The following is a 128,990-nucleotide window of genomic DNA, read 5'->3' as shown; positions in this document are numbered from 1 at the left end:
GCGTCTTCTTTCGCTGCCCCTGCAAAGACGAGTGCCCTGAAAAGACAGCGGCAAAGTTTCTAGAGGGAAAAATGGTGGGCGCGGGGCTCAGGAAGGGCTCTGCCCCTCGGAGCTGAATTTGGCCCTGCCAGGGGCAGCGTCTGGCTGGAGCCGGGACCGGCTTCAGCCTCTCCTCTGCCAGTCGGGACATTGTTCTCCCCCTGGAGCATCGTTACCCAGCACCGCTCTTGCCCACCGGCTAAAGTTTCGCACCTCGCTTTCCCTGCGGCACCTTTCGGCCTCGTCGCGCCGCCTCCCCCGGCAGCGGGACCCCGCAGGCATCCCCACCGGGCATCACCTCCGCGCCGCGGCAGGTGCGGGGCAGCTCCTGACTCCCCGTTGCAGGCCCGGTGGCTGCCCTCTGCCGTGCTCCCCCCCTGCCCCTCTCTCCTGGCTGCTCCAAAGTTTCTTCCCTATCCGGTGGTGCCGCCGCTTCTGCTGCTAGTGCAGCGAGCCCGCGCGTCCCGGGCAGAGAAAGTTGTGAGGATGTGGAACGGGGGGGCCGTCCATGTCCGCTGTGTTTATTCCGTAACGTCTGACAACGTGACTCCATTCCCCAGGCTTGTCCGGAAAGCTGGAAGGGCGCTCAGGACTAATTTTATTTATATATATATTTATTTATTTATTACAACAGCAGTTTTCACCCCAAGGGTTCGTTTCAGTTGTGAGGATCCTGCCAGTGCGAAAGCTACAAGCGCGGCTGTGACTGTGGCTCCGCTTGTGAAGTATGGAGCACCTTTTGGGATGGAAGTTAATTACGCTGTATTTAGTAGCAGCGGCTGGCGTTCCTCTCGCACGCTCGGACATCCGCCTGCTGCACACACGGCTCTTCCAGTGCTCTGGGCTCCAAGGGCACTGCATACACCCACTTGTAAAAATTACACCCAGAGGCGGCTGACACAAAAAGCGTTCTGCAGCCTCTTGTAAAGGAAAAAAAAATTCCCCTTCCTTCATTTCTGTGGCATTTCTGATGCCTGTGTTGAAATGCATCAACCCTTGTCGATAGTTCTCTTCCCTGTTGATGTAGTTTGTAAGGGACTAAGAAAATGAGTCCAGCCAGAAAGCGTGACCCAATCCAGGAAACACGTAGGGGAGCCCTGCGCGTCAGGATCGCTGCCTGCAAATTAAGGTGCCACTTGATTACCAAACTATGACAATCCAAGAAAATACTTTATTTCTTGCTAAGTCTGGGAAGAAACTTGCAAAGAGTCCTAGTGGGAGGACCCTGCCTTTTTTTTTTTTTTTTTTTTTTGAGTGGTAGCAAGGTATGGAGTCCTTTGACTCTAAGAATGCCAGTGGTTATACCAGGTTTAATGCTGTGTACAAGTTAAATTCTCCTTCAGGCTGGGGGGCTGCATCTGGAGCAGCCTGCCTGCTGCGTCCCTTGTCGAACTTGCATTGTGGAGTTGGAACAGCTCCGGTTCACTCCAGGGAGAGGCTAAGTGGGCAGCAGCTGAGCTGGTGGGTTGGTCCATGGGTCACGCAAGTGTCGTTGGCAGCACGGGAATGGCCTCGCTGGGTTGCATCGTCCTCCCATCGCTCATTTCGCTCTCCCCAGTTTAATGGCAGTGGTTTAAACTGGACTATTAACTGGAGAACCGCTGTAATTCTGTCCCCACACGTGGTATCACTTCGGTTCTAGCTTTTCCATAGCACATGTCTCCTCTTTCTCCAAGGGAAGGGTGCCAATTGAAATATTTCATTGACAGGACTCATATTTATGGCACCGACAAATCAAGCTGTCTGTAAATAGTCTGGGACAATTCACCCACCTTAAAGGTGCCACTTGTGGGAGAGGCAAAGGATCAAGAGCAGCTTGAGAGCTTCTCCTCGCGTCCCTGCCGGGGCGCCCCAAGAGATGGACATCCGGCGCGGACAGGCGGCAGGGAGTGACACTAGGGAAACCGAGAGCCTGGGGGCCAGGATGAGGCGGCTCTCCTGTCTTTAGTCCCTGGACAGGGGATGAGAGGAGAGGCCCCTGTCTCCGGCTAGGGCGGGCCACCCCCGGCCTGCTCCGGCATCCCGGGGCGAGCACGGTCCTGGCAAGCTGGCAGATACAGGCGGAGGGGTTCCGCTGCAGCCAAGGCCTTTAGCACACTCGGGTGACTCAGCCGGGGGCTGCGAGCGATTACGAGCACCGAGGGCAGCCCCACAGAGGCTGCCTCACCGCCGCCCCCGGGCAGACCCGTCCCCTCCGGGGCAAAGCCAAGCTGGGCTCCTGCGAGAACCCAGCCTGCAGCGCGGCTATCCCGGCGAGGAGGGGAAAAAGCATAATGGGCTCAGATGGAAAAAGATTGTGTTTTCCTGGCACTTTGTAACGGAGATTTCAGTCGTAAGCCTGGAAAATGGTATTCCCTGAGTTTAAAAGGGAATACTATTTCCATAACTGCTTTAAATAACTGTTCCTTTTGAAACCCGGCCTGAAGCTCCGGGAACTGAGGAGCGGAGCCGAGCCGAACCGAGTTTATCGGGCGGGCCCTTCTTTGCCTGGCAGGGACCTTCAGACTGGCTGGTGTAACCTGACAGAATTGAACTTAGAAACAGAAAAAAAGTCTTAGTTTACTTTTCCCCTAGTTGATATCTATCCCGTACGAGCGGGAAGGGCTGCAGGCCGGGGCAGCGCCGTGCCTGCCTCGCATCGTCACCTTTGCAGGCGCTCCCCCGGTGCGCGGCGGCTGCCCGGGGACCTTTCCCTCCCTCCCTGGCGCACAGAGGCGGCCGGCAGCGTTCCGAGTCCCGCTTTACTGCGCTTTTTATAGCAGCTGGCACTAGTGGGTGCTGCGACTAAGTGAAATAAATAATGAATAAATGAAAGCGGAGCCTCCTGCCTCGCAGACGCGGCGTGGTGGGCACCCACGGAAGAAACCTTAGCAGTCCTCGGTGAAGAGGGGACACGCCGGTGTTCCCTTGAGTGGGCTGAGCAGCCCTCCCCACTGCCCCCTCGCCGAGCGCGGAAGGAGTAGTAAGATACGGCTAGTAGGCGCCGCTCTCTGCTCCCGCGCTGTTACCTGCCATGCGGTCGGGAGCAGGTAAGTCCCGTTGCCGCCTACCCCCGGGCTCGCGCCATCCTGCCCCTGGGGAGCCGGCGAAGCTGCCGGCGGTCTGGAGTCCCCCCCCCCCCCGCCCGATGCGCCGGGCCCCTCGAGCCGGGGGGGGGCCTGCCCGCGGTGCACTAGGCTGTGCTGCAGGGGCAGAGGCCCCGGGGGGGGTAAGAGGGGGGCCTGGCATCGCGGCTGTTTGCATCGACCGGAAACATCAACAGCGGGCGGGAGGCGGTCGAGGCTGGCGCAGCCGAGAACAGGCCGCCTCGTGGCGGGGCCGGGGTCACGTTACCGAGCTCAGCAAGCGCGCCGCCGTCCCTACGAGCCGTGGCCGGGGCTCCGCAGCAGCCCGAGCCCGCCGGCAGCAGGTGTCCCGGGCGCGACGGGCGAGGCCCCGACGGGGCGGGTCGGGGGCTGCCGGCGTCGCCGCTGCCTGGGGTTGCCGGAAGCGTGGCGGGGGTACGGCGGGCGGGAGCCATGACGGGCGTGGAGACCGATGCAGGAGTTCGAGCTCGATTTCCTCTTCGAGTTCAATGCACAGTGATATCGAGGGAGGAAGGTGGGATCCGCCGGCGGGGCGGCCGGGTACCTCCGGGGCGTGCTGGCGGCGGGATGCTGCGGGGAGCCCTCCCTCGCTTACGCGCTTACTGGGAGGGGAAAGGCTACCGCACGACCGCGGGTGAGCGGGGCGGGGAAAAAAAAGCCGGCAGTCCCCGCCCGTGACAGGCGCGGAAGAGGCGAGCGGGGCCGCGGCGGGCCGGGAGCGGGTCCTGCCCGGGCGGTCGGCGCTCTCTCGCGGGGTCCTTGCTGCAGCCGGACGAGCCTGCAAGGGGAGACGACCCGGGTAGCCGAGTTTTCATAACTTCTTTGGTGTTGTTTGAGCTCTGCAGACTCCCGCGTTGGCCCCCGCCTGCAGGTAGCCCGGGACCGGCCAGGCTGAGGACGTGAGGTTCTGGGTCTTGCCCGTTACTGCAGCCGGACGAGCCTGCAAGGGGAGACGACCCGGGTAGCCGAGTTTTCATAACTTCTTTGGTGTTGTTTGAGCTCTGCAGACTCCCGCGTTGGCCCCCGCCTGCAGGTAGCCCGGGACCGGCCAGGCTGAGGACGTGAGGTTCTGGGTCTTGCCCGTTACAGAGATGGGCCGGTTCAAAACGCACTTCAGCCCCCTTCCCCATACCCCTTGAGCCGGAGTTAGGCTCAGGGTTTAGCTTGAAGGTCATCTGCAAATAAAAATAACGGGCGCGAATGTGTCACGGGTCTCAACTGTTCCCAACTCTGGTGTCTCGGTCTGGCTGTCTGTTTTTATGACTTCTAACAATACTTGAGGTGGAAATGAGGTGAACAAGCCTGGAATTGGCAGAGAGGAAAAGTTGCCTCTTCCTGGTACGGGGCTGACTTGCAGTGGTGTTGGCGGTAGCGGGTCACTGTAAAATGCTCTCTTCGAAGTAGATGCCTTAGCGCTGCCTCAAAGGAGAGCTGTGTCTGTGCTTTATTTTTTGCCTATAAATTGAAGCAGGTTCCCAAATCCTTGCCTGCTTATTGCAATTTGCCAGGATGTGGGTAAAGACGTTTGTGCCTTCCCAGCGCTCCCCAATTGCCCAGCTCTCTGCTGCGTTATCAGTGTCCAAATCGTTGTTATGACCTTCTAGTTTTTAGAAAAAGGCAGTTTTAAGAGTTTCACACCAAGCTTATCAGATGAGTATCGTGGTAATTAGACACCTCAGTGTCTAAAGTGGAGGGGCAAATTGAGTTTCAAAGTCCTAGTGAGAAAAGTACCTAGCTCCACTAGGCAATTTTGAAAGCATGAGTTTAAACATAGACTTAGATGGGGCTTCATCTTTAGAAATGTAAAACAGCCCTCATCTTCTCTGAAGCCCCTTTGAGCTGCAGGTGTTCTGCATTCCTATTTAAGGTATGTAAATAAAAACCAGTGGTGTCCAGTGCCTTGCGGGATCAACCCGTTAATGACAGAAAGGAATAAAACCTTTGTGCTGTGAAATTGGCTAGAGAAAAAAAAAATTTATACTGTTACAAAGTGAAACGTAATATGTGGGGGCATGCTCACAAATCCAGAGGTCCAATTTCTTGTTCTAGTTACACCTAGCATAAGTGTGGATTTGTTGGAGCAGAACTGTTGCAAACCTCCACTGGTCTATTCTGTAATGGGATATTAAAGTACACTATTAGAAGTGTATTGGTAGTTAGTGCACTGGTCCCGGCAGCCTCTATGGATCACGGTTGTAACAGTGACACCATGTTTAGCCTTTTGTCTCTACCAGGACTGTAAAAATACTCTACGCAGTTATATTATGTGGTGCAGCATTTTATTTCTACCTGTCTAATTCACCCCAGTGAGGAAAATGTCAGCGTGTTATAAATGCTGAATAGGGATATGCATTTAATGAATTTTGTAAATACAGAAATTTTGGAGAAGAATGTCCTTTTTTCAGAAGTTGTAGCTGGTAGGTTTTAGCTCACAAACAAAGGGCTCAGTCCTGGGTTTGGGGCTTTTATATTTGGTGGACATACTTTTTACACGCTGCCTGTAATTTTAAGATACATAAATATGTTTGGAAAGCTTTGGATCTTGCATCTTTCAGTTTTGGATGTTATTGTGTGAGTTGTATGACGTTATTTTTTCTGGCCCTTTAAAAACTGGCTTTAACAAAACATGCATAATAGTTCTAAAAGTGGCTATTCCTTTGCCATGTGAATTAGGGAACTTGTTACTTGTAGCACTTGAGCCTGTCTTTTAATTAATTTTTTTTAAACTGGATTACAAAGGCTCATTTGAACTTTTATATTACCTGTTCAGCCTGGGCCACAGATCTCCAGCAGACTGCAGTTTTTGAACTTCACACTAGTCATGCATTAGACTTTAAATGAACTGCTGGGTTCCACAATGCTTTTCTCGCAGGTAGTAGTCATTCCTGTTATTTTGTTTGTTTACCTATATATTTTTGATACAAGATCCAAAGGCACAGATTCTGCAGTCAGCAGAGGCAAAGCCCACCTAGTGGGTGCAGAGCTGGGGCAGCCTCCTGAGCCCTCGGTCCCCTTCCTGGGCTGTCCGACTGCGTAGTGGGAACCAGCTGGAAGAGGTGCCACGCCACCAGTGCTATCCATCTACATGCCTGACCAGGAGACTGTGGAAGGGTATATGGAAGAAGAGCCTAACCAGTGTCCTGGCAGCAGTGTGGTGCCACAGACATCACCTTCCTCTGGAGCTGGAGGAGGCAGTGAAGGAGTTGAAGCTGCCTTGAAGGCGCTACTCTCGACGCTTTCTCTGAGCTAATTTCTGAGACAGGGAAGATCTTACCACTGTTGTACCACTTCAGAGGTTTTTTTCCATGAAGAATGAGAGGGAAGTTATGGCAGGTGTGGTGACAGAGCGGTGTGGCAGGGCAGCAACAAAAGGGGACTGATTTTGGAAGGAGGAGATTCTGATCCCCCAGACAGATCTGCACCTCGCTGCATCACTGCAGTTGGATTGTCTTGTCAAGTGTTACTTCTTTCTCTATATTTCCTGCCTGTGTGGTTGTTCGAATAGAGCATGAAGCTGCGGCATGTTTTGAATAATCCGGTTTTATTTGTGGCACACTGCAGTGTAATTTAATGACCCTTCCTTAGCAAATGGCCGATCTCTGAAGGCAGACTAGAGAGTGAGTTCAAAAGGTGTTGTTGCTCATTGTTCCTGACTGTTACCTGCCGTGACATACATCAGCTGGAACATCGTGGAGTTGCTGTGAAGCTGCCACAGCACATTAATTTTTCCTAAGTACCGTTTGCCTTGGAGTTGTTGCCAGCAAGAAAGGTGAGCGCGGGATCGCAGGAGGATGACACCAGAGAGGGCTGAGCTGATAAACAAGAGAAAGAGAATAGCTGGCTATGCTGGTTACCAGCTTGGAGGCTCCTTTGCATTTGCAGCACTCCTGGGAGCAGGTTGCCTCGGGAATAGCAGCTGCAGTAATTAACACAGCTTTTCCTTATCTCCCTAGGGAAGGTAGGCAAGGATGACTTCTAAGGGAAATTGCCTCCTGGGAGGAAAAGGGACAGATTCCCTATGTGGACTGGCTGTGGCCAGCGGAGGACGGAGGACGTAGAATTTCCCTCTGTCCTGCAGGAAAGTGTTGCTGCTGCCCTAATAAACCTCAGGGAAGACTGATGTACTTCTTGGGGCTGGAGCTGGTTGCATTTCCAGACTGCTGAGAAGAGCCTGCACAACAGCATTACCCAAGTCAGCAACCATTGTCCCTGGTTGGCTGTCTTTTCCCAGTAAAGCCAAAGGTACTGGTATTAGGGCCCACATGTGCTGATGACACAGAGCCCCTGTGTATAAGAAAGAATGGGGAGGTTGATTCCTCATCCCAGCACTGCTCAGAGTACCGAGTCACGTTATCCTTGGTTGAGGGCTGCCCATCTCCCCATGTGCAGCCCACCAGTATCTCTGGGTAGCAGAGAGAGTCACATATGCATCCCTGAGGTGAGGGAAGCAGAACTGAAGGAGTCCCTTAGCAGGCAGACAGTGAGGCTAGTCAGGGATGATCTCTTGTAGACCAGCTTTGAGAGGCTGGTCCCTGTAGCACAACAGGGATGGAGGCACGCAAAAGGCAGGTTTTTTCACTGTGCTGAGTCAGGGACCCCACTGGCACAAGACAGTGGTGTGATCTGTCACTGTCCAGGTTTTCCACAGTGGCTGTGCAACTCTGCTGTTGCTTTTACACACCCAGAGCTGTTAAATGGTTAGAGTGCTGGCCCAGAGAAAGTGCTGCTGGCAGCACTTGATGTGGCGTGCGCAATAACCAGCAATTTCAATGGAATTTCAGCTGTCGTTGAGTAGTGAGACATCCGTATTTTTCCTTTACCTGGCCTCTGCCAGTTGGGCTGGAGGATAAGTGGTCCCAGAAACCACAGCAGGTCAATACATCCATCTTGTTCCAAAATCCTAGTTAACTGGAACCAGTCGGAAACTTGCTGTAATGGAAATTTTGGTTGTGTATGATTTTTTTTAACAGAACGCAGTTGATCGTGTTCTTTGCTTTAGTCTGCCTCCACTTTTGGGTTTTTGTCCTGTGTTTTTTCTGTATTCCAACTTTTCAGGGAGGGAGTTAGGCTCGCTTACATAAAAACAGATCTCTTGAGCAGTGCTGCAGTCTTTCAATGCTGAAGCGACATTACGTGAAGTTTTTTTGCTTTGAAGGTTCACGTAAGAAGCATGTCCTCAAGACAAACTCTGTGTACATCTGCCTCCTGAAATATCTTGTCCTGTGCTGTTCAGTTGGTGACATTTTCAGTGATGCTAGTCTGCAGCCTCTCCCCCAGCGTGGCATGCCTGTGGGCTGGGTTGTTAAGGAGGACTGTGCTTTTGTGTGTTGTGCCATGTCCCTCCATTTCAGCTAGGTATGTTGTAAAGTGAGTATATTTGTGCAGCACCTCATGTCATTCTTTGTTGTTTGTTTGTTTTCTTCCAGAACACTATAATTATACATCTTCAAATGTAAATACTGGCTTGCCTCTAAATGTGGCACATTCCTCATTGTCAACTCCATGTCATGGCCTGCAGACATCAAATCCCGTCATTTCAGTTGTCCCATCGACAAACCATCCTTCTGGATATGGAGGACACATTGACAGCGGGGCCTCTGAGTACTACCTACCGCCAAACATGAGACCTAATGGAGCTCCAGCGCTGGAGAGCCCTAGAATTGAAATCACCTCATACATGGGACTGCATCATAACAACAACCAGTTTTTCCATGATGAGGTTGAGGAGGCCATCCCAAACCCCAAGCGCTCACCTTCCACTGCCACTTTGAACTTACCGAACATCGAAGCATACAGAGACCCATCCTGCCTGAGTCCAGCGAGTAGCTTGTCTTCCAGAAGCTGCAACTCTGAAGCGTCTTCCTATGAGTCCAACTACTCGTATCCATACACTTCACCTCAGACCTCTCCGTGGCAGTCCCCGTGTGTCTCTCCAAAGACCACCGACACAGAGGAGGGCTACCAGCGCAGCATGGTGGCCTGTACTTTGCTCAGTTCTCCAAGGCACTCTCCATCAACCTCTCCCAGAACGAGCATCACAGAGGAGAACTGGCTGGGGGCTCGCAACTCCAGGCCTCCGTCTCCCTGCAACAAGAGGAAGTACAGCCTCAACGGCCGGCAGACCTCCTACTCCCCACACCACTCCCCCACGCCTTCTCCACAAAACTCGCCCCGGGTGAGTGTCACAGACGAGACGTGGCTGGGGAACACCAACCAGTACACCAGCTCCGCCATCGTCGCTGCCATCAATGCCCTCACCACTGACAGCACCATAGATATGAACGATGGGATTCCCATCAAGTCGAGGAAGACCGCCATTGATCACACCCCATCCATGACTCTCAAAACTGAACCAGCTGGCGAGGATCATGGGACCGTATCCCCAACTGCCGATTTGTCACCAGAAGACTTCTCCAGCTTTCAGCACATCAGGAAAGGAAACTTCTGTGAGCAGTACCTGTCTGTGCCACAGCATCCATACCAGTGGGCCAAACCAAAGTCTCTGTCTCCGACATCCTACATGAGGTAAGGAACCCTGACTTAGAGGACAATCCTGGTAATATCTTCATTGCATGCCTTTTTTTCCTCCTTCCCCTTCCTGTCTCTGCTTCCTGCCAAATCTACCCATCCACTCACTCTGCTTAGCTGTATCTTGTGATGCTGCCTCTGTTGTTGGTTTGGTGTGACCATGAGTAAAGCCCTGAAGGGTAAAAGAAGTTGGCCATGCATAGCTTGTAACTGGTTGTCAGCTTCTCAGGGGATGAGCCCCAGGCTAATCAGTCCTGAAATGGGGTATTTGGAAGCTTGTCAGGCAGCAGGACAATTTGGTGCCGTCAAACCTCTGGCTTTAGTTTAATAAAGTTCACCATGTCTCAGTATGTTTATATTGCAGGACAAGGAGATGTTCTCACTATGGTGGCTGTTATAGGGCCTTTTACATGTATGCTTTATACACAGTGAATACAAATAGAGTAAGAATGTGGTTCTTTTGTGAATTATTTCAGTTCATCTGAAATTATTGCAGTTGATCTGAAGGCTGTCTATCAATTTTTTCCTGTCTATATTGGACAGTGATTCTCTTTTTTCCCCTCTTCACTGCTATTTTTATATTTAAAGAAGTAAACCTATTCAGCTTGTAGGAGTCAATACACTAGTCACATTTATTTATCACAAGAAGACTCTGGGTAGGAAGCAGCACAGAATAGCCAGAATTTGAGTTACATCTCTTGCATTCTCTTTCCGTCTCAATTACAGGCTTTATTTTGGAGTCTTCTGAAGGCTGTATATGCAGAAGTATGTGGTGCTGGAAAATAGTTAGGCTTTCCAAAGGTTTGCAGGCTGTTCCCAGTCCCTGGTGGTGATGGTCACCTTTCCTCTTCCTCCCCAAGCACACCTGGTTTCTTGCTTTTGACAGCGAAGCTGCCTTTCTCAAAATGAAAGCAGTGAGCACATAGCTGAAATGTTTTAATTAGCAATGAATTCCCTGGCTCTCAAACTTGTCAGTCTCACTTTTCACAAGCCAGCACCTCTCTGCCATGTGCCATCTCCCAAAACTGAGGTGGAACAGTCTGTGGCCTTTTGTGTTACAGTACACTCCCCTTCCTCTTCGTTCTCCTTCTTCCTCCTTTCTGCATTTCCCAAGGTCCTTTCAAGATCCCGTCTCACTTCAGTGCTGGGAAATGCAGCAACTCCTTTGGGTCTGGTTGAGCCACCCAGAGTTAGGCACTCACTGCTTTTCAGAGCAGAGATGGAGACTTTTAACACCAGGCAAATTCTTCAGAGCCTTCTCACCTACTTAAAAAAAGCCTTTTATTTTCTCCCACTGCCATGCCAAGTAGCCCACGTTCATCAGAGAGGCTGGCCGTTGGCTGCTGCATTGGGAGCAGCTTTTTGCCGATGACTTCAAGGGCAGGAATAGGACAGTTTTCCCAAACAGGCTTTTATCTTTCCGTTCCAGTGAGCGGCCGTAGGCCGTCAGGAGGCACCCGGTGTGCCTGTGCGCTAACACAAACAAGAAAGGTGAAGTGTACAAAACGAAGCCCCACTATGTTGTGTATTTAACGTTTTTTTTCCACTGTTTTGGTCTTGTATAAAATATGTTTCCTGGTTCGCAATATGTTTCCATGTGATCTCATTAACTTGTGCTCTAGGGCAGTTGGAAGTTACTGTTGAAATGTGATTTTAAGTTATTTTACCAATCAGATACACTGGCTGTGCTTCCTTCCACCAAAAATACCTCTCATTTTATGTATGTGAAAGTGCTGGGCAACTGAGCACGGACGTCAACAGGATCACAGCCTACGCAACAGAAACTGTTATTTTAAATCTTTCCAAAAAATTGGTTAAGAATTTGTCACAACAGAGCTGGATTTTTTTCCTGTTATGTTACACATCTGTTCTATTTCAAACACGAGGGCTGAAGGGGTGGATTCCAGCAAACAACTCGGGCTCCAAAATCTACCCGGTCATAATGATTTTGAGATAACCAGATTTGATTACCTCCTCTGTCTCTTCCTGAATATACGGTACAGTTTTCATCAAAAGCCAGCATGCCTTGGAAAATCACTGATGCCTTTCCCTCCCTCTCGTGCATTCCCTTCTCTTTGGGGGCAGAAGGGAGCAGGCTCAGGCAGACCATCGGCCCAGGTGCTGTCTCCTTTCCCAGGGTTTTATGGTGGGCACCAGTTTAAAAGGGAAACTGCTTTTTTTCTAAAATTGATGATGTTTTTAATTTGTCATAGTCGAAGTTCACTCTGTTTTAGGCTTTTCGGGTCCTGGAGCAGGGCAATAGTAAGAGTATATAATGAGAGTATAATAATGTGTGCCTTAACAGAAATAGAGTCTTTATTTGTTTCGTGCTTTCTTTAGTTGCTTACAAGGACTGTGAGCTTGGATGCTCAGCCCAGTCCCCAGGCTGTGGGCTCTTTGGTTCAGATCTGGGCTCACACATCCCCCTCAAAAACTATAAACGTACCTGCATGGGACTTGGCACACATGTTCACAGGAACACAAGACAGGATGGGAGGGTAGAGCCTGACGCTACAGCCAAGGCAAAAACTGCACAGGCAAACTCAGGGCTGCTGGGGATTTGCCCACGGTCCATTGGTTGCAGCCCAGGGCCTCACACCAAATCCTGGGATGTAGAAAATACTTAGAGACCAAGCAGAGATTTCAGAAAAGGCTTTGCAACATACCCTGAGGTAGTGATGAGAATTGTACCTTTTCTAGACTAAAATGAGTTACCTGAATATACCAATCTACCTCAGAAAATCCTGGAGGTAAATCATGATGCAGAGAGTCAAGAGATGGTCTTTTTGAAATTTTTTTGTAGCTTTTATCTCCAAGGCCTTTCTCTGTTTCAGTGTTTATACATTGTACTGTCTCACTCAAATGCAAGAAGTTTCTGTCTCTTAGAGTTAACGTAGCAAATAGATTTAAAAGAAGTACTCTACTAGGCAGTTATTGTATGAGCAGGTGATGCTCTGTGTTTCTCCAACCCTTGCTGTCTCAGTGATGTTCCTTCTGCACCATTTTTCTATCACTCCTCAGTGCTGTGTAATACAGAATCTCTCATGGGCAAAAATTTCAAACCCAAAATGGAGTATAGGACTGGACTTCTGCCTGCGGCTATGGGTGCACTGTTAGTGACTATTTCCAAACTAAAATCCTATTTGTTTATTCTTTGCCCACTCATTATCAGGTCCTGAATCACCCTATATCACAACAGAGAGTATAGGCACTCACCAAAGTGCCATGTTTCTGAGTATCTTACACATTTCACATGACCTCTTCATCACCTGTTGTATTTGACTAAACACAACCTGAAATTTTCTGGAGGCAGTTTCCTACTCGTTGAAAAGTAATGCACTGTAGTTATTTCAAGTGTCATCAGATTAATCCAAGAAGTGTGTTGGTCTTTAACACTTTAGTTTGCACTAAATGTAGTGTTTTTCAGGGGGAAGGGGAACAGAAATGGTTGGGTTTGTTGGTTGGGCGTACGGCACATATGAGGTCTACCACACCAAAAGGAGCTTCCAGGAATAGACAGGTGGCTTATAAAAGCTCTCGACTGTATTTTCTTGAGCAGTTTATTTTTTTAACCGTCGAAAGCTGCGTTTTCTTTAGCTGCAGTCTCTTTTTCAACCTCAAAAATATACATGTATGTTCTTGTCCTCACAGACGCGTGGTCGTGTAATTTTACGTATGGAGACAGAAGTTTGCACCTAGAGAATGTATGGCTGGATACCTGTCTGCGAGTTGCAAAAGCACATTTAACTTCGTCTGCATCAATGAGCTTGTTCATTTTTTTGTGTATTTTTTGCATTCCCCTTTTGGGACTGTGACAGTATTAAACTGAAGCAAGCAAAAATTGAGACCCAAACCATATGGTTTCCTTACAAACCATGATTTTAAAATGTTGCAGACCTTTTAGTTCTTTCTTTTGGTTTGTGGACCTTTCAGATGCTTTTGATTTTGCCTTTTTATTTATTTATTTATTTTTAATAGATGTTTTGTTCCAGATCATGAGATAGAGGACAATTTTACTTGGGAGAAGTTAAGTTTCACAAGAAGCTGGGAGTTTCTGAAGGTGGAAAAAAGCAATCTTAAGATGAGATAGTCACCGGTGTAGCAGCACCGGATTTGCTGACCTGTGCATTTATCACGAACTTGCGTGTTTATGGCAAGTGAGAGGAAGTTCCTCAGACAAAGCAAAGGCAGGGCTGTCTGGGCAAGACTCAGTGAAGTGGAGACTTGTGTGGTGGTGACCATCTCCTGGGACTCGTTAGTGTTAATTGAGGGGCCGGGGCTGGGAGTGGACAGGGAAGAGCCTGAAATGCCTCTAACGTTTTTCTCTTTCCTGCTATATTCCTGCTGGATGGGGATATTTGGATGCTTCAACAAGTTTGGTTTGCCACCATGTAGCAGCGGCTTTCAGTTACGTTTTGTTGCTGTACCATAAGGCTGAAGACTACTTGGAAGCCTGTCTCAGTAAACTGATATATTTTTGTTTGTTTGATTGATTGATTTAATCCTCCCCACGCTTTCTCCTGTCTGTTTTTCAGTTCATTCAAACGCCCATGTGAGCATCTTATTAATGGCCCTCCTTCACCAACTCATTTTAGCACCTTGTGATTCTAAATTCAGAATGAGCAGACGTGCGATGCCAGCCACTTGTTATCTCCATTCCCACAGCGATAGTTTCTTGTTCTTTCTCTAGGACAACAAATGCAAAACTTCCCATGCAAATCAATCTCTGAATGTGAATTTTTAGGACAGTAGTGTGAAGTATTGTTTGGGAGTATGACAGCAACGACTCATGTTTTCAGACCTCAGCCTGAGGAATTCCAGTGCGATGCACGCACTTCACGGAGGAGCTACTTACTTCACATGCCAGCAAAATACAACCGAGTATCTATTTTAACAGCTCGCAGCCAGGTTGCTCAATTGTCAGACAGGAAATGCAAAAAAGGAGAGAGCAAAATCTACCCACGTTAATTCATAGGTGAAATATAAAGCAGGTGTATTATTCTGACCACAGTCAAGTTGATGGACACGTAGCCATCATTGTTGTTTTCTTACTCTTTCAAAATCACACACAGGGATCTTTCACAGGCACGCACTTCAATGTGAGACCCGGGTAATGAATAATAAATGGTAACCATATTTGCATTTGGTGCACAGTTGGAACAGATTCAAGCTAGTAGCCTGGTAAAACTTTCAGCAGCCCTATGGTTTCTCTAGTTTGTGTTTTTGTTTCTAAAGGAAAACTCTTTCTCAGAAAAAATAAGTTTAGCATAGGATACCCAGTCTCAGCCACACTCCTTCTAAGTCACTTGCTTTAGTTTGAGTGCTGAAAGAGACTTACCATCTTCCTTTCCCAGGCTTATGCCACTGTCAGACAGCTGTCTGGGGTAGATGGCTTCGTGCTGTGGTACTTGGGCGAGGAGCAGGATTAGCCCCAGTGTGAGGTTGGCGGTTGTTCTGATGCCTCCTCTGCACAGCAGCTTAGTTTGGGACAAAAATGTTTACAAATCTCTATTTCAAGCAACCTTGGGCATCTAGTGGCTTAGAAAGCGTAATGGTAATTTAATTCCCAAATGCATAGCAGTCATGTGAAAATGGAGCTTAAACCCCTCTTCAAAGTTTAGCGTAAGTTTTTGGCTTTGTTTCCTCCCTGTCTATGTTCAGTGTGCTGCTTAGTATCTTTTTTTTTTTTTTTTTTTTTTTTTTGGTAACTTGATAAATCTTTCTGCTAAAGGCAGAAGTCAGCCAGACTGGATAATCTGTTTTTGATTTAATCATATTGTGTATCTGGTGTATGCAAAATAAATCACTATTCATCTGGTTTTTAATCTGATTTATGTAGCACAGAGTTATATTGAGCCAGTTTTCTACAGCCTAGCACCAAGTTTTGTGACCCACCTTGAAGCAACTATACCTCATTACAGCATTTAGGAGGACTAGAGTGAAATTTATTAGGGCACAGAAAGGAATGGGACATATTTTCAACTGGTAGAAAATGCGACCTGAGGGAAGTACACTGATGTATATTTGATAGGAAGGCTGTGTGAAGACCTTTTATTTCTCTTCGTGACTCCTGTGGAGGAGCTCTTCTCTCCCCCATGTGATGCCAGCTAGATGAGGTAGTTTGGGCCTTTTCAAATTGATAATGCTTATTTGCAGCAACCAGATTTGATTTTACCACTGCACCATTTGCTTGGTGGCTTTTTCCTTTAACCACATTTAGCTGCAGGAAATTAAGTGCATGATGAAGATAACCTAACATAGGAAATAGCTCTGACAGCCCTAGTCTGTGACACTGGTAAATGCATCACTCTGCTTCCTTTATCAGGAAAACTCCCATTAATTGTCAATTTATAATCAGACAGGTAGCATTTTGCAATTTTGATGGTAGGTTTCAGGCTAACAATAAACTGTATTTTTATTTTCAGGCTTTACTTGAAAACATGAATTTTACAGCTTAATTATACTGACATTTTCAGGTGCTGATTTGAAAGGGGGTTTTTTGTGCATTTTTTCTTTTGTTCTTTTTTTTTTTTTTAAGAGCTGTATTTAATTATGAAACTAATGCTTGCTTCCATGTATCTTAAAAGAAACCCAGTGCTCTTCACTGGAGATCTACATGCTGCTGGTCAAAGTTGTCCTTTTTAATTAAGTGCTAAAAGTTTCTAATCTGATAGATGTTGTGTCCTCAGAAGAAAGAAGATCCATCAAGTGAGAATTTACTTAAAACCAGAAAAATCTGTTTAAAAATGTGTGCTGATCATCACCAGGAGAGACACAGCTGTTTTGCTCTGCTCTTTGTCATTTATCATTAGTCAAATATGGTTTATCCAGAATTTTTTTTGAGATTTTTTCAGACTGAAGTATGTGTACCTAAAGTGCTGGGCAAAGACTAGTGGCTACATACCGTGGCCAATTGACTGTAATTTTTTGCTATTCCTTTGCTCTTTGTATGAGTATCTAGTAGCAGAAGAGCTTCCTGTCACCCTCAACATGGGTCTTGGCCATTTTGGGGGAAAGGTTTGCACGGGAACTAAGAAGGTGTAACATCCTGCCTGTAGCCAAGGCTGGGGTTTCCATGTGTGGAGGGGTGGCAGCCAAATTCAGGGTTTGTCCCTGGCAGGATCTTACCACTGTGAAAGAGTGACCAGCTGGCTTCTGCTGTATCCAGATGTTCATGGCAGGTGGAGGCCTGCACAGAGGCAACGTCTTCCTTTTGGATGAGCTCCCATTTAGGCAGAGCTGGGAGCTATGTGGTTGCTTTCTTCTCTCCTCCTCTGTTATTAGGCTGCATGTCCTGAGGGCTGGAGAGCAGAAGAGGTGGGAATTTGGAGCCTGCAACTTGTCAGCAAACTGTCCTGGGGTTGCAGGAGGTGCCCAGGGAGCAAGATGGTTGTGGTCCTCTCCCAGGGCTGGGACTTGGCAGCTCCAGCTGACCCCTGTAATGTGTGTAGTGTGTGTTCATAGGCCTGCAAGTCACATAGCTCAGATTTATAAGCGATGAGGAAAGATAACATAGAGAAACTTAGCACCACCTGAAGTCTCATAAGTGCAGAGGCACATGTGCACTAGTGGGTGCAGGTTAAATATGCTGGTGATACAGGGCTGGATAAGTACCCCAAAAAACCTAAAAGGCAAAGCAGAAAAAATTCTGGTGCTAGTGATCAAAGTCCCTATCCTGCCGTGGGAGACAACAGGGGTACCCTGGGGAATGTGAGAGCTGTAATGCCTGAGAAGTCATAAGTGCACTGAAGTGTGGATCACTGGGATGGTAACATGGAGTATTCAGTCTCTAGCTGAACATGTGCTTGTAGTATACACATCCAGTGTGGAAACTCTTGTGCATCCTTTCCCTCTCAGGGAGCTTGTTTCAGCTGTGATTCACGCAGCTCACACTGTCCTTGCACCCCAGCAGTGAGGCGAGAGACCAGTAAATCCCCAGTGTCCAGCCTTCTCCCAGGCTGGGGACAGCTAATAAACCCTTCAGCTTCCTCACCTGTGTGCTGTGGTGGGACAAGTCCTCTTGGGGTGGCAGGGAGCCTACAGAGGGTTGAGGACCATGATTTTCTGCTTGCTGGTCACCTTCTCTGTGCTGATGGGAGAAATAGTAAAGTTTAATGTAAGAGGGCAGGGTATTATGTTGCACTTGTGCCGTTTAACTGCTCATAAAGACTTTTGAAGGACACCCAGTGAAGAGAATTCAACAAAGAAAAGGACATAGAGTTGACATGAAATTAGTGATTTAATTGTGAAGCTTTCTACTTCTATTTTAACATTGATAAGTTTGTCTCAGGCCTACTGTTTCTACGGTGCTTTTTTGTTTCTTTTCTTTCAACCCAAAGCATCAACTTGGCGTTTCTTACAGGTCTCCTGGCTGTTTTCAAGTGTGGTTTTATACTGGAAGAGGATTTCTAAGAATGACACTTTCCCACCATCACATGCTCTTGGGCCTGCTTGCTTTTGTGATGGTAATGAGTCCTTAGTATTTTAGTTAATTGCAGAGTCAATACAGAGCCAGAAGAGTGAGCTGCATTTTCTTCAGACTTGAACATCACCATCAGGATTCATAAGCAAGTTCTGACTTCAGAGCTTACTCCCCTGCAGTGCATTAACCCCAAAGAGATCAGCTTTGCTTTGAGGCTCTAGGATGTGTTTTGTGTTGGGAAGGAAGCAGGGAAATGGCTTTTTTTCTTCTTTCCGCCCTGTGTAAACTGAACAGATTTGTTGAAATCCATTAGATTTGTTAAATGACAGGCTGGTTTGACATTCACTTTCACAGCAGAAAGCCTCTTCCTAAAATTCGTCTGTGTTTTTCTGCCTACCTTTCTTCTTTTGGTTCAAGAGTCAATATAATGAGATATTTGTAAGCTATGTCTTAAAATTTTTCCATTTTGGTTACAAATCAGATACCATCTGGACCATCAGATATGCTTGACCCATAAATCTTCATAAAATAATGATTACCTTCTAAATTACTTATGTCATGGCATTATCCTTATTGATGAAATTTTAAATGTAATATGGTGAAGGATGAACTGCAAAACATGATCTCTAAAGTAATAGTACTGGATGCTTGTGGTTTGTGCTAGTGCCCTTGATGTTAATTTTTAATCCATTTTCCTTTCCATTTTAGCCCATCCCTCCCTGCCCTTGATTGGCAGCTGCCATCTCACTCAGGACCTTATGAACTACGTATTGAAGTGCAGCCGAAATCCCACCACCGAGCCCATTACGAGACGGAAGGCAGTCGAGGGGCTGTGAAGGCGTCTGCAGGGGGCCACCCTATTGTGCAGGTATCAAATTGTGTAATGAGCAGCACAGGTTGTTTATCTCAGTGCTCTGTGGTGAACACGCTTTCTTCTCTAAAACCAAAAAGCGATGGGAGATTTTTCCTGTCCTCAAAGATTACTGCACACGAGTGTGCCTTAGAGCGTATTTTAAACTGGGTGGACCAAGCCTTTGGTAAAAACAAGGCAAGAGCATCCACTTGCTCTTAGCAATGTGAATACAGAGCAAGAGGATTGCTACTCTGTCTGTGTAGGACTCAGTGAGTGTTCAGCTGGCAAGCAGTGACCACAAACCTATCTGTGCAGTCAGATTCCAGACACACAGTTTATACTGAGATCAGCTGGGGATGTGCCTCGGTACATTTAGTCCTTAACTTGCAGTTGGATCTAATCAGAACTGTGAACACATGTTGGAGTGCAGAGCTGTAGCAGTGATGTAGAAGTATGTCACTGGTTTGGATGTTGCAGTGAGTTCTGAGCAAAGGGAGGCACTTAAAGTTTGTTCTGTTCAGTTCCTAAACCCCTTCCAGCTGCTCTGGAAAGCATCTGAGGTCTGAATCTAGTCTTATGAATTGTATCAAGCTCTTCGGTTACTGTGTATAAAGCATTTAATTTAATAACACTCTAAACTGACCTTTAATTCATTTATATGACTAGTCTCATTCATTTTTTAAAGGACTTTGCTCAGGAGTGGGAAAAACAAGATTTAGTTTTTTAAAACAAAAAAAGAAAAAGTAGTGGGAGAGTGTGGGACTGAGTGCCTGTCCCTCTTCAGCTGCTGCTTTCTCACCCAGCAGTTAAACTTCCAGTGTTGTCTGTCAGGGTTGTGACTCTCTGTGCAGCGGAGCCCAGGTTTTGTCACTGCCCAGACATCACAGGATCCATGGGTGCCAGGGCACTGCCGCCGTGCTCACACTGCCTGGGTCTGTGCCACAAACCTTCTTGTAGGAGCAATGGCTTGTTGAAAGCCCAGGCGGCTCAAGATGATGTACGGACTACACGTGCAGGGCTCGTGCGTGTTTGCTTATTTGGTGTAAAAGCTTGTTAGGAAACACATCATTAGAAGGAAGGATGGGAGGCTGAGATGACACTGGTTAGAGAATGCTGCTGCAGAATGTGTGTGCTGCTGTGGCAGCTGGAAAAGGAAAGTGAGGAGAGTTGTCAGCAGCAAACACAGTTCACTCTTTAGCTCTGCCAGGACTCATCAGTGACACAGGATTATGGAAGTCGTCTGCTGGAAGTTGAAAGGTTTTAGCAGAGCATTTGTCAACGATATTAAAGAGGGGCTTGTGGCAGACGTGTGATGACAATGCCTACTCTGTTTGTGGCTTCATGCAAGGAAATGCAAATGGGGAGGCAATCAATTTGCAATGGTCAACCTGGCGTTTAAAGTTTCTGATGTGCTTTTTGGAAAGACTGAATGTGATGCCAGCATTTAATTGGACTAAATGTGTCCAGACATTTCCCCTCTCATTCCCTGTCCCCGTCTGTCAGGAGTGAGCATACTGCTTCCAAGCACAAACAAGTACTTGTCAGAAAAGAGGAGAGGAAGCTATGGAAGGGCATGAAGGGAGAGGGGAGGAAGCAGACAGTCCTAGCCCTGTCAATTTGCTCTACTGGTTTAATAAGGATTAGTGTATTTTTCAGTCTTTTTATTATGACTTGGACATCCTTTTCTCCAGAAAGAACAGAAACATAAAGGGGGCCAAAAAAAGCTGCTCCATGCTGACGTTACCATCATGACCAGTTATCTGAGGAAATACATAAAAGCTTCTGACTTAGACCAAAGATAGATTGATGTATTAAAAGTACTTCCAAAAAGAGAGGAAGTACTTATAAATAATTTTTAGAAGAGAAATAGTAAGTACTTATAAATAACGAAGTACCTGAAAAACAAAAGTGTGTATAAATAAATGTAGGAGGAGGAAATCTAGGGACTAACTTCTGATAAATTAGTGACTGACAAAACCTGTAAAATGCATCTCTGAATAAACATATTTCCAGATGTAGTGGCTGTTTGGGTTGGGTTTGATTCATCCCCCTGTGTTATACAGAAAGGAGCCTAAGTTTTTGAAGTTCAAACCCAGAGGTAAGCTCAGACAGAATCTGAGTGTCTTCAGGTGAGAGATTTTGCATCAGGCTTTCCCCTCTAATATTTCTGGTGTTTTCCATTGTGTTAACTCAGGGAAACCTCTCATAAAACTGCTCTGGCCTCTTGCACTACCCTTTTGTGTTATATTCTTTTGCCATGTGGACAGTCTTTCTTATGTTGGTACTTTGGGGAAACTGGCTTTAATTTTGCTGTGTGTGTTATAAAGCTCTTTCCCTTTATCTTCAACAAGAAGAGAATGTGGAAGAGGTCTTTCTCTTTTCTCTCTTTTTCTCTTCAAACCCTCTCTTGCTGGCATCTTGCTTCCCAAACCAGGAGATGTTCTCACACTAATACCTCCACAAATCTGTAGGGCATACTAAGGCAGAGGAGAAGTAAATCAAAAAAAAATCCACTGTTTATGGTATGGTTCCCAAGGAAAACTGCCAGGAGGTTGCTGTCTCTTCAGCCAGAGCATGTTTATCTATTTTTTTCCAGGCACTATTATCTTCCTTGCTGCTGCTCCATCTCTTCTCTTCTTGTGGGAGATGGAATGTCTAAGGATCAAAGGTTTCTGAGGGAAATGTGCTGGATGAGGAGAATGGTGGTGTAGGAGGGCAGGAGTCTATTGTGGGTGTGGGTGTGACATGAAGCTCAGGGTTGGAGACCAATTTTTTCCTTTGCTCTACTGGCTCCTCCAGGCTGGTGACGTTTCTGTGGAGCTGGAGAGGGCCACATGTAAAGCTGAAGACCTGGCACCGTGTGGAATGCCACTGGTGTATGAGATTACCTTTCTCTCCCAAACCTGAGCATGGCAAGCCTGACGGGTGCTGGTGGCTGCCTGTGGCAGCAGAGTCTTGTCCTAACACAGTGCTGGAAGGCTCCACTTGCTCCTTATCATCTCTGCATTGTCTTCATAGGACTTGCTCAGTGGAAGCTCTTGCGAGCCATCTCCCAGGCATATTTCGTGCCAGCAGGATTTCTTGTGGATTTCCTTCTGTGGAATGGCTGCACCCTCCCTTCTGCACTTAAGAATGATATGGTTTGCAGAGCTTCAAGTTGCCTGTGAAGGCTCATGAGCCCCGTAATGCAATATTCCTCTCTCACATTTCACCTTTGCCTGTTTGGGTGTTTGGCTGCCATGGCAGCTCCAAGCTATCGCTGTTCCCGATTGCTAAACGTTTGGAGAGTGGGATGAGCCGGCGCACCTAGTGAGCTAAAAACGCCTCAGAAGATTGGCAAGCGAGTGGTGCTGGGGAGCGGTGCTGGTGAGCTCACGGCTGGCACTGACTTTCTCATCCCTTGGCTCAGGGAAGTATTTTGCGAGTTACCGTTGCCTTTGGTGATTTCAGACAAGAGTACTCCCATCTCTGAGTCAAAACAGGGATGGTGCCCTAGCTGGCATCAGGCATTGTGAAGCTGCAGGCTGTGTCAGGTGAGGCTTAAACCTGGGACCACTTTGGGGAGTGAAATCCTGCCAGTATGTATCCTGTTGGCACCTCTCCCTTCACAAGAGTTCATGGGTAGTGGGAGGATTCTTTTGAATGAAGCAAGATGAAGTGAATAGGGGCCTTAGGAAACCCACAACATTAGATGGCTACAGCCATATTTTAAGCAAGGTGAGCTTAATTCAAGGGGGTTACATCCAGAACATCTTAAAAATGTCCTCTGTTTGGACCTATCTCCCATTCTTCATTTTGAGAGTGGTGGTAAGGAGTTACACAAGATGGGGATTGCATTCCAGGCAGTGATGGCTCTGTTTCAGCTGCAGGTAAGTAATACAGCAGATAAATTTTGGGCTCCCTGGGGAGGGATGGCACCAGATTATAAATATATGGTCTGTAGATATTCTAATTAATAACTCATCTTTGGAGTAAGTCAAGCACTTTGACTGCCTGAGATGGAATTTTTACAAGCAGGGTGCGGTGTATCTGTGAGATAAAATCCAAATACTCAGGAATGTTTAATTAAAGGGTATGATGTACTCCCATAGGAGATTGTACTCAATGGTGAAAGAAAATATTCAAATGCACAGAGCAGCCTAGTAAGCACTTTCAAAGGCCATGGTTATTATTAAGTTTTTTGACACAAAATATGCCAGGAATTCTCCTCAAGATTGCTCTTGTCATAGATAAATTGGTTAGAAGAAGGGAAGAAAAGGAGTTGCAGGGGTTGTCCTTTTTTATCTAGGTAACCAATACTATCCAGAATTTGTTTTCCTCTTTGAAAATTAAGTTAACATTGAAGATAGAGTGGATGCTGCCTTGCCTTTCACTGTATCACTTTGCAGTGAGGTGGTAGAGGTTGTGTATGGCTCCTGTGCTCCAATACGAAATTTGATCTGAGCCTGTTAACAGCTGAATAGTCTGAACTCCCTTGTTGTACAGGCAAAACACAACAATTTGTCTGCTGATTTACATAGTGAAAATGTTGTCTGTGCCAGGAGATTTGTTTGCAAGAGTCATCTGTGTCATTTCTTGACAAGATCTCAAGTAGGCACTTTGGGCCTGATTTTCAAAGGCCTTGAGGCATATGTTGGGATTTTTAAATCCCCTTATGACTAACAAGTGTCAGACTCCTCTCTAAAGCAATTGTTGCCTCAGTATTTTTTGTACATCTCCACATCACCATAATTAGGCACTAACATGCCCCTGAGCTGTTTGTGCACCTCAGTAACACATGGAGCACGTTATTGTTTGCTTCTCATGGATCAGTTGTTTTTTTTGCTGTTGGATAACAAGCTCAAGGTCCTGGTCCAGGTGCTGGCCACTGCAGATATCCGTCAGTTCTTTCATTTTCAGACCCATGAGCAATGAATACCTTTTGCAAACCCCTCAGGGAATAGAAAGCCTCATCCATCAAAGCACTGTAACTTCAGAGGGCATCACAGTCTGATACAGAACTTCTCATGCACCCAGTTTCACTAATGCTTAACAGCATGAGGTAAGAGGGTTGTGCAATAACCAGAAGACAAGATGAGAAGAAGAGAGAAATTGAAGAGCTAAAGACTGGAAAGAGGTGTTCACCATTGATGACAGGAAGAAGATGAAGGTATAAGGAAGCCCAGAGGAAGGCTTTTCCAGACAGATAATGGGCAAGTCCTTTGCAGCAATGCTGTGATGCTGCAGAGTAAGAGTGACCCCATGGTTATGTTTTTAGTGTATTGTAAGGGACTTCTCATATATGTGCATTGTGTGCATACATGCTTCTCTTGGTAGGGGTCTCCCAGTGCTGCAAGTTTGTTTTAAGCAACAGAGCTGCCACCATTGCTAGGTGAGTCAAGGGGAAGGAAAAAACAGTCCCTCATGGGTCCAGCTCATGGCCATCTGACACCTAACCAAGAAGAGTGGATGTGGAAAAAAATCATGTTAGCTGCTTTCCCCTTCCCTCTCCGAGTCTATCAGAGCAGAGTAGAGGGCATGTTCTTGTTAGTAAGCAGTGATTCAACTTGTCATGCCACAGTGGACTTCCTCTCTGTGCTGTTCTTAACTTCTTTTTAGAAGGCAGCATCATCCTTTTGTTCAGATGAAAATATAATCCTTTTTTTATGGTGGGCTTATAAAGACATTGGCAAGCACCTGTTAGCCAGGTTGCAAGTAATAGCACAAAGTCATGCAATCAGACAACAAACCAGACAGGGAGCCTACACCTTATAGCCTTGTTTTAGACAGCCGGTACTTCTTAAAAATAAATCTAACCTGAATGGCTTTCTCACTTCTTGCATCTGTATAGTTAAAGCTAAACCTCAAACTAGCAGACACATAATCAAAACTGAAAAGTACAATGATTTGGCAGATGTTTTAAGGCTGCTATTGCTTCTATAAATCCAGCAAATGGAAGAATGCACATTGAAAGCTTTTCATCACTTTTTTTTTTTTTTTGTTAGGAGAGCATATTTTGGGAAGAGGGGAGCATATTTTGGTGTTTCGTGTGAAGTTGGTCCCACAGAGTAGCTCCACAAGCACAACTGTATCATTAGCTTATGGCCTCCCCAAGGAGGGGTAAGTCCAGAAGGGAGCCATCCTGGAAAGTGTGCTGCTGTCAGGCAGAAAAGATTTCATGACCCTGAAAATGCAACTTCAGCTCTGATTTATGAGCCATCCTGGGAACAGGCTTCTTCTGTTTGGTGCAACAGCCCTTTCCAAATGAAAAACGAAGTTTCCATCAGCTCTGCTCTCTGCTGTTAAAAATGATACCTCGCCCACGCTCAGTATGATGGACATTGCAGTACATATCCCGGCTGTTAGGAGGCTGAGATATTCAATCTGGCTTTCCAGCCTGAAGGCTTTAGCCCTAGGATTGCCTTCAGTTTGGTCTTACTGGCTGCAGGCAAAGCAGGAGTCGGTGATGGCCTTGAGGGAGGCGGAGATGGAAAGCATTCCTCCACTGGTGCTGTCTCCATTCCGTTGTGAAAGGGTATGATATAACAGACCTTGACTTTCCTCTTCCTTGACCTCTCCAGGTTTACTTTCTTCCTTGTTCTTTGAGACAAGGGAGTCAGTGGCATCGCTCTCGCTGTGTGGGGTATCTTCTAGCTGTCCTCTGTTAGTGGTTGATTAGGCAAAGACCTTCTAGGTTAGGGAGGAAGCAGAGAAGTCGTCTTTATCTCCAGCACTGCTCACAGAGCCATCCTTTCTGCTTTTGTCAGGTTGGTTTTGGTTACCAGCAGCATACGCACCCTGAGTGTCTAGAAACAACGTGATGGAAGTCTGTGCAAGGTCAAAAAAGAACAGTCTTTAGTAATCTTCTCTGATTCCTTGTTTACTTTTTCTAAGGTCTCATGATGCCTCCTTTTACTTGGTGAACTGCTTGCATTGTGGACAGTTTATTCTGCAGTTTTTCTTTGTCTAAAAGGGCAATTCATCATTATTTTGGAAGTATACCTCCAAAATGTATATTGCTGCTCTCCAGGGAGGAATCAGGACTCATCCTTGACTGTTTGAGTGCGATGCTTTTTTTTGTCCCTTCCATCCTTTTTGCCCTGTGCTTAATATTGCATTACTCCTGCTAAAAGTTGTAGATGTGGTGTCTCTTGCTCTGTTTCTGAATTTTCTTTCTAGAAGTTGCCATTCCCCTTTCCCACAAGTGATCAGGTAGGTCCCAATCAAGATAAGAATTCCCCTTGCCTTATTTTTTCTACATACCTGAATAGAGTTTAAGTGTGTCTATAGGCCTGATCAGTATCTGTCATTGGGTGGTGTTCAATGAAGATGGAAACAAAAAAATTAATATACTCAGCAGCAGAAATAGGTGATTTCTTTGCAGTGGTGTACTAGGAAAAGTACCTGCACAAGCCACAGCAGCCTGGCAAAAGACATCCGTGATACTGCTAGGGAGTCTGCTATGAATGTGCTTTCGGAGCTAAATATTCCCAGTTCCTTTCCTCTGTCAACATCTGTAGAGCTCAGGAGCCTGTAGTATGATCTGTTGTCTCGTATATTTCTCTTTAGAAAAAGTATTAGAAAGAAACAGTTCAGCTTAAGAAGAGAAAAAAACATCAGCCAGTGACATTTTTGAGGGTTTGGGCACATTTGAAAGCTTAAAATGTGGTCATCGTGTAAAACCCAAAAACTGGCAGTTGCATAATTTATGCTCTAATACATCTTTGTCTTTTGGAAATATTTTTCTGATGTCTGAGCTATTCATGTTAAAAAATGCATAGTGATGCTGACAATTGATGGTGGTGGGGGTGGTGTTGATGGGGATTCCCAGTAAATTCATGGTAGAAGCACCCGTACACTGAAAATGCATGCATCAGGGGGAACACCTAGAAATTATGAGAGTCACAGGATCAGAAGACAGAGAAGAAGCTGCAGATGCTTCTGGTTGGCCAAAAGAGGATACCAGTAGGGCTAGAAATGGGTACCCACTTTTCTAAGGAAAAATACAACATGGGTTGATCTTTTGCTTGCCTCAAATTACCAGACCTCAGTTAAAAAAAACCAAACAAACCAACAACAAAAAACAAACAAAACACAAACAAACAAACCAGACCGAAACAAACAGAAAGACCACCAACCCAAAAACCCAGCCTCAAACCAAATTACATTCAAAGAAGTATTGGGGCAGTCCTGCAGTCAGACAGCTTAGCCTGCTTAATTCAAGCACATGCTTAGGGGTTTGCTGACTCTTGGTTTAGCTGTTTTTAAGAAAATAAGAGTGTGGGTGGGTAAGATGTTGACGACTGGGTTTAAAATGGGAGCTTCAGGTGATATGCGGGGCTGTGGTGTGGGCGTGAGCCACAGTTGTCACTTGACTTAGTTTTAGTTGCAGTTGAGAAGACCTACACCAAAGTTACCAACCAGCAAATCTTCTCCAGACTTGTCAGATTATTGCACATGTGCCCAAAAGCTGAAATGAAACACAGTTAAAATTAAAATGCAGCTTTACCAGAAGCCAGATGCTTCATTATAAGCTGGGCTAACCTACCTGCCAAATACTGCTAACCTGCATGAGGCAGGTGATTAATTTTTTACAAGTCTGCTTTAGCAACTAGACATCTGTCCTCTATTTCTAAAAGTAATATCTCAGGGCAAAGGGGTTTTTTTTTCTTGGTACTCTGAATTACATAAAACATATATCATGAAAATTATATTGCTTGCATTCTGTATGAAGACGTACTGGGGGCCAGTTCAAATTTCAGATCCCTTTCACACCAGCCTAACTCCATTGGAATTTCTGGTTTTATATTTTCTAATTTTTATATTCAAGATGAGTAAAAAATTACATCTGTAACATACCTTGTGATCTGGAATGTCAGTATGTGTGGTTATAATATAGATTTTCCATTTTAATTAGTCATTATTTCAGCTAACAGGCTGAATCAGTGGAAAATAAGATGTCAAATTACTCAGTTGCTCTCTTGAAGTATGTTGCAGCTTTCATTATGAGCAGAGTTTATAATTTCTTTCCTTGTGAAGAATAGCTCAAGATCTTCTTTGATACGTGCCGTGAAAGGGAGATAATCCATTACAGCATCTGCTATGTACATACATAAGTAAAATTTGTTGCAGACTGTTAGTGCAGTGAAATCACATAAACTTTCTCCTCCCTCCACATGTTCAAGAAATAATTTAGCAGGAGTTGCCTATTTTCACTGAAACAGTTTAAACATGCTAGTGATCAATTTACTTGCACGTGGTAAAAATAATATAGGTTACAGACAGATTTGTAATACAGTTTTTGAACACCTGTTTTTAATGTTTCAGTACCCAATAAAGTGGAGGAACTCCTGCTTTTGGTTTGCATGCAGACGTTATGTACATTGGGATTTAAAAGTCTGCTGCGTAGGTTTCAAATGCAGTCCTGTTCAAAGCTGTAAACACTTGCAGGCACAGCGTGGGTACGTTTTGGGGAGTTGGAGACACTGGAGTCCTCCTCAATGAGTTGTGCTCTTTGGGCACTGATAACATGGTGTTAGAACCAAATGTGAATCCCGGAGAAAACCAATAGTCCTCACCAGGAAGAGAACTGCTCCCTTGCCACTTGCAATCCTACTCATGTAAAAATATTGCTGGTTCCATTCTGTGTAATATAAGGGAGAAAAAATGTAAGAGATTGAGCAAAGCGATCTTCAGAGAAACAGAGCACTTAATCATAAAGTGGGATTAAATGTTGAATACGCACTTAAGTTTTCTACCAAGTAAGAATACGTTGATTAACTGGCAATTAATTGTGCAGTGTATTGTCACTCAGGTTACTTGGCTACAAAATCTGGATTAAAACACTTTCACTGCCTTGCACGGGTGTTACAAGAGATTGGGTGTCAGGTGTGAGCATGTGGGGCTGCCAGCTGCCTGAAAATAGCGTGATAAAGGGGAGCAATTGCAGTAGCTGCATTCTGTTCTTGCAGACCTCTGTGCTGCTTTTCAGGAGATTTACTAAGTTTTCCCTTTTAAAAATCTGATGCATTGGGTATGTGTTGCAGGTTCCCCATGTGTTACCGCTTCTTTCTGATGGTTTTCAGGTGAATGCTACTAACTGGGCTCTCCTTTGCCTCTGTCTTTGGTCCCTTTGATTTCGGGATCCCTTAGGATGACTGCATCTTCTTTTGTTCTGCCACCCTTGTGCCTGTCCACATCTAATGGCTGTGAAGTCTCTGTGTCTCTGACACTTTTACTGGATGTCTTGATTTTACTGGATGTCTTAATAGCAAGTCAGGCATGATGATACTGGAGCCAAGCTTTCCATCCCTGTCCAAGATCTTCCCATTACTTTCCTCTGTCTTTGGGCAAACTGTACCTTTCTTCATGTCATTTAGGTCTATAATTTAGACTGTTCACTGAAGTCTGCTATATTTAGCCGATTCCTGTCCCTGTGCCCGCATCAAAACAGCAGTATCAGCATATCGTGCATGTTCTGCACAGGACATGGATGCCCATACTCGCTGTACTTAATAAGACTCACGTTTCTGTCCCCTCAGCTCTCTACCCATGAAAGGGCAGTGGCTAGCTTTCAGGAAGCCTGCAGCATATCGTGACTGCACAAATAAATAGCTAGAAGGGAGCAGGTTGGGAGAGAGATCACGTTTCGTTTCTGGAGAGCTGCTCAGAGCTGAGCTGTGCATGAATCCTGAGTGCAGCTCGGGCACAGAGAGTTAGTCCCAAGTTTTCATCCCCGTCTTAGCGTCTTCACCTGAGGCCGCTACTTCGTTTAGCACTGCAAGGAGAGAGAGACCCGAGCCTGAGATGGTTGCGGCGTGTCAGGATTAAGAAGCTCGAGCAGGGCTTGCACAATGTTGCCTGTGCTTGCCGGCGGCCAGGACTACCAGCGCCTTGGCTCTCCTGCGTGTGTACACGGGGATATAACGCTTCGCTTCTGTGTGAGGGGCAGAGAAGGGATGCAGGTGCCTATTTTGGATGAGCTGGACTGTTGCCAAAGTGAGCTCCCATGCACAGGGTGGCATGCTGGGTGCGGCCATGGGGCGAAGGGATGGACACTGTGTGGGTGCTGCCGGCAGCGTGCCTGGGGCAGCACACAGCTCTGGGGCCAGTGAGGGGCTGAGCTCCTGCTGCCACCCCCCTTCCCTGCATATCCTGGCCTGACGTGTTGTTGTTATGATTGCTATGGAAATAATTTCAATATGTTTTGTACTTCTGAGATGCTGTGTCTATCATTGTTTGGCTGGAAAGCTGCTTGACTGGTTTTGGAGGGTGGCTGTAAATGCACAAACACGAGCTGATTTTTTTTGTGTGTGTGTTGGAAAGTAGGAGATTCATAGCATGGTTTTAATTAGAATTGCTCATTTAGTCTTTCACTGCAGTGTGTTTTTTAGTTGAAAGATAATTTAATTTTCTTTGTTTTGGAAGATTTTCGTGCTTGTCTGTGTGAAATGTCTGTATTTACTGTGCTTCGTTGTGCTTTGTGCATAGCTTTGATTATGAGGAGAGTCAAAAACAAAACTTCCCTGGGCTGTATTGTTTTCTACCTGCTTAGCTTTTAATACAGTCTTGCTGGTATATATGTATCAAGTACCTGCATATCTAGGACAAAAACACTGGAGAAAATTGGCAAAGCATGCAGGGTTAGATTTAGCCATAAAATTCTCATTGACTTGAACAGGAGTAGCATGACTTAAAGTTGAGAAGTGCTGAAGAAGTGTGACTGGTATGGGTCAGCTTGCTTTTTGTCTTGGGAGAAGTTCGCAGAAGGTACTACCTGTTGAAAAAAAGGCAAATTCTCCCCAAAATCTTGCCACTTCTTTCAGAACTCTGTATTAAGATCTTGTAACAGCTCCTGTACTGTGGGAGAGTATTTGATCTGGTTGAAACACAATGCAGCATGGAGCAGTCTGGCATATATGTACAATATTATTTAGATAGTGCCTGTCATATCAGGATAAAAAAAAGCTACATAAAATATATAAATTTCTCTCCATAGTTAAAGGAATTCATAAAATGGCTTGGAACGTGATATATATAAAAAAATATTACAGATTGTGTTTATTAATCAATCATCCTTAATAATCCTGCAATAATTTTGTAAATGGCTTTCAAATTAATTTCCAGCCTCTTGTTTTGCAATGATGTTTTCATTATGTGGGCCTTATGTATTGTAGCTCTTATTCTGCAATAATAGAATATTCTTTAATATAGACTTGAATATTACTACTGAATGTAGGTTATAGAGTATTATTGACCACAAAATGACATACAGTTGTAGAATTTGACACAAACTCCACCCAGCTGCAAACATGAGCTTCTAGGGACAAACAAATTTAGACCACAACTTGCCAGCACATGTGCTAGTATCTAGGTACACAAGCAATCTCAAGCACATGTCCGGAATACATCAAAGCCTCATTTCCTAATCCCTCCAGGTTGTGAGGAAAACCTTAAAATGTGTGAACTGACATAGCCCCACTGTTGGCTGCAAGAGCCCTAGCTGAGATGGAGGCAGCTTGGAGAGGTTTTGCAAAGAACAAGGCAGTGCAGTGAGGATGGCGCTGAGCTATGGCTCTGCTGTTTTGCTAGCATAAATTAGACCCCTGAAATTCTTAGCCCAGATAGATTTTACAGGGGAAGTCGCCCTAATCACAGGGCAGCATTAAACAAGAAGCCTAGCTGTAATAGCAGATGTTTGTAGGAAAATGGCCTGGTGAGAAAAGCATTCTTCTTCCTCCAGTTTTAGTAAAAATAGAGAAAAATATGATGAAATTTGGCCTTTAGTTTCTCCAGTTATTAGCAAATTCTCTTTTCCATTTTTGTAGTAAAAAGAGGTATGTAATACGTTTGAATTTAATATAAAAATGGTCATTAGGAGGAATAGGGCTCAGGGTTGTATTTTTATTATGATTTTAATGTGCAGTCCAATTTTGAAACAGTGGAAACAGCAAGGCCACTGAAACTGCACGTGGTGCTGCTCCAGAATTTCCTGTGTGCTCCAGAGCAGAGGTCAGGAGCACTGCTGGGGTTAGGGGTGCTGCTACAGCCTTTGCAGGGAAATGAGCTGCTCCTTTGTGCCTCCCTTCTTCTGAGGGAGGGAGGGGTGATTGTTCCCATCAGAGGCACAGGGAGAGAGGCTGTGGAGGGAGCTGGTGAAGTGTCTGTCTCCCAGCTGTCTGTCTCCCCACATTCTGCCCTCCCAATGTTGAGGCCGACGCTAGGACCAGAGTACAGCAGATCCCCAATGTCAGGGTGGAGAAGCCAAAGCACAGAATTTAAGCTGTGGTGGAGCTGACTTTACCTTTCCTTCTGGGAGGGAAAAGAGCTGCAGAGTACCACCATTCAAGTCAATGATCTCTGGGTGACTGCCCAAACCAAAACACCTCATGAAGTGCAGAGCATTGTGTCTGCAGTGGGCTCTGCCACTGCAGGGGGCTTCTCACAAGAGCTCTGTTCCGTGTCTCTTTGGGAGAAGCACAGTGTACCTCTCTTGCAGCCCTGCCCTGGGTTTGTGGGACACTCATGCTTTGAACTGCGGTCTGGGCAGGTGGCAGGGGCAAGTCTACGTTTTAGGGTTTATTAGATGTCTGCACCTGATTTAATTGCCTTAGTTTCTCTCTGTAATCAGGAAGAGGCTTGTCAGTATAGAGTTTAGAGAGCTATTAATTTTATTCTGATGTGAACATCTGAAGCAGCCTGGGTAAGTCACACCTTCAGAGTGTCTCTCTCATTTTGCTGGCTGTGACGGCAGCCAAGGTGACTAGACCCTGTTGTTGTCCAACCTGTACGTGTTAAAAGTTATGTGTCATGAATCACCTGGCTTTTCCCTTTTTCTTTTGACTTAATGTGTTTTGTACAATTATTTGCAACTGTGCTCAACAGGCTTTAAGATCTTACCAGTTTACAAAGACTGAGATGTACTTCTTAGACTGCATACCCAGGTAAGGATTGAGTATGATTGGGATGAGCAGCATCTTTAAAGAGCTTGGCATTGGAACTTGACCCGTACTAGAGCATCATGTTTGAAGTCAGCGGGTTGATAGAGACGCTGTCTTGGTTTGGGTGTAAAAACACAGGTCCTGATCACCATCACCTTCTCATCATACCTCCCTTCAAAGGAGAAAGTGTTACCCTCAGCATCCGCCTCAATTCCCAGTCGTACACTGACATCCTACTCCATTGACTGGAGCAAAGTGTCATCCATTTGCAGAAGCAGCAAAGCTACTCTATAAAGATTTTATTGGCAAGTTCTGCTGTTAATATTTGCAACATTTTATTTGGCTGTCTTATTGACTTTAAACAGAGTTGTGGTATTAGCTTGTCAGTATTCTAGTCAGAAATTCTAGTGCAACAGCTGTTGTAAATAATGTTACTCAATGTGACAATATTTAGAATGACTGACTGAAAATAGTCCCTATATGTTGAGAAAGTTTTATCTAGGAGTCTTTCATGCTTATTTTATTTACTTGCTGTTGGAGATCACAGGCTTTTCAGTTCATTGAAGCCCTCGTGGCAGAGCAGTTCATGTTATGCTCGTTGGTCAGAGTCTGGTCTGTTCCATCCATTTGGGGGTTTTTTTGGTCAAAAAAAATGACATCAACTAACGGCATTCACCCTTGCTCTCAAACAATTCATGGTGTGGAATCTGCAGTCTCTCTGGATTTTTCATAACTTAATCAGACTGTCCTGGAGGTCAAAACATTGAATCTGAGCTATAAGATATACCTGACCTATTTTTATTGCTGCATTAAGATGCTTTCCATGGAAGGCATAATTGGAGCTGTGGGATCAGGTGGATCAAAGGTGGCTTGGGGAAGGAGAGTAGGACCAGAAGTGTGTAATGGCACCTGGCAAAGGCCACTGCCCCTTTCTGCTCTGAGACAGGAGTCACAAATAGCATGTTTAGGAATCTTGTTCATGTCACAACAACATGCACAACATGAAACAACAGAAGCGGAACCTGACTTGAGGAACATACACATGCAGACAGCACTTCTCTGACTCTGAAGAGCATTAATCTCCTGTATTCCCCAAGGAATGCGAGTGTAAATTGTGCAAGGATTGGAAACCGAGGGCTGGAATTGCTGCGTTTTCCTCATGAAGAAAGGGTTACCCAGCCACATGGCACTGTGGTTACTGGCTTTTGTTTTATAAGGAGGCTGAAGCACAAATTGATTAAATATAAAGCAGTCTGAAAATACGTAAGAAGTTGTTATGAATTTGTTTTCTGGCTCAAACTGCCGCATGTTCAAATCAAGTGATGTATCTCTCATAAAGCAAAAACTCTGGCAGAGCTGAAGATGGGAACCCAATCAGTCTATGCCCAGCTCACTGCTCCTTCATCCGCTAAGACACTTTTATAAAATGTCTTGAAATGGTTTCTTTCTTTTAATTCATTCCTACATAAAAGAAACCCAACCAAAAATGGACAGAAGTACTGTGAAATTTGGAAACCATTTGTATTCATGTGACTTACAGAAGAAGTGAGGAGGTTTATTTCAAACCTCCAGACAATCTCCCTTCACACTCCCTCCTTTCCCCAAACACAGAAAGCAGTCAGGGCTTGACTCATGGACTGTCTGATTATAATAAGTCTCATTTGGGACATAGAGCTTTACAGCGTGCTAGTGCACTATGTGCTTTGTCTGCCTCCATCATTGAGTTTTCAATTCCTGCTCTGTGCTGTGGCCTTTGACTCCGATGGCTAATTAAATAGCAAAATGTCTCACATAAGATTTTTTTTGGTCTTTTTAAACAAGTTTTTGGCAAATCAGAGAAATTAAGAATTGGAAGTGTGTTTATAGTAATTTTCATGGCAACAGAACAGTAAGTGCAATATTCATATTATGAATATGGCTCAGTATTTATAACTCTCCAAATATTTACAGAGATAAAGCCTTTAAACATAGCCCCAGCTTTCTGTCTTCAGTAGCAGTTTAAATAAATGTCATTTGGATAGGAGTTAAAATTTAGGGGAAAGGCAGCCATTTCTGGTCTCACTGCTGTCTCTGAACCCTGAAGGTTTTTTGCCTGGAACTGTGTTGCCCCTGTCCCATGTGAGCCAGTATTCGTCTTGATGTGCACCTCAGAAGCATTGACCCTTAATCAGATAATCCCTGATGGGCACCCCGTTGTCCTCAGATTTGCAAAGGTGAGAATTCAAAGTCATGCAGCTACTGAAGCACTAGTGAGCCACCAAATTAAAACGTGGCATTGAGGGAGGGTGTGTCTCAGTCTTGGAGAAGTCACTGATGTTGGCAGTGGCACTCCACCATGGCTGGGATGGGCACTGGTGAAGGGCATCATGCCCATCCCACTTGCGCTGACGGCACCCAACACACGCCCGAGGATCCCAGGCCTGCCTGTGCTCACCCACAAACAGGAGCGTGCTGGGTGCGAGTGATGCGTCAGCGGCATGACGAAAGGCAGGTTCACAAGTACAAGCTTGCCAGGGGTATCTGCCTAAGCATATGTAATAAATTCCTTTTACAGTGCTCTCGTGCTTTTTTTTAACTCATACACGGCCATGGATATGACTGTCCAAACTGAAAGCTGTTACGGATGCTGAGGGCAAATGTCTGAGCGAAAACTTAGTGAAGTGAGGGGTTGGGTAGTTTCAGGGAGGGCACTATTCCCAGACTCGGAATTTTAATCCTTGGAGTGTGATGAGGCAACAAGGTTTAGGGGAAGGACATTTCTTCAGTCTTGTGGTAGAAGATATCATGAAAGCACTAATGATTTCCTGGTGTCCCGGTCAATAAGGTACTCAGGACTTACAAATTCATTCTATTAGTAACTCCTTTTCTTACGGGCATTCCTCTTGTGAGTCTAATAGTTTTAGGAGGAGTGTGACTTGGGCTGGTTACTAGGTATGCATATTTTTGAGGAGGAAAATCCTTCCCAGAAATAGGGAGCAGCGTCTTACGGCTGTTTAGACAAGGAGATTTCATGGCTGTGCTGAGAGCCAGAAGCCACGAAGGCTGTTTTTCCCTGGATAGAGACTGAAATTACTTGTGAGCCAGTGACTGAGTGTACAGTGTCTTTGTTACATTAAGATTAATAATTCCTTAGCGTATTTGCAGCTGGAAGTTTTATATAGATCTTTATTCATCATGATGTGAACAGCTGCTCTTTTGCTGCACTGTTGAGTTAAGGTCCAAGTGGCAGCACTAGAAAGTGCCACATAAAACACACTCCTGCTGTTTCCATTCACTTTTCTCCCATCCAGCCCTCACCCTCACCCCAGGCTTGGCCTTTTGCAGGAGCAAGCCATCTTATTTTTATTTGTGGACCAGCTCTGACTACATTTGGCTCTTAAAACAGGGTTTGAGTGAATCCAAGGAAAATCAGTTTTAGAAAGGAAAAATAAATCCTGAAAGTAGCACGAAAAACTGTAGGAATTCCTGTTACAGTTTTATTTGAAGTAAGGGAAGGACTAAGGAGTAGTACCCTGTTTAGTCACACAGAGCATAATTTATTCATTTTTTTTGCCTAACTGTGTCAGATAAAGTTCAGCAAAATCTATCACAGCCAGAGAATCATCCCAGCTTCTAAGGAGGTGTTTTCTTTTCTCTTTGGTTGGTATTTGGGGGTTTGCTTTGTTTTACTGGTTTTTTTTTATTGTGAAGTCTGTCTGTTCTGCTGTTTTGAATAAGATGTTCCTCTTTTTTTGGCTTCTGCTCTCTCAGGAGCATCCAAGCTGCCCAAGTTTAGCACCTCCGTTTTGAATACACACTGACCAGGAGTCTAGAACTGAGCTTTGCACCTCATCCAAAAACCATCACCCCATATTGCTTGCCTGGTTGCTGGCAAAGGGAAGAGGTTCGTGGTCACCCTGGTCAGCATGATTTACCTCCCTCAGTCCTATGGTGCACAGCAGCCTGCGTGCTTCTGGGCCAGAGATCTAAAAAGCACAAGGAGCACATGGGTGGTATGGCACTGACTGAAACGTGTACTCCTGGAGTGTGTGAGGTTGAAGCTGGAGAGAAACAGCTGGAAAGAGACAGGGATGCTGCAACACTCCAAACCAAGACACGCGTTTCAGTGGTTCATCAGTGCTCTGTGGATGCTGCCTGTCTGGTTGAATTGCCACTGCCAGGTTTGCTTACTCATTGCCCTGTGGGGTCCTGCATCTCCAAACTCGAGGCTGCCAGCCCCTGCCTCGACTTTGCTCTGTAGCAGAGCATAGAGCTGCCTGCTGGTGCCCTGCTGCTACCCTGCAGCATGTGGAGCACCCCTAGATCTGCATGAGGACTGCCCAACTTCCTTCTTAAGCAGAGGAGTTGAGGGGAGTTTGAGCTGATTCCATAAGCCATCTCCCATGGCACCTGGTGTTCAGCCCTTAGGTTTTAGAGCGGAGATTGAGAGAAGACCCTCTGCAGCCCCCTACCTCGAGACATCTGAGGTGTGTTTTTTTCCTCAGGCCTCCCCTAGCAGGGGAATTCAGGGCGAAAATATATTGGAATACATGGAGGGAATTTTGCAATGAGGAGGGCAGTCTTTTCCTGACTTTTTTTCCCCAGAGGCATAGGTTGCTGGTACCTTGAGCCTTCAGCAGCAGGTCCCTGGGCGTTTTCAGCCCAGGGGCATGGTGGCAGGGCAGTCCAGGGACTGCCCAGGCAAAGGTCAGGCAGAATCTCTGCAGTGTACACGAGAATAGATGCCTGGGTCTCCTGACCTCACCCTCTTTGCCTGCGCTTCACATGACAGTCATTGCCTGCAAGATCAACTTTTCCCTCTTGCTGTTTAAACCCATGATCTTACGTCTTTGAGTGCTTCTACGTGGGAGCTATAACTAAATTCTTTTTCTTGAAAATCAGATTGATGACCCAATTTTTATGCATGCTTGATGCTCACAGCTGAAATCAATACCCAAAATGTTTGTGCACTTTCTTTGTAGTTTAGACAGCTTGATCTTCGATTTGATTTTAAAAAATCAGGATACTGAGCACTCATTGATGGTCTTTTATTGGGGCTGTATATTAGATACACTTTTAAAACATGACCATTTGTTTCATTTTCTCATTAATCATGTGCAGTTACTGTAACAGGAAAAAAAACCAAACCTGCTCTTTGAGAAAGTTAGCAATAAAGTTGTCTGTTGTGTAGCTCCCTAAACTCTAGCTTAAAGAGACAAGCAGCAATTACATAAAAATTGTCACTATTTTATAGATTTTATTCTTTTTGAGCTTTTTTAGAAAGCATTGGAATTGCATTCCAACACACTGATGGGAAAAAAAGGGAAAGAAGCCCTCTTTCCCCAGACTGGGTAGTTAGTCTCACTGATGATTCTCTCCAGACTGACTCAGGTATTCCTTGAACATGTTCTGGAAGTGCAAATGGAATAGACAGATGTGTAAGGCATTACTGAGCATAAACACTGCAGTACCTGCTGCAAGCAGCATGGCCATCAGTTACATGGTCAGGTAAGAAAATGTAGATATTGTTCTTAATATTTTTAGAGGCAAAAATGGTTGTATTTACTTGTTGTCTTTATTATATACCAAACATACAAAGAACAGGCACACACATTTCTAGAGGTATTGCTGATACAGAAGTTACCTATGGGGTTTTTTGACACATCTTTATCATTAAGGATGCAGCCCCTAGTAGCCTCAAGAGTCTCAAGCACAAGCTGCTGATTAGTTTTGAGGGGGAATACCAAGTCCCTGGTCATGCCCTGGCTTTGTTATTAGCGGGAGCTCTGCCCTGATGTGTTGGGGCAAGGCTAAGCCCTAAATTGTTCCCTAATGATTATTTAACATATTTGCAGAGTCCGTATCTGGAGGAATGCACCACTTTAGCATTTTTGCAGGAAGTACACTTAAAGGCTATTACATAGTGTAGTTCCATTTTTTCCTGACTGATGTCATGGGTGGTGCAGATGGTGTACCTGGCTGGTGTGTCCTGGGAGAACAGGACCATTCTTTCGGTGGCGTCCAGGAGCCTCTCTGGGCACAGAGGGCTCCTTGTTATGACAGGTAGCTTTCTGAGCATTTCAACAGATGCTTTGGCATGCCAAAAGCATAAAACACTTGGAAGGGAGCATGCAGAATATTTCAGCTGCGTTTCTTAAAATAAATGCTATGGCTTAAATAATAGAAATTTTTCTCACAGACTGTAGAATAACCACCGAAGCCAAAATAGCATTTGAGTTATTGGATGTGACATTTGCAAAAATTCCTCAAAATTTGGTAACTATAGCAAGGTTTGGGGAGGTTTTGCTTTTTTTCCCTAGTCCTTGTGTTGAGGTGAAACACCTCACCTCCTTCTGCTCATCGTTTTTCAAGTCTGTTTAATTCTGATTGCCAGCTTTAATAGATATGCACCAGACACGTTTGGAATCCAGGCAGGCTGGGTGTGCTCATGTCTGTGATAAACGTGAGGTTGTCATTGCTGTAGGACTGAATCGGGTAGTACCTTGTAGTCAGCTGATGGCTGTAAGGGGTGACAGCCCCGTTTCCTTCACACTTTGCTGACCACCAGAGGAAGATGCGTGGTGTTCCGTGCTGCGACACTGAACACACAGAAACATCCAGCCCCAGTGCATGGTGCGTAATGCATCTCCTCAGGGAAAGGCTGGGGTTTGATTTGGCACCCTGTGCCGAGATGAGCAGCAATCTGCTGGTGAGAATCAAGATGTGTTGGTGGGAGATGGCGTTGGGAAAGCGATGACAGAGAGGTGTAGGAATCCCAGGGAAAGCTTGATGCGGTGGCACAGTCACCCAACCTTTCCCTCGCTCTTGTGTAAGATGATGTAAGGTGACGATAAGCTTGACTGCAGTCGGTCCTGTTCTGGTGTTAATTACCAGTGACTGCATCGCTTCTGATAGAATTAGAGGAGTATATAATATGTCTACAATTAAGTCTGATTTTGATCTTAGCAACTTCAGACAATAAAAATGCAAATATCATTTAAGACCAGTTGAAATATTTTTAAGAGTATTGCTCAAAAAGGAAAAGAACAGAGTAATCAGTGGTTGGTCAGAACAAAACAATATGACCTGCTTTAGTTTCAAAACCAAACAAACTGACCACAGAGCTCTTGTCTGCATACTTAAGTTTTTCCTGCGTCTTTCCTTTGTACCAAATCAGGTGACTGCTGTATCACAGCCTTTATTTTGGAAGGGAAACTCATTCAAAAACATTGTGCTCCTGATCCTATTTTGCAAGTAATTCCTTTTACACTTCCATAGCAGGGGAAAGTACAGATCTTTCTACTTGGATCTATGTATTGCCAAGCAAAGCATGCTTGGTAGGAAAGACACATCCTTTATTATGAATGCCATAGCCGAGAGCACCTTTGTCACCCATACTGAGCCACTAAGTTATTAAGAGCTTTGGACTGTGTTGCACAGAGAAAAAGATAAAAATAGGGTGTCTGACGCACGCATCCCATGTTGCGCGCCAGGAAACTGAATCGCTATACCACCAAGTACAGTATCCCAGAGCATGTGTGGAAAATATGCATGGACGTGAACATGCGAGATCTTTCCTCACCTAGAAAAATGCTCAGTCACCCTTTTCCCTCGTCCCATTTTACACTGATCTTGTTTGATATTCCCTCTATGTGCTAGCAAATCTAACAGCTCTGCCTCTACTGGCACCACTCCTCTTGACATTTTGTTGAATGATGTGACAATAATATTGCTCTTCGATGTCTTGAGGGTACTGTACAATATTCTCGATGTGCCCAGCTGAGGGAGTAAGCAAGATCTTGCCCATTCTCCAGACATCTTCAGCGTTCTGAAAATTCCCAAAGTGCAACATTGTCTGTCACAGAAATCGTGTGCTGGGTGCATAATCTAAAATAAGTCATTCACAGTATGTGCTCCTTTAAGTGTTAATCCTTGCATTGCTTTCTTTTATTGCTTTTGTTGGCATACACAATTATGTGACATAATATAAAAGTAAATAATATGATGCAATGGGTAAAGCTCAAATGGAAATACAAATTTGAGATCAGATACCTCCTGCCACAGAAGACGACATAAAACTTGTGACATGAGTGTGAGTTTTGCCTGTTTTGAAGGCAGCAAAATCAATCATATAGTCATTACATTAGTCTTTCTGAATGTTTCTGGCACTTTCCACATCAGAGAGTAAGTAACTATGGGTGATGGATCCAAAGCGAAGCACAGAATGGCTCTAGGACAGGGCCTTTGAAAAAAGTAAACATAAATTCAGTTTGAAGATCACAAACCTTAAAAAACAGTGCAAAACATGCATCTGAGATCTTATTATTTATTCTCCAGCATGTGAACACTTCTCGGGGGAGGGCAGGTGTGCAAAGCTGAGGACTGTGGGTGTTTGATTGCCTCCTGGTAGGAAACCTGTGGGAAAAGCACAAGCTGAGACTCAGCAGTAGGTTACAAGATATGGCAGCAGCTGAGTTCAGATTTCAAGATAAAGCCTGAAATAGCAGAACCCAATGCAAGACCAAGGTTTTTGGTCCCCTTTGCCTGCATTCAGTAAAACATATGGGTACCTTGGTGTGCAACTTTGCTTTTGCTGAACTGAGATTTGAGTTACTCGCTAGTCTATTTTTACGTTTTAAGTGGCCTTGTAATTCAATATGTGTTTGTTTTAATTTTACACTCCCCATAAAAAGCACCCTCCATGACGAGTTGGAGAAGTGACCGCTAGTAATGCACAGAAATTTATTTGGCTGGCGTGTCACACTATCTTACTTTTCCCCCTGAAAAATTGCATGCTGCTCTTGACCAAAAATACCCCACGATACCTTGAGTCTGTTCCGTTACCTCAGCTTTGCTGCCAAGGCTCTGGAGATGCTGAGGCAGGGTAAGATCAGCCCAGGACAAATCTAGGTCACTCTGCCAGCCCAACTCATGCACACCGATGGAATTACTAAACAGGCAGGGCTACCATGCGAGGGGGCAGGGTGGTGATGTGTAGGACAGTGGCTTCCCCATGGCCACTGGCTGTACCAGGAGCACACCTGTGATCACCTACCGGCAGCTCGGGCTGCGTGTCTGTCTCTGGGGTATAAAGTCAGAAAGTCCTCTTTTTGCAGTGTAGTGCTAATGTTGGTGTCCAGGGTTGTAGGAAGCGGGTGTTCCAAGTGGGGCTGGACTGAGGCTTGCAGCCCATGGCACCCTGCTAAAGGCAATGTACAGGCATGTCTCTGCTTTTCTCTCTTCGTCACTTTGCTGATACTGCAGATTTCCAAACTGCCACTGGTGTGTTTTCAATGTGACAATACTGGTATGGAACCCCCTCATATATCACATCATATCACATCACAACTCCCTGTCTCTGAGCTGCCTTCATGTCGTGTCTCAGGAATGCAGAGCTGATAAAATACTGTAGTGCTGGAAATGAGCCTTGTTCTCCTCCTGACCCTACATCCTTCCACATCCATGTGCTTCAGGTAAGGGTATAAAAATTGCCACACAAATTGAAATGCTTCCTCTTGGCTCTTCTGACCAAAGTGAGCATTGAAAAATCCGCAGTATGCCCAATTAGTGATGGAAGATGTGTCTAAGCACAGCGTCCTTCCTTGCTCATGTGTTGGTCATCGTGGTACCTGAAACATTGCCTTCCTGTTGCCGTTCAGCATGTTTGATAATGGAGGGGAGGCTTTGTGCCTGTGTTAGCACCCACCAGAATTTTGCAGTGCTCAAGGAGTAAAAGTGACTCAAGATTTTTGTTTTTAATAGCACTCCTGATGTCAAATGGTAAAATACACTGGAGAAATAGCCAGAAATTATTTTTTAAGATTTAAGTAGAGTGAAAGCCGGCAAAATACAATACAGAAGTTACCTACAGGATTTGACATGAGTTTCACTGTTTGATTTTAGATTCATTTATTTAGCTTTGAACTTGCATGCACCATAAAACAAAAGTGTTGCTCCTCACCAAATTATGATAAATTTTGATCTATCAGATTCAGTGATGGTGCAGTGTTGGTGAATAACTCATGCCCAAACCCACCTGAACCATTCAGTGGGGAAACTAAACCTACAACAAAGTGATCAGGTTTGCTGTGGGATGGGGCATCTCCTGGGACAGCCCACCTTGTCCATGCTTCTCTTTCCTAAAGTTGCTGTGTCCTCTTTTCCCTTGGGACAAGGCTTCACAGGTATCAACTGCAAGATAACTATTTTGTGAGACTCATTTCCCAGTCTGGGGACTCCACAGCAGTGGCAACCCAGAGTAGCTTCTGCAGGAGATGGTGGAGATTAGGTCAGGCTCTGCTCCTGTTCCCTCCCCAGTCTGTGGCGGAAATAACTCGTTGTCATCAGAGCAGTCACTGTAATATGGTCAGGCCCAATAGCTTCAATGAGATTTCTGTGTGATTATAACAAGAATTTGACACACATGGTGAGCTACTGGTTGTGTATACGTGATCTGTCTCTATGCTGTCCCGGGAGGTATTTACCAGCATAAAAATCGGTTAATGAGGGGACGAGTCACAAGTAGCAGCCTGCTGCTGCATGAGGGATGACCCAGGAAGCATGGGGATGGATGAGCTGTGTCCTTTCCACTTGCAAACTCCATCAGTTTTGCCTCCCTCAGTACTGGGAGGGAACATCGTGGTTTTTTGTCGAACACTGCGGCAGAATTTATGCAAAGTTTTCTGTGGATGTAGCAGGAGTGCTCAAAAGCGCAGCCCATCTAAAGTGCCTCAGGTCCTTTAGGATAATGAGACATTTTCTACGTGCACCTTTTTATTGTACTAATATTACATTGCAGGAAAAATGGAAGGGGGGAACTTAACACATCACACCTGTCACAAGTCCTCTCCTTGAATTAGGCTCTCTCGCTTATAAAAATTTAATTGATTCCTAGCAGTTTATGTGCATCGTGCTCAGTGGGCGTTTTCTGTTCTCTTGCCAGCTACATGGTTACTTAGAAAGCGAGCCGCTCACGCTACAGCTGTTCATTGGGACTGCAGACGACCGCCTGCTGCGACCCCATGCTTTCTACCAGGTTCACCGAATCACCGGGAAGACCGTTTCCACCACCAGCCACGAAACAATACTTTCCAACACCAAAGTCCTGGAAATTCCACTTCTTCCAGAGAACAACATGAGAGCAATGTAAGAGTCAGGCAATATATCTGACATCTAGCAGTTTCCTCTTGGTCTTGGTCACCTCGCTTACTTTCTTTTGGTTTTGTTTCTTTTTTTTTTTTGTACACGATTTTCCTTTTCCTATCTTTTTTTTTTTTCCTAAATCTCTCTCTGTAATAGAAGGTTTTCACAACTTTACTGGGACAAATTGCCCCTAAACGGCTTAACAGCAAAATGAACTTCACAAATATTTATGACAACTGATTGCTTTCATTCTAGAGTTTCAGCCAATGTACTTATTTGCCATTTAAAATAAGTATCTCAGTTACCAAGCTGTAAATATCTCCTACCTCAGCTCCTGCATTTAGTTTCTAAATATGACACCTCTTGCTCCTATACGCACTAGCACAAGGAACAGAGCCTATTAAAATTTATCTTTGGATGTCAAAGGAAACTCTTAGAGAGCATTTCCAAGTACCCTCTTGGTTTTTTTGAGACAAATAAAACCACTCATTTCTCACATAATAAAACTCAGCATTTTTATAGCATTTGTTTAGAAGTAAGTCTTCTAGAACTAAGAAAAGTTACCTCTGAGAACCTTTACTCAAAGGTGATGCAATTTACCGATGGGAGTCATTAAACTGGGATAAGTTTAGTCCTATGCAAAAAAGCAGGTGTGGATTTCTGAGTTAGTAGGAGTGATAATTAAATGCTGTGTAATTCTATTACACATGGGTAAATGTCATTATAGCATTGTATTTAAAGGTTGAAATATCCCTCTGTGTATGTGACATACATGAGACACTCCATATTATTTAATCCTGTCCTCTTTGTCCCCCTCCTTCAAATCATTCTAGCCCTTTTCTGAGTTATCTCACCCCTCCTTCATATGATCCTAACCCTTATCTGAGGTGTCTGCCTTGGGAGGAATTTCTGTGTGCTTGCATGCAAGTACAACTCTCAATGTGTGTGTAAGTATAAATGTATTCATATTTATATATAGATGTATGCACCTTTGTGTACATCTATAGGGAGATAGAAAGACAAGTAGAAGGTAGACAAAAAGCAGTCCTGAGCCCCACCAAACCAAATGCCACAGGAAAATCACAATTTCACTCCTTGTTATTCATAGAGTTTTCTATGCCTTAATGAAGTGGAAAATGGTGTCAGACACCTGAAGTCCTTCTGCACATAGTGGTTATTAGAAGCTGGTTTGCAGTGTCATGTACAACATGCCTCAGAGTGCCTCACGTAAATAGAACAGCCAGAATATGTTTAGCTGCATTGCCAGCTGGGCTTAGAGTGATCACTCAAAACCCAAGGACCTCTCTCAGTGCATTGTGTTAAAAGTCATGACAAGCCTACAAAATTATTGGCCCCATTTGCTGTCATCGTAAACTGACACAGCTACATTGACGTTAATGAAACTTCACCAATTTGTACCCAAACAACATTTATTTGGCCCTTTACTTATCCAGTTTGAATCACATTTTTGGCCATCTAGGAACATTATTACCATTTCAATCATCTTTCACCCTAAAATAAAGGTAGTTACACAGTTCAGGAGCCAAACTGAATATTTTTGTGGCATGCATGCCAGATTGTAGTAGAACTCTCTCAAGAACCACGAACAATGCTTTGGTGTATGTAAGCCTTACACATCAGTAATCTAAAACCTCATGTAGCACTAACAATGAATTGAAATTTGGAGCCAAGGACTTTTCTCAAACATAGTTTGTGTGTTCAGGCCTTGATTTAGGGAAACACCAAAGCTCATCTGCACATCTAAGTTTTTGCACACTTAGCTGTTCCTATTTACTTCAGATTTTCATATCCATGATTTAAAAACCTGAATTTAAATGCTTTTTCTCCTCTGAGCTTTATTGGCTCTGAATTGAATCTCATTAAGTACTGTATTTATTTTACAAGTGTTGCTATAGGAGAGACAATACTGAGAAATGCACTGTTTCTTCCGTAGCTTAAGGATCTTTGCATAGAATTTTGACATGGGTACAAATATTTCATAATTCTTATGGCTTCACCTGCTAATATGCATTGTTGAGGAGCTTTAACACTTTCATTAGTTTCTTTGATCATATCAGCAAGGGCATTTTTTAAATTCTGAAATCCATACTTCAGAAAAAATGCAGATCAAAACCATGCTGCCATAGTGCTTGTTTGCAGTTTGCTTCAGAACAGAGCTTCAAAGGTCTGGAGGGGGAATTAAACTCTTTGAATGCAAAATAAAATTAAACTATGCATATTCAGTGTAATAAAGTGCATGCCAGAGACCAGTACCCAGAAGAAATTGCCATGTAGGCTTTGTAGTCATGGCCAAGGCAGAGGTATTTTTGCAGTGGGTTTTTGAGTGCGTATGTTTATATGTCTTTTGTTCTGGGAACTTCTTCTGTTGAAATTTTCTTTGACAAAAATCCTTACTTGTAAGCTCATCCAGGAGGAAACCAAAGTTAAAAAAAAAAAAAAGAGAGAGAGGTCAGAAATAGTAATAGTTGTATCTGATGAAAAGCACGTTTTTCCCTAATGTGGAGGGAGGACTCTGAGTTTAGTGTTTTTCATGCAGAGCTTCACCTCAGTGCTCAGCTTGGGAGTATTTCCAACTCGTTCAAATACAAACACATTGACAGTAGAATTGACCTCAGGGACAGCTGTGCTCATTAATAAGCATTTTCAGGACTTTGCCCTAGATTAAAAATCATGTCAGATTTTTCTCCAAATTAGTTGTAACAAGTGCAATTGTAAGTAACCCTGCGTTCTACATTAGTAACGCTGTCTGCACCGTCATCTCATTCTATTGACTTTTCTAGTCTTGCTATTTCTTTGGGTTTTTGGTAGTCCTTAAGCACCATCCTGACAGGATGTGTTGAGGAGGAAGAGTCTTTTAGATTTTTTTCCTCTGAGAACTGAGGTAACATCCTAAATTTGTGTGCTAAATTGCACCTACTACCTGTTACTGCAGATAGCCCCAACTTAGCTGCTTGTGAATGCAACTACTAGGCTAAACAAAGCGCTGTGTTCAGCCGGGTCATTGGGCTGCGTCTGACTCAGTTTTTTAAGAAGAGCATACAGGAGAGAGGGAAGATGTTGCACACTCATGCCTTCCTGAAGTCTGCTTGAAATTCATTGAATTGCTCTGTGTTTCCTTTTGGATAGCATCGACTGTGCTGGGATATTAAAGCTCCGAAACTCTGACATCGAACTGCGCAAGGGAGAGACGGACATCGGTCGGAAGAACACACGTGTGCGGCTGGTCTTCAGGGTTCATATCCCACAGGCCAATGGCAGGACCCTCTCTTTGCAAGTAGCCTCCAACCCCATTGAGTGCTGTAAGTAGCAACAAACATCCTCCTTTTGCTGGGTATTATCATAAAATCATTTAATCAATAAGATTGAAAAAGACCTCTAAGATCATCAAGTCTGACTGTTAACCCGGTACTGCCACATCCACCACTAAACCGTGTCCCCAAGTGCCACATCCACACGCGTTTTGAATAGTTTTGAACACTTCAACCCCATAGGCAGTCTTTATCCACCAACATGCTCTACATTGGTTTTGCATTACCTGTCTAGTCAGTGAACTTTAAACTGCTTTCCAAAAGTATGTGGTTTACATTGAGAACAGAATACCCTTGTCTTGCATTGACTGCTGTAGAAAAACACACACTTGAAGCAAAAGTAGAGAGCAGTTAAACCAAGAGTAGACCTGGGAGTGACAGGGTCTTTGATTTTGGTGACTCCTTATCCTAAAGGTAACTGCTATAGAAGTTCTGGAAAACATCTCTCCTGCCCTTTTCACTGTCTGTCTCCCCATCATACAGCAAAAACCAGCAAACAAAACCCTTTGATGGGGAGCTACCAGTACACTAGAGCTGACACACTGGCACAAGCTGCCTGCGGCTTCAGAAAACCTCCAGAAACCAGGTTTCTGCACTGGGGTCTCTTTGATTGAACAGACTGCATTTTATCAGATACACTGAGACACCCTCCAAAGACACCTATATCATTCTTGCTCTGTAAGCCTCATCAGCCACCCCCACTCAAAACAAAACCTGTTTGTTTTGTGTAGCTTTAACATTTCAGGATAAGTGGTGGAAGCTGAATTTTTGTCTAACTCCCAGTGCTAATTTGGTCGGCTGGATGGACCAAAACAATTTTTTAAGGTTCTGTCAAATTTCACAAAGGGGATCTTTCTGATGCTGACAGAGTAGGGGGTAAACTTAACATCTGGGGGTATGTGTGGGGTGAGCTCTGGCAGAGGGGATGGAGAAGAAGACCTAATCATCCCTAACTCCATTCATGCTGGAGGGCAAAGCAAAAAATGTGAGGAGTCATGGTTTCATCCTGCTGCTGTTGAAGTTTAGAGAGCTTTTCAGTTGCTATATAGCAGGATAAGGCACAATTTAAATTGATCCTGAACTGGTCTGTGCAAAGGTGCCAAGCTCAAGGAGCCACTGAACGTGAAGCCAGATGGATTTGTGTCAGGGAACTGTAGCTTTGAGTGTTGTGTAATGAGCAAAAGCATGGCACATGGCTGCTGAAAAAAGGGGAAAACAGGAGAAAAAATAAGTGATAGTGTTATTTCCAGTGCAGAATGTGGAATAAACTGGTACCAAAAACTTCATACATTTCTTAGTGCATGTAACTCAGGGAGAAACCATATAATCTGGATAAAGTATCACATCATCCCTTGAAGCAGCGCTTTCTTCATGTCCCACTTGAGGGGGCATAAAATGTGCCACAAGAATACCAGATTCTGTTTGCATGGAACCTTGTGTGCTTTGACACTCAGGTTCTTTTGGAAATATGTTCACTAAAGTGCTGGATCACAAGGGCCATGGCTGCTGCTGCTGCAAGACAGTTTGCGGAATTGACAATACAATGTATAGTGATGGAAACGATATAGTGACTGAAAAAAATTTTGAACATGCATGGTTACCTTGTCATGTGTGCCTTGTAAACACACAGCATAAAAGAAAATTGTTTAAAATAAATGAATTTCAATAAAAATATACTTTTTAATATAGTACAGATCGAATTGAGTTTTAAAACATTTGTTCTTTATGAGTCTTTTGAATCTGTACTGCTGTTTAACCCTATTGTTTACAGTCAGGGCACTTGAAAACAAAACATGTTTCCTGCAAACCTTCTGACCTTTCTTTGTTTCTGTATCAAACTCAGCTTATCTTATGAGGGCAAGCATTAAGTTACTTACTAGTGCAGTATTTACTTTTTTGTGTATGTTTGTGGTTACCTTTTTTTTTTTTTAATCTTCTATATAACTCTCCAGCTCAGAGATCTGCCCAAGAACTGCCTCTGGTGGAGAAGCAAAGTACTGACAGCTTTCCTGTTATTGGAGGGAAAAAAATGGTACTTACTGGTCATAACTTTCTGCAAGACTCTAAAGTCATCTTTGTGGAGAAAGCGCCAGGTATGTCTTCAGTCTAGACTCTGGTCTGTCTTTTGCCCCTTTTTAAAGTCTATGTCAAATGATGAAAGCATAAATATGGTAATAGCATTTTTTTCTGTACATAATATGTTCTCCACGTCACTGGGCAAAGCTGTGGAAGTAATCCCAGCCGTGCCTAATGCTGAGGTTTTACACTGTGGCAAGTGTAGTTACAGGTAGACAATAGCAGCATTGAAAGTCAACCTTTGCCATTTGTTTTTGTAGCAAACCATGACTGTAGCAGGTAGGGCCTGTGAAGGCATTGGAAGCCTCTGGTGCCAAGTCCCCATAAAGCCTGCAATACTGTGCATCTTCTTAAACATTTCTGTAACTTGTGGAAGAGAGAGCGACGCTGCTGCTGGTGTGGGTGCACATGTGTCTCCTCCTGTGGTGGTGGAGACTGGTGGCACTTAGAAGGTGCTGGCTGAGGAGGACTTGGAGCCCACACATGTTCATTTGAAGGACATGTTTCTATTCTGTCCTAGGACTGGGGGAAGGATACAAGTGCCCACCTGCTCCTGCAGGGGGCTGGGGAAAGGATACAAGTGCCCACCTGCTCCTGCTGTGCATTCATAGTGGGACTGATTTTCCTGGAGAAGGATCCCAGGCCAAGCTGAAGCAAGGCAAAGAACATGGAGTAGGAGCAGGAGTAGGATGTGTCTGCAGGAGCCATGGGGTACCTGCAGGAGCAGTGGATCACCGGGTAAAAATGCATAGTGTGTGTGTATGCCCCCTGTGGGAATAGGTAGTGGGAGCAGAGCTGTGAGTCAAAGTCAGGCTCTGAAACAAGACTGTTAAGGATAGTTTTGAGTCTTGTTTTGGAAAGGGTTTCCCTAGCGCTGGCACAAGCTACGGATTCCTCAGCTGCCGACTGAACCCCCCCCCTGAACTTTAAACAGTCTTGGGCACTCCTTAGGCCGACAGCACTGGCTTTGACAATGTGCTTGTTTAACCCTTGATGTCCACAAGGTTCCCACGCTTTTCTCTTGCCCACAGTCCCTACCAGCAGCACAGGCAGTCAGGCCATGGGGCAGGATGGCAGGACAAGCAGGGGAGGGTCTAGAGGGCAAGACTTCAGGTCTTTGGGCTCAGCAAGCTCAGGAGAAGAGCAGAAGACTTCTCTGAAGTTTCCCAGTGGAGTCCTGGGTTGGTGAGGTTTAAGTCACACCCAAAGTGCGCATATGGGATGGAGGTAATGCCTTGACGCCTCGGGGAGAGACAGTGGCACTATTCCTGTGACCCCCAAGCACTAAAGACATTTGGGCTGTGACTGCGACATCAACAGAATGTCCTTTTTGTTTCTTAAGAAAGTTGAAAAAGAAAGGAAAAAAGGTGGTATTGCAATTTAAAAAACCTGAATTTTGCTCTCTCCTTGGATCAGCAGGGGGGGGAGAAAATGACTGTCTACTTTATATTTAAACTTCCTTTGCTGCACAGAACTGGGTTAGTGTGACATGTCAGGAGTGGAGTCCTCGATCTGTCTCATTACAGGAAGGAAACCACATTAGAGGGTGCTTTCCTTCGTACTTATTTCGTCTCCTCTTCCTTTTTTGAGTTAGAAAATTTTGAAGTATCATGTCCCAAAGGATTGTGATGGTGATGCTCTTTGCCCGCCAGCAGGTACCACAGTGGAGATTTGAATACTGTCTCCCTTTGCATTAAGTACCCTAAAAGCAAGATATTCAGTGTGTAGCTTTAAGTTACAGAATTTAAGGTCCTTCCTGGATTTAGTAGTCTCACGGTAGGTTTGTTGCAGTTGCAGGGCAGTGCAACCTCACGGAGGTACAGTCCAGGGGCTGAACCTTTAAAGTCGAGAGTCTGTAGCGTCTCCAGCAGCTGCAATCATGTTACTAGGAGTGACACACAAAAAGCAAAGTTGCTGACTGATCTGGGCTGAGCAATTTTTAAGACTTCTGTGGTGAATTGTGTGCTACGCTGCCTGACACAGCTCAATGCATTGAAAGCAAACAAGAGCAATGCATCATTGCTTTAGTGGCAGAGTGCTCCGTCTGGATTTTTGAACAGAGTCACTGTGTTTAATGTCAAATGAACAAGCATTAGCAGCCTTCACTTTTGTAAATCAGCACGAGGTGTTTCTTTGCCTTTCAGCTCTTGCACGTCAGTGAAAGTAGGTCAAGAGAAGGAACACCAACATACTTTCTCTTTCTCTTAGAGAGCTGGTTATGAACTTTTGTGAGACATTCATTAGTTTTGCTGCTTTTACCACTTTTGTTTTTGAATTTGGAATGTTAATCACGTTCCTGGTTGGTAGCAGCCAAATACAGCTATTACAAAGTATTAGATCACAGGAATCCTTGGGCTTATAAAGAGAACGTATCTTTTGTGTAAAATTTAAATATTATACTATATGAACTCATGTCTTCAGTCCTCACTCTGACAGAGTGCCCAAGCCAGGAGGCAGTCTCTGGAAGCTCATCTAATTCCTGCTAGTCTGCATACTTAATTGGTTAACTCAAAGAGTTTGAGAACACTTTTGTTTGCCTTTCTCCCTCCCCCCTCCCCCCACCCATCTGAATAATTGAATAATTTCTCTAAGTCTGCTGAGTGTTTTTCCAAGCATGAGTCCCAAGCTTTCAGTCTTCAGGGCTAGCCCTCAGCTGTTGTAGTCTCTGGAGGAATGGCATTATCCTGGCCTCCTTTCCTGGGGAGTCAGTCTCAGCAGTGACTCATACAAGAGGGAATCCCTGAAGAATGATCAAATCAATCCTTCTGCTGCGGAGGCAGTGGCTTGGTGCTTTCAGCTTAACCCATTACTGGCTGCCTCAGCCCAGAGGCACGTGAAACAGAGCAAAACAAACTTTGCAGGCCTGTGACTCTGTGTCTCACAGAGGAGGAAGGGATGAAGGCACGGCACACTGAAAGGACCAAGGGAGAAGCGCTGTGATGACCTCTGGAAGGAGAAGCCCTCACGGTTGAGGTCCAGTGCTCAGGCAGAAGACCCCCCTTTGGATAAATAATAAGAGTGTTCAGAAGTGAACTAAATTTTGCTCAAGCCTTTTACAGTACCATAAAAAAAGTTCTCAAGTGTTGAAGTGAGTCCTTATTTTACAGGATTTTGAGCAATGCTCTGTTGCTTACACATTAGGCCATATTTTCCAGTGATGAATGATGGTATAAAATGATCATCCAAGAAATCTAGTGGTAGTGAAAATGTGAATACTAAATGTACTTTGAGAGGTTTCACTCTTAAATGCAGAATTTCCTTAGACTGGGGAGCCCCACAATTACTTTGTCTCTTAAATATTACACTAATAATTGTTTTTCCTATATTCTTTCACTTTCTCTTTGTAGTCATGCTTTTCTCTTCCTGAGATTCAAAAGTGGTGTGTGTGTGTCATGGTTGTTGGATGCTACGTTTAGGATGTCCATCACCTATCTGTTTTTCACCAGAAGAATTAGTACTTTGTAAAATATAAAAAAGTCTGCAATTTCTTACTGGCAAAGGCCCTTGATGTCTGTAGGCTGGGATTCACTGTGTAGGCAAGGTGTGCATTTTAGTTACAAAAGTAGATGAAATGAAGTTGGTGTTTGTTAGCTACGGGAGGAAGTGTTTGTCTAGGAGAGGCAAAATGTTTCGTGTTAACACATGCATCTGCATGGATTGTGATTTGGAATTACAATAAAAGACTGACTTAGTTCCTTATAATTTAAAAACTTTTTATTTGTCAGGCAACAAAAATCAGAAAATGCAGAGGTGTTTGAAGAGTGTGTTTTAATGACTATATCTGTCAGTTACCTTTTTTTGGTAACAAATTCTACAAACACTCTGTTTTCAAAGCTGTTTTTTTAAAAGTAATACGAATTACTGAGCACAAAACAGAAAAAAAGCCTAACGGAAGCAATCAGACTGCTGGCTCTTAGTATATCAGATTATGATTAGAGATCTATAAAACTGAGTGTGGTAGAAAAATCCTAGTTTTCTTCCCTCTGTTCACAAAATGTATCCTGTAACAGATGAGTGAAAGCTCAGTGATGAGAGACAAAGCCCATATCCCAAGAAACAAAGCACAAGAAAGTTATGGGTATGTCTTCTTAGCATGCTGTAGGATGTTTTGGGTTAGAAAGAATAGCCCAAGGTATTTTGGGATTTAGAAAGAACCTCATCCTGAGATCTGAAAGGGTTAATCTACCCTGCAAATTACTCCTTGCTCAAAAATTGCTTCTTGTTCCTGTAGCTAGAGTAGTTTTGACACTGGAAGTAACTCAAGTATTTCTGGACTTCGTGGATTTGACCAAGTCTAGACATACCTAAGAGATCAGGTTAAACTGACTGAATCTTCATTATTATCAAGTTGTGATCTGTGGGAAGAAATAGTCGTTTGATGTATTATTATTAATTATCATTCGATTGGGCTACCACTAGTTAAGTTAGAACTCCAAACCCATTTCTTTGCTTTTGTGCTTAGTGATGAGAGCTCAAGACAAGAGATTTAAGGAGCCAAAAGACCGAAATGTAACATTCATCTTCTCTATGGGATTAGTTTCTTGAATAATACTGACTTTGAAATTCTTATTCTGGGCTGTAAATGTTGAGGGCCACTTTGTCCTGGTCAAAGGCCTGCATCAAAGCTTCCCTATAACAAATACCCCTCCCTGAGGATGCATCACTCTCTGATGGACATTTATAGAGTTCACAATTTGTAATGCTGTATCTCTGAATAACTCCAGACTTACAGACTTTAGTGGTTTTGAACGTGTTGTTATTTACTGCAACTTCAAATAGACAGTAATCCTAGCACCTACACACTCTGTAACCTAATTGCATAATATCCTCAGCTATTGTGCCCAAAGCCTTTGACACTCAAAGTTCCTGAAAGACAGAGAAATAAACAGCACATAAGCAACATTTCCTCTAGGGATTTTTCTCTGTTTTAATAGTTTCAAGCAATTAAAGTGCTTTTCAGATTTAGTTATTGCTTCCAACTGTTCCTTTTGCTCCTGTTTTTATTTTGTTAAATGGATTTTTCTGTCAAAACTGTTCCTCTTCCCTGCTGGAACAGGTTTTGCTCTTAGAACATGAGGTACTGATGTGTAATGGTAATAGTTATATTAGAGCAAATGAAAGATGACTGGGTGCAATCAGCAATTATTTTTTTGTATATATGCCAAAGAAAATCATCTTTCTTTAAGTATTTCAGATGGGAAAACTTGCAATTTGCCTCTTGTTAAATGTGTGGTCAAGCTTGGTCAGCTGAATGTTTGCACAAAGGAAATGCAACATGGAAAAAGAAGGAAGCTGGATGAATTTAGGTGTCCACTCAAGCATTTCACAGTTTTTTGTTCCTCTCAAATTTTCCTTTCTCTGGGAGAGATTAGAGTCAATCAATTGCTGCTTAAAGATATACATCAGTCTGATAAATTCAGTTCTGTTTCCTGTATGTCGTGTGAGCAGCATTTACCTTGTTGTATGGCAGCTAACTTAAATGCAGTTTTTTAGCTTCAGGAGAGTGGAAAATGATATGTTGACGAAGCATTTGAGTTCCTTGTGGATGGAACAGATGCGTTGGGGAAGCATGTGTGCTTTTTGGTTTGACTTAGATACACTGTGGAGCTTAGGTTTTGGAGTCTGTTTTGACGTGATGCGATGTGATGTGATGTGATGGGGAGACGGGTGACCTGAGTCTTGGCAGAGCTCCATTTGGTAAAAGATCTTACATTCTCAGAGATCTTTCCATTGCTTTTTCCATTGCCAGTAGCAGTCACAGTTAGGGGGGCAACTGGCCAAGAAGGGGTCATGTTTCACACGGGTAATCATACTGTAGCTCACATAATAAATAAGCAAGTGGCAAAACTCTTTCCCCCTCTAGTCAGATGGGCAGATACTACATAATTTTGTCATTATCTGTCAGTTTATCCAAGTTCAGGACCGGCATTGTAGTTGGCAGTGAGCAATTCAATGCTGACTCATGCGCATTGAGGTTAAAAATTCGGGAAACTAGATAAACTGGAAACTTCAAAGGCATACAAGTTGGGAGCATGGAGTTCACATGAAGGTCACTTGAACCTAGTTCCTAGAGATATATTGATAGCTGAAGGGGTTTCTGGCCACTGCCCAGAAATAGATATCCTTGGGCGAATAGTGTCATCAGATGATGGAGTCATTTGATGGTGGAACCCTTTCACGTGCACGAAGGAGTAGTGATTGCAGCTCGTAGGAAATGTCAGCACGTTTCAGTTTTTCCTGGCTGTTTAGTCTAGGGAATGGTGAAGACAGAGTGGGACAGCAGCCATACACATGAGATGGTGTCAGCAGCAACAAGCCTCATCCAGACTGTTGCTCTCACAGTGAAGAGTGAGATCAGTCAATCACAGATACTTACTGTGGTCAACAGAGAAATAGGGAATAACCATGTGGTCTCAAAAGTCACTTGCCTGAGTAATCCTGTAAACTTTTTATTATAGAAAATGTGGCTGAATGCTGCAAGTTTATTCTTTCATGTCTTCCAAATGAAGTGGCTTCAAAGAGCTGTATCTGTGCAGTCAAAGCTTTGTCTCTGAGCTTTTACAACTAGCACAAGATTTCAAATAGTTTTTACTGTTACTGTTCCAGTAGGACCCTCTGTCCAAATACACAGCCCTTACAAGAAAGCTGAGAGTCTAATGAAGCGATCAGTGCATACAGTGGAGGAAAGAAGTATGGTGAGTTGACCTTGGCTGGATGCCAGGTGCCCACCAAGCTGCTCTCTCACTCCCCCTTCTCAACAGGACAGGGGAAGAAAATAAGATGAAAAAGTTCATGGGTGAAGATAAAGACAGGGTGATTGCTTATCAGTTACAGTCATAGGCAAAACAGGCTCCGCTTGGGGAAAATAGTTTGTTCCCAATTAAAAATAGAATAGGATAGTGAAAAACAAAAGGTAAAACTGAAAATCACCTTTACTCAGGTGGACATCACAGGAAAAGCGGAGAGAGATGAGGGAAGAAGATCATGTTCCTTTTAGGTCTATTAAGGAACTAAGATTACACCTTCAAGAACAGTGTGGAAGAAAATATAATTACATTTAAGAGAGGAATAGAGAGATAAGTCATTTTCAAAGTATGCCTTGTTCCTGGGAAGCTGATGTCAAGATGGAAAATCAGAGGAGAGGAGGAGGAGGGACTTCTAAGATTGAGCCTGACGTTCTTGGATTAGAGAGACAAAAAAAGGGACATGAGGGGGACAATGAGATGGAAAAATATAAAAATGCTATTCAAAAGCCTGCTGTTTAGACTCTGCTAAAATGTCACAAGGAGTTGCCATAATGGGATATTTCTGGAAGATGTCAAGTTGTGGTCATAAAAATAAAATGAAGAGTCTCAAAAAGTGATCAAGAAGGTTGAAAGCATTTGGATCAAACTTACACCTTAAGATCAGAAAGAACTAGAAGTAGCTATAGTACAGGTGGCGGTGTTGGCATCCAGCACAGAAGTAGAGGAAAAGAATTATTCATGGAAGAAAAATTTGGAACTTGATTTAAACTGGCTGTGAGGTTTGTTACTCCAATAGTCTGAGAAAATATGATACAGATTAGACCGAAGAAGATGGACCAGGAATATTTTACTCAGTTTCAGCTGCAGAGTCACAGGTTCAGCCTACTAGAGCTTCACAAAGGAAAGTAAAATTGTGAAGACAAGGAGATGACGTGAATGTAATCAAAACCAGAGTGAAGTACTGTCATGACTGCTGGTGGGTGGCTGTGCTGAGTGTGCTTTGTTTGACCTGCCTGCTCTAGAGAGATTTTTCAGGGATGTCAAGCTTCAGTTTTACTTGGAATTTGTGTGTCTTAGACCTGGAATTACTTAAAGTTGTTAAATAAAACCCTCGGACCAACAATAATTTGAATAGAGGGAGGTGCCAGAGAACACAAATTGCATAACCAGCTTCCATTCTGCTGAAAATAGTATCTGGCAAATCATTCCAATGGTTTTGGCTCAAAATGAACACCAATCAGTCAGTTGTCAGCACAGTGCCTCCTTTTAATTACCTGAACTAAAATTACAGTTCATTTGCAAACACTTGAACTCAGAGTAATTAAGTCTGTTAGACATACTGTGGTAAAAGCAGCTGAAAAGCCTCACCATTTAGGCAAAGTGAGTCCCTCAGCTTTTGGCTTGCCCAGATGAGCAACCAGAGAGGAAGCACATGTCTGGCACAGATGCCAAAGTACTGTAAGATGCAGTTTGTGCTGGATTTCTATCACCTGGTCGCTGCATGACTTTTTTATTGTTAATTTAAGGTAAAGAAGAGAGAAAAAGTAACTTGAGAGCATCCTGTTAATGACAGGTACACCTAAGTCTACATAGTATTCAGCTCAGTACTGCAAAAATGTATAGCTGAAGGAAGGGACAAAATACATATGCTGCAAAAATGCTTATGAGGAGACACAAACAAATGCAGCACCTTTGATGTGGAAATGAAAATAGGTCAGTTATGCCTGAATCCTGCTGTGCATGGATGGGTGGATGCCAGAAGACATGCCAGGGATGGGGAGCGAAGCTGTAGGGGAAGTCTCTGCAGCAGGACAGTAGGCTGTGAGGAGGGCAGAAGAACAGCTGCGGGACTTCCTGGCAAGGGAGAGGAAAATAAAGTAAGCAAAAATCTGACTAGCCATGTGGTCTCGTAGCAAAAGTAGTGAAAATAGCAAAGTAGGGAGATCAAGGTCGTTGGAGAGGCAAACAGGGATGAGGTGCTGGGCAGTAGGTAGGCAGGCCATGACACCAGCAGGAGCAGCAGCAGGAGGTAGAGCTGCTCTGAAGGTGGCTCTGGAACCAGGAGGCATATTACTGCTCACAGAGCCCTAAGAGACGTAAATCTCAGGAGAGCAAAGTACCATTGAGGAGATCAAGAGAATGGTCATTTACATTGGAGATGTAAGTGGCCACTTACATTGCAGATACTTACTCTCTGCTACCTCTGTATTTCTGCATGTTTTCTTGCTCTCTTGGCCCATCTTCCCTGTACATCTCATGTCAGACTGCTTGGCTGGTGTTGGTTCACCCTCAGTCTGACCCTCGTAAATGACTTTAAGATGTACACCAGTATGTCAGAACAGGCACAGAATCCCACCCACTTGGTAGGATTCCCTTCCCTGCATGGTGTGCAGCTGGGGAAGCATTGTTCACAGCAAGACACCTGCAAGACTGCCTGAGAAAAGGTTGCTGCCTCTGCAAAATCCGGCACTAGTACACCCTTGCCAGCAAATATGTGCCAGCAGGTGAGACAATACCAGTGGGTCATACCCAGGACTGGCATGGGGAGTGCTGTCCTCCAAGCAGTAGAGCTGCCTCCTTGCCTCTCTCATTGCCAGCCCAGGTGCAGATCTGACTCGACTTGCCCTTCCCCTGGAATCCCCTCTGCACAGAAACAGATAGCTTTTGAGTCTGAATGATGAGACTTTGCCTTAGTCTTCATCCTCTTTTCATGGAAACCCATCCATTCCTTCTGAATGTGTTCACAGATCAGTCATCTCAATGTCATGAGGGTACTTACCAGGGAAAAGGGGTTAGGGTGCAAATTGAAAATTTGTAAATCCTTCAATCCTCGGGGATTTAAATATGCATTGTTAGGGCCAAATAGGAAAGTAGGCAGAGCACCTCAAAATTATGCTGCATTGCGTCTGTGCCCTGCCTGTGTTGGACATGTTAAAGTAATCTGGGATGTAACAGGAGTTATTGTTCAGGGTAATCTCACAACGCATTAATCAAGTAGTGTGTTCCTTTGGGAGAGTAAGGCTTGTTTCACCATTTTACTTGGAATATATGAATGTAAATACAGATTTACAGTGCAGCCAGTACAGTCAAACTCTGTTGAATTGCAGGCTGGGAGAGTATAAAATGTACCCTGTGTACAGGCAGTGAAATCCTACCTAATATCTATTCTTCTCATATCTCAAGTGAACACAGGTCTACTAAAGAGTATAGAGTGTTTTAACCTCCTGTAGTAAAGTACCTGCATGCTCCCATTATGCCCATTTCATAGAGGTAAGGTTTTAAGTGGTTGCCAGATGTTATACCCTCCTGCATTTCCAGGCTTGGGGGGCTTTTTGCTCTTGTATATTCTTTCCCCTTTCTGCAATCCATTGGTTTGGAATGAAAGTTACGCTGGTGGCTTGATTGTTGTGAGCTTGCAAACTCCTGGTGCTATACTTGGAGTTCCCTGGGGCACGAAGGTAAATCCAGCCCTAGAAACCCAGGGGGATCTGTCCAGATGGGCAGTGATGAGGGGAAGATGCTACAAAAATGTCTTTGGAAAGCTCTTAGTGTTTCTCTTCCATGAAGAAAACCTGTATGTCATGGTCTGCTAGGATCTATATGTGAATAGCTGATGCTGCTAGATTTACACAACTACTTTTTAGTGCTGCTTCTGTGTTAAAACAGGCCTTTCTGGTGCTTTTTTATGTGGAAATCTTGTAGCTGGGTGTGGTGGGGAAGCCGTTCGGTGACTCATACTGCAGGGAATTCCCTGATGAATTAGAGTATTTTTACTTCTGGACTTGTGCGCAGTTTCCTTCAATGCCGAGTGAGCGGCTGATAAGAGCAGACTACAAAGGCCCATTCACTGTTCAGCCACCCTATGTTAAAACAGGGTGTTTATGCTTTACAAAGCTGAAAATCCACTCCACGTAATGTGGTGGGTTCATGGCATTTTCGTCATTAGGAATCCCAGGTGCTCCGAGTGTCTAAGCAACAACAACAAAAAAAAAAAAGCCAGAAGCGGATGGTGGTGGAGTGCACCCGGAGCTGGGATAGCTATAAATAACAGCGATCGGTCTAAATGTCAGGCTTCCTGACAAACCTGGTGTCTTCAGCTGGCAGCAGTGCTGATGGCCACCTGTTAGCACAGCGTCCAGCCCGGGCGCAGGCAGAGAGCCTGTGTGGAATGGGGGATTTCTCCTTCCCCCAGCATTGCCACGCTCCTGCACTGCCTCTTTGGGAGGAGGGGTTTGAGGGTCATTCATCTAGCCCATGGCACAGTTCACACGTGAAGCCTTGGCTTTGTCGGGTCAATGGCTGTTGCTGCTGGCAGCGAGGGAGCAGGGCACTCCGCCGGGGACTCTGCAGGGTTTCTGCCCCGCGGTTCTGTGCACGGATGTTTTGGTTTTATTTCCATTTTGTAAAAGAAAACCTCACATAATAAAAGAAACCCAGTATAATACCTCAACACAACTCTTTAGCTATATAAAGAACTGTCTTTCTCTTCAAAATATTGCACTTATAAATCTTAAAAATGCCAAAACAAAGCCAGGCATTTGGTTTGGAGAAGACACTTCTTATTACTTGGTAAAAGTAAATAGTGAAATGAAAGGAAATGAAATAAGACCTTTGGAAAAGCCGTTTTCTCCCTTTTCCTCCATGCCTCCTCCTCTCCTTCCTCTCCTGACTCCATCTCTCCCCCTCCCTGTAGAACAACTGCCCATTTGGGTACGGTAATTCCAGAGAGTAAACTTTAACGGGAATGCCTGAAATGTGTCTGCTTCAGCTTTGTGTTATGTCTGTAATTTGAATTATTTGCATTTTGGAAAGGTATAAATTGCTCTGGTGTACTTGGGTTGGCTGGCAGCCAGGAGGGAGTTGCCTCGGGCCCAGACCAGGCGCGTTGCTGCAGATGTGGCAGACGTACAATGGAAACTTTTGTGGGCGAGCAGCCCTCGCTGCTCCAGCACACGCTGACAGGAGGCGGCATCCCGCCTGCTCGCCAGGCTCCCCAGTGGATGGGCGCTGGGGCAAAACCATTTTCTCTGGCATAGGCAGATTGTCTTGATGCTTAGGGCTCCCAAAAACCATTCTGAAGCCATTATTCTTTTTTTTTTGCTTTTAATTTCAGCTGAACTGTATAAACCTGCAAAACATGTTTACTGTAAAAGGTTGACGTAGTGGTCTAAGGTTTCCCTCCTGGAGCTGATCCCAGTCCGTGGGCGTTGAGATTTCCCTCTTGGTTCACCAGACGTAATATGAGGAATTGTTGGCTTTGGTTTATTTGGGTTTTTTTTTTTTTAGTTTCTTGCTTCATAACAACTTTTCCTCCCAGTGTTTTCGTTAAATGAAATGTGACTATCTGCTATCTGTTAATTAGTTGTCTATTCCCTACTTCTTCCTCCTCTTCCCTTTCCCCTCAATTGCTGAGCAGCGATGGTCTGGACACTCTCAAGGGAATTTCTTGGAGCAAAGCCCGTATTGTTCTTATTAACTTCCATAAGACAAGCCATGGCTCTGGATTTTTATTTTCCTAATAGTTTAGATTACAGCATTTTTGTCATCATAAAAATTTTAAAAATGCATAAAGGCAGTGCTGCATGAAGTAATTGAAAGATGAATTGGAGATGGAATAATTTTGAATTTTACTGAAGTATCGGCAGGAAATAAAAACCAGAAACCTGAATCAGATCATTCGTCTTGCAAAGCAGAAATTAACCATAGTGAAAAAACCTGAACTTCTGGTAATCCGTTTACAAAGGCAAATTGAACACATGTTAACTACTAGTCTGGACGTCTGTAGATTTAAAAAAAACCAACCCAACAAACCCCTTACAAAGCAGAAGTTCCTAGACTTTGCAAAATGTGTGACGGTGTCGGAGTTGTGTTGCTTTTACAACTGATTGAATTAATTAGGGGCAGGGAGGGAGGACTTCAGGGCCTCTGTGAGGAGAGGGCTGGCAATAGAGGAGGCTGCTCCCAGACAGGGGATGTGTCCTGGCTTGCTGAATTTCGGTCGGGTTTTTTCTACTGACAGCTTAGGGGAAGCATCTGTTGTATAAATTGTGAAGTGATCACCAGTCCTCCCGAGAAGTCTACTTCAGTTTTGGCACTCTCCGAAGGACTCGTTAAGGAGACTGTAGCACAGTCTGGCTGCTCCTTCTTTCCCCACAGCCGAACGTGGCAGTACCAATTAAAGGGATTCCTTTTCTAGCGTCACAAGTTAAAATATAGGAAGAAACTGAGGGTAGGTCTGCTAATTGTTTTCCTACAGAAAGACCTGCCAAATCCACTGTGGTATTTGTGCTGCGGCCTTCACATTGCACTTCTTTCCATACGTTAAAAAAAAAGGGGGGCTGGACATTAAAACAATTGCCAGGGCTAGTCCCTCAGCAGCATTCCTTTCACAGTAGGACAGCTGTACACAAAAATATTATTTACAGACATTTGTAATAAATCAGGCAGTTCTAAATGCGTCACCTCCATCCTGGCCATGAAAGTGAACAGAGAAGAAAAAGTACACTCACTCTTTTACCTTTCAAAGAGCTGTTTTCCTAAGGCAGACCCCGTCTATGTGATGAAGTTCAAAATAACTAATATTTGCATTTGCATGTCCCGATGCCACAACAAATGTGCAAAAGAGATGACATAAAGTCTCAGTTTCCTGTTCATTTCAGTAGCATCTGACAATGGTGTCACTCCTGTGTCTCTCCTGCCCAGCTTAGCCAGCAGTCTGCTTATGGCCTTTAATTTGTGTTTTCCTAGGCCTGCAGAATGGAAACCTTATGTTCTGTATTATTTTTCTAATTTCTTTACTGTTGAGGTTTGAAGACGCAGGGAAGTAAGAGCCCACCTTGTTATTGACAAGTTATTTCTGTATCAGTGATGTGCAGAAAAAATGACTAGACAAAACCAATTTCTTCCCCATAAAAAGTTACAGCTGTGGCTTAAATCTATGTTTGCTTGAAAACAGAAATACAGTAAATTAGGAGGACCCAAGACATCACTAGAAGCAGCTCCAGAAGTGCTAAGCTAAGTGTAGCTAAGCTTAACCAACTTTAGAATGAAGCAAAAAGCAGTGTTTCCCAGCCTATGGCCTTGCCTTTTGATCCAAGCAGCAGAATTATGACAAGCCAAACTAGGAGTATATTAAAATCAAATACTGCATGGCTGAGGAATTTCTTAATACTACCTTTCTTGTTGTTTTGTTTAATATTAATGTTGAATATGACGTACAGCATAGGTAGTAATCAAAAGGCCTCACAACGTAGCAGTATTGTTGCCTGAAGGGAGCTAAAGTGTACAACAGTTGCGTATTTTACCATTCTAGTGTCAGAACAAACTCACAGCGGCTTTCCCCATCACAGCATCACGTACTCTGGATTGTGGTTCTCCCCTTCAGAAAAGCTGAGTGGACTCCTGCCATGGGTTACCCAGATGGTCTCTTAGTTGGGCAACACTTGGGCAATGAGTTTTGAGAGCTGTTTTTCATATATGTAGTGCCCCTTCAAAGAGATTTTTTCGCAGAAGTCATTCCTTTCTTGTCTTGGGAGAGGAAAAAAGGACAGAAGTAGATATCTTTTTCTTTTGTCTTTTAGATGGTCACCATGTGTGGGAAATGGAAGCCAAAACTGACAAAGAAATGTGCAAGCCAGTAAGTCTGCCTTAAATATTTTAACATCAAGATGAAAAATACGTATTGCCTTCTCCAGCACTGTTACTAAAGAGGGATTTCCAAGGCTTTGGCACTGAAACAGAACAAGTACTTAGGCCTCCCCTCCTGGAAATCTTTCTTTAACGTGAGCATGGGGTAAAAAACCTTCTCTGGAAGCTATCCCGAAAGTAGGAGAGACCATTTGGAAAATATTTTTTCATTGTCCAGGATGGGCCAGCCCTGTCTGCTCATCTTCTGTCTTGCTGGGTCAGTTCTTTCCTCTGCTCCCAAAGCAATTTCTGATCGTTTTCCTTGGCTTTCCTCTAACTCCAGCAGAAGAAACCTGAGTACCCTCACAGGAGATTAACCCCACACTAGAGAAGTGTGGCTCTCTCAGCCATGACTTAAGTGGGAAGTACATCCACTAATCCGTGTCTCCAGCAATATGCAATACTTGCAAACCTGCAGGCAAACAATTTAAAAATCTCAGCTGAATTCAGGCCAAATGCTAAGATGAGCATTCAATTTTATTCTTTCAAAAAGTGCCAAGGGAGGTTTTGATGGTCATAATAGATTTCACTGTGCATTTGTGTAAGTTGATGCCCTAGCAGCTAAGTCTTTCCTTAACCCCATACCTGGAGCATTTGGTTTCTGACAGTGGAAGATCATCTACGGGCTCTCCAGCCTTTCTTCCTGTATCACTAGATGTTCTTGCAAGATCTCCCATCTACAGAAACTAGCATGCTTAAAACTTCCTGAGTTGTTATATGTAAAAATACTGCACTGTGGAAAATGGAAATATTTGAATAATCCTGTCCTAATGGCTTTCAAAGGAAATTGTGTTAGCTTGAGATATACTGGGGATGACCTGCCAACTGAGCTGTTGTGCTTTCTCCTGCTGAGTTAGAGACCACAATTTGATTGTGGTCCCAGATTCTTGACAGAGGCAGGAGGCATAGAGCCTTGTCCATATGCAGTATCATATTTGCTGTCCAAAGGGAAGAAGTGAAAGCTAGAGATTTTGTAAAGATCTGAACCACGCTAAAATAATATCCCTACTTCTAGAGTCCTTGGAATGGACACAGGAGTTGGTGGGAGGCCATCTTTGTCCACAAAACCTACGTTTCCCTGCAGAGGATGTTCTTCCTTGTGAGCCCAAGCACCTCCTTTTCAGGGTTGACGTTTGAATACTGTTGTACTGCTTGACTGCCTTAGTCATGCCTTGACTTTCTGATGTGTTGCTTTTGCAGAATTCACTGGTGGTCGAGATACCACCTTTCCGCAATCAGAGAATTACCAACCCTGTTCAGGTCAACTTCTATGTCTGCAACGGAAAAAGAAAGAGAAGCCAGTACCAGCTTTTCACGTATCTCCCTGCTAATGGTAACAAAACATGTTCCTTATCTCTGCTAGTAAAAACTGAGATAATGATGATTACTTAGAAAGATTTATGGTTCTGGTAATTTTTTAGTAACCTGAATAATTTGGATGTATACCTGGTGTTCTAAAATGAGAGTGAGAATCAACCCATGAGAGGTGCCTTTCTCTCTGCTCTCTGCACAACAGACCTCCTCTGCAGATTATTTCCATTTGTGTTGGTGGCAGAGACCTTTTGGAACAAGGGCTTATGCTTTTGGGAGCTGAAGAACCACAACATAAACACATGTGTAGTTACAAATTGTGAAGGCACTGAGCTCTCTGCTAAGTTGCTGTCAACCCTCAGTCTGAATTTCTGGCCCCAGAAGATACATTGCATTTGAATAACACTTCTGAATTTGCACCACAGCATTGTAAGCATTCTGGGCTCTGAGCTGGAAGTGATGTGTGGATTCTCCTTGCAGTCATCCTGCACCTCGCTGTCTCACAGGGGATGAAAGTTGAGATGGGCAACATGGATGGAGATCAAAGCGCTCCATACAAAATGCTTTATGTATGGGAAATGTTCAGAAACACATGTGCCAGTATTTTTTTTTAGCTTATATTGGTAGCTGTGAAGTGACAATAAAGTCACTCATGATAGCTGAATTCCAAGCAGGCTTGTAATGAAGATTTTAATAGCAAATAAATTTAGATTTTTTTTTTTATTGTTATTTGAAATGGCTCTTTTTCTGAGAACACTCTTTTGGGGAAGGCAGGAATAAAAAGGTACTTGTTTTGTTGTTGTTTTGGAAGGAAGAGGAATTAGAAAAATTATTAGGTTATGCTTTTTTGTAGTCTTTCCAAGTGAAAATAGTCCTTCTGAGGGAAATTCCCACAAAGCAATACTCAAGTCATGTCACATGACTTGAAGAGACCTGCCAACTTGTTGCAGGTGAAATCCCTTGAAGTACACATTTGGAATTTCACCCAGTTAGCATGCATGCACTTCGGACTTTTATCAGGACTTTAATTTATAATAAAAGTACAGGAAACTTGACATGGGCAACTGACTGCTTACTGCATATGTGCTGTGTAGCTATGCTTCAGTGAGTCAGCCTACTTATGCAAACTTCATCCCCAGTGGGGATGTCTGTGTATATTTAAAGACTGTTCATCTCTTAAATTGGAAAGAAAAAGAGTTGTTATTCTCTTCCACAACACTTTTCAGCAACAAAAATCAGTTGTAGAGGCAATCAGGTATTGCCTTGTCACCCAAGTTCCCCTCATAAATATTTCAGATTCATGCCTCATGTTAACTGCTGTTTATTAAGCAGCATCTTCCCTCCAACCTTTACACAGGCGATTTTTTACCATTGTATTCTAAACCATGGGAGCAGCATTCACTGCTGCAGAGTTGGTTTATGCTACCCCCATTCTCTGTTTGAAACATTTGATGTTTCATTTGATGTGAAGAGACGGGAATATATAGCTAGTGACAGGCTAGCCTAACAGAGAAACAGCCTAGGCTTTATTCTGCAAAGACATCTTTAATTATGGTAATTGTTGAAATCACTGGGAATCTTGTTTAGTCTGCTGTACCAATTTAAATTCACGGGAAATCTTTTCATTTCAGTGTAGGGAAACCTGAAAGAAAAAATGTAACACCAGGGTAGGGTAAAGCAAAGGTATTTGTAGTAAATATGCCTTCCTCCCATTCCTGTTTGGTTCTCCACTCACGTTCTCTTAATACACATGTATATGTGCATATAGGTAATTGAGAAACATATTATGTTCTTTGCAACCTCTCTCATAACAGTGGTAAGAGTGAATGTGCTTCTGCAATCATCAGAATTAATAGTATAGTATGTTTTTATTATGCATGTGTTGTAATGCCTGTGTTAGAGCTTTAAGGTTTTGCCCTTACGTAGCTGGTGTTTTTTTCCACCTTGCCTTTCAAAGATACGTACAATCACCTCAACTATGTATTTAGAAACCATATATAGTGACTGAATCAGTGATTTATGCTGCTGTATTTCTAGGAGTCATTTTAGGATGTTCTGCCTTAATTGCTTTCAGTCACAACATTCTCATAATGATTCAAGACGTTGTAGAAAACTAAAGTTTAGCTCGTAAGGAAAAAAATACTTGAGTCAACAGCCACTGGGTGACCGGTGTAAAAAATGTAAATTATGTAAATGAGATAAGTGATTTTGGCCCAGTTAACAGTTTGTCTCTTGTTTAAACAAATCCCACAAACAGAGAAGGTGAAGAGTTTTGAGAAGCAAATGTCAGTGATCATCAAGTGTAAGATGTGGTTTCACACAGATCAGATAGTATATTGTAAGCTACTTCTCCTTCCTTGCTTTAGGGCTAATCAAAATGCTATTATTTCAGTGCCTACTGTAGTTTTGCAGGTATTGCTGCATGAGGGAGCTTTTAAAAGCTTCATAATGCACATTAGATGTATTTTACAGCTCAACTGGACTGTGCCAAAGCAAAATACCATATATGGACTAAAGCATAAATATCGTGTGAGCCCGCTGGCTGTGATCCTGGGGTGGGTGTGGGTACATGCAGACCAGTGGGAGAGCCATGGGCTTGCTGTGCAGCTCCCACCCCGACCGCAGAGCAGTAGGGGTTTTTTTCCTGTAGCTCCTATTTCTCCTCATTCCCTAGGGGAAAACAGCCAGTGGATCCAGGGACACGTGGCCTCACTCATCCCACCTCCTATGGATGGTCCTATAGCGTCTCCATGGAGTACAGCTCTGTGACATGCAGTCAGCACAAGCTGCCATCTCCAGCAGAGTGTTATGGTTTCGTCTCCATAAGACTTCTCCCGTGCTGCGGAGATAGGGCAGGATTGTACCTTTCCTCTGTTAGCTCAAGTGTTTTGCAGAGCAGGGACTTACTTTGTGAAGATGAGTTCCTGCTTCAGAAACAGAAAAACGCTGCAAAAATGAAAATCTTACTGCTCTGTAAATGAAAAGTTTAAATAACAAAACAAAACAGAAAGTAGACACTTCACAAATGGAGCCAAGGTCTTGAAAATGAGCTTGCTTAAGTCTTTGGCTTGGTATAGACTGTAAACCTAAGTACTCATAATCCACTTTTAATTGAAATTTTGATTTATTGTTCTTCTAAATCTGAGCAATCCCTGAATCCTGTCTTAGCCTATATTGTGCAGAAATGACTGTAATGTCAGTTTTTTAGTATTACTTTAATGTTACGCATCACTGAGCAACTGCATATCAGTTTTGTCCTGGAGCCTGCAGGCTGTAGGCTCTTGAGACTCCTCTCCAGACATGCCTGGTACAGAAATATAAGTAGTTTCCATACCATTCTGGCACAGGTGAATTCCCGCAGCTCATATGGTAAGTACTGATACGTTTTGCATCGCCACATCCCATCAGAATTTGGGGAGGAAGGCTCCGGACCAGACGCTGCTGTCAGGAGTCTGAGCAGAGCACAGTGAGCAGACCCTTGGATATTCACCTTTTAAAGTGCCTCCATTGCTGCAGCTTTGTGCAGATGGGCTCTGCGGCTCCATTATGTGCAGCAGAACATTTTGGAAAACCATTGGTGAACCCTGCCTTTGTGAACCCTACCCTGTAGAAAAACAGTTGGTTTTAATTTCTGTTTATGACTGCATATCATTTTGCTTCCATGAATTTATTATATCATTGGCCCATATATGCATTTGAAATAGGAGGAACAGTCTTCTGAAATCACTAGATGTAAGCAGTAGCATTTGAGGGATAAACTAACCTGGAGAGCCTGAAGAAGTACACAAGCAACCAGACGTATGCTGTGGTTCCAAAACCTGTGTTTTCATCTGCTTAAGAAAGCTGAAGGCGTTCTCCTGCTCAGAAGACAACTCACTGAATGATAAGGGTTAGATGTCTGTTTGTTCAGATTTCTTTTAAGTAGGTACATCAAAATAGAGGAAATGTGTTGAAGAATTTATTTTTTGCAGATTGAAGTGAGTGTTCTCTATGTTTTCTAATATCTAATGAATGTTGATATCAAGAATGGTGAATACCAGAAAGTTTTCTTGGAAAATAGACTAACCAAAGACAGGCAAGTTTGCCTAGAAAATATTTAATAAGATTGAAAAATGAAAGTTGATGTGTTTCTTTTACTGGAATGAAAAAGTACACTTTTGCAAACAGTTGATGATAAAGTATTTCTGGTTTCTGTTTCTGTCAGGCTTCTTAATTGTCAAAGCATTATTAAAAAATCATTTCATTGCTTCTAGTATTTATTAAAATGGTGTTAATATTATGGGCAACTTTTGAGATGCGTTTCACTACCCATAGGACCAGATTTTCAACTGCACAGCCTCCAGCAGAGCCAGCTTTTCTGCAGTTCTTTTGCCTCCCTGCAGTCATCTGCACAAAGTCTTCAAGGCATTGAGCTCTTCTGAAAACCTGGCCACCGTGATTTGGTGGGGATGCAGGTCCTTGAAAGCTGCATGTAGGCAGTTGTGCTGAGAGCCTGTCTGTGGTGACTAGATGTGCCTTAGTATTGTGGTTTACAGCACAGTGGTATGAAATTGAAGGTCTTAGAACTGTAGAATAGAATCATAGAATATCTCAAGTTAGAAGGGACCCATAAGGATCATAAAAGTCCAACTACCTGCTCCTTGCAGGACCACCTGTTGGTGTACATCTGAAGTGCCCACTGCACATTGTTGTCAGCATCCTCCTGACTTCCTGCCTCTGCTCTAGAATTATCCCCTTTCTGCGCTACAGATGGGTGCAATCAGCACTTTTCTGGTGACTGCACTGAGCAGCCATGCCTCTTTATCACCTCGGCTCTTGCACCAACACCTCACTCTCTGAATTAAAAGGTGACATTGGCCGCCTTGGCAGAAAACAACAAAATGAGGATGCAAAGTGTTGTCACTCTAATGGGACACAGCACACAGCTTGTGCTGATTGTCTCCTAAGACCTCTCACCTCTTCAGTATTTGATGGATTTTCCTGCTTGAGGTTGGCAAAATTATCAGCCTAGTCCTTTCTGAAAAAAGATGATGATTTGGAGGCTGTTGGGGAAGCAGGGTCTAATTCAGAGCCTGCATTGTGAATGGATTCTAATCTGTGGTTTATGCAACATGATCATGCCAGAGCCGTGGAGGGCAACACCTCGACAAGGGGACTGAGCACAGCTGAGTCAGGCCTGGAGCCTCACACCTTCTGGAAGTGTTTCCATCCAGCCCAGGGAACAGCCAGACTGCTGCAAAGCTGGTGCAGGGCAGCATAGGACAACAGAAGGGATGAGGAGAAATGTTGACCGCAGGGGACTTATTTTAGATGAAAATAAGAATCACAGTTACTCATTTTTACACTATACACTGTCACAGTTTATTTCATTTTGGCTGCTCAGTGGTTGGTTGTTACTTTTGACATATAATAGAGTAACTAAAAGCAGGTAAGATTTTGTCAGTCCTGTTTCCATTTGTCAGTCCTGTTTCCATAAAATTCATGATCACCAAGTGCATCAGCCCTTCTACTCCCATCCAGCAGCCACTCAAGGTCTGTGGCAGAGTAGAGCAGGCACTCACCAGCATTACACCCCTGCGTGCTCTAGTGGATACCCAGCTGGTACCACACTTCATCCAGGCGACATCTGTTTTCAGCAGTCAGCCAGAGCTTAGCCAGCCACATCCAAACTGGAGATGCAGTCTGTCTTGATCTCTAAGGGCAGAACTCTGCCTCTCTATGCGGTGCTCCATCTTCACCTGGAAAGCCAGCATTACCTGTGTGATGTCCCTGAGACAGGCTGGGGTGGACAAGCACTGTATAGAAGCCCCTGGCTGTGTCTGACCATCAGGGTCCACAGCAGCAGCAATGATCACTCATAACAGTTAACTTCCAGTGCATAAAGTTGTCTTTTGGCAGTACTTCTCTTTTCAAATATTTCCCTTCAGATAACAAAACCCAACCTGTAGTTTAGGTCACCAAACCCTTCTACATGAGCATCTCAAGGACTCCCTCCCTTATTTCTCAGTGATTTCACGTGCATATGTTAGCAAGTGTGGAGCTTTGGGATCTTCCAATTAGCTTAAAAGTCAAAAGGTAAAACTTGTCTGAGGGAGTGGAGTTTAGAGTTACATGGGCTGAATTACAGGAGATGCTTATTTTTGTTCTCCTCAAGTGGCTGATCAAAATTAATCTAGCCCAGTAATTGATCCTAAAGGGGAAACAGTGGTGGAGGCTGCTGGAAGTGAAATGCATGGGCAGTGAAGACTGGGGAAGAAACTGCATTCCTCTGAAGACAAAGACCATGTTGGAGCTGAGATGTCCGAGGTCAGCCAAGTCCAAACACCTCTCCAGAGAGGATGGATCTGTGGATAGGACTGGTGCTGTAAGGATGCCCTCCTGACAACCTGTCCTTGCAGAGCATCTCACAGGACTGCCAGTGATGAGGACTATCAGGCTGCCCCTGTCCTTGCAGGACCCCTTCCCACAGACCCTGCTTTCCTATTCTTCTCCTCTTGAAGCAGGGGTAAAGTCAGCACTGGTGGTGTAATGTTGTGCAGCATCATTGAAAAACACCTCAACCCAGTGAATTTTAACGTATCTGACAGAGATGACATAGAAAGCCTTGGCCAGTGTAGCCTTCCAGCTCAAGGCAGTAGTGGAACCAGGTGCTGCACTGCACTCTGGGAACAGCAGTAGAGCAGCCCAAGTGGGCATGCATATCACAGGACTTGATTTTCATATTCAGCATCATAGGATTTAATAAAGTGTTGTGATGGAAAATTGTGCCTTTTAAGAATTTTCCCCTTTTTCTTTTGAAAGAAAGCCAATGCCCATCTTCTGTACTAGCACAACCCAAATGCCCTCCACCTACTTTCCACTCCTCCCAACCCGGTTTAGCAGTGCGTGCACCAAGCTACCATATATAATCTTCTGTCTTATAAATATGAGTAGAATAACCTAATAGTTTAACAGCTGTTGAAAAGCATTTAGCAAATGAGTTAGCTAGAAAGCATTTCCAAATCAGATAATGGCACTGTCCGAGATTATATGCTGAGATGTATGCGCAAGGCTTCCATCTTCCTGGAGCTATTCTTGTATAAAACTTTACATATGCATCTGATCCCATAAAAATCTATCCATGCAAACCCAAAAAGGGCAGGCAGGCATATGTTAGAGTTAGCCCTCCCAGTGAGCATTAACAGTAGCAGTGTACTAGCAAGACAGGGTGAATTCAGATACTTGTGCAGATAAAAGCTGCATTCACACATGTGCTGCCTACAGCTTCTTGATAGCATGAGGCTCCCTTTGTTTCTGAGTCACTGTGTTCTGGATTTATTAATTAACAGCTAAAGCTTGATAGTAACTTAACCTTTAAAAATGTTTTGCTTTAATAGATGGAAGTGCGCAGATAGCATCTGCACAGGTCCTTGTAGTGACTGTCTCACAGTATCCCTGGGGATGAATGCTTGTCCCTCGTCACTGAGATTGTCACTGCTGCAGATATGTTGGTGGGGCATTTCAGAAAGTTTTTTTCAGCCACTGCTGCTTGGATGCTACCAAAGGGGGGATTATATTTTCTGAGGGCAGCCAGCCCCTTGCCTCTCCCTAACTGCTCCACAGTAAGAACAAGGGGAGAGGTCCTTGCTTCACTCGAGCGTGCTGGATCCAGCCAATGCTGCTGCAGCAGCCAGGATTTTGTCTTTGCACAAATCCAGAGTGGCTGAGCTGTACCTGGAGATGTGTCCACATCCCTAACTATGTCTCTGGTCAACCAGCAGCAAAGGAGCAGCAGGAGCTGGGGAGACTTGTGCAGTGTCTTCTGAAGGTGTGCTGCCAGCATCAAAACTGACTGACAAAGGAGGATTTCAGAGGCATGAACAGCCTGTCAGAGTTCAGCTCAGTAATGAAGATTTAGACACCTAACTCCTGAACTCTCTTTGAAAGCCTCATCCCTAATTCTTACCAATTGCAAGACATTTATGCTAGAAGTTGAAGAAATGTGTGTGTGCATATGATGAAAAAAGTAGTGTTTTGATTTTCATACTCTAACCAAAATCTGTGTGCTGGTGCCAGGGAACTACATCATAGTCTACACCATGAAAGGTAGCTATTTTGTTGGATAGGTTCAATCAAACTTAAGGGTAAAATAAATATATTATAGGGCCATAAATATCTACATTGATGATACTACATGGAAAATGGGAATTTGTTAGTTAAATGTTAATCAGGATAAACATCTGTTTAATTTATATGATTTTATTTTCTCAGTTTGCATATTTTAATAACAGCCCTCCAAAAAAGTTTAAAAACCCATCTGGATTGCTAAAGTGTAAAAGCAAACAGACTTGTTAGAGTTGTCAAAAAATACATATAATTTATATTTGAGCACTTTCTGACTCCCTTTACTGAACGTGCATGATTTATTATTTTTCTTCTAGGTTTGATATATTAACTTTTTACCTGCTAGAAAGGCCTTTCATTTAATGTGGGCTTGCAGAACTGGCTGAAATATTTCTCCCAGATTCAGACACACACAGAAGGACCATTGTCTTCCACCAGTACCTCGGTATGATGTCATAACCCTGGTCTTTCTGAGTAAGAAGCTTTGATTTATAGCCAGGGCTGCTGCCAATGTGTGGTTCTCAGAACTTCATATTAAATTAGATGACATAATGACATGTGTTCAGAATCTAAGAAGGCATCATCGAACCACTGAACACCAATTAACAGAAATTAATTTACTTATCAGACTAATTTATAACAGTGAGCTCTGTCATATTTTAATATTCAAAATCAAGCACTGTTTAAAATTGTCTGTCAGCTGACCTAATGCATTGTGAAGTAATAGGCATTTAAAAATTCACCATACAAACCAAACTTGCCTTCTTTTTTCCCTTTTCATGGCAAGAGCCAGATCCATAGCAGAGTAGTGTCTCCCAAATGAATAACGTTACTTCTGAGCCTGACTGCATGTAAAAACAGTATCATCTTTTGTGTATACAACTTCACACATTCTGGCTTCATTGCTGAAGTTTATTATGGGCAAATCTCAGCATATGGCAAATTCAGTCACAATTTTTCATTCTAGCCAGCTGAGAATCTGCAAGACTGGGTGCTTTCTCAGCACCATGGAGCAGTTTTGAGACAGAATGTTTGTTGCTATTTGGTATAGCTCTGCTGGATTTAAGAAATAGCCTGGTTTCTGCTGAAAGTGCTTGCAGGTTCTGAACAGCTGTAGGGCTTTGCACTTAATGGCCAGTCCAGGCCTGCTGTGTGACTAGGAGTGTCTCTTTTAGCTGGTGGGGTTTTACTATGTCATTTAAGATTTGAAATATTTGAGCTAGAGGTTAGTCATCCTAATACTATTCTCTGTTAAATATTAATCCTGAGAAAATTAATGGTACTGTCTCTATCTCATTGTGTGAAATGGATGTGTATTATGGCAGCTAGCTTACCGTGCCTCCATGAGGATCTATGAAAAGGGCTCGAAACCCCTTTTTTGAGCTTGGGTTGGTAAAGATTTGCAGTTAATGAAGCATGAGTCACTAGGTAAGTGGTAACACTAGTCCCCAGCTGGCCAGTGAACAGCCCTGTCTGCTGTGTTGCCTTGTGCAGAAGTTTGTCCAATGGGTTGCCCAGGGTTCTCCTGTGCAGGTCTAAGATTTGGACTGGATCCTTGAGGGTCCTGTCCAACTCCAGATATCTATGATTTTCTGAAGGAACCAAGTAGGTTCCTACCTAGGAGAAAATGGTGAAGGTGGACACTAAGGTTGGTATCCTCAGCTATTCTATGTCAGCTGCAGTTGCTCACCCCAGCTGAGCATCTCAGTCCCCCAGAAGTCAGTGAGACAGTGGTTAGGGTGTGTTACATACAGGTATTCTAAATTGTTTGAGTAACACCACAGACACCATGAGGGTGGGTGGGTAGCCACTGAGCACAATTGCAGGCTGTTCATGCATTGGTTTTGGAAGGTGTGCCATGAAATACCCACAGCTCTTGCTCTGGCTCTCTGCAGTCCTTTGAAAAGTAGAAGAAAATAGTTGCCCTTTCAAAGAAAGCATTTAAGGTGGTTTACATCAACTTTTGACACATTCATTGTATTTTCAGAGTGTTCAGGATATCAGACCCACAGCTAGTTTGAGTTTGGAAATAGAAACACTAGCAAAGATTTTTGGCCCTTTTTACTCCATTTGGTGAAGTTACATAGGCTAGGGAGAAGCAGGTAACAGGACAGAGTAGTGTAAATAAGCTGTTAACAGGTGTAATGTGGCAATTCGTGGTATATCTGTCCTCCACAAGTCAAGTGCTATTGTTAATTCATGTAAAATACTGAAGTTGAGGTCTGCCCAAAAAGAGAAGTGTTAATGTCTTACATTTCTTCTGACATGCTCAGCTTTGCAGTTCTGATTCCAGATCATTATAATGGGTTCTTCATGGAAAAAAAAAATATCCTATAGACCTTCCTTCTCCAAACTGGTACCCCATGAAGACATTTGCGATTTTTTAAAGGATAGTGAGTGGTTGCCATCCCAAGTTTGGTAAGATGCATACATTCACTCTGCCCAGGGTTAATGGCTGTGCAAATAGGAGAGCCCTGAAAAGTCAGATACAAATCCCTTCACCATTTCAGAATGAATACTTTTCCTGTCTTCTAGTGTGATACCTGTTCTAGTTATGAGATTAGCCTACAAACAATATATATGATAATGAGCAAGGAGTGACTTCTTTTACTGTGCTGAAAAAAACATATTAAAAAAGGTAGTGGAGACAATTCAGTTGAATGAGTTCAGGCACCTCTGAGCCTAAGTGCAGGTAAGTATCTGTCCATTTAAAGACAGTTTGTTTCCCATTACATGAAATAACTGATCCTCAGGAGTATCGGTTCAGAGCAAAACACTGTAAACAGATGTCATATAAAATGGAAGTACCACTTTAGTCTCATATCCCTTCTTCTTGCTTCCCTCTCTGGCTACCAACCTACTGTTAGCAAACAAGCTACTGTGACCTACCCTGACTGGCCCTGTAATTAACAACAGTCTCTATTTTCCCTCTGAACTCTGAATTATAGGCAGCCAAGAGTGTCCTTGGTTGCTGTCACCATCTCCAAGGGAGTTTTTGGAATGGAGTCCTGCCCACCCATCAGTCCTTTGCCTGGTGCAGAGCAGGACTTAATGGTTATCCTCTGTTGGTTGCAGCCCATGTATGTCAGCGTAGCAACACAAAAAAAGAGATTCACAATATTCATGGCCACTAATCAGACCTCCAAATGAACCCCATGGCATTGCTTTTATAAAGAAAATAATTCAAAGTTAAGTGACAAAAAAGTGCTTGGCAAATCAGGTAGCAAAGGTGTGCTGTAGAAGAGCTACGATGAGAAACCAGCCTGAGATCAGGAACCTGCCTTCTGCAAAGTCTCCAGCCTGCCTGCCACCAGGGCTATAACCCTTCTCTGGGTTATAACAAGTCAGACAACTCCAGGGTTTATTGGAGTTGTATTAGCAGTGGTTGAGCTTGGAATTATTTAGCACAGGTGTTTCTATAACAGTGATATATTAGGAAAATTCAGTGTTCAACAACCATCATATTTCCAGCTGTGCTGTGGTTAGTGCTAGCACAGTGAACCTAATATAAAACATGTGAGAATATTTGCTAGCTCAGGAACTTGTTGAAGGTATTTTCTTACAATATCTGAGCTGCTGTGTTTATCTAGGTGTGTTTCTTTGGTCTTGCATTTTCGTAAAGGGTGTGATAGTGGTTTTATAAAGCTGTCAGTGAACCTGGAATCTGCTTCTCTGCAACCAAGTGCATTAGTAGCCCTGCTATCCAGTGTACAGCACACAAGGTGGTGAAAATAAGATTATGAGGAATCCAATGGCAGTCCGTTATCCCCAGCACATTTGTCTTGAGCAGCACCTGTGCATCTGTTACATATATAGACCTGTTTTTACTAGGGGTGCTAGAAATCCTGAAACAAGTGTTGCAAGCATCTACATGTAAAAGAACATAAAAGGAACAAAGTTAACAAGGAGCTAGGGAACTGTAAAACAAGGGTAGTGAAGTGCATTCACCGCCAGCAAAATTTGTGAGTGTTAAAAGAGGTTTTATATGTACACATGCACACGTGCATATTTAGGGGTTCAAAAAGACTCATACATGAACATAGTAAATGGCAGGACAATGTATAAAGGTTTTTGTAAAACACAAGCAAAATATTGTCAGAGGCACTCACACAACACATATGTCTCTGAGCTGAGTTGTGCAAAGATGTTTCGTTAATAACTTTGTGCCACAATGGGTTGGTTATTAGAATATTCTGAAAAATATCCTTTGGTGTCACTGGAATTTTTTAGAAAGAAGATAAATGCATCCATACTCAAGCATTGTATGCATTAGCGTTGCATCTGTCTAGAAAAAAAATACATTTACAGACCAGGCTGGCTCTATTATTTATAATTTTCCTGATAGAGAAAGTGGGTATCTTTTACCTCTACACTGCGTCTGTTGTAGCAGAAGCTTCAAAGGCACCTCCCCTTGATTTGAGAGAGAAAGCCAGTGTTGAAAAGACACTGATTTGAGGAAGGATCTTCTCTGATTTGAGAAAGCAGCTCTACACTTGTCATGACTGAGTTGATGCTCATTGACTGTCATTTCTGTCCAGATTCTCGTAGTTTTTAGAGAATTGACAGCTCATTAGGGCATCTTTTGGAACAAGTAAGCAAATGTCTAGAACAGGAATCAGTTTTTCTTGGTAGACAGAGACTGACTAACATTTCTTAGGAGTTGGCATTGGCAGAAATTAAAAACTAAATAAACCGTATCTTATCTTTCACAAATATCCCCATAATTGAAAACTTCTTGTACATAGCAGTTTGTCATGTATCATTGCAACTTTACTTTCATTGAACTCTGAAAGCCCCATCTCTACCTTATTATACTCCAGTTTACTGAGTGTGCAGACATTTATCAAATGAACCATCAGTAGCTGTGGAACTGCAGTAGTATATCCAAGTTAAAATTCTTGCCTTGATTACTACAAATCCATGGAGCCCTTGGGTCCAAAGCTTCCACTGAAGCTCAGTTATTTGCAAATAGATTTTTATAGCACATTAGTGCTGGAGGAGAGTCCAAAGAAAATAGTCCTTTTCAATATTAGAACCAGCTGTGACTTTCTTGTGCTGATGACTCATTCATTTTTTTTATAGGGTGGGAGAACTAGGCAAAAGACACACAGAGTCTTATTCACGACGTTGTTTGTTTTGCAAAGGGTATCCTAGCCACAAGCCAACTTGATCATACCAATACGCAACTCATGTTTATTTAAAACCTTTTTTCTTTTAACAGTTCCAATTATAAAAACAGAACCCACAGATGACTATGAGCCTGCTCAAACCTGTGGACCAATGAACCAAGGCTTAAGCCCTCTCTCTAAACCATACTACAGCCAGCAGATCATGATGCCCCCTGATCCTGGTTCATGCCTCGTGGCTGGCTTTGCCTCCTGTCAGCAGAGAAACGCCGTGATGTCACCCTCTCCCAATGCAAGCCCCAAGCTGCACGACCTTTCGTCCTCTCCTTACAAGTGCATCCCCAACCCGGGCCACAGTCACCTCGGACTTCAACAGCCCGCTGGAGGTGTCCCCACCATACAGGAAGTGCCAAGGTCTATAGTTGTGCACCCAAGCTCCTCCGAGCAATCATCTCACATCATGCTGCAGCCGCAGGTGAGTCAACATCTGAGCAGTAGCTGTCCCCTTGGTTATCAACAAACACTCTATCCCAACAGTCCCTCTTCTCCAGTTCCATCTGTTACCCAAGAGCCAACCTATTTGCAGTCCTGCAGTCCAACTCACTCATCCATAATGGGTCAACAGCAGCAGCAACTGCCGAAGGTTCACAGAAATGAGTCTCCAACAACCCAACCACTGTCATTGCCAGAGTTGCATGAGGAAAGTAATCATAATTTGGCCCCTATTCCTGTAACGATCAAGCGAGAACCTGAGGAATTGGACCAGATGTACCTGGATGATGGTAAGTCTTCCGCAGCATAGGTTTGCATTCACCATGTTGCTCTTATCAGTGAGTTCCCTTAACCCCCTCCTTCTTTTGAATCCTGGTGGAAAAAAAGTTCAATTAACAGCCTGGTGGAATGGTGCGGACTTTCGCTTGGACTGTCTCTATACAGGAAAGGGCCCTCTCATTCCATTTGCAATAATGAAACCACATTATCTAAGCATTAAATGCTGTTAGTTAGCATAGAGCTAGCTGCATGACCGACAGCTATGTTGTAATAACCGTAACTGTATGTTCTTGGCTTATGCCCACACCAGTGACCTGTGGAGCTGCAGTGAAAACATATTTAACATTGTCCCATTCGTAATGCAGTGAAATGTCTGATGTGCAAATCTGTTCACTGGAACTAAATGATAAACTGCTCTACTTCAGTTGAGAAGGTTCAAATTGAAAATGGAGGCACATCTTTCAGCATAACTTTTCAGTCTGTTTGCATCTGGCATTAAGACTGGTTTTTTGCCATTCTTCTTATGGCCTTGCTGATGATTTTTTTTTCTTTCGTAAGATTCTGTATGTATATATAGTCTCCATGCACCACCAAAAAGCTAAAATACTGTGATAAACTTGTCACACTCTAGTTTCCAAAGATTTATTAGTTGAATGTAATAAAAGGGATAATATGGAATTTGATTATGTGACCTCACTGAACTGTGATTTAGCATTTGCTGCTAAGCATCCCAATAGTATTCTGGTCCTTCACCTTAATGCAGTATGTGAGTTCCCTTCCAGTAGCCACATAACTTTATGTAACATACCATTCTGTTTGAAGAAGAGATGCCTCTTAAGTGGCTGCATTGAAACTAATTGGTGCCAAGGAACATCTGAACATGATTGTCCTCGAGGGAGAATTTAAAGACAATTCATTGCACTGTTTTTTTTTAAAAAGGACATTTTGTCATTCTATTTTAAACAGCATGCTACTCACTGAATTAGGATTGCAACTTAATATTTTGGAGCCTGAATAGCAGCCCTTTGCTTTTCAACTCTAGAAAAATTATTTTTCTTAACAGAAGTTATTATTGGTTACATGATAGGTCTAAGGAATTTTTCCTAATCAGAAATTTAGTTCACTAAAATTATGCACAACACATTTTTGTGACAAGGTTTTTTTCATATAGCAGACGTTTTTACCACTTGTCTGTGCTGTAAGAAGTAAGATTTCAACAAACTAAGTGAGAAATGTATGCAAACCAAAACAAAAAGCCATGGCCAGATTTAGGTTTTGAGAGAAAACAGAAGTTGTATATGGAAGGAGGAGAATTCAGATAAAATATAAACCAAGTTTATAGCTGTCTTTCTAGAAAAGCATGAGAAATGGGCAGTCTTCCTGCCTTACCTCTCAAAAATTCAGCAACCACTCCTCTGACAGAACCACGAAAGTTGCCTTTGGCTGGTCTCTCCAAGAGATGGGACTGCATCTCACGGATGAAGGGTGAATGAAGCTCCTTAGCCATGTCTACTTGAGGTTTCTCCTGGAGGAACAGAGGAACTGGCTACCATATGTTCTGAGAGGTTTTAGTTTTTTTTCAGCAGCGTTCATTCTCTCTGACAAAGCATAAATAATTTAACCTTTAACCTCATCTCTCTTCTGTCCCCTCTTCTGGACACACATACACACCAGTCCTCTAACAGATGATCAGAAGTAATTGTAGAAGGTACCTTGTACATCTGCCCTGAAACTTGAGGTTGACTTTGGAGATCTCTTCAGCTAGCCAGATCCAGATATATACTTCCCTTTGGCATCCAGCAGGCTATCAAAATTGTTCTACAAGAACTATAGGCCAAGAAAGAATTCATAAATATAACAGTCCTGGTAACAGAATATAATAGGAAAAAAACCAACCTTTTGAACTTCCAGAAATTATATACCACCAATTTCCTCTAAAGGGGTTGATCAGAAATGGCTAAACTGATATTTAGGTTTGTCTTAGGGTTCACACTGATGGAGTGTCACCCACGTAAGTTGCCCTTTCATATCTGAACCTTATCACACTACCTGAAAGGAAGGGTCATCCACTCCATGTTTTGTGTTGACAAAATGAAGCCCTTGTAGTAATCTAGAGTGGACTGCTATCATCTTTATATTTGTCTCAGTGTCTGGGCAGTTAAGAGAGAAAGTATGTGGCAGAGGGGCTAAAGGCAGGAAGCATGTCATGTTGGACTTGTTGTGGCCAAGCCACCCTGTTCAAACCATTCAGAGCTCCGTCATGCCACAGATGCCTAGCACAGGAGCACAAAACTGTGGCTCAGGCTGGAAGCCTACTTGGGTCTATGCTATATGCATTTCATGAAGGCAGCCTTTTCACCACCACTGCAGACATTGGTTTCACATTCCGTTTAATCTGATGTAACTGCAGGCTCCAGTGAAAAGGGTAGCCTCAATCCATCTTGCTCTCAGTCACATGTTCTTGCTGCTTCCTTTGAGTCATATCAATTGATTATGGAGCAGCAGAGCAGGCTAATGAAAAATTAGCCTGCCCAAAATAGCAAAACTCACATAATTTTCTCTTGGGTCAGCTCATGGGACCACATGCCCTTTGTCCAAGCACTGGGTCCAGCCCTCGAGAGGGGCAGGAAGTCTGGCGCTGTGAGTTGAGGGGTGCCACAGGACCACTCCCGCTGGCAGCAGCCCACCCATAGGCCAGAGTAAGTGTGAGTTGAAGCCACACATCTGATGTGATCTTATCTCCCCAGCAACTATCTAATCAGTTCATCCTGTCTCAGTTAAAAATCCCCTTCTCATGCTCACCTGTCAGTTACGGAAGGGCTCCATGGCACAGTCTCAAAGGGCAGTTTGGCTACTACAGTGACTGCCTGGAAACCACCAGTAATTGCTCCTGGTATCCCAGGAGGTGCTGCTCACTGAGATGGGCATGGAAAAGGCAATGCACATATGCAATGACTTTGTGCCTGGCACTGTTTCATTCAGACCTCTGGCTATAACTGTGGAATAAGGGACAATGGGTTTTGGCAAGTGGCTCATGCCAAATGGGAGCAACTAGTCTTTCATGTGCCTGATTTTTTTTTTAAAATAGAAACTTTTAAGCCATCACCATTGTTTATTACTGGTATCATATCCACCTCTAAGTGTTTTTCTTGTTGGAGGAGAGATATCTGTAGTACCTTATGGCTGTATTCTGAAAACCAGAATATCAAATCCACGAATCCAGAATATCATATCCATGAGTAAGGAGGGTTCCTCTTTTTTTTTTTTTTTCAATAGAGTGCTTGTAGCTATTTATTCATCCAGTTTTACCTAAAAGTATTTGAGAAGTGTGAGGTATAGACATCTAACATACTTATGGGACTGCCAGACAAATAAAATACCCAGCTGGTTTTCCCAGATGATATTTCATAAAATTTTGGCTGCTTGTTTACCACTTTAAGGAGGTTTGATTTATGCATCTAATATATGCATAGCATTTTTGGACCAGGTATAAACAGAAATTTTTTTGGTTTCAGCTTATGGGTTCAAAGAAATATTCATTCCTTTTGTTTTGGAGTATGTCCAAATATAGACCATCTACACTGCAAAGTATAGATGGAAAAGAGGAGTCAATGAATTTATATAGATAAATATCCTTTATATGACATTTTTCTGCTTTGGTAATGGTGGGCAGCTGAAGTGATATAAAGGGAGCCCACGAGGTGACTTCCATTATGACAAATAAGTTTCGGTCTTGGCAATTTGTTTTAAATCGAAATCCACAGTAGCCACCTGGGCTACTCATTAAATGTGCTGTCCCTTTCAGTATATGAATATATGATTCCACATACAGAACATATTTAAAACTCACACCATAAAGTGATACCTGATATATTATGGCTATGCTCTTGATACTGAAAGGTATCTGGCTTGTATAGCAGCACCCATTTCAAATAATTTTGAGTTCAACCTCCTAGCAAAGATTATGGTTGACTGCCTTTGCTGCTTTCACGGGAAAATCTGATTAAAAGTGGTTGAAATGGTGACATTTATGCCTGTTTTGGTCCTCTGCAAGAGCCCATGGTCCTTTGCAGTGGGAGAGGAAGTGTCTCCTGTCCTCTGTGCCAGGAGCTCTTGCAGAAACCTGCAGGACACTGGGGCACCCTGGTAGATGATGCCAGGGGTGACAATGTCTCTGTGTGTGTGTTCCACCCCTGCCTTAGACAGTGAAGGTTAAGTGACATTTCTGTTTCAGAGCTAACCTGGGAGTAGTGTGGGATGCTAGGGTGGTGGAGCTCATGGAAAATCATTAGGCAGGCAGGTTTGAGGGACTTCTTCAGTACAAGTCCATGCTGTAATTGCTTTTAAGAGAAAACATTTTATTTGATGTACTGATGTATCTGCTGTGCTGTAGAGCCCCTTTGGGGCATGAAGTGGATTAGCATTGCTTTTCTTAGTGGTAGAAGAAACCCCCAGCCAGAGGCAGTAGATTGGAAGTTCACACAGCTTTCCGGATGTTCAGGCTTCTGGGAACTGGCCGGGCTTACAACAGGAGATGCTGAAGGTGACTTGAAATCACCTTCCTTATACCCATTTCCCTTTCCTGTACCTAGTGTAGCCTGAGTGGAACACAGAACTGAGGTCCAAATCTTTCCTTTCGCCAGAATGGAGAGAGGTCAATTAAGCATGCTAATGCCAAGAAACATTTTTCAGTTTTTAACTGACACTCCCAATAGCTATTGGATATTTTTCCTGCAGCAGAATGATACTCAGTTGTGAAATTATTTCCTGCTGTTAGACACATCAAAGAATGTAGTTTTTATTACAGATGAAAATGAAATTATTTTCAAAAAGCAAGGGGGAAGCACAGGAAAAAATGTGTGACTTACATTTTCAGCAGATTTCAAGGTGTATTGTAAATGTGTAATCCCATTTGTTATATCAGTGCACAAAACTTCACAAAAGCAGTTTTTAAATTAAAGCAAAGCAGCATCCTGGAGAATTCTTTAAGGTGGGCTTGAGTACTGAAGCTGAAGATCTCAGCTTCTTCAAGCTTTTCCTGGGTTGTAATATCGCCTTCTGAGATGCAGTCCCAACTTTGTTGAAATCACCATCATGCTCCCATTGCTGGCCATGGGACCAAGGTTCCACATGCTGTTGAAAAAAATGTTCTCCAGAACGTCCTGAGTCCTGTGTAGGAGCCAGAAGTGAAATAACAATATCTGAATGACAGATCTCCTGTCTGAAGTTTTGTATATTAATTCAACCTCCTCCTCTCCACATGAATGCTTTCATAAAGGTCTCTATCCTGATCTTGACTTGATTGGATCTATAAATCTTTGTGTAGTAAGATGAAAATACACAGGTCATAAACAAAGGTATCTGATGTTTGGATATGTGGCTAAGAAAAAGTATCAGAACCACATAATCATCTTTTTTAAAACAAGGAGGCTTTTGTTCTTGTGATTGTCTTTGCACAGCTGTGAGTTTTATAGCACTGTGCCAATGAATGCACTCATTGCGACTTTTATTTTACTCTGAAAAGGTAAATTGGGAGCACTAAGCCCCCAATAAGTATGTAAAAGTGGCAAAACCACAGGTAAAGTGTTACTGAAAGCTGCAGCCCTGCCAGCCATTTCATTTTAAACATGGCTCTTTTAAAAATAACTTTTGCAGTAAAAGCTGTAACTCCTGGATGTAATATGAGCTATTGCTAATGTCATTCCCATGAATTGCTTACAGCGTTGAACTGTTAGATGTCTGACAAGTCCATATATCTCCTATGCAGTATATATGAAAGTTTTTTTGCCTCTAAACCATATGTTCTTTTTTTACTCCTCTATATTCTGGAAATGCACGTGGTTTGGTGATATAGTTTATTTGAACAGGAACCATAGCAGACAGAATTATTCTTTTGCTGAAATGTATCCTTTTTCATACATCTCAGCTTCATGATTAAAGCAATTGGCTCTTGAGGCACTAAGTTTAGTCTGCTTCTGCCACAATTATGCCTTTGAAAACTCCTGAGTTCACTCAGTGATTTCCAGTAGTCCAAATGTCATTAGAACAACACGCAGGTAGTCTGCAAAGCCCAGTAACACTGTCTACACTTTGGTCTGGCTTGGGCAAGCTTTTCCCTCCCTCCCTCTTGGCCAAGCCTCGCAACTCTGGGAGAAAACAAATAGCTTTCCTCATGGAAAGTTTTGCTTAACCTGGCACAGTGCCTGAGCCTAGACCCTCCTCGTCTCTAATGATGATTGAAAGTGTACATGCTACTGTGATAAAACATGCTGAGTCGTTAACATTTGGGGCTTGGGTTGTAGGCGATGAGTACGGGAGGGCTGAAGTAATGCGTTCAAGTCAGACCTTCAGCGGACTTGCGTGTCTGGGTTGGAGGGGTATCCTGTTACATGAAACCACACACCCATGGGGATAGTGTTTTGCTGTTTCTAGTGGGTTTGATGAATTGGGTCTCCCAGGAGGCCCACCAGAAGAAAGCCCCCAGAAGCGCAGATGACCAGACTAGGTGTTCCTCCTGGTTTTCTCCAGCCCCAGGTGTGCAGCTGCTCTTAGGGCAGACCTGCCTACCTCTTAGCTGCGATATGCTGTGAAATACAGTAGGGAACTTTGCTTTCTTTCAACATCAGCACTTAGATTTCCAGGGAGTCTCAGACTTTCAAGGAAGTGTCCGGTCCCTTCGGAGAAGTCCTGGGTGGCTCCAGCCCCATTCAGTGATGGCAGACACTGACAGAGGGAGCAGGAAGCTGGCCAAGCAACGGGAAAGCTGCAGAAAGCAGTATTTTTAGTGCTGAACAAACAGATTTGCTTTTTTGTGCATTTGCACCCACACCTTCGTGTTAACATTTGGAGTCATTAAGTGCTCAGATGAAGCTGTGTTGCTCCCCCTCTTTACAGCCAAGAGCTGCTTGGCACGGCAGCCCTGCTGGTGGCTGTGCAGTTCGCTGGGAAGAAGTCTCTACTGACTCCCATACCCGATTCATTCTTCTATTTCCATATTAATGGCTGTTGGCGTTGCTATTTCAAATGGTAAAGGTTCTGTTGGTTATTTTCTGTAAGTTTTCTCTGGTGGTTGGGAGAGAAGAAGTTGCTGTATCTGAGCCTTGGCAACATTTACATCTGCTTTTAAGCCTGGAGCAGTGCCAAGGAAAATACATGGCTTGCAGAAGCTTCGTGAGAAAGCTTTGTCCCGATGCAAAATATTTTAGGAATATGTTGTTTGTTTGAATTGTTTCTGCTGAGCTGAGCAATGTTAGGTGGTCAGGTGTGGCCTTGTGCCTCCTGGTCGGCCTCCATGCTCCTGTGTCCTGAACCCGTTCTGGCAAAACGCTGCTGGGGAAGTTGTGGTAGCAGACTCCTCTTCTCGAGGGAGCACAATATCACACAGACCCCCACTGCATCTCGGCAGAGCTGGGCTAGAGCAAGCTGCCAGCAAACACATACGTGTCAGAGGAAGCACTCTCATGAGCAGACTCCCTGACTTCACAGATGGCACTCTTGGTGAGGCACTGGCAAGCTCCTGGATCCCCAAGCTGTGGAGAGCCTGCCTCTCTGCTCCCACTTAAGTCAATAACACCATTCCCTCTGGGTTCGTTGGGAACGGGACCAAGCGTGTGGCTGGTAGTTAAAGTGCACATAATAGCTGCATTCATGGAAACCTGGTCCCTGATAGGCAGAGAGGGAGTTTTCCCTAGCAGATTTCTGCACGGCACCACTATTTCATCTGTGTCTGCTGGACATCTGGGGGCTTGGTCAGGGGCCTGATAGTGTCTTGACCATTGCTGCTGAGAGCAGGCTGCTTGATAACCTGGCTCCAGGTCTTTCCTCCTCTCTGAGGAGCTAATGCTGATTGCAACCAAAGGGGGCACAGGCTTTCCACAATAGGCTTATCTCCAGGCAGGGAGGAATCTTATGAAAAAAAGCAGACCCTCAAAATGTTCCCCTCCTCCTCTGTCACTGAGGAAGTCTGCAAAGTCTGGGCATTGAAAATACCTGGGAACAATTGGTGAGTAAGAAGTACAGTAGGAAAACTATGGTCCTATTCTTCATTGGCTAGGCTGGCTGGGTTTGTCAGCAAACTGGGGAGCTGGACCAGCCCTCTACCTACTTTACAGGCCTCACTTTGTCAGTAGGTCTTCTACATTTTGCACACTATGAAGCCTACTGCATGGCAAACAGCAGAAAGCCAAGTGAGACGGTGCTGCAAGTATGTCAAAACTCCCAAGCTGCATTGTTCCTCAACAAGTAAATTGCAATATGAGCACTTGAACAGTCTTGAAAAAGCAATGCTATAGGCTATCAAAGTCCATAATTAAGGGATTAAATTCTTTGGTCTTTATGTAGTTACAGCTCATGTTATCCAAGAATCATGTGTGCACAAGAACATTCCTTACTTGCCTTTCCTCTGCACAACTAAAACATTATTTTTTTACTTAATTTTGACCCATCTGCAGCCATATGAGAGTGCAGAAGACAAGATTTGATGTTTTATATCTGTGCTTTAAAGATTGCTCTTGATGTTAGATTTCTGTGGGAGCTAGAGGTGAAGATTTGTTCCATTTCATAACTCTTGTGATATCGTTGGGATTGCAGAATAGGTATTGCTATAGATATTACAAATCCATTTTGATAGTCTGGGAACAGCAGTCAGTTCTTTTTCTAATACTTCAGGGAAAATATGTTTCATTGCCACCTCATAAGCAAAATCTTCTGCAAATTACTTAAGAAGCAGAAAAAATGCTATTTTGGGTCACAAGAGAATCCTCCAAAAATAAAAACCTGAAGAATATTTATTTTAACCTTTATTTCTATCCTGTATAAGCAAATCCATATGCATATATAGTGTGCATGAAATAAGCTATATATGAAATGAGCTGTAAGATTTAGTATTCTAATTCTTTTGCATCCTTGTAGTTGTCACGGGCAAAAGTGATCTAAGTCTCTTCTACTCATGACTGACTTTTCTGAAAATCTACAGGTGTGTGCTGAGTAGAAGCTTTTAGAAACATGATGTCAGGTGGAGAAGCCCATCCTGTGGATGCTGTGTTGTGCACAGTTAGTTTCTGAACCGAAATACCCATTGCAGCTCTGAAAACTGGTTCCATGCTGCTGCACATCTTTGAGCTGTGGTTGTCACTGATGCTGGCATCCCAGCTTTTGCTATCCAGTTATTCATTTGGAAGACTGAAGCAACTGGTAAAGATAATCTCTTCGCTATTAGTTGGCTTCTTTTTTTCCCTGTGATGACTCTGTGTTCCACCAAGCTCCACGCTGCACTTGTACTCAGCTATTGACTCGAGGGCTTTCAACTCAGAGCATCTGCATAAGGCATTAACAGCTTCTCCAGGCATCTTCTCCTTACAGTAATGTCTCTGGGTCAGTAGTACTGGGAGGTTCAAATGTTCTTCTCAGTCTAAAGTGACTGTGTGTGAAATCGTCATATTAAAAGAGGTTAGCAGAGAAACTGGTCTGGATTTTTTTCAGTTACACACTCTTGTTTGTTTTCTTTCTTCTGAGAAAATTCCCTGGCTCATTGACTATTAACCATGGCACCACACAATAGAGAGGTGTCCGTGGGCCGCAGCAGTCAAAGGCTACAGTTTCCTGATGTTGCTAGAATTGATGCAATGCAAGTTGTGGTTTTGCAGAGAGTTATAATGGGTCCAAGTTCTGGCAAGTTGTACCTCAGCCAGGCAGTACACAAGATCTCTCTGGAAGGGCCACCAGAGATGGAGATAGCTGCTCTACTCCAGACCCTGAGCTCTACTTTGAAATAGTTCTCAGGGATTTTCTTCTTGTTTTTTTTCTTCCACATAGAGAGTATGTTAGGATGAGGGAACAACTCATTACAAAAGAAAAAGGGCAGAAAGTGCCATCAACCACAGAGAGAAGACTGCTTTTTGCATCAGCGGGCCAATATGGTGGCAATGGTTGCTTCAGAGAACTTTCCAGGAACTCTCTCACTGTTTCTGGAAACCCATACTGGACCTTTACAGGTCAGACAAGCACACTGTAGTCTATTTAAACCACAGACTCACTGGATGAACTGTGTCAGATCACCACTTGATAGGAACCTGTCAACCTCCATTATTACCAGACAGACTGCTGATTTCTGCCCTGTTCAGCACATAGTCAGAGTTGTAGAGATAAAGGTGCCCATCACCTTTCGGTTTAGAGGGTTTAGACTTACCTTTCACGCTATTTCAATGGTAAACTATAGTCTTAAAGAGGAACCAGCAGTGCTGAAATCAAGGAAACGTTTGTCAGAAAGACATGCTAATGCAAAAGCATCTTCTTGCAGTATTTTAGTCGCTAATTTACAAGTCCAGAGATAGCTGAAGCCCTCAGCTGAGTTGGTCTGTGTTTGCTGGCAGAGGCAGATCTGTGTTGCAGGACTTCAGGACCCTCAGTCAAAACAGGGATTCTGCATGGGGCTGCTCCCTGTAGAGGATTCAGCACATTTGAAGGTTTGGGGCCCTTTGTGACAAGTACAGGCAAGTGCATGTGTGTATATACATATATTCTATTTAGGAAACTTACTAAAAAAAATAAAATAGAAGCTTTCTCATGAAGCTGTAGCACAGTTAGCAAGCATTTTAAAGTTTCAGACTTCGAGTATGGGTGTGAAACTACCTGGTGGTGTAATTGGAGTGAGAGAAGGCTTGAGAAAAAGAGAAATGAGAGAAAGGTTAAATATAGCATCCCCATAAAAAAAGAAAAAAAAAGGGAAAAAATGATAAGCAAAGATGAATTCTGAAAGAAGAGAGGAAAGGATGAGTGTGAGTGTGAGAGGAGTTTGTCTAAAGGTAAAATGGTACAAATGATTAGTAATAGCCCAGGATTTGACTGCCATGGAAAAGTGTGCCTAAAGAATACCTCACTTTGCCCCAAAATAATTTAAGTATAGAGAAAAATTAGATGAGATTATGAAATGAGCAATGTGATCATTAAATTTACATAGATATGAAGAGAGAGTGTAGAGGAACCCGTCTGTCTGTATCGATCTGCAGTGAGGTGTCTGCATTGCCTGCAGATGGGAAGTTTTGGTGACCCAGCTCCACTGGGGCCTCAAATAACCCCATAACTTATTTCTGTGTTGTATTGACAAGTTTTCTAAGAGATGAAGAAAGGGTTTCAGTGCTACCACCGGGTGGAGAAAGCTCCTGTAGGGAGCCCAAAAAACCCTCAGAAATAATATGGAAATTAAGGGGGTAGGAAGTGCTCTCTAAATAAGTACAGTCCTATCACCTGAACTTCCTGAGAATTTTCATATCAGTTTTAAGACTCACAGTGTAAGAGGGCATTCAGTAAAAATGAGAAAAATAAGAATGTATTATCCATTGACTTTTCCCCAGTTGGAAACTACCCAGAAAAAGTAGTGCTAGAAGGAGTAGAAGTGATCAGACCTTGACAAGGCAGAGGAGGCTTTGTAAAAGCTCGCTTTTAAGGTTATACAATTGAAGAATAAAACAGGAAATCCCTTTACTTTGCAACTCTCGAAAGATGGCATTCATGTTACATTTAGGATGTGATCCAAATGCCATGAAAATTTTTCCCATCAACTTTGATGGATGTTCTAAAACAGGATGTGTTAAACCGGGGGAAATATTAACAGACTTGCAAGTAAATTAACAGAAGATTCACAACAGATTATGAATCACTGTATTAAAGAATCAATTAGAGTCAGCTATTTACATAAAGGCAGAGTAGTAGAAAAAAAATTTTGAACTAGGAGAAATTGGAACATCTGCTGAAGTTTCCAAAGCTATATTTAATATTATCTTAGGAAAAGCACCTGGACTGAATGGTGTCTCATCAAAAATTTTAAGTGTTTCCAGACCAAAATCACTTTTGAAAAAAAAATCCTTTGCTAAAGTGAAAAAGAAAACTCCTCCCTAATTCTTTCCCTTCCACTGAATTCTGTTACAGGGAATATCACCATCTTAAACCAGAGCACCTTCTGCTCCCATGAACTAGTTTGTCGGAACCAAGGCCTTGCATAACAGTACCATGAGCAAACTGTGGGGTAGATTTTATTATTATAAGGAATATTTTGGATTCAACACTCAGCACAGAGGAGAGTACAAAAAGTGAGCAGACTTTGGTAGAGATGCCAGATTTCCTACCAAGAAATCTACAAATGGGTGGACCATTTCTTTGGTTGTTAGGTGAATATTCGGAAAAAATAATCTGGTTTTGAAATTTGAAGCAAACTTGCTGTCTGTCTTTATTTTAGTGAGGAAGGTGGTCAGATAGAGGACTTTCTGTGTCTCATGTTAGGTGTTGTGACCCTAAAAATGTTTGGTCAGCCAGCCAGAAATCAGCCAGATATATACCTAATATTTCAGGGCTATATTTATGGTTTCTCTGATGATGAAATCTAGATTTCTGCAATGACCAACACAATTTCTTTACTGTTAGTCAAGACCTCATTTCAGGGAGGAGCTGGCAGATGCTTGTGATGCCAGATGAGGCTGTATCATGCTTTCTGTCGTGCATGGTCCCCTGAGGGATATGGTCACCACCTCTTTGTGCCTATTTTTGGAAAAATGTCAGTGTTCAGAAAGTTGTCTGAAGAGAGATTTACATTTCGTATGAAAAACTTTCATCAAGGGGAAGCACCACTTAACGGGGAAACCCCCATAACTTGTGACACTAAGATGGCTGTAAGAATTCTTTGTTAAGTTGTCTAGGTGGGAATATTCCTTATAATATGGGAAAGACATCTAGATTTTACACTGCTACTGCACAACAAAAATCTTAGGGTGGGAGACCTTGAGGTTATTCTTGATAGAGACAACTATAGTAAGTCAATATAGATTCATCTAGATGTAGTGCAACTGCACTGATTTCTACCTGTTCAGACCCAAAACCAATTTATTTAAGATTGAATGTACTAGATGCAGTGATGATCCTTCTAACTACACCCTTCCTTGAGATTACCCCACTTCTAAGTGCTAACAGACGTTTCTGTGTATCTTTTCCTTTACAGACTTTTATTTCTATTATGTATCTGTATCTCACATGCCAATGGAAATCAGGAAAGGAAATTAATTTGTATGAATGGACTTCATAAATTTCCTGATTTACCAGTAATGAAATCCTGGTTTGCAGAATGAGAAATTATAGGGCTTTTCCAAAATATCTTAATCCCTGGCTATGATTAGTGGCATAAAATGAACCATTCTTTCCTACATGTCTGAAGTCCAAGTTGTGCTCCATGTGATATTCTTTCCAGTCTCATGTCAGTAAATAATTGCCATGCTGCACTTTAGTCTGTCTCTGACCTTCACTATGCTCGCCTTTCTTGTACAAAAGCTGGGAATTATGGCAGATTGATCTCCTTCTGAGATCTGATCTAGTCTGGTGTGAAAGGAAAGTTCATTAATCCTACTCCGAAATTCCTTTACCAGTTTACCATAAATGTACTACTCCATGAGCATATGTCAGCACAGCCATAACAGTGCTTAAAACGAGATTAGACAATACCTCATGATTTCTAACTACTTCTACTTTTGCAGGAATACAAATTCACTTTCTTTGTATTGTCAAGGGTGATATTTTTGTGAAAAAATTGTTTTAATTAGTTTTGGTTTTATGAGTTTAGACTAGAATATTGTCTAGTCTATCTAAACTTGGTCAATTTGTGTCATCACTTGAACATGAACCAAAAATGGTTCATGTTTTAAGGAGCCTCTTTTGGGAATATGAAGAACCAAGTAGCTTAACATAATTTTGTTTTAACAATTAAAAATTGGCACCTCAGCTGTGTACTGAAGCAAAGCAAGGATTTTTAGGCCTACAGAAACGGTTTAAAATCTAGAAAAGAAAAACCACGTGCTGCTACTAAACCCCTGTGTATGGTTTTCCACTGTTCCCTAGAAAGGGGATGGAGCTCTAGGATCAAAATGCACTCACATGCATATGCACTCAAACCAACATACTGAAGTAAACACAGAAACATGCTTGTCCTCTTTGAGTGATCGAAATAAGAAGTAAGTCTGCTGACATCAGAGAAGTCTTGCATGCTCCAAAATTCAGGCAAAATAAGAGAGCAGATCTATTTGCCTTTTTTGCATGTCAACATTAAAACATTTCAAATGATCTTTTGGGAATAATGAGCAAAATAGGATGTTTACAATGCAGTGACTGATTTTTTTCTGCCAAGTCATCAGACCAGTACATTGTGCATTTGTAGACCACTTTTACATATCTGCCTGTGTTTCATAAGAACTTGATGCAAAGCCCATTGAAGCAAGTAGGAATTCTTCTGTTGCCTTCTGTGTTCTTCAGATCAAACTCCAACTCACAATCATGATAGCCTTCATCTCACAATCATTTAATGCTCTTTAAAAAAGTCCTATGTTGAAAACAAATAATACATGAAAATCTCTAATACTGGGTGGAAATTTCAGGGCCCAAAAGTTGATGCAGACACAATTTATAGTTCCCAAAGTAACTGTGGAAGATTCTATTACATTATTATGTTAAGGTTAATGGCACATACAATAATCTGAAATGCTGCCTGTACTGTGCAAGTAGTGTGACTGACTGGTGGCATTTTAAGAACCCTCACTTTGGTTGTTGGGGTGTGCTAATATTTAAAGCAATATTTGTGTTAGTTTCAAGGAATCTCAAAGAGATCTCAATGTGTTCTTGCACATAAGTATATTTTGTGTGAATGCACCATGTCCATTTTGGAAGTCTTGAGTTGCTGTACTTGTGTGGTCTGTAATGAGACAATGACAACACTGCACCATACGTTCTCCACAGAAAACAAGGTAATTCAACAATTTTCCACTCTCTGTGATGTTTTTCTCAAAAGAGCAGGCCTTCTTTATGTGTGCAAAGATTTCTGTTGCGGCTCTCCATAGATAGCCATGACAAAGAGAAAGCATGAAAGCTTCTAGGTCAGAACATTCATCGTTGCTTATCTGGCCCTCAGAGACATTAGCTAATCGAGGCACGATACTCCGTACAATAGGACAAGTACTGTAAAGCTACTTCTGTTATCCCAGCAAACATGGAGACTTATCATTCTCGTGGCCATTTTACAGGATTTGTTTTCTTCTGACAACAACATCCACAGCCTGTGGTGCTATCAACTCCAACAATGAATCTGATGCTGGCTCTCTGTGTTATCGTCTCCCTAATAACTGTCTTTTTTTTATTTTTTTTTTCTTTCCCACCCCATTTGTGAGAATTTCTCCCCTGGAGCTCTTCTCTATCAGGCCCCTGCAGCTGCTGTTATTTTAGATATGGCAGGAAGTAGGTACCGGAAAACAGCAAGAGCTCACAGCACTCAGAAAAATCTAGAAATTCCTCTGATTTACTCCAGGCTCTGGCTCCAATCAAAGCTGGTTGAAAAAAAGGGAATGAAAAGGGAGAGAGAGGGTGTTGGCGGAGGGAAGGGCCCTGGGCTGTGTGTGTCAGGAAGGAGAGTTTCAGCCATCACCTCCTGCAGGGTACTGGGGAGTTGCTCGACATGACCATGTAGTCAGGGAGTGCTTGGCTGGGAGCAGGGTTCCATGCTGCTGGCAAGGCACAGCTGGGGCCAGCACCTTCCCTCAACAACCGAGAAAACTTCTTTTTGTCTCCCAAGGGACATGCTTTTCTAAAAACCCATCCCTTTGTCACGTTCTCCCCTCTCATGTCTGGTGTACACCTAAAGCAGATCAGCTTCCCTGGTCGTCCGGCGGCTCCTGTAAATGCTTTTAGCAGCACTTAGCAAAGGATGCCAGCCAAAGACACTGGTGGAAAGTCACTAGAGCAGGAAACTTACATCACTACTACTATTATTATTAGTTTTTTTACTACAACTATTATTTTTATTATAATTTTACAGCTCAGATGGGATACTTCTTCATCTGCTCAGGAAAGACATTTTTAGTCCCTTTGAGTACTTTTAAAATCAGGCTGACTCTGGAGGTGACTTCTGAAAGAAAAGATAAAAATAAGAAATTATAAAAACACCTCCAAACCTTTCAGTTTGGCAAGCAGTTTAGAAAAAAACCACCACCATCCCCATACACAAAGATGTACACAGCAAAGATACTACCTTTAGAATTGGTTTTAGGTAAGAAATCTTCCTCTTTGACACAGCAGATAAGGAGGAAGATGTTCACCGACAGACATCTCACACTCTTAGCAATCTAGTTAACATCTGTAAATGTTTTAGGGAAAGAAATTACACTTTGAGACATTTCTTTTTTAATTACAGGCTCCAGATGAGATTTGTTAGAGCAGGGAAATGTATCCCATAGCGACTGATGTCAATAGCAAGCAGTCCCTAAAGCCAGCCAGGATTGGGAAAGCCATGCTGTTTGCTGCTCTTGGCACTGCTCCCTGCTTTCACAATGTCAAACTTAGAACTGCCTTTATATGCACTTTTCATTTTTTTTTCCACAGTAGCTGTTGCCAGCAAGCTGTAAACTACCGTATATCACTCAGATTTAAGAACCTAAACTTTAAAACAAATTAAACTCTTGTTGACATTGTAGTAAAAATCAGAATCGAACTGAACAGCTCAGTAAAACTGCACTTCAATTATTTTATGGATTTAAGATTGTTTTCTAGGATTCCCAGACTCCCAATACAGCAAAGTTATTTCCTCTTGGCAGATGTCTGGAAAAAAAAATTCATTGAATGGATGAAATTATGTAGCAGACACTGGGTTGAAGCCTAAAGAGAGGAAATGGTGTCTCCCCAGCACCTGTAAATATTTGCTCTGTGTCTTGACCAGGAGAGACTTTCATCCATACTTCAAAAAAAATTTTCAAGGTTTTTATTTTGTGAGTTTTAAAGAAAATAGGATTTTCATCTGTCAAAACCCAGCTCCTAGCTAGGTGTTTATGTGGGTTTGAACGAGAATGGCAAACACAGATCTGACCCACCCTTTAGAACCACGTCCAAATGCAGGTAAATGCATGCAGTGCACCAGTGTTCCCAGTTCCTGGCCTCTTCTTATCTTTCATTTCCCTACTCAGTGTTAATGTTGGGTATTCTTTTTATAATTCTCTCTTCTTTTTTTCCTATTCTGTAAAGTGGAAACAAAGGTTTCCATCTGATTAATTGCCAGGTTTCCATTCTTTTTAATGTTTCCTCTCAAAACAGTTTGGAATGAAGGTATTTCAGAAATTTGTGTAGACGGAAGCTACTGGAGATAATAATTTGTTTCATGGAACTATGTTTTACAGAAGGTGTGGTTGCACAAGAAGGGCTGTTGTGTGGAGCAAACAACGATCAACTTGCACAGCCTTTCATCAAAACCTTTGTTTTTTTCTTTTATCCCATCATTGGAATGTCTTTGATGTCCCTAAAGCCTCAACCTGAAAAGCATTGGGTTTACAGGGTCTTCAGCAAGACTCTGACAGGATCTTCAGCAAGAGCTGACCCTTGCTGGGTTGCTCCTGTCACAAGGATGCTTCTGAAGATAGAGCAGGATGTTGCACATCTGCATGCCCACAGCTAGGTCCTGGGGTGTACATGTTCTGGCTGATCTCCCCGGGCAGCAGGGAGCTGCCTGCCCCTTTAAGCAATGTGTAGTTGTGTGGATTTTCCAAAGCTCCTTGTGTTGGGTTCCATGCATTCACCTCCTGGTCTGAATTGGCTGACTTGAACTGGCTGAATCTCATATAAGCAGCCAATTTTTCTTCATTGTAGCATTAATAAATTTTTTAAAGCTCTTCTTGAATTACTGTTAAAGTTCTTCCACTCATTTTGTTGCCCAGAGCACCTCTCAAAAGTCCAGGCCAACTCCTACTAGAGTTTGGATGTGCTGCAAGATTCACAACCTGGGCCATGGAAGCACCCTGTCATTTCTCAGCTATTGAGCTGTTTGGAGTCCGGGTACTCAAAAGAGGCAGAAAAGAAGCCTGTTGCACATTGCAAGTGGTTGTTTGGGAAGTGTAATGCAAACATTTTGAATAAAATTTCAGGTCCTTAAGTGTGTTTGAGAGATGAGTGTTGCATGCCTGCTCTCAAGTGCCTTTTTCCTTGTTCTGTAGTGCTGGCAGCAGGTTTACAGGCTTCATTCTTGAGGTGGAATAAATTTCCTCTCTAGTCAAGAGCACTGAGATTCAGCAGGGTTCTTGTGTCAAGCACTGAGCTGCAAGGAGGAAGGTTTTGTCTTCCCTGAGAGCCTGGCTGTGATTCTTACTGAATTCTTGCAACTGTATCTGGTGTTTTACTGTTGACATTGTTCTGTCAGTCCAGCCTAAGCTTGAGCCGTTCTGCAGCTAGACACAGCATGTGGGAGAGTGGAAAAGAGGAAGAGACATTTTGCTGTGTTTGCAGCTCTGTCGCACTGGGACCATGTACAAATAAGAGTATTCTTCCAGCTGCTATAATTTGAGATGCTTGCTATAGGCGATTTTAGCATCTGAGGAGTACTGGAGTCCAGCAACTGTCTGGACACAGTGGCTTTCACATCCACATCTCTGCACTGGTTACAGCACCTACTAACACCCACCTGGTGGTTTCCCCACCATGGCCCAGGTTGCATTGGTATGTCTCCAGTGTGGGTCCAGTAAATCAGCCTTTGGTTCAAACCTTCCCAGCCAAACTGGATGAGAGTTGTGTTATGAAAAGGTCTTTACCTAGTTAGTGTGGTGCAAAACCAGTGCAAGAATGTCATTAACCACTGCCAGTGCTCTTGTCCAAGGAGCCGTGGCAGAGAGGACATGCATTCCTCTTTGAACTGCAGTGTTCTTCCAAGCAACAGATGCTACCATGGTTAAAATGAACTCCTGTGGCATTACGTACAGCTCACATTATGGTGGTGACCAGGTTATCATGCCACAAGCAAATTTATTGCATGATTTTTTTTTATTGCATCTGGTTTTTTGCAGGCTGTTTGCAGCTGCCAGTTCAGATTCCCAGAGCCAGCCCTTCATCTGTGCCCACTGCTGAAGATTAGCAGCTGTGTTCCATCACCTAAGGATTTCCTCCAGCTAGCGTGACCTTTCCCAGCCTAGTCCCCAGCAAGCTCATAGGTGGATTTCTTTTCCCTTATCAAACACATAAAAATTTTATTAGCTCCACCTAGCCTTTGTCTTCCATCCAGCAGCATGTGGCCACTCACTGAGTCATCTTATGACCATCATTTTATCTGCCTGAGCAAAACCCCTGTGAATTAGAGGTTACCAAACAAGGCTCAGCCTTCACCACAGCCTAAGTGTGGATGTGGCCCAACAGTGGTCGCTTCCTGAAGCAGCTCATAGGCACATATTCTATGGTATAGGCAGCAGTATCCTAGTGTTGTTCCTGCTTCAGTGCCCTCTTTGCTAGGTGGTGTGAATAATAGCAGTGATTTTTTTTTGTTTAGCACACACTTTGGTGATGAAAAGGTTTATAAAGGAAAGAGGTGTTGATGATGGTGATGATAATAGGGCAAGTAGGGTCCATTTACAAAAAAAACACCACTAAACCAAAACCAAACCCTTCTTGCTCAGATCAGATAGAACCTGTTTTAACCTTGTTTTCATGACACTTCCAGTGTTGAGGCCATGTTACTCCTGCTAAAGTCCATCAGACTTTGAAGCTGGTTGAGTAGAAGAGTTGAGTCGCTTGGCTGTTCTCTGTCATGGAAAGAAAAGAGCACTCAGCAAATACTGCAGTGTGACCCAAGGTGTTTTTTTTCTTTCCCCTATTTGTTATTCTGTTGCTTTATTTGATATGCCCAGCTGCACACGAGCTGTTTTTTTATGAACAGCAGTGCAAGGTGGCTCATTTTGGAGGATTCCAGATGATCACTAGGGGCCACACTATTATTACATAAAGTCAATTAAAGAGCATACGTGCACATCCTATTGATTTGATTTAGAACTAACGAAAGCTTCAGTAATGTGCAATTACAAGAAACTTAATGACCCCTTTATATTGAATGCAACTTCTGTGGCACCTAATATACTTTGATGAATTGCTCATTATGTGCAATGTTGGAAAAGCTCCTAAAAAGATTAATAATTGTATAATCGATAAAGAAATTCAGTCTCATTTGGCTTTTTTTTAAACTCTGAAATCAGTATGCTATGGAGATTATGGACCCTCCCTTGCTCTGTTTTCTTCCCTCCTGTACCCCCAGAATATTTTTTTTTTCTAAAGCTAATCTGTCACTTTTCCAGCATATGGAGAAAGCCCTTCCTGTGTTATGTGGAAAGGCCTGACCTGATACAGATTGCTGTGTGAGATGCTAAAGGTTGGTGTCAGCTGCCCACAGAAATCACTGGTGCTTGGCTGGATGTGTACACATGGGATGCTCCTTTGGCAGGGTATGAAGTCCCCAAGTAGCAGCCTTCAGTGTCAGGCTCAGAGCTTTGCAACATGGTCCAGATTTACTCCCCTCTCCCATTCACTGCCTGTAAATATGGGGAGCTGCCAGCCCTTTGGGTCATCCTATGGGCTTTAACCTTGCTCTTCTAACCATAGGATGCTTTGAGGCCCTCATGTCTCAAGTGTTGTCCATCCTGTAGCTGACTACTGGTTGTGAGGTACAGCAAACCTTGAGGGATGGGATCAGGAATATGAGAGTAAAAAGGAAAAAGAGGAAGTTTCATTTTGGTTATATTCAGGATTTAATAAATGCTGCCAGAGTCATCTGGAGGCTAAAATATAGGCAAATGCAGAATTGCTTTAAATTTATTTCAGTTTTGAATCCAGTCTCATCATGCTTCAGGGCATGATTCATAAGTTCTGAATACTGGGGTCTGACAGCACTGTTTCACTGTTGGTCATTAGACTGAAAAGTAGAACTCTTAACCAGCATCATTTTGCATTACTGTAGTGCTTATGGCAGAGGTAGATTTCTGGTATCTCTGGTAAAGCGGTGCATGGTCTTCCTTACTCCTTCCTGACTGGTGCCCACAAAGCTTCCAGCAGTGCCGACCTCAGGTTTTGGTTGCCTTAGGTAACATTTGTGTAGTTTGTCTGTCATCTGGGAATTTTGTGTAAAACATAAAATATGTCTGTTTTGTTTCCCTTACAGATGCTCTTAAGAATGTAAACACGTCATTTTGGTTAAAATGTGTTTTATTTGTCCTTTGCCCAGCCTTATCCTCACACGTATGTGTATGCATGTGTCAAACATGGCTTGCATCATACCAGGGCAGATCCTGCAGCCTCTGCGCAGCCCAAATCCCCGTCGCTCCAGGCAAGGTTGGCCTCAGATTGAGAGTAGAAACAAGCTAAAGTTTAGACCCCAGTGTGTTGGGCATCACTGTGGCTCCGCTGATTTCCTGCATTAATTTCCAGCAACCAGGGAATTCATCCCTAAGTCTTTGCAGAGCAAGAGACACAGGGCTTTTCCAGGGCTGCATATGGGAAGGATAAAAAAAATCCAAACCCAGGAGTTTTGGAGTGATAGGATGGGACTCATTTAGTCTGGGCACCTAGTCAAGAGCCCCAGTTAAATTGCTGCCGCACAGTGCTGTCATCGCACTTCAAGGAACCTTTCCCATTAGCCCTCCTCAGCACAGCCGCTGTGGGAGATTTTGGGTTAGTTGGGGTTATTGAGCTAAATAAGGCAGAGGGTAAAGCAGGTAGGAAAATGACTCCATGTTAATGGCTGTCATGCACAACAATACCATCCATCGCGCCAAGCCGACGTTCTTATGGGAGGATCATGTTTTATTAAAACCTGCTAGTTGTTGTCACTCACTTGCTCCACTGTCCTATTCTCTGTCTCCAAAAATAGCATGCCCTGTGGTGGTGGCTTATTATGATTAAACAGACAAAAATAAGTTTAAGATTTAAACACATCCAGGATACCTGAGGTAATACAAGATCTGACTTCTTTATGCAACATGTGAAGTTACATTTTCCATTGCTTCATGAGACTTGTTTTGTTTGGTTTTTAACTCAGTAAGCTTTAATGCAATCTATAGTTTTGCATTACAGTCTGGCACCTCAGGAATTTGTATCACCATTTTCTGATGTTTTATCTTACTCATAGGACAATACTTACTAGCTTTGAAAAAGACAACTCTACTTTTTTCAGTGATTTGAGTCATAATTCTATGTTGTTTGTTGCAGTTTTCATATGCCAGAAAGGAATGATGCCTATTAATAGTGAGGAAATAGATACCCTGATAAAAACTGTAGGATTTTAATCATGGGATGGAGTTTATACCAGGAGCCTAATTTCTTTACTTGCTCTATATATGTCTATATTTAGTAATTTTTCTCTTAAAATAAAATCTGACCATGGAGATAAGAAAAACTTTTTTTTTCTCCTGTTCTGCTTCCTCTGCATTCACTTGCAACTTTGAATTCCTCTTCAGTGAGGCTAACACGTGGCATTTCATCTGAAATGAAGCGCATACAAGAGCCTGATGGAGCAAGATATGGCATCATAGCTGGTGCAAAAGTCTCAGGGCAGTAATTATAGACAGCAAAGTGAACATCATGCTACAAAGCATTACTACAGGTAGCATGGATTCAGCATCAAATTCATATGCTCACTCCAGAGCTCTGTGTCCCTGTCTCTGTTCATATGTTGAATAGTGACAGCAGAAATTTAGAGCACTTGTGGGTACATCCACGCTGTGTAATGAGCTATGTAGCAAGATCCCTGACCTGGATATCACTGTAGTTGTACCCATGTAAGGCTCGACCTGAGCTAGTGAATTCTGCCAGAAGGCAAAAATGATGAGCCAAACCGAGGCAGTTTTGCTTTCAGGACTGCTACTCTTTCTGGAGGTTACTCAAAGCTTCCACAAACCTTCTGGAGGTTGTGACACAGAAGGTGTGCAGTCTGACCAATGTCAAACATGGTCCAAACAGAGTATCCAAGCATGGCACTGCACTGCTTGAGCAGTTACACTTATCTGAGAGATGAAGCGTTATTGCCCAGACGCGGCCAAATCTGAGCATAGTTTACCGCAGGCTTTCCACACATGTAGCTTGAAAGGTGCAGCTGGTATTACTTGTATTTTCCAAGCCACGTGAACCAGTCAGAGCAGGTTGCTTTTGTTCATTTTCGTCAAGAGAGCGTTACGGCATCTCAACTTCCATCTTCAGTTCTGCTCCATGGTAGAGGCAGTGGTCCCCAGTGGACACAGGTGGACATGAAGTTGGTTAGTCAACTGTGGATAGAAACTTGATGTGACTCTGAATGCCTTGATGTCTTGGGACATATCATGTGGCACTTCCTATTGGTAAGGAAACCAAAAACCATCCTGAAGGAACTGAGCTGAAACCATCGCTATTTACAGGGGAACGGGGACGTGTGAATCACGTGGTGTCAGCTCAGTGCATAACCTCTCAGTGCCCTTTTGCTTCAACTCTGTCACACCCCTTACAGAGTGGAGACCCACAAAGCTCTCTTGCAGAAGAGAAGCATGCAGTGGTAAAGGGGCGCAGCAGTAAATACAGCCCAGAGTTCTGCTGGTCAGCCTTTCTGGGCCCCTGTTGAAGTGGATTGAAGTCATTGGAAGGATGCTCTTTGACTTCCACAGCCTTTGGTATGTGATGTGTGAGGAGACAGCAGCTTAACCCAGCCAGAAACTGGAGACAATGTTACTGCTTACAAAGTGAACAGAGATGGGATGTTTTCAAATTGATATCATTCCCCCACAAAACTGCAGACTCAGTTCTTTACAGTTGTGGGTTTGACCATGGTTTTCATCCACATTCCATTTTTTCAGATTCTTGGTAACATTCATCTTTAGGAGTATGAAGTCTTCCAATCTCTCTTATTTGTATCCCCAAAAAGCTCCCCAGTTGGAGAAACCCCATGCATGTGCCCTCTCCCTACTCTCTGCACCACTGACCTTGTAATTTCTCTGATCTGAGAGGGATCAGTCTCTGAGCTGGAAGGCAGAACTTTGTCTTAGAAGAACAGGTATTTTATTAATAGTAAATATAAATAATAAAGCCACATTGTTATCCATATTAGTAGTCGGATGCAAGAAAAGCCGAAATCTGCAGAAATTTAAAGTTTTGCCAGTTGATGGAATCTGTGTACAGTCACTAAATGTTAAAAATATTCCATTTCCTATGAAGTTCACATCTATATATGGAACCCACATTTGTTCAGATATATCTGGTTGTCCTGTTCCGTGCAGAAACCCAAACTGTTGCATCGGTAAGACACTGATTTTGCTAATTAGTAAGGCAAAAGATTCCATTGCAAGGGCATTTCAAAGCAAAATTAAATACAAGGAGAAAAAAACTACTTATTAAACTAAAATGTGGTGTAACAGCTCACCACATCCTGCTACCGTGGCATCTGCTGTTTAGCAAAGGAAAGGTTCCTCTTTCAGAAGCCTTGACAGGTAGAGAGGTCACGTGTTACCTGCATTTCTCAGCATTATTATTTTTTGACTTTTCTGTCAGTGGAAAAGCTGAACATGACAATGGAAAATACCAGTTGAGAGAAGGCATTGTGGGGAACTGTAGGTGTTAGCTATGAAAGCGACAGTGGCCTCCCACCCCAAAGCCAGCAGAAAAACAGTGAAAAAAAAAAAATCTGATGACAAAGGCACTGTAAATTTTAGTACTCAGCTGTTTGATCTGATAGGGATCAACCTATTGCTGTAAGGGAAGTGTTGTGCTACTCTAGGCATTGAAGATTAAACATCTTGCATGCTATTCCAGATCTGCTGCTAAGCTGTATGTAGGGCCTACAACAAGCCAGGTAATTAGTTGGATCTCATCTGTCCTGTTTATAAAATGGGTCTTTTCAAGTACTCAGGTTACGTTGTTTTAAAAATGAGTGTAGAGGCTTTGCAATCTTCCTTTGAAGAATGCTGTGCTTATTCAAAACCCAGCTACTCCTGGAATGGTACTACAGAGATGAATGGATGCATATCCAAGCAGCAGCAGAGTCAAAGAACAGCATTTGCTTTAGGAATGAAACTCAAACCCAGGCCAAAATACTGCTTGCATTGAATACTGCTGTTCTGTGGAGCACACACAATCTTCTTGTAATAGTAACAGGTTAAGAAGTCAGAACTTGAGCATTCAAGACAGCAAACGGCTGAATCTCCTTAAGTATATAATAAATATTTTGTTAGAAAGGTGAAAACTAAGAGAAAAATGCCAGTTATTTTTATCTGCACAAATGGTATATCTTACTTCTCTGGGAAGTTTTCCAGTGGTCCTACAGGACCAAGTGGAGCCCTGAGGATACCAAAGGGAAGGAGTGGAATAGATGGCAAAGGAGATAGTGAACAGGGAACAGTCAGCTCATTCACGTGACACATAAAATAAATTAACAAGAAACAAATTTAAAACAAAAAAACCACCATACTTTCTCCACCATCCACTTTTTCCACCCATAAACTTTGGAAGCCATTACTATAGGAAACTTTAAAGGCCAAAACAAGTTCAGAAGGTTATTAGAAAACTTCATGAAAGAAAGTTCATCAACGTTCACTAGAAACAAGAATGCAGACCTCCTCTGGCTCACAAAGACCCCCAGCAGAGTAAAGGTGTACCAGACAAAGCATCACTGGAGGTGTACTGGTTCCTAAGCTCTTTCCCAAAGAACTGACTACTGGCCATTGTGGTAGTTTTGACACTAGTGTGGATGGGCATCACAAAGATGATGCATTAGCAGAACCATACTTCAGTAACAGAATGTTTGAGTTGCTGTTGGGAAGGACAATCTTGGGTCAACCTACAACAAGAATATTAATATCTTCCTAAGAAAAGAAAAAAAAATCAGTTTGGGGGCAAACAAAACATTCCAAGACATTCCATTTGATGCAAAATAAAACATTTCCTAACATGCAAGAAAAATACTAATATGTTTTGGAGTATTAAAAGAAGCAAACTTTCCAGAAATTAAAAATAAAAAAATGTTGAGAGATCCTTCATGGGAGTGCTGGACCATGCAGTTGGAGGTGGCAGGGAGCATCCTTCTAGCTGAGCCCAGCAAGCATCACCCAGCCCACTTCATGTGCACTTGCCTCCTGGTTTTCCCCTGTTCCCACCCACCAGAGGGTTTTCCTTCCAACCTCAGGTGCCTTGGTGGGCAGTGAGGGGAAGCCCACTCTCAGCACACTTCCCCTTTCAGCTCTCGCGTTTAGTGCTCTCTGCAAGATCGGCTGTGCTGCCAGATCACGTATTGCCCCACCTGGGCCTTTTGCATGCACCCTTGTCCCTCTCTGGAGGTTTTTTCCACTGCATTATTGGGAATTTTTTGCATTTTTGACATTGCGATGGTTAAAAGGGAACAAGCAACAGTGAAATAAAGAGGTCCATGTCTGAGCCATGCTGTCCATGTACCACTGTGGATGAGAGATGTTGAATGTCCTCTTGGTGTTTTTGATTGTGAGATCCAGTGGCAATGGGTACAATTGGGTTGAGGTTCTGTTGTCTCCCAAGTCCGTGCAAACATTGTCTAGTGACTGTTGTTGAACAACTGTCAAATGTTGTTACAGGAGGACACCAGACTTACTCATCAAGGTAGCAGAAATCCACCTCTGTTGAGAAAGTTATATATATATGTGTGTGTGTGTATAAAAAAATATAGAAATATATTTTAAAATAAATAAATAAATATAATAAAATATAATAAATACTATATATAATATGTATATATTATATATATTCTATATATAATAAAAACAAGAAATAAAGTGGTGTAAGCCGATAACAAAATTACAAGTGACTTCAGCTGGAGACAGACTGATTTGGCTGCTGAGAGTTGGAGAGAGTGTGACTGTAGGAGTGTCATGGTCTCATGGCCTGAGCCAAGGCAGGTGGGCTCTCAGCTGAAAGGAAAAGTCACGTCATATCTAGGATAAGTCATGTGTCCTACAGCACTTGAGTGACAGAGGATCAGCTGAGGGCACCTAGCGTGATTGGAAAGGGCAGCCTGTAAGTTTCTAAGATGATTTTGGAGATGAACCTGTGGCTCTTAGACTCTCATGTCATCAAGTTGCTTCCAAAATATCTTTACCAGATGCTCTAATAGGGAAAAGCATGGGCAGGCTCTTGCTTTTGAAAGTTTTACTGAAAGAATCAAGCATATGTTGTAGCATTAGTCTGAGATTCAAGATGCCTTAGTGCTAATCCCGACTGAGATGGGGAGGTCCTTCATGTTTCCACTTTCCTGTCCCCATCTGTGAGATACCGGTGTATGTTCACATTTTACAGAAGCACCATAAAGACTCATTATTTAATGTTTCTAAGCACTAACCAACTATACAAAGAATGACAATAGCCTTGCTAGTATCTTGATTTTATTTGCTGTAACAGAAACTTTGAGGGTAATTTAGCAAAACTGTGACACTGCCTGGCTCACATGAGGATTTTTTTTCATTGTCACATTCAACACCAAGGTTGCTATGTGGTTTTGCTGCATACCCAATATTGCTTTGAGAAGTTTATCACAGAAACTATCTTTACAAAAGCATCATGGAAGAATCATCCCACAGAACTCTGCTGTTTACGTTGAAAGCAAAGACTCAGTCCCAAAAGCTGTACGAAGTCTTGACACAAGTGAATAGGATGGCACTTCTTGCTGTGTTTGGATGCATGCAGAGCAGTCTTTGCCACAGTGCAGGGCTTGCTGTTTGAATTTGTGTTTGCTGTTTGGTAATATTGAAGATTAACTCCTCGGCACTCTCAAGTGAAGGAACTGCTTTGTCTTCACAGCTCATTTACATTTCTCTTAGTTTTCTTCTGTAAATAGGTAGTTATAGATGAAATTGATATTTCCTTTCCAAAGAATGGTGTGCATATCCATTGGTATATTTGGGTTTGGTGACTAGGACCTGTAACACAAATTGACTGATTCATGTGCTACAATTACTAATTACATATGGGCAATAGGTCTGCATGTAAAAAAACCCAAACCAAAATGACAACAAGAACAACAAACAAAACAAAAAAACAAGTCATAAAAACTGACCAAGTCATAAACCCCAACACCCAAAGAACCCAACTGACTGGTTCAGGAAGTTGGGTTTAGACAGGTTTTGGTCTTTTCCAGTAAACATATGAAGTTATCTGGATTGCTGTGAACAGCAGCCCACAAGGAAAGGAAAATGCGGGCTTTTCCATGGTGCTTCCATGACGTGGGCATGTGTTTCCCACTCCCAGCAATGTTAGGGAAGCTTAGAAGCAGTGATGGCATTTTGTCTATCACTGTGTAAATCAGGTGGTGGCAGTTGCTGTAGGGAGGTGGAGTGGAAATAAAAGGGATGTTGTGTAGTCCACTGTCGATGACCTTTGCCAGGTTCAGTCATTTCCTGTCCATCTGCCAAAAATCACATGGACATAATTGGAGTGTGGGAAACTGTATTGCTTGATGATCTTCAGGGGAGGGGGAAAAGATTGAAAGAAGAACTTGTGAATAAGGAAAAAAACACTTTATCAGTGGAGATGCAGTCTGACTGGCTGATGCTGAGATAGCAGACCTTGTTTATTCTTTCCTCTGACTCTTGCCGAGAGTTTTGTTTATCCCTCTTGTCTGTTTGTGTGGATAGAAGTGAAGCGTGCATGTCCACGTGTGTTGGTCACCACGAAAGGAGGGTATATATTTAAACATGTAACCAGCTCCAGGGAATGGGCAAGCATGCAGCAGTTTCCTCTCTTCTTTTGGTTTTTTTTTTTTCCTAAATCAACCCACGGTGGAAAAAATCAGCATGTGAAGTTGTATTCTATATAGGCATTGCAGCTGTACATAGCCAGGTTTGGTGATTGGCAGCCTTCTGCCACCAGTACCTACCATGGCTAACATACTTTCCAAACGGTTCTTTTTATGGAAGGGGTAGATAATTCTAAGATCTTCTGTTGTTCTCTTGGTTTTACATTTCTGAGCCAATTCTAGAGCAAATGAAATGTTTTATCTGTAAGTGATTTGAAATGTGAAGTATGTCTGATGCAATCAAGGGTCCAGGATGCTGCTGTTCTTGTGATGGCTGGTTTTACATGGTATTTAGCATGTTAATAACCTTGGTTAATCCTGCTGGTTTTGCACTGTGATCAGCCTGTACAAGCTACCTCATGTTGTTACACACTGTTCAGAGCTGTACTGAAACTGTCAAGGAACGAGTGCGAGTTCGAGGGGGCTGTGTACTGAAGAGACCTGCCTGCAGCAGTGGGATGTTAATTGATTCCTTTTCTCTTGTCTTCTCTCTTTGCAGTAAATGAAATTATAAGGAATGACCTTTCCAGTACCAATGTCCATTCATAGCTTTCAATATGGGCTTAGCATGAAATACAGACTTTTGACTTGGCCTGGTGTGTCAGCTCGAGTAGAGAAATACCGAATAAAATGAAGACGTTGCCTGGTACCACTCTGACCTTCCACCTTACTGAATGTCTGGAACTGAAGATTTACCTCTTGCTTACAAAGAAGTAGCTCCTCAGCTTCAACTGATGAAACAGCTTTTTTAAAGAAAATCATCTCAAAAAAGAGAAGAAGGAGTACGCTCCAAGATGGCGCATTTCATGGGACAAAACTAGGAAACTCAGCAAAATCTGAGAGCTTCTTCCCAGTGCTGATCTTTTTGGCATGGCACCGCTGGAATACAGCCCTGGAAGTGCCTTATTTTACCAGGTTGTGGCATCAGGGCATTTTTAATAAGCTTTGAATTTGCTACCATTAAAAGTGTTGGTAGGTGCAGAAACTGTAGAGCTTGAATTCCTGAGAGTGATATTGGAAAAAAAAGTAGGACTCTGCAGCAGAGTAGGGAGAGCAATCCCAACTCCAGTAAGACACGTTTATGAATTCCAGAATTTCTTCAGCTTTTCCTCTGCTGTAATGTACAGCCTATTGCCTTATTCTCAGTGCATTTCAAAAGCCTCCTGATTCGTCATCATCTCAGCTTTTTTTTGCATATTGTCTTTCTTAAGTGCTAATGAATCATAGGGTTGTTAGTAGTAGCATGGTAAGATTTTGATTTTTATCGAGCTTCTGTCATAGCACAAGTGAGTTGAATAGCACAAAATAAAAAAGGTTGATGGACAAAAAATTGATATCTATCTTTTACATGATAGATGAATGTGTATGCATGTACATACATACTAGTATATATGCATATATTTATATATGACAAATAATATAGATGATTGCCTGATAAGGGCACTGAATTTAGCAATAATTTCAATTTCTGAGAATGCATTTCAAATCCACAACAGATATTTCAGCTACTTTTTTTGAGGGTTTGTTGCACCTAAAGCAGGTATGCATTTTCTTTCCTCACGCATTTAAGCAAGCACTTTAGATAGGCAAGAAGAATGCATACAAGATACATGTTATTTACCAAATGTTGAAATATGAATTATAGTAACTGTAAATACCATTATGGAAGAGTGTAAAATATTTGTTCAGTTATAATGTTATTATTCCGCAGAAGCCTTATAACTCTCTGCTACATGTATGAAAAAGGATATTACCAAAAAACCACCGAGGTTTAATATGCGGCACTGTATAGTGTGTTTTCAGATTAGCTAATATTTCTGGAGCTACAGGTAGGCATGTAGTGTAGCCTTTAACATTGTATTTTTTACAATCAACTGCTTATTATATAACTAGTAGCAACCTATTATTTCATATAACCAAAAAAAATAAAAAACAAAACTAAAATAAAATAGCATGACTTTAAATTAAAAATGTTTAACGTTAATATTGTGCCTTAGGAATCTGTGCCCCCTCCTGGAAATACACCTGAACTACACCCCCGAGCTGCGGTGGCTCCTTAACCCTGATGCAATGAAGACTGAACAGGTTTCACAAAAAAGTGAAATCCTCCTAAGCGTTTTAAAACATTATTCTGTAAAATTATGTCTTACTTTCTATAGGGGGAAAAAAATGAAAGCCATATTTGTCACATTTGCACATTACTGTGAAGACATGAGAATATAATATGGCTATATGTACATAATATGCTGTTATTGGTCCTTACGATAGTCTGTATTCCTCACTTGTTTAATCCCAGTTATTTACCCTGTATTTAGCATTGTAGACGTTGCATGAAACGTTTCTTATAGACTGCCATATGAAAAATTAAAAAGCTTGACAGATGTCAGCTTGACTTGTAGCTAGAAAATAGAACTAATAAAGCAACATGTTTTGCTGGAAGCTAGTCTTAGAGTGGTTCATTTTATGTTATCTTGGAAAATCTTCCTTTCTCATAAAAAATAAGCATTTTTAGATTATATACATATATCTATCTCTCCATGTCTTCTCTATGAAGCTGATTGCATTCTGCTAATAGAATGAAAGCAAAGTCTCTTGTCAACAGACTCTTCTTCATTTCTCCACTGCATTTAAAGACGTTGCTGCCAAGAAGAGAAAATTATATATGATATAATCCTCAGATTTAATTCTCTCAGTATTTCAGAAATGTCAATAAACTGTGCATGGAGGAATCTCTGGTTATGCCAAAGCATTTTTTTTATTCATATACATAAATACCTTGGGTGAGGCTTTAACCATACAGGACAATACACACACACAGAGGCACATCCTCCACGTGTTCATGTTTCAGCAGTAATTTCAGCAAACTTTTCAACTGTATGGTTTGGCTATGTTGCACCTTCTTCATTCTTATTTTTATTTTCCTCTTTAAGCTATTTTTGGAAAGGAAAAAAGAAAAAGACAGACCCCAACCTGTTACTTTTAAGCCTGGATAATGGAAAATTATGCATCTCTTGTATATGTATTCATAAAATAAAAATGAAAGCAGAAATATTTCCTGTATGAGACTGCTATCTTGTTTCTGTACGTGTGTTATGGTTGTTGCTGTCAGTTTAAGAAAATGGTTTTCATCAACCCTTTTTGAAAACAAAGCAAAACCAAAAAGCCAGAACACTCTGAACTTGGAGCATAGTCTTAATAGGTATGTTCAAAAATACCTTTGCCAGGGATGATTCTGACTATTAAAAAGAGCCCTCTGGATGAATTTTAAGTGGTGAAACAAACTGCCTTATTAATCATGCAACTAAGTACTTGCATCTGTATATATTGCTTGGACAGCAGTTTCTTTTGCTCTCCCTGGAACCATTTCTGAAATATGTGGGTTGCAAAGGATAGGCTTTGGATCTCTGGTCTTCAATGTGGTAGATAGAAGAGACATTTTTGTTAGGCTGGAGGCTTTGGTAGCCCTGCAAAGGGACGGCTGCCCATAGGCTGGCAGAAAGGGGATGGCTTACCACTGGCCCACACATGTGATTGATGGATCTGATCTGTATGATATGTCCTGCTCCCTGAATCCCCTTGCTGCTCTACCCCAAAGGAGAAGGGGGCAGCAGGAGGATGTCAGCTTAGTCAAAGCTGGGCTGTACACAGGTTTGGGTTTCTAGTCACCTCATCAGGTGGTGCATCTGTATGTACCAACATCTGACACCTGATGGGCCAAATCATACAGAAAGGAGAAAACCTGATCTGATTTGATTTTTCAGAACAAAAGGCAAGTTGGAAAGTATATAAGCATGCCTACCACAGAGTTTACATGAGCATTTAAACACCTTTCCAAACTTCCTCAAGAAGGAGTCAGATATGTATTAAAGCCTTTGTTGAAAGAAGACCTTGCTCTGCATTGGGTTTGTCTTCCTGTGAGTATGAGGTGCCACTCCCTGCTCAGTCCATCACACCTGGCTTCCCTGGGGCTGCTACCCAACTCCTTGCCATTTAAGGAGAGGCAGATGCTCCAAGCCCATCCAAACCCAGATACAGTCCGCTCTTCAGAGGTCAGTCAAAGGGCTCTTTCTCTGCTTCCCACTCTGGAGGGTGGAAATAGTGATATTTATGCCTTATGTGGACAGCATGAGCTGTGTTGTTGGTGAGGCTCCTGGAAAGAGGAAAATACTGAAAACTCAGTCACAAATTCACAGTGTCTCCTGGAGACCATGGCATTTTGTACCAAAGCAAAATGTCTGGTCACAGACTGAATTCATCCAAGCAAAATACTTCAGTCATTTTGCTATCTGGCTTCCTCTGAGCTTCCTTTCCTTCTCATTTCCACACATCCCTCCCTCAAAGCACAGCAGACCCAAGCACGGCTACATTAACCCCAACTTGACCAGACTTCTTCAGGCAAAATAGGCTTCAGCAAACTCCTAAGTGACTACTTTCATTCATAATCAAAGCAGAAGGTGAATCTCACACATCCATCTGGTACTATTTGACTAAATAGCCTTGCTGGAGTCATGCCTTTGAGATTTTTCCTTTCCAGCTGAAAATGGCGCATTTCAAGGAGTTAAGTTTCTTGGACAGAATTGTACTGCCTTGAAGCTAAGCTTTCCTTCACCATGTATGTAATTTTATTGCATTCATCACTGTAAATCTATTGAATTTGTCTCAGTAAAAATAAAACAAAATCCCTCTCATCAAGATTATTACAGCGGAGTGTTAAGGTCAATGGCATAAGATCTTTTTGGTTTCTGTAGCTGTTTTTTAAATAAATGGTCTAATTTCATGTAATAAGCATGATTGGATCGTTCATCAAACTAAATCGAGTCCTGACTTCTCCATCTTTGCATACACTTGCCCAATATGAAGGTCAGGCTTTTGCCTGTTTTAGTTAGCCCATACAATTTCCTCTTTCTTAACAAGTTAATGTTTTTCTTCTTTTCACTTCTTTCCAAAGAAATAAAAATGTTTTGATTCTCTTCAGGTAGCCAAATAGTTTGTTCTGAGCAGATCAGTTACGGATTCTCATACTGTTGGCTTTAATTACAGGTCGTCCTTGATTCCAAAACTAGCTTTTTTTTGGCCAAAGAGACTGTCTTTTTGTACTGTGAAAACTTGTAGAGCTTTAACAATTCAGAAAGTTGTATTTCCAGGATTTAAAGTGACTGGTAGTATACATGGAACTTGCCATCATCTATGGGCACATTAGCTTTTGTCATTTAAACTGAAAATTGCTGACTGTAGTGTTTCCTCAGCTACTTTCAGGGACAGACAACCCACAAGCTACTCTTTGCAGATGTGGCAAATTCATTTTCAGTCATTTTAGGAAATCCCTTTTTTTTCAGCTTGGGGAAAGAGTTTCCAAAAATGCCGTCAGCATCAGTTTCCAGCACCTCTTCTGAATTAGTTTCACATTGACAGCTCCTGTCCCCATCCTGTTTCCAGCACTGCTGATAGAAAGCTTATGGGTCAAAAGTAACAGAGCAAACACTGACGGTGGGTACCTGTGGCAGAGCTGCCCCAGCCCAGGGCTTGCTTTTAGCCTGATGGCCAGTTCGCTGAATTCACTGCTCCATAGTTGTTCCAGCAGGAGCAGCCACCCAGCCAGGCAGCTGTGCACCGCACACAGCTGTTTTCCACATCTCCCTTGGCCATCACTCCCCCTGCCTGGCCAAGAGTGCCCTACACGTGCCACTGAGGACACCACATGCCCACAATGCTGAAGGTATTTGTAAACAAACCTTTGGCACCCGAAATGAGCATGGTTTTGCCTCTGCTGGCATCACTCTCTTGGCTTCCCCACGGGGGTTTCATCAAGCTCCAGGATCATCCCTTGCCCACCAGCGGACAGGTTGGTTGGGATAGGGGTGCAGGGGTTTGCTGAGAGGGTTTTTGGCACGCTGGGAGATCCCAGGAGAACAGCCTTTGCATTTTCAGATGCTTTTTTAGGCCCTGCACTGGCAAAGTTTATAAACTCTATTCTGGGGTGCAAAATCTCCACGAATACACATGGTAGGGGGTCCCAAAACTCAGTGTAATGGTGTTCCCATCCAGTCAGGGGACATTCCAGTGGCACCAGCTTCATGGTACTGGGGGAGAACAGAGACCCCTGGGCCTCACCAGAAAATATTTCAGTGTTTGGCAGGAATCTTTTAACTGCAAAGTTTGAGGTTTTTCTGGTCTGGTTTGTTTTGGTTTTTAATAGGAAAAATGACATTTCCTCCAACTTGAAATCTTTTGCTCGGCTTACTTTTTTTGGGTTTTTTCTTTAATTTTTTGCTTAGAAAATACAAACCACATATTATTTTGGATCAGGTTGATCCAAACTGTACCTTCTTTCCCAAATCTCTGGGATGGGCTGCTTTCCCTGACAATGCTCCCCCTCCACCCAAGCAGAGCCATACAGGCATCACATGCATACTGCCTCTGCCCAATTTCTTGAATGGTTTCTTTGCAGAAAACTCCTCGTGGATCTTTCCTACCTTCCTGGCCCGCTTCCAGGGCTCCTGCCTGTGCTGAGCTGATCCAGCCCACTGCTCTCATCCTCTTGGCAATCTCTTCTTTTTATTACTTTTTTTTAATGTAGGTTTCTTGTATATTTTATCTTACAGAACAGATAGGCCCCTAGTCATATGATGACACTAAATTGAGCACACACCTTTTGGCATATTGAATGAGTTAACTCCTGTGTTTTCCACCCACCCCATGCATATAGAGCCACTCCTCTGGTGTTTAACCCCATCTGCCCTGCCGGCACACTCTGATGGCTCCAGCAGCAAATTTCTTGGGAAGGCACCAGAAGCCACGGGCCTTTCCCACCCAGCAACGTCAGCCAGGCAGGAAAGGGAGACCCACCACAGCACAGCCCATGGAGCCCTGGCTGTACTGGGGGTGAGTGTGGGCTGGCCGGGCGTGGGCTGAGAACAGCCACAATTTAGCACACCTGTGGAAACAAACCCTGTGCCAGTGTCCCCCTGGGACATGCCCCAGGGAGACTGTGCTGGTCAGAGTGCTTAAAGTGGGTTTGTGGTGGTTTCTCCACCCAGTAGCAGAGGTGGGAGATGGGAGAAGGGGCTCCAGGGCCAGGCAGCACAGCAGAGGTGATGCGTGGGAGGAAGCAAACTCTGCCTGACTTCCAGGATGAGACTGCAGAGGTGGGTGTATGAAAACTCATCTATTTTCTTTAACTTTCCAACTGAGCAGTGTGATCTGGGCAGAGAAGTCGTGGAGAGGGGGAACCCTACCACTGTTTTCCTGTCCCTCCTTGTCTTCAGGAGCAAAGTCATCCTTTCAGCAGGGAAGTGCCCCTGGGAGAAGGAGGCACTGGGTTTTTTCAGTGTGCTCTGGTGCAGCCACTCACATGACTTTCGCTGACCCCAGCCATGCAAATGACAACCTAAGCATCTAAATGAATGCGCAGCCCAACGTAGGAGTTTCTGGTTAGGTTTTCCCTGCAGTGCATGTTGCCACTGATGCTTTAGAAAGTCAGTTTCAAAAGTGGTGAACAAGATGAGAAAACTCTCGCTTACAATTTAGAAAGTGAGTAGTTTCAGGGTTCAATCCATATAATACGAGGGTGACAACCAGAGGGATGAGACAGCAGTTGGGTGCTGCTCTCCTCACAGTATTACATGCTGCTGAAGCACAGCAGTGAAGTACCTGGCTCATACCCAGGGACACCTTCGCTGCAGGTGATCACTTGAACGTCCCTGTTATTTGGAGGAAATTCTTTACTGTGAGGCACTGGAACAGCTTCCCCAGAGAAACTGTGGATGCCACTTACCTGGAAGTGCTAAAGGCCAGGTTGGATGAGGCTCTGAGCAACCTGGTCTAGTGGGAGGTGTCCCTGCCCATGGCAGGGAGTTTGAGACTAGATGAGCTTTAAGGTCATCCCTTCCAACCCAAACCATTCTATGATTCAATAGCTACACTCACCTTGCTTCAGTGTAAGCTGGCAGGCACCAGAGACCCCTTGCAATGCAGGATGCCAGGGCATCTCTAGCAGTCATACTGCTTTTACTAGACTAGCCCCTTGGTATTGCTGCCAGTGACCAACAGGGCCAGGACCACTGCATTAGCAGAATGTATCAGTGAAGCAGGTTGCCGCATAGTAAAGGACATCATAAAGGCTTAGATCCAGCAAAAAATTTTCATTCTACCCAACCCCTTCTAAAATACATGTGTGTACCAAATGATAAGTAAAGAAATAAAACTTATTGCAAAAAATAATAATGGAAAATGATTGTTATATTTGTGGTTCCCATGCACATGGTCTATATGACCTTTATAGGTCTAAAGAGTTACTCAATTTACTAATGTTAAATACCTTCTCATATAACACAGTGTGTCCCTAAAACAGTTTTGTGGCTGAAGTATGCACATTTCTGGTGACTCAAGTACACAATCTGAGCTCTAAAGCTCTAAAGTGGTCAAGCACGGGGATGGCACATCACTCATCACTGCTACCTACTGGTCCAGTGGTTGACCTAAAACCCCACATTTCCTTTCCTCACAGCCGGCGTTGTGACGTGTAGGATAACAAACACACCATACATGTGTCTGCTGACGCACTTCAGTCCCGATGCAGATTACAGCAGTTTTGCAGAGTATCGCTCCCACCAATCCGCTGTGCTGGGTGATGGAAAACACAGAAAGGCCTTTTCTTTCTAGGCAGATCTTTATCAGCTTGATGTGTCTGAACTGCTCAGGTCAAAAGGAAAGGCACTGAGGCAGCCTAGCCCTGGGGCTTGTGGTTTACTTGGGGGTTTTAATGCTTTATCCGGACTCTTGTGGGTACCTCACTTGGGTCTCCTCAGTTTGAGGGCACTTCTCAGAAGAGCAGGGTACCCATGTTTGCCTCCCAGTGGAGGGGACCTCTTCTGCCACTGACTCCCTCAAACATGCTACAGAGTGCTGCTGAGCTATTGCAGAACCAGCATGGTCCCGGCAGCTTGCATGACATTTGCTCAAAATCCTTTGGGATCTTTTGACCAAGAGATCAAGCTTTTAGTCTTTTTGGGCCTTTCTTTAATGTGCTTAAAAGGGCTAACTGCACATAAAGCCTCTCATTTGCTAAACTCAGTGAGTCACGTAACACAGCACTGGACTGTACTATGCGAAGGCTCTAAATATCTTTGTTTCCAGACTATACTGTATAAAAGCTCTAAATATCTTTGTTTCAAGCATTTGTTATGCTTCACAGCCGTGTTTCATAACCATGACGAGGAATGAGTTTAAGCCTCTGTGGTCACACGTGCAGTTAATCTGGATCGATACTCAGCTGGAAGATAAACCCAGTCAGTGCCTGGGGTTCCTCTCTCCTCCTGTCTTCTCCCACTGCAGCTGCCTGTAGCTTGGCAGGCAGACATACTTTGGCAAGGCACCACATCAACAGCCTCCCTAGTACACTGGCTATGCTGTCAGCACATTGTGTGCTGTGCGTTCATCCCAGTGAGCTGCTGCAGATCCAGCCATCCCTGGGCAACCATGGAGAGCATCTGGAAACTTCTGGGGTTTCTAGGTGCGGTGGGCATTGAAACCGGACCTGCAGAGATGGCAGGCACAGCACGATGCTGACCCTTGGAGGGCTTTTCTAGCTCCCTGTTGCTTTGTAGCTGACTGATCATGGTAGCTCAGTAAGGCCTGCTTAGAGGTCTTGCCCATTGGATGCTGTTCCTCAGTACTGACCTTCCACATGAAGATGGGAAAAGAGCAGTGTTTTTCAGCTCTGTTCTCTGAATATCCACTTGATTTTGTTCAACGAGTACTCTATAACAACCGAAACCACACATCCCAGCAGCGTCTTATAGTACAAGTTGCCACTGGAGAAAGTATCAGAACTAGATGGGAATTTTCCAATTTTTGTTTTCTGCTATAAAATTTTGCATCATATAAAGACCTAGCCAAAAAAATATTGAACTTCCAAGAAGAAAAAACTATCTCCTTCTTCAGCTGGCTCTATTCTTCACATCTTTGATTATTTTCTTCTTTCTACAGACCAGTAATTTTGCCTAGTTAAAAGGAACTAGACTGATTTTGATCTTCTACAAGTATGATTGTAGTTACTCCTGAATTATGCCAGAATAAGTGAGATCAGAATTGAGTTCAAAATCCTGGTTCTCTGGAGCTTTATGATCAAAGTTATATTGTGCAAGAAACAGAGAAGGGGTAAAGGGAACAGAAGACAACTGGCTTTATTGCAGTCAAAAGAAGGGTCAGTGCAGCAGCTGCACTACACACACTGCCCTTTGGCTGCCTTGCAGAAGGGAAAAGCTCATGCACCTCAGCCCCATCCTGGCTCTTTAAAGAAGGTGAAGTTGCATCACTCTCATCCCAGCTGATTTCCAGGCTCCGGCTGGCCACATTCTTGGACCTGTAGATGCTGATTATCAGCAATGCAAGGCCCATTAGCCACAGTCCTGACTAGAACATTTGGCTGAACTTGTGGGTCTGAGTTCCTGCCTGTTCCCTCTGGCCTCTCAATCTGTTCCTCTCCCTTCAGAAGGTCAGTGACTTAACTGCATGTCACAGGGAGCACAGCGGTGGCAATCCCACAGTTTCCTGGTTTTCGCTTCTGCTGGTTCAAATCCTAGAGAGGCAAATCTGTACAGAGAAACATACTGTCTGTGCACCAGGTCTTCTAGGGGATCTCATTTTGGATGGTGGAAAGCACTGAGGGATGTGTGCAAGTGAGGAAACCAGAAGCACCTGGTGAAATGCTTTAACACATGCTGCTTGGGAGGCAATAGAGGAGTGATCAGTGACTCACTCAACAGGCATTGAATCAGGGAGACCTTGCTGTACAAGCTGTTACTTGGCTCAAGAAGGCTCCCTGCTGCCCAGATGGACCAAACTGGTGAGGCCAGTTCCTGTACTTCTCTTATTGTTATGTCCCAGGCTGCAACCTGGAGGGGACTGAGCAGGACGAAGAGGAAGTCTTAGAGCTGGAGCAATGATCGTGCTTGGGAAAATTTGAGCAATGATGTTATTATAAGAGCTGCTGTCTCTAGTCTTCCAGTATTTCAAGTTCCTAGACCAGTATTGCAATTTCTAGACCAGATACTATCCAAAGCAGGTGTCCCCTAGCACAAATGGGTGCACTTCCTTGGGGGTGCATCTCCTAGCAGTAGGAATTGGGCTATTACCAGCTGCTGCCTTCTCCAGCCATCAAGACTGCTGCAATAGAGACCCAGCCTCTGCTCAATCTGATCCCATGACCTTTGCTAGTTTAATTTCTACTCTGCTAACATGTGCAACTTGTGTCTCATGCAGCTGGGATGCTTCACAACCTAGCCACAAAACATATTTACACAACCCTAAAGATTCCCGAAGTAGTCCGTGTTGGGGCTTTACTCACAGATAGAGTAATCATAAAAGAATGAAAAAAAATAGAAAGAAACATGCCCCAAAATAACTCTTGTTTTGTTTTGTTTATACTTGAGGTTGGTTTTGCTCCTTATTTTAGGAAGACATTTTTTGTTAAGTTTCATATGTATAACTTTTCAATTATGCTGCGTAAAAATAGAAGTCAGTGCTGACTATCAATATTTATGCATGAAGCATTTTAGAAGGTCCGTAGGTAGGACACAATTATTCCTCCCTGTAGTTTCCATCATGTTTTCAGATGGCAAAAAGAAAGCTTCAGAAGGAGTGTTCTGTCCAGAGCTTTGGACAGAGAATGCAACGTGGTTCCCAGATTTAAAAGCAAAGATTGACAATGTTTTAAGTGGCTGTGTGATGAGGACAATGGAAAAAATAGTATTTTAGCCTTGGTTGTGTATAATGGCCAAGTTGGATAGGGCTTTGAGTAACCTGATCTAGTGGAAGGTGTCTCTGCCCATGGCAGGGGGGTTGGAACAAGAGCATCTTACAGTCACTTCCTACCCAAACCAGTCTATGGTTCTGTGAATGTTTACTGACAAATTGCTCCATGTGAGGTTTCGGTTTAACCCTCCTTTGTTCCCATGTGGCTTTACAGACACTGCTGAAGCTCAGAGCAGTGCTTTGTTCCCAGTGTCTGAAGCCCTCTCTGTTCTGCCAATGGAGTTGAGGGCAGTGGATTCAAGCCTGCCCTGATTGAAATCCCTGTGGCAGAGGGGCCATATCCAAAGCTGAAGTTTGCCCAGCTCAGTTTATGCTGCACAAGATATTAAGAGAGGCCTTGCTGTCTGCAGCTCTCACAGAGTGACAGCTTCCAATCAAGATGCTACACCACCACCACCAAAAAGAGATTACATTCACACTAGGAATTTTGCTTCACTTTTAATCACTGACAAAGATTAATTTGCTTTAGTAGTTCTTTCTTGGCAAAATTTTCAGTATCCTGTTTTTGAACTTGGGAACCCATAATATCTGTCTGGTCCTGCTCTATAATAATACGCGCTCACACTTCAACGTTCACTTAAAGCCCTAAACAGAAGACCTGAATATTTTGTTTGCAAAATTTGTCTCTACTTCTCTGAGGAGAGATTTAATAATTAAAAAGAAAAAAAAAGAAAAAGAAAAAAAAGAAAGCAGCAAGGGAGGTTTTGGAAGGTCTGTGTTACACTAACAGCCATAAAGCAGCCTCTGAAAGCAAGGCGGTGTCTGCTGCTGCCAAACAACCGCATTTCATTACTTTGCAACACATTTTAGGACTCAGGCAGCTTGTTTAAGTACATTTATAGTGCCCCACTACCACGGGCAGACCTGCTGCAGCCTCACCTTGGGTGTCCATCACTTCTGTATGGTGCTGAGGGGCAGCTCCCATGCAGGCCTGTGCATGGGACTGCTGCTTATCCCAAAGGATGTCAGAGGTAATGGGATGTTGGCTTTGCCAGCCCGTGGAGCAGCACGGTCGGGATGCAGCAGACATCTGCCAGCCATTAATGCACAAATCTGTTGCTAAAGAGGGTATGTGAGAACAACTCCTGCAATTAAGAGCACAGAGGTGATTTTAAGTAGGTAAACTGCCAGAGCTGGTGAAATGCCAGAATGGGATTTGGCCAGGACATCACAGCTAACACCTGCAGGGTTTCAAGAAACAACATGGGATCACTGATTTTGAGTGCTCAGAGCCTCCCACCTCCCTGTGTCGCCTCTCCCCTCGGCGGCACGGCACTGAAGGGCAACATCTGGTCTGCAGTTGACATCAGAAACATCAGTATTATGAACTGGTCCAGCGAAGACTCAGCCTGAAAACCACAACCTAATGAACCTCCAGCCCCACACTGTGCAAAGGCTCTCAGCCCAGTGCTGGCTGGTCCAGGGATGGTGGAGACTACTGGAAAACCTCCCCTGCACGCTGCCAGGCGCAGCTATCAGGCCAGATTGGTTCCTGTAATGTGTGAGCTCCAACAAGAATGCAGAAAAAAAAAGAGCTGACCACAGGCAGATTTCTTCCTAACTGTGTCACTGGTGAATGCCATAATTCCAAGCCGGAGGTGGGAGAATGGGTTTGTTTTTACAAGAAACCTGTCGACGGAGAAAAGAAAAATTTGAGGAGAATTTAGCGACTGGCTGAATTTGGCAAATAATTTCAGCTGGAGAAAATAGCTAAAATAATTCAAAGCTGGAGCGGGGAGTGGGAGACGAGAAATTCTGAAAATCCATTATTTGCACAGCTCTCCTCCAAAGAGCTTATATTGTACTGCCCGCTACCAGCTGGCCTGAGATTTAGGTTGCCTAATATTTTCCATTATAAAAGATTCTTTCAACATTTTTATTTTTTTAGAAGCTCTAACCCCTCCATTGTTTGCAGTAGGCCCTTATAATTTGGCAGGGACAAAGTCCCTGAGTTAGAGAAGTGCCTTTTCTTTCATCCATGAAATTCCAGTCAGGTTTGGCTGGATTAAAAAAAAAAAACCAACACACACACCCCAAAAACAAAACCAAAAAACTCCCAAAAACCTGTTAAAGATCACTGTTTCCCTTCTCTCTCTTATGTGCCTCAATGCTCTGGCAGGCTGCCAGCATAGCAAGTGAACGTGAACGTTCTCATTAAATTGAGCCCAGGTTGTCACCAAAGCAGCCATCCAGACTCTGCTGGGAATGTCTGGGGGCTTCCAGGGCAGCTGCAGCAGCAGAAGAGTTGCAGAAGACCAAGCACCACCCCGAGGAGTTTTCCTGATAAGCAAAGGAGGCAGAGAAGGGAAGGAGCTCCTCCTGTCACTGATTTAAAAGACCTGGCAAGCCATTCTCCGTGCCTTGGGGCTCCTGTCCTTACTTTTGAAGCTTGGAAGAGTAGAGCCAATTTCTCGCTCAGCCAGCTGTGAAACAGCAACACTAAGCCACATTCCTCTTTCTCCAGGACCTTTCTCTTCTCCTTGGGAACAGCAGCAATCCTGCTCTCCCCTAAAATAGTTAACCCTGTGGTCATAATTGTATCAGTCTATCCTGTGATGCTGAACAGAGAATGGATTTGATCGTTGTTGGGAGGGGTTTTTTTGAGCACTGAAGAGAGGATAGTTGTCTTGGAAAAGCTTCTGGTCCACAGGTTGGAATGATACCAGCCCAGAAGACTGTGTAGGAAGAGATGAGGATCCAGGAGCCAGACATAGTAGGGAGGCAGCTTCCAAACAGTGGTCAGGAAACAGAAATGGGACCATGTGCACAGAAATGAGCCCAGAGAGCTAACGGGAGTGGAACAGGAAATGGGAAAATTTGGACATCATTGTGTGGGAGACTTGGTGAAGGCCTGGAAGAGCTTAAGTAGCCAATATAATCCATTCCTGGCAGAAGACACTGTGTTATGAAAGTCAACATTGAGTGGAATATAGTGAGATGAGCACTAAAGCAGAAAGGAACATAGAAAAATATAATTTAGTGGTCCCCCAATCTAGTTTTTGGCCTCCACAAGTTATGTTGGAAAGGATGGCATAAGCTCTGCAGCCAGCAAATTCTTGTGAAAATCCTAAATAGCAAGAAAGTGGTTTATGCTGCAGGGTATTGTTTTAGAAATCTTCCCATATCTGTTAGTATTATCTGAAAATTGGATTGAAAGTCAAATATCACGGTACACCACACAGACTTTTGACTTCCCTGTGCAGGTCTCTTCATTCCCATAGATGTGTAGCTGTCATGAGAATCTAGCTGACTTCACAAGGGAGGTGCTTATCCATGGAAAAGCTGTTAATGCCTGTCTAAGAAGTTTGGTGGTTGCCTGTTGACAAAAGGGAGTGAAAAATAGAAGGTTGCCTTAGTTCTGCCATCCTGCCCCTGCTCTGTTGGCCACATGCACAAGGTTCAGGCACGATCTGACCCTTCACTCTGTACAGAGATGGGCAGACTGAAAAGCCACTAGCTAGACTCATCCTAAAGCTGAGCTTTGACAAGAGGTGTAACTTACTTCAGTGGGCATAGTGGACAAGGGCTATCCTGCTTTTGAAACCTGTGCTGCTCTGCACAGAGCATGGATGCCTGAGTTGATGGGCTTATAGAACCCTACAGTTTTTTGCATCTACTGTGCCCAGTAGATGCAGTCGTAAATATATTGGTAAAACATGAAAGAAAGACTGAGTGGTAGCAGTGAGAAGGCAAGAAGTGGTGCTTTCACCTCTGCTTAACCATTTGCTTTACCCTGAAGATGGGTTCCTAAGTTAAATGAGAAATGGATGGCCAAATCTTGGCTTTGCTTTTGTGCCCCTCTAGAAATAAAACTCCACTCTCACATTTGAATTCAGAGACAAAAGTGTGCCACTCAGAGAAAGTGGCAGTTCAAAGATGGGTCTTAGTACTGATTCCAATTTAAATAGAAAAGATTGTGTATTTTTCCCTTCAGCTGGATATTATATTAATTAGCACAGTAACTTCTGGAGTGCTACTAATAAACTATATCTTCAATGACTTTGTCAGTAAAAGCCATTGAAGCAAGCATCAGCAATTCTTGAAGACAGAATATAGCTAGGAATACCTGAAGACACTTTATTTTGATTGCAGGAGTGGGATAACTTGTCAGGAATAAGTAAATTGGAATCAAATATGTCCAGAATTCAGACTAGCTAAAGATGGAATAATCAAAACCATCAAAGCTTGGTGCATAATGTTTTGAGGCAAATGGTCCAGCAAATATTGTTCTAATATCATCTTAACCACAAGGGCTGCTCAGATGTGTTTCTTGAAGACGTTTAAGTTAGCAAATAGTACTCATCATTAATCTTTTATAATGGCTTTTGGGAGCCACAGTTCATTTAAACATTTTACATTTTTATTACTTATGTATGCAGGGCAGCAATTAAAGCTGTCGTGGTCATATAATGAAGACTAATGAAAGCAAGAAGAAGGCAGGTTTTCACTTTCTGTCAACCTGAATATCCATCTGCTTCTGCCATCTCCCTGCCCCCTCCCCCTCAACTTTTTTTTTTCTTTGCTTGAGACCCAGCTCCCCAGTCCTGAGGCATTTAACTGAACACCTTTACAACTGTCCAGGATGAACTATGAAGAATAAGTGGTCCTTTCTCTTTTGACATGGAAGAAGCATATCTCTTGATAATCAGACAAGTACTGTAAAAGGCTCAGTCTTTCTCAATGCAAGTTAATGTGAGTGATGCAATAACAACATCTTTTTGGTATGTTTTCTTGGCCAATGTGAAGTAATAGTTTTGGAGGGGAGACAGGGATTAGTCACCCCACAATTAGTCATTCTGCAGTGTAGTTTGATACTTGAGAGATCTGTATTTCAGAAATGTGGTTCTGCAACCACAGGACCTATTTTCAAGGACTTTCTGCTTTCCCCTTCTTTTAATTGGGAAGAGTTTGTAGAAAGAAAAAAACATTCACTCTGTACTTTTCATGTGCTTCTGCACTTATGTGTCTCTATTTCATCTTCATACAAACCTTGCTTTCCCTTTCTTGGGAGCTGCGACCAAAACCTGAGTTTGGGAAGTGCCTCCACCCTAGCTTTTCTAAAGGAGAGCCCATCAGCCTGGCCAGGCATCTTAAAGCTAATGCTTCAAAGGGCTCTCTGTGTGTGTGTGTGTGTGTGTGTGTGTGTTTGTGTGTGTGTTACATGTAGGACCACTGCCCCCTCACGTCTCCAGCAGCCTGGGAGCCTGAGAGGGGTCGGTACCCATAAGAGCTTGGCAAGGCGTGGGCAGGCTCACGATCACCGCTTGTGTTCCTGGAGGGAGCTCTCTGGAGACAGAGCTGTGACCTGGGACACCAGGAGACACCTCCTTCCCAAAGGCTATTTACTGCTTTGGGAAGAATAAAGGATAAGACATAGGTTCTCTGTAAGTCTTCTCTTTCGTAACAGTCAGAAACTTTGCTACAGAAAGTTTGTTCCCTTTAACTGGAATAATTCTTCTGAGTCAAAAAGGCAATGCAGATGTTTCAAAGTGTTAATCATAAGTATCAGGGGAGAGGGAGCTTAATGGCAGAGTTCCCAATGAGTAACAAGGTTTAGTCTCAAGTATTTCAGCTGGTAAGATGTCACATACTTCACTACTCTGTACATGGCAGCTCTGCAGCTGTCTTAACCATTTCATTCTTGGAATGAGTAGTTGCAGCCTAGCCAATGTGTCATAGGAAGTGTACTGCGCAGCAGGGTCTGCACTAAGCACATGTTCATGGCTGGTCCAGGCACCTAGACCAGACCTACTCCTCTCCTAAGATGGCTTCTTTCATCAAATCTCCATGCCGCAGCAGGAGCCTGAGTCTACTTTCAAACTGACCTTCCTCCCAGCTCTTTGGTGTTTTTCTGTTGCCAAACTCTTGTCTCCTGAATGTATTCCATGCATACCAAAGCCTACTAGACATTTGGCTCTGAGAACCTTTCATAATTCTTCTCGTGCTGGTATAAATAGAGTTAATTTCCTCTTGTTTCAGACATGTTGTTGTCATTATTAACTTACCAACGCAAACTGCAAACACAAAAATCAAATCTGGCAAAAGAAGTACAGAGCAACTCATGGGCCAGATTGATTTGACTTAAAACATCATTGAAACAGATGAAATACTGTGTTTCATTTGGAAAAACAGCAGCTGTGTCTGTACAGTAACTACTGTGCTTCTCCAAAGGGTTTTTCCCACATGCAGGGCCAAATTCAACCAAATGTAGCTTGGGATTAGAAGGTAAAGCTCCCATGAAATTCCTGGATCAAACTGTTTGAAGATGGAAATACGGTTACTTGATTTGTAGTCAGACGAAACTGGTATGCATCTTACCAGCTTTGGGCATTCAGTGTAACATCTCTGCTGATGGCATTCAATAACTGAGTTGCAAAACTCCAGCCTGAAGGACAAGAGCTAAAGACGGAGTCGTGCTCCTCTCTACCCTTTCCTCTCTGGCTGGAAGCAGACGCCAAGATATAAACAGATGCCAAGGTCTGTACTCTGCAATCATCATAATTTGCAATGATTTAATATTAAAATGTCAGCACCGATGTGCAAGAAATTCTGTTTCTCCTCAGTCCCAGTGTGTGGTATCTATACTCAGCTGGCATCTTCCCACAGGCCTGGCATGGTATAGACCTCCCATACCAAATGAGCACAAACACGCTCCAGTTACAAACCAAACTGTTTTCTGGTGTACTAGAGAACCCTGTTGGGCACAAGTCATAATTTCACAGTTAATGTGGTTTAAAAGTAAAGCTGACCTGGAACAAACCTCTCTGAGCAGACCTAATAGCACTGCTGAGCCTAATAGCTGAGCCTGTGTAGCTCAGCAGGGAGTTGAGGTGAGTGGTGAGTCCCTGGAAGAAACGTCCCTCAGAGCAAGCACAATTCAGACCTGCTCTCAGTAACAGCTATACGAATTCTACCAGGGTCAGAGCAAGCACTTCAATGCCATTGTAATAGAAACAGCATCTGAAATGATTGTTATCTTAAACGCATTTTTCAAATCTTGATGGTTTCGCTGACAATTGGATAGCTAAAATAGCTTGCAGAATCCAAAGCTGAAGTTTGATTTCTTTTTGCTTTGCTGATGGGTTGCACAAGACCTCAGAGGAAAGGGGAGAAGTCAGTTTTCTGGTGACACTCACAGACCTTGTTTCCCTTTACTCAACAGGGTGTGCATGGCACAACTGCCTTCTTGAAGTTGAACACTGCACTCCAGCTGTCTTAGAGTCAAAAAGGAGGCATATCCTTGAGGCAGCTCCGATTCTTTTACACAGGAATGATGCGGAGGAGAAAATCAAGGCAGATGTAATTAGTGAAAATCAGAACCTGCAGTGCAGCTTCTCTCTCCAGCTGCATTTGTGTAGGGCTCAGCACAAAGCAGCCTCCCCTGAGCCTTGGACTCCTTACAGCCTAACAGAAGGAGGATCACTACAAGCATCAGGTATTTCTGTTAGCGGGAAGCCTGGTAAATACTCTTTGTGCGCCAGCAACACGTCCTGTTGGCAGGCTTACTTGGCAGGCTCCAGGCACTGAAGTAAACACACTCTCTGTTTTGCAAGATTCACCAAAGTGGGGCTTATCCCTGTCCTGCCTCTCAAGAGAGTCTGAGGAGCCAGTTATGGCCCTTTAATGTGAGGGAATGAAGTGGCCAAAAAAATGGAACTTCCTGAAAAAGAGTTGCCCCTTATTTATGACAAGCAATATGGAAATAATTTCAGAGTGGGTTGTGTTTCACTGTATTTTTTTTTCATAATTTCACTATATTTTAAGTCTGAGTTTTTCTTTTTTTCTTTTTTTTTTTTTAACAATTTGACTGTACATTAAAAGAACAAAGAGTCAGTAGTGTGTAAAGAGGGAGAGTGGGGAGCAGAAGACAGGATACAAAAAGCCTGGGAGAAGCAGCCAGTCTGGGCTGAGCACTCAGAGAGACCACAGGATCATTCAGAGTGGAAGGGACTTCAGGAGGTCTCTAGCCCAACATCCTGATCCCACCAGGGTCAGCCCTGCGATGAAGCTTATCCCATCTTTTGGGCTACCCTGAGGCCAGAGCAGAGAGGCAGGCTGCTTTATGGAGAATAACCCATGGAGTCCAAGATCAACCCACCAGTCTGACATGGGCCCAGATTGGGCATGGGGACCTTTCCTTTTCTTAAGCGAAACCCAGCTGATGGTAAATATTAGCATCACACACATACCATTACACATTCTACTTGTTACTCCACCCTACCTGTTCTAATGTGTGAATTAACAGGGGCACTTAAAACCCAGGTGACTTCCTTGAGATGGTCTATCCTAGTGTAAATACAGGGCCCATATCTGGCAGTTGCCAACAATTCATCCTGTGTTCATATTGTTATACCATTCTGCTGTGAGCACACCCTGTACAGAGGGTTGAAGTCTTGGAAGTTATTCCAGGGGCGGTACATAGGCTGGGACAGGTCGTCCCACAGCATTACATCTCTCCTCCACCTGGCCCAGATCCACCCTGGCTCTCCTCTGCCTGACCTTCCCCTTTGCCAGCAGCCGCCCAAAGCCAAAGGACCAGAGGAGTCACACCAGTGCTGATGCGTTACCGCTGAGATATGCTAAACTTTGCCTTAGAGTTTGTTTGGGAAGGGTGGGAAACAGCCACACAGAAAGAAGATAGAGGGAAAAAATCCTATAAAAATAAACTGCAGACAATATCTCATTGATATGGTGTCTGGGGCTGGCACAGTACTGCAGGCGATATGCAGAGGAGGGAGGAAATCCCTGGCGCTTGGAGTAGCCCATTATTTTCACTAGTATTGCCCATGCTTCCCTGTCTCCAGGCATTGCTGGAGCTGGTGGGGGCCACCAGGGCATTTTTGCTTCTGCTGCTTTGCCCACACTCTCATTATGGCAAGACCACGCTGCCACCCCTGCACCACTGCCATCTGCCAGGGTGCTGCTGAGGGAGGCTTGGGATCATGTTGGAAGCACATCCCTGTATCCAGCCCTTACCCAAAGGGCTGGCCCAAAGGGGCTGTATGCACAGCTGACTCCTGTCCCTGTTGAGTCACCCACTGGCTACTCCTTTCTTGTTGCTTTAACGAGATCAGGAGATCTGCCCTGCCCATGCAGGGCTACTGGGCAGCTGCTGAGTAGCCCAGTCCGTGCCAGCCGTGAGGGGCTTTGCTCACTCTCAGGCTGGAGTTGCTGCAGGCAAGAGAAGGGGCAAAGCACACAGGAGGAGAACAGCAGCCTTGTATATCTGTCATATAAAACTCAGTGCCCCTGGTCTGGCTTTTTATCAATTATTATCCTGCTGCTAAAATAAGAAAATAGATTTCATAAGTGTGTTTCTGTTCCACACACCAGACAGATAGTCTGGCTAAATGATTTACTGGTGAGAGTTAGTGCGTGTGTATGTGTAGATGTGCATATGGTTCAAATCCTGTAAAGCAGAGTCCTGCCTGTGTGTGTGTGTATTTAATGCTTTATATGGTACATC

The 128,990-nt window shown here is 43.3% G+C and overlaps 1 protein-coding gene across 1 annotated transcript; it reads left to right on the top strand.

Annotated features, from left to right (window-relative positions):
- The first annotated feature begins 8,516 nt into the window (after positions 1 to 8,516).
- Positions 8,517 to 110,149, top strand: NFATC1 (nuclear factor of activated T cells 1). Its single transcript, XM_018081667.1, is given in 11 exon segments — positions 8,517 to 8,540; positions 8,542 to 9,650; positions 18,784 to 18,943; positions 43,769 to 43,971; positions 47,116 to 47,288; positions 49,250 to 49,390; positions 63,700 to 63,755; positions 65,006 to 65,138; positions 78,441 to 78,820; positions 78,932 to 79,127; positions 108,210 to 110,149. Coding segments are annotated over 11 exon segments (2,625 nt in total). The 3' UTR covers positions 108,260 to 110,149.
- Positions 110,150 to 128,990: the final 18,841 nt, after the last annotated feature.

The sequence above is a fragment of the Manacus vitellinus genome, unplaced genomic scaffold, assembly GCF_001715985.3.
Source record: "Manacus vitellinus isolate BGI_N305 unplaced genomic scaffold, ASM171598v3 scaffold_55_pilon, whole genome shotgun sequence".
NCBI lineage: Eukaryota > Metazoa > Chordata > Aves > Passeriformes > Pipridae > Manacus > Manacus vitellinus.
The sequence above is the reverse complement of the archived record's forward strand: the minus strand, read 5'-3'. Positions and strand labels throughout refer to the sequence as shown.